Here is a 101163-nt window from a genome sequence, read left to right on the forward strand (position 1 = left end):
ATTGGCTCAGGTCATGACCTCATGGTTTGTGAGTTCGAGCCCCTCATCGGGCTCTGTGCTGACAGCTCAGAGCCTGGAGCCTGCTTCAGATTCTGTGTCTCCCTCTCTCTCTGCCTCTCCCCTGCTCCCATTGTCTCTCTCTCAAAAATAAACATTAAAAATTAAAAAATATAAAACACCACCACCAAAGCAAGCAAAAATAAAAGCACACTTTCACTCATCTTAGGAGATGAAAAGTTTACTTAGAAATTGCAAACATTTAGCAGTTAAGACATAAACACTATTTTTCATATTCTACAGAAATACAATAATTTATAGCTGGCTTGGTACATGATCACATGATAAAAACAATCTAATGAAAAAAAAAAAAAAAAACGATGGTTCATTCTACTTTTCTGCCACTTGTAACAACTTAGTAAGTGTACCAGTAAGTACTGGAAGACAGATGCATAGGAAGATTAGAATCCTAGGGCTGTCTGTTAATACACATTATTATAAGAATAATATAAAAACAAAACAAGTACAGATACACAATTAACATGCAATTTAAGCTATTATTTTGAAGAAACAGGACAGAATTTAGTGAACACATTGAAAAATGTGTTAATAATGTGTTGTTATAATGAGCATATCATGGTATTTTACATGGCATGGAATTTCTTCCTCCTTAGATAATGCTTGGCAAATTGGAACAGATTGAGCTACTTCTACAGCAAATTTAAAATGCAGACAATGTGGATAATTGTATTAGATACTTTTCTAAGTATACTAATTTTTAAAGTACCATAATTTCATGCCTACCTCACCATCTCCCCAATTTAAAATAAAGTCAAATTTTGTACCCTATGAACCTGCACCGTCCGATATAGCAGCCCTTAGCCACACATGGCTATTTGAGCACTTACAAAGTAGCTAGTCAGAATGACAGGCACTGTGAGTGCAAAATACACAATGAATTTTAGAAACTTACTATGGGGGGGGGGGGGGGGAAGCAAAATATCTCCATAATTTTGTATACTGATTACATAGTGAAATATTTTTAATATATTGGGTTAATTAAAATAGTTAAGTTAATGCCATGGGTTTCTTTTTTAATGTGCCTGCTAGAAAATTAAAAATTACATATGTGGCTCCCATTTCTTCCTACTGGACAGTGCTCATACAGATAGTCTACAGTCACTTATTACCCTTAGAACTTAGCATCCCACTTTAAGTAATCTGGAGTACGAACTCCCAGGACACTGTAAGCACACTCTGCACATACTTTACTGCAAAATTAATTTTTATCCCTCTGCAAGATACACATTTTAAGTGTAAAAAGAATTCACAAAATAATCCTTAAGAAATGTCAATTACTATGTATTGTGAGAGCTAAAGGAACTTCAATGCAGACTGGAACACAGAGGAAAATAGTTAAAAAAAAAAAATAACAGTGCAATCAGAGGGAAACGATTAGTATCTTCAGTAAAATTAAGGTAGCCAAACTTATCTTTAATGCCCAGGATCTGACCTTGCACCACAGATCATATATGTAACTTGTCCACTGAACCACGACCTACAAGAAAATCTTTAAAAATCATTAAACTGCAACTTAAATACTCCATTTTTTGGAAAATCTGCAAGCAATGTAAAATTCACACACATCGTCAATTCTAACAGCAGACAGTATCTGAGAACTATCCCTTAAAGTCCCACAGTGTTAAATAAGGTTAGCAACTGCTTAGTGTCTAAGAGACTTGGACTTAAAAAAAAAAAAAAAAACAAAACTTTCTTAGAGGCTATTAAAAAATATCACTGACCTTTTGTCATTTTCTTCCCCTCCTCTTTTTTAAAAAAATTTCAGTAATAGTGTGTATAAATCCCTGGCATATTGATACCACATCATCTTTTATTGTGTCCATCTCAAATACAAATTAATCTAGCACACATTTCATTATTCTCCCAGGAACACCACCAAAATATAATACTGAGCGGTCACCACAGTCAGAGGCCAGCATCACAGTCATGCATCAAGAACCTCGCCAGGAGGCGATGCCTAATTACACTTGTATTACACACTCTGTTCCTCACAGCTCAGGCTGGAATGTTTGTTCTTCAACCGTTTAAATCTATTTACACTGAGTAAGCTCTGTCAAAGATGCTCTGAAAGTCACAAATGAGCAGATTCTGAAACTACTGTATCTTTCATAAAAATTTCTCCCTCATATTAAAGATGTTCTCAGAAAACAAGGAGAAGTTATTTAATATAATTCTGTATTTTACCATTACCACTTTGAAGACACTGGAAAGCAACCAAGTTTTAAGAAGAAATAAATAGAACCTAAGCCAGGTAACACCAGGTACACCAACAGAGAAACCGACTGTAGGCGTCTACAGTAATTCTCTCTCTCTTGAGTTTGGCAGCCTATTAAGACATTTAATCACATTTATTAATGTGCCGTGCACAAAAAGATGCTGCTTAAACTTTCCCCATCTCCTATCTTCAGACCGTGTTCTACACACACAGTACGTTTATTGCATGTTACTAACTCCAGCCTAAATAAGCGTAGTAATTGATGCCAAATGATGTAATTTTTTCAGTTTCAAACATATATTGCTTTAAAAATATGCTCCTCCGTGAAAAGATAAAGTTTCCTCTCCGAAAGCTGTTAATTTGCCATGAGATCAATAACTGACTAAATATTTATTGAGCACCTACTATGACTGCACTCAGTCTACACTCATTCTTTAACCACTAAGAAAAAGTACCTGCTTCAAATGCAAGATGACACTGGTGAGGGAAGATAATATTTGAGCACTTCTGACAAAATGCTTTATGAGTCACTATCTGAACGTGTGAAACTGTTCACCCCAGGACATGAAAAAAAATCTCAATATGTATTACTGATCACTTTATAAAGATAAATAAACATTTGAAGTAAGCTGCATAGTACTTTGAGGAAAGTGATGGCCATACATAAAATTAAGGCTGATTCCCTAAAGGTATGGAAGAAAAGCCAGAATGTCATGGTGCATAAGCATCCAAAGACAAAAATAAACATTTTACACAAATATCTGGTTAATTCAGGCAAATGGCACTTGTGTTAGGTTTCCAACTTTGCTTGAGGGGGCTGGTTTAATAAAGAAAACTGCTTTTAAATAGGAGCACTTTAAGCAAATATGAAAATAAAAACCCTTTAAATAAAATTCTCTGTAAAATCACTATATAAATTCAAGTTCCAAATCTTGTTTAAACATATATACATACATATATGTGAACACACACATATATATGCCTTAAAAGTATCAAAATTTCACTTACAATGTGATGCAGCTGTGTATCTTGCCTTGCATGGTTTGAAGCTAATTATGTACCTTCCGCACAATACTGGATTTCTCCTGAAGCCACGCATGTGGGCAATGGTGCCGAGACAGAGGGAGGCTAGTTTTCACTTTCTAGCCTTTAACGATTGCGCCCCGTTGGATTCCTACAAGGCGTGAGGCATCATGCAATGTACTGAACACATACGGGGTCTGCACACAGAACACTCTTTCAGGGAAAGTGAGGTTTTAGGAGGCAAAACAGTTGTCAGTTTGAAAACGAACGGTAATCATTTCCTGAACAGGATTTCCAGAAACAAAATGATGTCAACTGAAACACCCCCACCTCTGCCCAACGTGGAAAACAATACATTACAGAAACTGTTTCCGTAGAAGACGTAAGAGAACATTCCTAATAGAGCCGTAGGGACTGAAGCAGCGAGGTGAAGAGTGAGGCAGGCACAGAGCGCCTATGAGCTACTGCACTGGTAGGGGTTTATAAAAAATACTATCTATACTAAAGTTTTAAGAGCTAGTAATATATTTAGCATACTTTTGCCTTTTCTTTTTTGCCACTGAATATAAAATTTTGTCCTAAATTTACTAAATCTTCTACACCCTGAGGAATAACAGATTAATAAAAGAATGCCAGGGTCAGCCTTGTGGACCATATTATTGTCCAAAAAGCACAACCTATAAGAGCTAATATTCTTGGAAGCACAAAGGTTCATCGGCAGACTAAGCTACTCCTCTCTATTTTTTTTTAGCACAGAGTTTGGTTTTACAGTCTTAACATAACCTAACGAGAATACAGATGTCCAGGTTGAGAGCCAGAGGTGCCTCCTGCAATGCAAGCGCACGTGCGCGTGCACACGCGCGCACGCACACACACACACACACACACACACACACACACACAACCTACAACTGACACAATGGTTTTCTGTCTCCACTATGAACTACGACGTATTGCTGCCATTTAGGAATATATTATTCAATAGTCCTCTGAAAAGCACTTTGGAATCTTTAGCTGTATATTTTTATGAAATTACAATTAAAAGTTATCTGCAATCTTGAAATATGGACTCTCTATCCCTCCCCTCTCCTGTAACCAAATATATAAAATGCCGTATTTTAAATTTCATCTATTTACTTCTTTTCCTCCAACACAGAATTTGGGAGGGAATTCTTAAAACCCTTAAAGTGAGGCAAAGGATTCATTTACGACAATCATACGGCCTTTCTTTTCAGGCACAGTGCCACTGTTTCCCTTGAACATGGGCTGCACAGGTTTCGGACTAACCTGTAATTATGCACACGCTGTCCTCTAAATACCTCCAATCCCCAAAAAGTTAGTTGTCACAGGGAAAGAACTAATTCTTCTTGGCAGGGCGCTTAAAAATGCTAACTAAGAAATACAAACCGGAGCATCCTACCTGCTCATATCAGTATGTCATGAATGGATAAAAAAACTCCACGGGACCGTGTCTAGCAACTGGAATAAATAAAATGAGTTACAATCAACTGTTTGATAAAAATTCTGTCCTTTGTTTTCTCCCTAAACATTAATCTTGCTCCCTCCAGAAATAAGAAAGGCACTCAAATTAACAAGGTATATATAGCTATTGTTTCAAAGACACTGTGTAACAAGTAGGATTTTCAGGGCTGATTTTCTTTCCTGCTCGCTGCCTGCATGCCAGGGCACGTCTCCACCTTGCTGTGCCTCCAGACTTCTCCAGTACACAGGAGCACAGTAAGAGTGCATCTAGGCATGGGGAGGCAGCAGCATGCAAAGTGCCAGGGGCTGCACCGTTCTCCTGGAGAAGTTCACTCAGAAGTCAAAAGTTTTTAATGGTGCTGTTTGAATTCCGTAGCATATTTTAAATATCTGAAAGTTCTAAAATTTGATTTACTAGTAACAAAATAACTGTAAGCTTACAAAAGCTTTCTGCAAAGAATATATGTTATTTTCTTTTATAACTAAACCTTTAGTATCTTCTGTAATTAAGAGGGACTAAGATACAGATTAGACTATTGTATAGTAAGTGACAGCTGTACTCCTAAATTAATATTTAGCCCATGTCAAATACTATCTTGTGCTACAGAAAATTACTAATGGTAACTTGTTCTCAACAATATTAAAAGTTCTCTTTATATAACAAGCATAAATTCACATGACGACCTGAATTCATCTAAATCACACAGTCTACCACCATAAATGCTTTCCTACAAACTGCCACGTAAAAGTCAAGGAACTTTTGTTTTCATATCTTGTGTCACATAAGCCCTTATCTGAAGATTTAAATGGCTTTTAGTGACAACATGTATACATTTAATCCTATTAATAATGAAGCCTTTAATCAGAACCGTACCATAGGAATAAGGGATATGACTGAGAGTCTGGGCCCAGAGTTTCCAAAGACGTAACAAAAATGCTAAAACCTGGAAAAGAAAAAGGGGACGTTAACAGGTATCTAATCCTTAAACCTAATAAGAGAAAAAGAAAATGACTCACACAGGTTTAAGAAATACCTAAAAGGTCTATAGTTCAAGCTGGGGAGGAGAAAAGGAGAAGCATAAAATGACTATCCTTGCACAAATACAAGTCAACAAGTCTTTGAAATCAAAGAATTCCGTCAAATGCCCCAAAGAGTCTCTGGCTCTGTTGCCAAGATCTGTCCTCCAATACCATAAATGAACAGAAGGTGGTGTTCTTAATGCAAACGAGCTTTGTTCTATGAATTTTTAATATATATTAAAGTACAGTTAATTCATAATCATAGAGCTGCATTTCTTGGCTGGGATTTAACAGCTTAAACAAGGTTGTTAAATGAAGAAGAATCATCTAAATTAACTTATTCTATATGTAACAGCTCACCTGTAGTATCATGAGGCTAGAATGTAACATTCATTCACAATCCATTGCTCTAACTTACCAATTTCTCAATCATAACTCATTCTATCCATTACTCATGATCAATCTTTCCCTTTTTCAGTGAATCATTTATTAATTTGATAAACATTTGATAAGTCCTCGCCATGTGCAAGGCACACAGTAGAATCTGGGAACACCAAATTACCAAAACAGGTATACTTAAAAAAAGGTGGGGCCGGGGAGGAAGGTGGTGTGGAGGTATTTACACATCTTATTGCTTTTGGCTTGTCAGTAGTATTCTTGATCCACAGGACAGTATGATGGCCGACTATTCTCCTAATGAAAGTTTGATGAAATGTGTCAATCAATCTAAACTATCTTTTTCTTTCAACAAGGATATTTATAGAAAAAAAGGTAAAGACTAACAAGTCCCTGAAAAGATACATCCTTTCCACAGCATGAACTTATTCACTCAAAGAGATACTACCATGCTACAGCTAATGAGTTTAGATGTCAACCATTTAGGAAAAAAACACAACCATATGGGGCAATGCTAGGTTTTTCTGTGAATCAACACTTGAAAAATGCAAACGTTAGAAATAAAGTAGCACACGAAAGTCACAAACGCGAAGTATCCTTCGGATGTTTGTGTTTTTACTGCCTACTCAAAACTTTATTAGGAAGAAGAGACCGAGATATCGTAAAGGACTGCATGGCTTCATAAGAGCGTGTATGAAGGGCCTTAAAACACATGAAGGCAGATAACATCAAAGGTGGGCAGGGTACTGTATGGAGGGTAAGAAAGGCGCGGAGCCGCTGGTTCACAGGGGACGGTCTATACTCCTGTCCTGACACTCTCACATCAAAGCAGAAGAAGCCCTATTACTTGGGATACTGAAGATGATGCCTGGAAGGGAATACTGAGTGAGGCCAGGGTCTGGCAACATGTATCCAGTGGAATGGGCTGAATCTCTCCTGTCATCTCTGTGTAGTCTCCCCACTATCCCCTGCAGGTAGAGAAAATCATCAACTAATGGTTTTATCCACAGAGGTCTAGGTAGACCTTGAGGTATTTGTAGACAAAGGGCCATGGGATTATGTTCATAATGGCAATTATTTTCTTACCTAAATACTATGAAATTTTGCCCCAAGAGAGAAAAGCAGATTCTGTCTACAAGGGCCAGGCTGGACAGTTTTTCTGGTATTCTCAAGTCTCCCCTGACAGTTGGCTGCTCAACAAAATCATGATGCACAAATAGAGAACTTGCTCTTTTCCTAAGCTTAAGGCAGTGTGCCTCGCTCAAGCCCAAGGCTTCGATAATATATACTAGGAGAAGTCTGCCTTTACATCTGTCCCCTCACCCTAAAGGTGACCTAGCAAGTAAAAAAAACAAGCAAAGCACGGCAGTCACTTACTTCTGCAGTGTGGCATCCTACACACACACACACACACAGGACAACAGGCGGTTTCCATCATTAGGGGACCTTTTAAAGGGCAGTTCCTGTGAATATTGTGTGTGTCTGTGTGTTTAATGGGGTATGAGATTCGGTGGAAAGAGGACGGAGAATGTCTTCAGAACACATCCTTAAAATTAGACAAGTAAGGAAAAACATACGAAGTGAAAGTGTCAAAAAATACGGAAGGGACTGGGAAAATGAACAAGAGATAAGTGGAAAGGAAAGAACAAACACAGACCATTTACAAAGCGGGGAAACGTATTCAGAAAGTAAACATTAGCCGGCCCTTTTCCCACAGACCTGAAGAACCCAGCCCTTATTACTGAGAAATAAGATACAGCTGTTCGGTGGCTACTTTGGTACCTCATCCCTGATAAGTTTAGTATCAAAGTCTTTAAGTTGTTTTATTTTTTTAAATAAAGATTGAAGACCTAACCTTCAAAATCTTTTCTTTCCCCCTGGCTTTTGCCAGCATATTTGTAATAACCACTTCATAAAAATTGTGTGGTTTAAGTGTATCCTCAAGAACTTAAATTTTTACAAAGGAAGATTGTTTATGGATACATTTCCATGCATATTTCACTTTTCATGGTGAATTTAAAAGGAAAACAAGTAGTAATAACTGAAAATGGCATTCCAGGTTAAAAAAAAAAAAGGTTTATGTAAGGGCTAATGTGAGTGTTTTTGGCCCATACCAAATTTGAGGTAAAAAGAATCTATCAAAACTAGTAATAAAAATAATTCCCAGTACTGCAATTACATAAACTCTTAAAATCAGTTTTTCTTTTAAAATAACCACTTTAAAATGGATTACACATTGGAAGCATGTTTTTTATATAAATTCCAATACTTCTGACTTTGGTTACACTGGTCGATAACTTGAGTCGAGAAAGAGACATGATTTATATTTTTGCAAATCCCATCTATCTGGCCATTTGATTCTCAAAGCAGTAATTAGATGGAGTAATTTTGAGCTTGTACTATTCTAAGGCTGAACTACAACTTAAAATTTTAATTGAAAAAAACTAGCCTATACAGCAAGCAACTGCACTGAGGTGGGTAGATGTGTCTGTGAACCGATTAGAAGAACCAAATGAGAAGAAGCTTCACATATAGAAATATAAAGGATGAGAAGAAGAAAAAAATTAAGACTCACTGTTTAGCAGGAAGAAACTACACAGTTATTTTATCCCCAAAGGAATGCCAGTTCTTAACAAAATAAATAAAATTAAAGATTTACTATGGACTTTTAACCTAAAGATGAAGAACACATACCAGCAAACAATTCATGCGACTATGTAAGAAAGGAAAGCAATATTGCACTGAAAGGGGGAACCTTGCAGGACTAATCCACCTCTCTCACTGACTCAGCGTAACCAGCCACTTCCGGTAGGCACTGGCAAACCTGGCCTGCTCTACGTTCCGGCAGGTGGACAATACTTGATCGATGAACCTATGCTCCATCTCCAGGCCCCGAGAGTCTGGAGCTGGGGTCCGCTTCAGGCGTTTGGTTTCCTGGGAATAGCCTTGCTTGCTAGAGTCATTCAGCCCATCCACCTCCATGGCCTGAGACATGTGGGGGCCTCCTGGGATGAGGTGCAAGTCACTCGAAGTTCCCCCAGGGCTGTCTGCAGGTGACAGTGGGGTCACACTGTGAGGAAACCTACCACGTAAGTGATGCTGAAGGTAGAAAATATGCCGCCTGTGAAAGAGGAGGGGGAGAGAATACAGAAAACTCGTATCACAAAGTCAAGCTTTTTAGGAAAAAAAAAAAGCTGATAATTTTAAAACATACTGTACTCAGTTCATGGCTCCCGTGGTAACCCTGAGTTACCTGGAGGAAGGAGGTGGAGTAGTTACCCTGAAGTCTCTGCATACTTAGACCAGAGTCTTACAAGCCCAGATTACTGGACTGTGAGAAAGAATAATACGACCCCCAAAGGATTTTTAATACCACCGACTGAGATGATGGCAATCACCTGGCATTGTTACTCTTTGTAACTACAATCGGAAATTAGAAAATAGGTCGTAGCCCAATCTCTGCTATAAAAAAAAAAAAGCAACAACAACAACAAAAAACAGAACCAAAAATTAACTTCACTGATATCCTAAAACAGAAGTGAATTAACTTCTGTTAATTTCCTTTATTTCCTTTAATTTCCTTTAATAAGAACAGGTCTTATTATCTAAAAACCAACTTAACTTTCCCTGAAATCTGTCACTATAACTATAGTCTCATTAAATATCCCTGCAGCAGGGATATCTCATTATTCATATTAGCAACTCTAAGCTCTGAAAAGTTAATTCTGTCCATTTCCCCAGCATATTCTGGAGTAGACAGGGAGCATATAATTTACCCATTTTATAGAGGATAAAACTCAAAGGACAGATAAGGTGCCTAAGTTAGGCAATGGCTCAGTAGTAGAAAACTGGCCTGTATAACATCCAGGCCATCCCAACTGTCTCTTTTCCCCATGCCCCACCCCAAACTTCAAATAATTTTTATACAAAGCTTCTACTCTGTTAATCTAGCTATCTCTTCAACACAAATATAATTTTAAAATTTTCTCAACCTTGCTACTGATGTACCTAAATATAAAATAGCAACAAAAAAATCTGTAACACCCCAATGACATGGAGGTTAGTATCTATCTTGTCTCTAGAAAATGTGGAGTAAGAGTGTCTCTTTAGTATGAGAAAAAGAAATTTAGGAAGGTGCCAAAGAGGGTAGATGGTCTCCCATCTTCTAAATGTACTTAGCATGGAGGAGCAGCTGAACATGTCTCCTCAAAAGGCGGCAAATCTCAACAAGTTTAAAAACATACAAATATGTAAAACGCCTATCTCCTGCTTGGCACAGCAAGTCCTTCGTCTACAAATAGAATCCTATAGGCTGAAGCAGAATCCGCATTTATAGAGACAGAGATGCTTCAAAAAAGAACCAATCAGGGGGTTCCCATACCTGGACTTCCTTCCAACATGAAAGTTACTTGGCTGTCAAATGTACTCAGAACTCAGGTTATGAGGTTGCTAATCCTCTTTCACTCCTTCCTAATAATTCTGCCCTGCTCCCGAAGTACACCTTACTTTAAAAAAAAAACCAAAAAACAAAAACAAAAAAACCCCAACCAGTGTCAAGAGTTTATTACTTAAGGAACGTTAATTTGCAGACCTTCAATAAGCTTAACTATTCTCAAGGTCCAATCAACAGACTGATCAATGGTCTACACCCCACTCTGCATCAGAATGTACCTGCTAAGTTTCTTTGCATTGTGTTTTTGAAGACTAGATGGCAGTCTTCCACCCCACACATGCTACAAGTATCAGGATCTCCAAAGAGGGAGTCTAGAAACTTTTGTTTTCAGTTTGGAAGTAACACAGCTGTTGCACAGTCAAGGTTGAATGCCACCATCTAAGCATTAGACAAAGGTCTGCATGAGGAACTTCTTATTGAAGATCATGAGGATGTGGTAACGAAAACTCCTCTGAACTCAGGCAAAGCTCCACAATCAGATTACCAAATTTACTCCAGAAGGCAGGCCTACGATGTAGGACCCTCTACAGCTCTCAGGAAGACATGTGGTTTCATGCAGAAAGCGGATTTTTCCCTTCTCTTACCTGTGGCACCAAAGGGTTTCATGTCCTGGGTAGGAATCAATAAGATCAGTGCTGAATTCAACTTCTTCTTCGAGAAGATGGGGAAGATTTATCCTTGCTTCCTCTGTTGAAGCTGCTGCTGCTTCATCTTTTGCAAGAACCAGAGCTGGCTCACTTCTCAGAGGGTTTTGCTCCAATACAGAACCATCTATCACAGTTTGGCTAATCAAAGACTTTAACAAAAACTGGCGGTAGTGAAATCCACTGTGGTCTGAAACGTGCATGGATGCCCAGTGTTTAGTAGAAGACAGTTCATCAAGAAGAATCTTGTAGGAAGAAAAAAGGGAAGTGAGAAGTGGAATAGCCAAAGGCTTTTCTTCTCCATTAACGCCTTGGATTTCTTTGATTTGTTCCTTGTTTTTCTGGTAACAATTGTTTCTACCAATACTTTGTATACAATGTCCAACACAGTGCTGTCACTTAGTGGAAGCTCAGTAAAGGCTAGTTTCCCCCTTTCCCTGATAAATAAGAGATTTTTTTATATACACCACAGAATTTAAGACTTGTCATTCTTTCCCTGGACCTTGATCAATCACATTCTGATTGGCACACCCACAGAAAAGCCAAATTCTAGAATAATGATGAACATTAGAGTGACTATTTACAAGAATGCTGATGTTGAAGAGAAAATATAAATTCAGAGGTTACTTTGAGGTAAACTTTAACATTTAACCAACACTAGAATATTTAACTTAGTATTTATTGAACAATTGACTCAAGGTAGTGATTTGTTCTTCACTATGTAAGTGCCATGAGGGCACAGAGCATGTCAGTTTTGTTCACTACCTAATTCTAAGGGCTTAGTGCAAAAAACATGATGCATGAAAAATAGGAATTTCCAAGAGCTCATAATTTTCACTGTTCATGTCAAACTCAATTCGTATCAATGATAAATGATTTTGTTAAGTAGATGAAACAAAATTCAGCAGTGAATTGTTAAAGCCTGCGTATTATCAATCCTGCAAACTAAGCAATTTCGAATGGAATGATAAAAAGAAAAGCCAGCAGTTATGAAAAAATACATTATTTGGCACTGTCTTGTACAAGTAGCAAACGCAAGTGGATTTCGATCAGTGAAAGCCATATTGAGGGCGTGCCACATTCCATCAGAGGATTTTTCAGATCAGCTCAAGAAAAAAGACATAGACTTTTCAGCAGTGAATGGCAGCTACCGCACAAAGCCAAAGGGCTCCTCCTTCACCTGCTCGTCAAGGGCCCCAGGTAAACTCCTTCTCCTGCACCAAGATCACCTCTCCATTTCTCACATGCCCTTTCTTCCCTAGAAGAAATTTCTCCCTCTTCTGAACCTCCACAGTTTCTGTGTGTTCTCCCATATATATTACAGAACTTACTGTACATCTTTTCATCCTCACTAAACTCTAAAAGTTGTTTGAAATATTGTCACTCCTAATTGCTGCTTCCATCATTCTATACCCAGTGGCCTCAGAGTGGACATCTAAGTATTTTATAAGTGAACAATTTAAGGAATTAAGTGACCAGTACAGAGGGGCAAGATTACTCCCAGCTAGGACAGCAGATTTATATCCGTGAAATGTTTTAAACATCTCCTTTAAGTTCTAAAGAGTTTATCTGAAGCCAAATAAGTTTGTTTCCAGAACTGGTGAATCTCTGAGAAATGGAAAACAAGACTGTTCATTTGATTAAAATAGTGCACAAAATAGCACCAGATAAACTTCTACCTTAGAAAAATACATACTAACCTTAAGGTTGTTACATTTTTGAAGAATTAACCTGCAGAACATTTAGGCTACAATACATCAGATTTCTAATTTTGGTAGGGCTTCTTAATATTGATTGAAGAGTACGAAACATGTTTAAAAGGAATTTACATAATGTGAAAAACCTTTAGATTATTTCTTACTGCATATTTCTATACACAAAAATTTTAATTTTTTTTTGTAATTTTGAGACAAAAAAGAGCACAGACATGAAAGATTTTCAACAGTATCAATTTAATTCCTTTAAAGATATTTCTCAGACTTTTTGGGGGGCCTGGGTGGCTCAGTCAGTTAAGCGTCCGACTTCGGCTCAAGTCATAATCTCACGGTTCATGGGTTCGAGCCCCATGTCGGGCTCTGTGCTGATGGCCTGGAGCCTGCTTCAGATTTTTTGTCTCCCTCTCTCTCTGCCCCTCCCCCACTTGCATGTGTGCTCTCTCTCTCAAAACCAAAACATTAAAAAAATTAAAAAAAAAATTTTTAACAGACTTTTTAGGAGAAAAATTCACTGTGTTCTTTTCCCTTGATATATTTAAGAGGCATACTAAACTAGAAAAGAAACTTTAACAGGAATTTCAGGGCATTTTTTTTTTACTAGAATAAAAAGGTTGAGAGATATAAGCAATGACTTTTTAAAGCGACAGCCATTACTTTTAAAGTGATCTTGGGGCGCCTGAGTGGCTCAGTCGGTTAAAGGGCCGACTTTGGCTCAGGTCATGATCTTGCAGTCCATGAGTTTGAGCCCTGCATCGGGCTCTGTGCTGACAGCTTGGAGCCTAGAGCCTGCTTCGAATTCTGTGTCTCCCTCTCTCTCTGCCCCCTTTCCCATTCGCACCCTGTCTCTGCCTTTCAAAAATGAATGTTACAAAAAAAAAAATGATCTTAAAGACACTGCATAGAGATATGGCTTAAATGTAAGATACTGACAGAATCAATGACCTATAGATGGTGTAATTTACATATTACTATTCTTTTTCAGCACTCCTTATAAAAATGAATGAGTGAATAAATAGCTACAAGAAAACCACAGTAGCAGGGCTATGACCCAGAAGGATAACAGGTAACAATCCTAAAATTAAAATCAAAAATGTGTGTATGTGTGTGTGTGTGTATATATATATAAATATATATACACGTGTATATATATATAAATATATATACATATATATACGTGTATATATACATATATATACGTGTATATATATAAATATATATAAATATATATATACATATATATATACGTGTATATATATATAAATATATATATACGTATATATATATGTATATATACATATATAAATATATACACGTATATATATACATATATAAAAATATATATATACATATATATATAAATATATATATAAATATATATATATATAAGCTATCTGCCCTATAAATTTTTAAAAATACATGTGGTTATTTTCTGATTATGAGTGACACAAAATCATCATTCTAGAACATTTCAAAAATACAGAATGCAAAAAAAGCAAAAAGAATCATTCATCACCTTATTGGCCAGAGAAAACTACTCTTAACATTCTGGCCTATCACCAGTCTTTCAGCTTTTCTCTATGCATGCATGTGCGCAGTTTATTTTTAACACAGACTTGGGATACTCTTTTATTCTGATTTCATTCCACTAAATTATATACATATACCATGTCATTAAATATTACTCTATAATTTTAAACTTTTGCATGATATTTCATCCTAAAGATTATCACAATTTAACCATTTGCTCATTTTGTTTCCACTCTTGTATAAGTAACACTCTTTTGAACACACATATATATAAAGTCTATGTGCACAACTTATTTACTTAGGAGAAATTTCTAGAAGTATATTTACTGGAACAGTGAGAAACATTTTTTAAAGTTCTTCATATATATTGTCAAAGTGCCCTCCAGAGGGGCTGTGTAATTTATATTCCTACTGGAAGAACATGTTAAATATTTCTTAAATTCCTTACTAGTACTTTAATATTCACTAATTTAATAAGTGGAAAATCATGTCATTTTAATTTGCATTTCCTTTTACCATTAAGGCTAGATATTTATTTTATTCTCTTCTTCTTCCTGTGTCTTCTTATGCAAACTGCCTATTTTGCCTAATTCTCTCTTTTTTATATAACTGACTAATTTACTATTTGTGATAGTCCTTAATTTTTCTTACAAGTCTTTAAGAGATCTTTATAAAGGTATTAGGTCCCTATGTTATAAATATCTTTCTTTTTTTAAAAAATATCTTTCTTACTATATTACTGCAACTGATTTTTTTAATTCCGTTTTTTTCCTTCAGGTAAGTTTTTATTTCATTTAGAGTTCAGTTTGGTATATGATATTAAAACCTGACAAGTATTTGCTAAAAGGCCAATCTTAATCATCGTCACAGATTGAACAAAGAATCCTTTTTCCAGTTATGTGAAATTCCATATTTCAATGAAATTTGTACACATTATGTATTGGGATTTGCTTCTGGGCCTTATATTTTCCATTAGTGTGTTAATTACTGAGTAGTACCAAGATTACTCTCTTTTTATAAACATTTAGATAGATACTAGTATACACTGTTCCTCATTTTCATTTTTTTTCAACAATTTCTTAGCTATTCTTGAAGATTTCTTTCTAATGTACTTTAAGAACCAATTTCTGAAGTTAAAAAATAAACTGGTGGTTTTTAGTATATATTGAGTTGTGCAGTCATCACTGCTGTCTAATTTCAGAACATTTTCATCACTTTCATAACAACTTCCATTCCTATTAGGAGTCCCCTAAATCTCCATTCCCCCTAGTCTCTGGCACCCACTAATCTGCTCTGCCTATTCTGAATGTCATATAAATGGGATTATAGAGTATGTGGCCTTCCTAATCTGGCTTCTTTCAGTCAGCAATGTTTTTAAGGTTCATCCATGTTATGGCATGTATCAGGACTTTGCTCCTTTTTTATGGCCGCATAATATTCCATTGTATGGATGGATACACCACATTGCATTTATCTACTCGTCGGTTATCTAACATTTGAGTTGTTACCTTTTTGGGGCTATTATGAATAATGCTGTTATAAACGTTGCTGTAATAAGTTTTGGTATGAACATGTTTTTGATTCTTTGGGGTATATATAAGTACCTAAGAGTGGAACTGCAGGGTCATATATGGTAATTCTAGGTTTAATTTTTTGAAGACATGCCAAACTGTTTCCCACAGTGGCTGCACCATTTAACATTCCTACCAGCAACGTATAAGGGCTCCAATTTCTCCACATCCGTGCCAACACTTGTAACTGCTGTTTTTCATTTTAGCCATGCTAGTTGGTTTTCATTTGCTTTTCCCTCATGGCTAAGACGTTGAACATCTTTTCATGTCTTTATTGGCCATCTGTGTATCTTTTTTGCAGAGATGACCCTATGTGCTTTCTCAGGTGACACAAGGTATCAACTTTCAATTGGCTAGGAGTGATAAACTGGCGAACCGTGATCTTTCCTCTCACCCCACAGTCACAAATGAGACTATTTTAAAATCTGCTTAAATCAACTTAGAACACACAATCAGAATAGAAAATAGAAAATGAAAATCTCATAATTCCACCCTAGCACTGTTCACAATTCTTTATTCTTTTTTTTTCTGAGCAGCAAATGTATACATGCTTGTAACAGAAAACACAAAGCAATATATCTGTAACATCATGTGTGAGGATATATATAAAGGTTGAGCAGTTACAACATGCCAAGCAGTATTCCAAACACTTCAAAATCTCATTCAATGCTAATAATATATTTAAAAATTATATTAGGACCATCTCATATTTAGTTTAGATCCTTATCCTATAGTGAACATTTTTCTTCCAAAATATAACTTTTAGTACCAACAAAATATTCCAATTTGTGATATAATTCAATGTAACTAATCTGTCATTATTGGAGGGTTAGACTGTCCTAGTTTTTCACTATGATAAACAGTATTTTTATATACCAAATGTTCATATTTTATATAATAGCCAGTGTTTACCCAACACTTAGTACGAGCCCTTGTGAGAGCCACTTTATGTGGATTCTCCCATTTAATTCACAACACTTGATGAGGTAGGGATTACCATCATGCCCACTTTACAGATGAGGAAACTGAAGGTTAGTGAGGCAAAGAAACTCCTCCAGGGCCACAAGCCAACTTGGTGGCAGAGTCAGCATTCAAGTTGGGTCTGCGTGACCACCGAGTGGAGCCTTTGATCATGACACCACCGAACCTCGTCTCCCGTTACGTCTTTAGGCAGAAGTGCTAGATCACAAGGAACATGCCTCTTTTTGGGTAAAGTCTGTAAATGCTGCCATGTTACCCTTCAGTAAGATCATACCTGTTTCTACAATGCTTGTTTTCACACCCTCATCAATGCTGGATACCAGCACTTTAAAAAATAGTATTTTCAATTGTCTATGTAAAAAGATGCCAGCTCATTGACAGGTACCAGTGATTCCTCTGTGATTACTTCCTCTAATAGACAAAGCGTAGTAGGGCATGATCTCCTAGCAGGGCCCAGTGGTTTCTAAGTGCAGAAAGGGGATTTTGTAAATCCAGCCCCCAGAGAGCACTGCAGCAGCAGTGGTGACAGGAAGAGCACCGAGGTCAAGGGCAGGGCACAGCAGGTGGACAGCCCAGGTGAGCCTCGGACTGGACCCAGGCAGCTGAGTCAACACACCGCTCATGAGTTCTCATCTTTAACATCTGAAAAGTGTCAAGAAACCAAGAATTTCCCCTCGGCCCCGTGTTCCTGACTTTATGGGAATGCCACTTTAAAAGGTCCACATCAGGGGCGCCTGGGTGGCTCAGTCGGTTAAGCGTCCAACTTCGGCTCAGGTCATGATCTCGCGGTCCGTGAGTTCAAGCCCCGCGTCGGGCTCTGTGCTAACAGCTCAGAGCCTGGAGCCTGTTTCAGATTCTGTGTCTCCCTCTCTCTCTGACCCTCCCCTGTTCATGCTGTGTCTCTCTCTGTCTCAAAAATAAATAAATGTTAAAAAAAAAAAAAAAATTAAAAAAAAAAAAAAAAAAAAAAGGTCCACATCAAGGTAGGAAAGTTTCCAAAGACCTCTCGGCTCACCTGGACTCTGCCTTTTTCTTTACCTTCAACGCTCCCTGTGCCCCTCCCCACCCCCTACGCACTACCAAGCTGTGGAGCTGGGATGACCAGACTCCATAAGGACCCAGATCTCCCACACCCCACCAGACCCCTGACGGGGCCACAGCCTTAGCCGTTTCCAACGAGCCCAGCCTGGATGAGAAGCCGTTTCTGGGCTCCCATCACACCCCGTGCTCCCTTCGGCTCCGGCAAGTGTCAGACCATGTTGTAATTGCTGATGTCTGTCTCCTCAACCAGATTTTCAATTTGTTGAGAGCACTCCCTTTGTCGTCATGCTACACCCAGCATATAGGCCGGCGTCCGGGAATGAAAGAGTTTCAGTACTTTTTCATGAATAAATTACACTGAGTTCATCTAGCAAACTGGTAGCCAGTTTCACCTAAGCTTTCTATCCTTGGGGAACAAAGAAAGGAACCAAAATTCAGTGAGCCTCCATTAGGAGCCCAGTACTTCACATGCACAAACTCCAGTAATTCTCACAATCCACTGAGGAAGGCAGTTGAGCTGGTATTTCACAGACGAAACGCTAAAGCCTCACTTTCCACACAGGGCTAGTAGGGCCAAGATCTGAAGCCAGGTCAGTATGAATCTGTCTTTGTGCTCTTTCTACTCCAATAACATGAAGGGACACCCCCTCTGAAACACAAAGCCAATATAAACCGGAAGGGAGGGGTTACTTTTCCAGAACTGTTGGTTTAAAATTCCCTTGGAATTTAAAAAAAACCCTGGAGGAATCTCTGGTTAGGATACAGAGAGGGGAGCAGGAACCTGAGAAGGGAGATGTAGGAGGGGGTGGTGAGCAAAATTATAGAATGCTTCTCTATTAATCTCAAAGCAACACACGAGGTATTTTGACCCCTTTAAGGTGTCTCAAGCCTGGGAAGCTTTCAGAAGAGTACCATGGATTCTTATGGCACTAAAACATAAGAAGCGAAGAAAAACAGCAGCTGTCGTATGTATGATGGAGCAAAAGGATAGCTGGTCTCAGTCTGATGAATAATAAGTCATATAACCGTGGCCAAGCCTAAGTCATTAAAATTCTCTGGAAACTTCCATCTCCTCATTTCTAAACTGAAAGGTTTAGGCTATGACAGCTTCCAACCCGGCTCTGCATCCAGAAAGCTCCCTGAGCCCGTGAAAAATACTGATCTTAAATCCTGTCCTTTCCCCAATTTCGTAGGCCTGGGGTGAGACTCAGAAATCCTAAAGTGACTGACAGACTCAGCCAAGTTTGGGAACACCAGGTGAGATCTTCTTTTCCCTCCCCAGGAGAGAAGGTGAACAGGCAGCCAGCTGGTTCAGCACATCAAGTCGCAGAACGGAAGACCACCAAGAAAGAACCGGTCCAATTCTGTAAGGCTTAATAATCTCTTCCTGTTTCAGGGCAAAATGAATTATGCTCCGTCTTCTTTGCTGCTTAAACTTGTGTTAGTTCTACCAACGTACTAACCAGAAGAGTGCCAAACTGCACTGGTGAGGAATGTAAACTTTTTGAATTGCCACGGCTTCCCTGGAGGTATCAGCTGCTAGATCCTTCCCAGGCTGCTGGGCCATTAGTTCCTCTACTTTCTTCCTTAAAAGTTCCTCTGAGGAGGAACTGCTATCAGAAGATTTAAAGGGCAGACAGGGAATGTGCGTAGGGAGACTGGAGGAACAGCCTTACCTTGACGTCCAGCTTGGCCAGATGCTGCAGAACCCAGATGCGATGGGACCAGGCATTATAGTTGCTTGGGTATCTCCCTGCTGCTTCACCACAGACCTCCATCTCTTCTCGTATTAGTCTCTGTGTCCTTTCTGCAGGAATTGTTCCCAAGTTTCCTTTTGTCACAAAGGAAGGCAAGGAGGTTTCCTGAATTAGCTGTTGTAGCACCCATCGCCTGTTAAGGTACATGTGGGAATGAGAACGACGAAAGGACATAAATCAGAGAGGAAAACAGCCAGTTTTCTTTGATCTTAATTTCCATTTGTGCAATGCCTATCTATGAGCCCAATTTTGCGGCAGTGGGATTACTTTGTTGTATTTGTTTTTAAAGATATATTGGGGTGCCTGGGTGGCTCAGTCAGTTGAGCATCTGACTTCAGCTCAGATCATGGTCTCGTGGTTCACGAGTTCAAGCCCCAAACTGGGCTCTATGCTGATAGTTCAGAGCCTGGAGCCTGCTTCAGATCCTGTGTCTCCCTCTCTCTCTGCCGCTCCCCTGCTCGTACTCTGTCTCTCTGTCTCAAAAATAAATAAAACAGTAAAAAAAATTTTTAAAGATATAATTAGCTTCAGCACCATGGATAGAGAGGATGAGGAAGAAAGGTCAGAGAGAGAAACCTTTCTAAAGCATTAAAATGTGTCAAAAAGAGATTGCCTAGTTCCAATATAACAACTCAAAAAAGTCCATTTGGCCAGGAAATGCAAAGACAAGGGGTGTGTGTGTGTGTGTGTGCGCGCACGTGTGCACGCGCATGTGTGTGTACCGGGTTGTGGTGGTGGTGGTCCTGAAAGGGATATTAATTAATGGCTGGTAAATCCTAGAAGAGGAGTCATGGTTCACATCTTTAATTATATGTACATGCCTCACCCTATGTGTATTTGTTTGCAAATAAGAAACTGCATTATGACTGCTTTCATTAAGCAGAATTTCTTTATTATAGCAGAAAATGTGGAAAGACACAAATACAATATAATTAGCTAAACCATCAAGGAGATTTTAAAATGTCTTTATCCACAGATTTTCCCCTTGTCTATTTAAGATTTTCATTAGCATACATTTAAATGAAAAGCACTAAAAAAGCATGTCTAAAAAAGCATGTCTAACCGCCTAATGTCTTTAGTTTTTACAAATATTTTCTCAATAAGAAGCATTCTTATAGACAAAATTTTCCAACCCAAAGGTTACTAGAAATTGAGTATAAAAATTCATTTTGTCATTTTCAAACAGAAGCTTTTTACTTAACAACAAAAGCCTGTTTTATAAAATATTAGATAAACCTATAAATTGGTACAATAATGCACTTCCCCTGCCATCACCCCTTTCCAAACCTCTATACACACGCTCATATGCCTCTCTGAAGTGTTATCCCAATTCCTACTAAGAAAATACCATGGACTCCACAGTGGAAGCAGCTGATTTGCAATGCTAGCCAAAGGCAAGATCACAGCTAAGATACCTTGAACTAAGATCCTAAAAATGCTCAGGACTTAAGAAAAGTTCTAAGTAGCTTAGTAAACGGAGAATGGACTTCTTTTTTTTTTTTTTTAATTTTTTTTTTTTTTTTAATGTTTATTTATTTTTGAGACAGAGAGACAGAGCATGAATGGGGGAGGGTCAGAGAGAGGGAGACACAGAATCTGAAACAGGCTCCAGGCTCTAAGCTGCCAGCACAGAGCCCGACGCGGGACTCGAACTCACAGACCGCGAGATCATGACCTGAGCTGAAGTCGGCGGCTTAACCGACTGAGCCACCCAGGCGCCCCGAGAATGGACTTCTTTATAAAGAATTTCCCCACTGACCCCAGCCGGCAAGCCCACACCATCCCATTTTAGTCAAAATGGAGTCGTTTTGTGGAGTCCCAAGAGCACGATGCTTCAGAGAGCCAGGATGTTGAGATGAGTTTTTACGTGCATTTTGGCTGCCTCGGGCCTTTAACCTAAAAATATCCTTTGCGATTATCATCTTAGCAACTTCAGCGTGGCCTATACACCACTCACCTCAGCTGCCCTTATTTTGTTAGTTTTAATAACCACAGCCATCACTACGACAGTCTGTACCAGAAACACACCGAATGGATTCTACAACCCGAGTTGCTCATTATAGTTGAATATGGAAATGCCATCTCTATCATGACCGCTCAGAGAGTTAATACTAACAGCTAAAATCGACTGAGTATTTAATATGTGCCAGGCACTGTGGCAGTGTTAACATACATTAGCTCATATAAAGCCAACCATTAACTCTGAAATAGGTGTAATTATTATTCCCGTTTTACGAATGAGAAAACTGAGGCTTGAATTTCTGAAGATCACACAGAGAGCAGGTGATGGCAGATAGATTTAAAAGTAGGTAACTCGGCTTAAGAATTCATACTCTGAACCAATATGTGACCCTGACTGACACTGTGTTTTTTGTCCAGCCATTCTGAATCCTAAGTAAGAATCCTATAGTGTAAAGTTACCACACCTGTGAATCCATGTTTCTGGACTCTTTGGAAATTTAGTTAAGGCCAGTTTTCCCAGATGTAAGTCCTTAATTGGATTTAAAGTGCCAGAGAGGATCAGCTCTTTTCTGTAAAAGAAAAATAAAAAGAACCGTTACTCTTATCTTTCCATCTAAACATACTGCGTGGCTATTAATGGAACCTCACTCTGAAGTGAATTTCCAAGAAAAAGAAAAAAAACCAAAACATGAAACTCTCATAAATATCACACAAAGTAATCGAGAATATATTCTCATTATCTCAAAGTTAGCAGGATTAATAAGTTGAAACAGAAGCTCTTAAATCAGTAGTGGAACTTGAATTACCAAGCTGGAGAGGGCAAAGAGCTTCTCTGGCTTGTCTCATTTCCAGAACTCACAAGGCCTAACATCAGTATCTGTAGGGCAGATCCAATACGAGTCAAGAATTGCTCTACTTGGAGTTAATCGTACACACAGTATGATTAAGGTGTAAGGGAAAAACTCATTCATTCAACATTACCCTAACAAAATTACTGTTTTTATTTTTCAATTTTCCCTTATGTCTTTCCCCATATGTATATATATTTAATTAACATATAATTTTATATTATGTTTTACAGCTTAAGAGTTACCTTACCCCACGGTTCTAAAGTGAACATTTAAAACAGTCAAATAGTTTCCACTGATTGGCTATGCTATCATTTAATGACCTTTTCTTCTTTGGTTAGACATTTGGGTTGCTTCCAAGTTTTTGCTATTCTGAAATATTTCTGAAACAGAACGTTATGTTTAAGACTTCTTTTGTATCTACCATTACTTTTGGGATAAGTTCCCAGAAGATGTTATTACTGGGTGAAATACCTGCATGGCCCCTGATACCCTGACCGCTGCTTTCTGAAATACCAACAGAAGAGGTTCTGTGCAGTTATGAGACTGTCGTGCAAGAGCTCTCAACCTACTTCTCAGGTTCTGATAGTCCTGATTATATTCCCAATTAATTTGCAATGAATCTATTACAATACAATTAGGTCACTGACTAGAATTTACTAATCTTAAAAAGTCCTTCCTGTGGTAGGGTTGGTAATTCATTTATTTTAGAGAAATTTAATCCCATGAAGACCAGAGCCCAGATCATATACCTCACCTATTTAGATGAATTTAGTTCCTAATTACCACGATACATTTTCTTTCCAACAGCGATGTGCTCTTTCTACATTTTTATTTGATAAGAGAAACAATTTCCCTTTTAATGAAAATACTGAACAGTGATAACAAATATTTATATTTTATAACCATTTAGGTCAGGCATTTCAGAATATAATTTGAAGTGACACTGAGGTTTATGGATGCTTTAAAAAATGGATTTGCTATTTTGCTTTTATTGTACAGGAAGTCTATGTACTTCTGTATTAGTACAGAATACTCCTGTATTAGTCACTGAAAGACTAATGCAACAGCAAATTACTTTTGCAGTCCTATGTCCTCTTTCTTCTGAAATCAGTAATGTTTCGTTCATACAGTAAGTCAGCATACCTATAGTGTAAAAGGAGGCAAAATATTTTCCTATATAATTTTAACTTCTTTGTAACACAGTGTTTCTCAATGTAAGGTCCTTAACTACAGCATCACCATCATCTGAAACTTATGAGAAATGCAGATTCTCAGCTCTCATCGCAGACCCACTGATTCAAAAGCCAGTGACAAAGCACTGTGTTTAGACACGCCTTCTAGGTGATGCACCAAACTCTATGGTATAGAATTTACTGTAGGCAGCCTCGTTTCCATTGACTAAATTTTAAACCTCACCTTATTTACAACTGCCTACATAGACTGTCATATATGTCTATGAGGAAATAATCAAAATTTTCTTCAGAAAAGAGCAGTCACTTTATATCTGAATCTTTACAAAGTTTGTAAAATTAGGGGTGCTCCCTTAATTTATTTTGAACAACATATATGGTAAGCTATATCAGCCTGAAATAACCTCAATCAATATTATATATGGATGCTTTAAAAGATCACCAGATAGGTGCGTCTGGGTGGCTCAGTCGGTTAACTGTCTGATTTGGGCTCATAATCTCATGGTTTGTGAGTTTGAGCCGGGCATTGTGCTCTGTGCTGACAGCTCAGAGCCTGGAGCCTACTTCAGATTCCGTGTCTCCCTCTCTCTCTGCCCCTCTCCCGCTCACACTCTCTCTCTCTCTCTCGCTCTCTCAAAAATAAACATTAAAAAAAATAAATAAAATATCACCAAATAGAATCATAAGAAAGCAAGCAAAATTTAAATAACAATTTAATAAACATTCCTGGGGACAGGACTGAACACTGTAGGCATTAAATACTGTCATAAAATTTTAAAGATCACTTGAAAAAGAAATACAGTAATTGATTAAGGTATAGCTATCACAGAACCAAGACATAATCATAAAAGAAAATCAACTGCTCAAATGCATTCAAGTAGGAATCTATCTTGAGAAAAATTTTAGTCACACATGGATTCATAAAGTGCTATATCTCAAACAAGCTAGATACATGTAAACTTGATGTGCTCTGGAAAACTGCTGAGTAAGTTGAAAAAATAGCTCTCATGATGACAAAGTCACTGATGTCCATAAACCACATAAAACATTTGAATTAAATTGTTTGATGAAATGTAAGAATATGATGAATTAATAAGTTAAAATACTTTACATAACATGCTATTTTAAAGGTATGTGACTAAATTTAAAAATTATCAGAGTATGACATTTGCTTATCTCATGCACATAGTTTAAGATTACATATTGATATTAGCCTAAAAAGTTTTTTTTAGACTTTTCTTATTGAGGAAATGGAGTACTGCCTTAAATTTGAGGTGGCTTTATTTTCAGGCATATTGAATAAGCTGGGCTTTGAGATTCATCCTAAAAGCCTTAGGTGATACACTGCTAACAGAGGACGAAGGAAGAAAACAAAGGTCAAATAAATGTGGGGACAAGTACCTTGGAAAGGAAAAGTCCACCTGTGTGGTTTTATTAAGAGCAGGGGGTGATGGGAACAGTGCTGTGCTACACGCACAACCTTACTGGGGTGAAATTAAGCGAGGGCTTTTATATTTCAACAAAGTTCATCTCATTTAAGTTTTTCTGTCTTCTCTCCGTCTCTAGTTATTAGTTATGGTTTCTCTCTGCTGTCACTTGATTTAAAATGTAGGAAACCAGGGGCCGTGTATCTTGTCCATGGCTAAGTCTTCACTGGTTAGCTCGGTGCATGGCACACAGTAATGAGTGAATAAACAAATGCCATCTTTTTTTTTATTGTATATCTTTATTCTGTCTGAAATAACCATAATGATGATAATAAAAATCATCCTCATAAAAACTACCATTTACTGTACACTTTCCCTGAATCAGGCACTGTGTTAAGTGACTTACATATATTATCTAATTTAATCCTCAAAACAATCCTGTATTATGTAGAACCATATGAAATTGCCGATACCCAATTGTTTTGGGGTTTTTTGGGGGGTTTGTCTTTATTATTTTTTTAAAAAACATTTTTTAACTTTATTTATTTATTTTGAGAGAGAGAGAGAGAGAGAGAGAGAGAGAGAGAGAGAGAGAATCCCAAGCAGGCTCAGCACTGTTAGCACAGAGCCTGATGCGGGGCTCGAACTCACAAACTGCGAGATCATGACCTGAGCCAAAATCAAGAGTTGGACGCTTAACCAACTGAGCCACCCAGGCAGTTTCTTTTTTTTAAGAATTTATTTCTTAATTTTATTTCTTTTTTTAAATAAACTTTTGGGACACCTGGCTGGGTAGAGCATGTGACTCTTGATTTCATGGTTATAAGTTCAAGCCCCATGTTGGGTGTAGAGATCACTTAGAAAAAAAAGTCTTAAATAAACTTTCAATCTTACAATTGTTTTAAATTTACAGAAAAGTTCTAAGGATAGTACAGAGAATTCTTGTATACCCTGTACCCAGTCTCCTTTATTAATATATTATAGTACATTTGTCATAACTGATGAACCACCATCAGTAAATTACTATTGGAAGTCCACACTTTATTCAGAATTCCTTCATTTTTACCAAATGTCCTTTATCTAGTCCAGCACCCTGACCAGAACATCACATTACGTTTGGTTCTGTCTCCTTAGGCTCCTCAGATAAACCTTGACAGTCTTTATAAGCCCTAATGAGGTATTTCATATGAAACTTTTCTTACGGTTAGACCAGGGTTTTGAGGAGGAAGCGACCACAAAGTGCAATCTTTATCGCATCATTTCCCAGGGCACAAAACATCATGACTTGTCCCAGCTGATGCTGACCTTGATGACCTCGGTAAGATGGTACATGTCGGGTTTCTCCACTGTGCTTTTTGGAAAGAAATTCCAATTAAGGAGTAGGGGAGTTGTACTCCAGCTCCCTGAGGGGACCGCCTGGATAAATTACTTGGAATCCTTCCATACGGGAGATCTGTCTACTTTTTGCTTGCTTAGTCAATTATTTATGTCACTGAGTCACTATGAACACCCATTTTACACTTCAGGGTACAATCCAGGGGTACGTTATTGCTCAGGTGTTCAAGCTTTGGCTATAGAAACCCCTGACATATTCCCATCATTTTCCTCTTTGAGCACTTCCTTACTTTCTGGCTCTTTGAGATATTCCACACTCATCTTATATATTTCCTGCCCTGCTCTTAGAATGAGACATTTCTTCAAGAAGCCTGTTTCCTTTTTTTAGAGAAGGGTGTTAGAAACCAGGATCTGGATGCTTAGGTTTAATCGTTTTTGATTTATAAAAACAATTCCATACGGCACAACCTACTATCATCTCAATTTTACAGAAGAGACAACTGAAGCTAGGGGAAAATCGGTAACTTAGACTCAAGGTCTTGGAACTCAGATTGGAAGCAAACATCTAATCTGCATAAAATAAAGTCCCCAGTTTAACTCAATAGGCTATGAGTAAAGGACACGATCACGGGAACTTGGTGTCAGCTATTTTGTTATTTGTCTTTGCTCAAAGATGTTCTGCTTATTACTCTATGTAGGTTCACGGAATGATGGAAAAAATAGGACACTGTTATGAAGTCAAGCTCCTTCATGAAGTACTTTGCTGAATTTCAAAGCAAAAAAAGTACCACTCATTTTTTTTCTGCAACTGGCTGGATTTTTAAACTATATCCATCACTCACTGTAATCACAGGAAATCAGCTCAAAAACTTATTCTTGCGTTTTTTTTTTTTCCCCCCCCTGAGGCCACAATACCTATAAAATGAAATGCTGACGTATTAATACCATGGTTTAGCGGTTTCTAACATACAGTCAAAATCACTCAATGCTTCCCAGAGTTACTGCACAAGAAATACACCAACAATTAAATAGAGTGTTAAGTATTTGATCTGCAAGAGACCTTACAAGGTTAGATCAATTTACTTTCCAAAGCTGGTTGTTTTTGCAGAAAATGTACTCATGATCCTATGTCTTCATGTCAGCCTTACTGATACGAATTAAGACTTACTAGAACACACACCCACAAATGGACTTTTTTTTAAAGAATAAAGGTTTCCTTTTTATTCCTTTAGCACAAAACTTCTCTGATCATCTTACTAGAATAACTTTCAAAAGTGATTGCTGTGAATATCATTGAAGTCACATTTATGGAGCGAATTTCCCAAAAACCAGACCATGCAAAAATCGAAAACAGCTTGAAAAGAATCATAAAAAAATTACCTAGCTCAAATCTTTTATTTCACAGATATAGAAACTAAAACTGTTGTGAAGTTAACAGTGTTTGCCTCTAAAGTCAACTGCTAGTTAATTAATGAAAAAGGACCAAGATCCATGTATGTTAAGACCAGGTTCTTTCTCCTGAACTGAACTTCCCTATAAAATATAGAATAAATTATATATGTGTGTGTGTATAGACATATACATGTCTATGTACGTGTGTATGTTTGCACACTGTGCTAGTAACAATCTTTTCTGGTTGAAGGATTTTCAAGTCCTCTGTGATAATGATGAACTGAGAGCACGAGGGAAAACGGTACTCCCACTTCTCTATTACCTTCATTTCTTTTTCACTCAATTTAATTATTTTCAGTGCCAGGCTGATTATGTGCCAGGCACTAGAGTACTTGATGGTAGGGAAAGAAAGGGGGGAAAAAAAAAGACGTGGTCCCTACCCATAAGAAAGCTCTCAGTTGTGAGTTTATAGCTCCTTCCTAGAAGTCTCCCTTACGGATTCCTCATCACACAGTCTAGGACAGCAGTGCCCAACAGAAATATGTGAGTCACCAATGTGAGCCCTGTATGTAATTTCAGCTTTTCTAACAGCTACCTTACAAACAAGTATAAAGCAATGTATTTTATTTAACTCAATATGCCCCAAATATAATTTCAACATGTAATTCAATCTAAAAATTACTAACAAGATATTTTACCTTTGGGGGTACTGAGTCTTTGGAATCTGACGCATAGTTTACACTTACAGCACATGTCAACTGAGATGAGTCGCCTTTCAAGGGCCACACGTGGCTTGTGGCCACTATACTGGATTGTGCAACACTAGAAACCTGTAGTGTCCCGGTGCTTTCTATGCCGGTTCTTTCCTCTATCCACACCCACTCCTTTGGGTGCCTCAAACAGTCTCAGGGCCTTAAATACCACCACCCATTTTCTAGTGACTCCCATATTTACATCTGGCTTCGAACTCCTGCCTGAACTTCAGATTCATACACAAGTACAAGGACACAAATCTAATGTGTCCCACGCTGAACTCCTCACTTCCGCCCAGCACCCCCACCTGGATCCGCTCCTCCTCCAGGCAGCCCCATTTCAGTAAAGGGCAACTCCATCCTTTCCATTCCTCAAGCCAAAAACCAGACACAAGCTTGACCTTCTTTCTCTTTCCCGCATCGAATTCATCATCTGTGCCTTTAAAATTGGTTTATTAAATACAAAGCTTATACGGTTCAATAAAATACAGTGAGAATCTCACCTTTTCCATTTCTAAATTCTACCTCCAATCACAGCATCTCTCACCTAACCGCATCTCATCTTTTACCGCAACCACTGCCTAAGTTCCCAACCAACCCCCTGCACTCCTACAGTCTACTTTCCACAGGAGCTAGTTTCTAAAGTGAGATACTGTCCCTCTTCAGCTCCCAGGACTTTCCATCCCCCCCTGAGTAAGAGTCCAAGTTCCTACCACAGCTTAGGAAGATCTACAAGAGCCCCGTGAGATCGGCTCCCTTACACTCCGGCCTCCTCTCCTATTACTCTCTCCCTCATTCCCGCTGTGCCAGCCGCGCGGGCTGCCTTGCTGTCTCAGTGCACCAAGGAGCACTTTGGGCACCACCGCCAGCTTTCCCACTTGCTGCTGTTCCCTCTTCTTGGAATGCTCATACCCCAGAACTCACAGATTGATCCCCATCTTCATGGCAGTCTTTGCTGCCCCTTACTTAAAACTGCAATACTAGTATTCCCATCCTCCTCCTGGCCTTCCTCTTTCCCGTCCCACTGTTTCACCGCAGGATCTAACCACCATTTGATCTAATGTATATTTTATTTAGTAAATGTCTTTATTTCCTTTCTTCCTCTATTAGAATAAAAATTCCACAAGGACAGGGTTTTGTTTATTTTGTTCGTGGTTCTAGTCCCAGTGCCAAGAACTTAGCATACAGCGATCAATAAATACTTGATAAATGAACAAATGTTGTCGACTATTGTGTGGATTAAATGAGGTAATGAGTAAAGTTATAGTATGTCCCTATAATATAGTAGCCACTCATAAACAAACCATTGTGGTGCTTTCTAGAAAAGAAAATCAGAATTCTAAGATTATGTAAATTTTAAAGCCTGTATCTCATTCTATACTTTTCTTACTCCTTACTCTAAATATCTGAATATTAATTATTCAACAATTTAAAAAGACACATAATAGAAGTTAACTAAATTTTAAAAAATCAGTGACACATACAAAACTAGGTATTGTAGAACACTAACTCAGAATGTAACCCTGCTTACCCAGAAGATTAAATAAATTGTTTAAGTCATCTTTAAAGATAAAGAGCTATAATCTATGGTCTCTCCTATGGGAAAATTTAAAATGTATTCACAACGTTCAACAGGACTTCACTTTTATCTTTAACTTGTATCCTGCTTTCCTCTAAGAGAATTTGTATCAGTCAAAGAGACCACCATTTTTTAAAAACCATACATATTATATAACTGAAAAAATTTCAGTGAAAAAAAAAACAAAACAGGAACCTGGTCTGAACTTCGATATTTCCATAAAGTATTTTGCGTTTAAAGCTAAAATAACCAGATGAAAGAACTAAGATACTAATCAATGTATGTGATCCCTTCCCCAAATCACAAGTGCCAGAGACTTGAAGTGATCTGCCCATAGAGGCACAATATTAGTAACTAAACAGAGACTAAAAGGTCATGGCCTTGAATCCTCATCCTACATACTTCCCACTGTACTTCACAAATACATAACCAATGTCTTACAAACCAACCAATTACACTGGTTGCATCTACTCTTCTAAAAAGGAAGGAAAATAAAAGCATGTATCCAATGGCATCTAATTCAACATGATAATTTATATTTCAGACAGGAAAGTTTATGGAGCAAAGACAAAAACATACAAGGAGGAGCCAAGTTTAAGTCAGAACTGTCCATGGAGGTAATATAAAGAACAGGTAGAAGGCATAAGCATAAAATGCAATAGATACATGGTTTATATTTCATTTTTCAAAAAGCTAACAACTCATGGGGCTTAGAGGTCTTCAGAAATTTGGACAAGTTCATTTGATCACTGGTGAGAAAGACATACCTTACGTTCCATGCAGTGGTGAAGTCTGGGTTTAGAAGCAGCAGGGTGCATGTGACATCTATCAGTTCTAAAATAAAGAGAAGTCACATTAAAAAGAGTCCTACCCCACTGGGTGTTGTATGGAAACCAATTTGACAGTAAATTTCATATATTAAAAAATAAAAAAAAAAAAAAAAAAAAAAAAGAGTCCTACCCTTTGAGGCTTGGCTTCTCTTTCTTTTAAGGCCCTGTATATTTGTGTCTCCTGTTATCCTTATGTATATGCCATGTCATAGTAATTTGAATGGTAAACACCTTGCTCTAAGCTGCCGGAAGTATGAAGATATCCTCAAGATTTTCTACCTTATGATAAATGTAACAATCTTTTAAAAGCTGACACTCAAACAACTTCACAATACAACGTACCTACAAAGAATATGCAAATTAATCTCCTCATTCTTATAGTAGTTTTTGGCACTAATGTAATACTGACCAAGGAAAAGAAATATGATTTCTATACCATTATTCTTTTAATTCCACAAATATTTCAGTAGTTGACTATGTGCAATTTTTCAAAAGGGGAAAAAAACCTACTCATGATCATTTAACACAATTCATTCACATTCCTTTGCAAAGATTATCTTTTGTCATACACATTTTTACATAGTCATAGCAATGACAAATGCACAATTTTGTTCTCTTTCTTCATTCAGTATTATTTCATATGCATTCTCCAATACTGCTACAGTATGCATTTTTAACAGCTGCATAAGAAGCTCTTAGTGTAATATACTATCATTTATCTTTATCTTAGGTTGTTTCCTGTTTGCTTTTAATATTATAGTTAACATTACTATAAACACACTTTTTGTCTCCTAGCTTATTTTCTTAGGACATATTTCCAGGAGTTGAACTACTAGGTCAAACAATGTAAATACCAGTATGGCTCCTACTAAGCATTTCCGAACTGTTCTTCAAATGAATTGTATCTATTCACATTGCCAAGAATAACAAGTGTGTACTTATGTCCCTGTAACTCTAACCGAGGTAACTGTATTTAAAAAATAAATGTAGCAGATACAAAATTATTCTGTTTCTGTTTTATCTTACAACTTTAATTTACAATTATTAATATAAACATTTTTTTCATTTTTCTTTGGTATTTTCTATTTTCATTTTTTAACAGCCCATTCATATTCATTAGCTATTTAGTGATCATGATATTGACAGAACTCGCATATATTCAAATAAGCTCCAAAAGCTTGTTTAATAGAACAAAATCATTAATATATTTAGATGTACTGTCTTCCTTTTATTAAAACTGAAAAGAGAAGTTTAGGATTAAGATGATCAATGCAGAGACATGAAATTAAGATAACCTCTACCAAGCTCATGTTAAACACTAAGTAAAGCAAAATAATAAAAATAATTATAATTTTTTAGCAATAGTGTATACCAGGCACCATAGTAAGTCTTTTATTTACACGATTTCATTGAGTTCTCAGGATTATGGTTCAAGATATTCTTATTCTGCTTCATAGATAGGGAAACTGATAGAAGTTTAAATAATTTGCCTCTGGACACCCAGTCAGTATGTGGGAAAGTCAGCATCTGACTTGTCTTTAATAACTCAATTATACTGCAATTAAAATATGCGTCTATAATAAATAATTGGGACACAAAAGAACATGTACAAATGTATTTCTATAGGCATTTAAAAATATTCTAAATGAACAGGGGCGCCTGGGTGGCTCAGTCAGTTGAGTGTCCAAATTCAGCTCGGGTCATGATCTCGCGGTCCATGAGTTCAAGCCCCGCGTCGGGCTCTGGGCTGATGGCTCAGAGCCTGGAGCCTGCTTTGGATTCTGTGTCTCCCTCTCTCTGCTCCTCCCCCACTCATTCTCTCTCTCTCTCTCTCTCTCTCTCTCTCTCTCTCTCTGTCAAAAAAAATAAACTTAAAAAAAATAATGGCATGACCTAAAAGTTATAAATAAAAAAAAATATTCTATATGAACAAAAAAATTACTTCATTCTCAAGCATCTTAAAAAATTAACATTTTTTGTGAGACTATGATTTCATTACTATGACATTCAGTAAATAAGAAACAAAAGGTATCATTAGCATACATTTTTTGTCCTCTATCTTCATGACAAGTCATTATATGCATAAACACAATTACGTCTATAAAGAATACTATGTGGTGCCTGGGTGGCTCAGTCAGTTAAGCGTCCGACTCTTGATTTCAGCTTAGGTCATGATCTCACCGTTCATGGGTTCGAGCCCCGCATCAGGCTCCACACTGACACTGCCAGGTCTGCTTTGGAGTCTCTCTTTCCCTCTCTCTTTGCCCCTACCCTGCTCACGTGTGTGCTAAGTACATAAATAAACTTGAAAAAAAGAGAATAATCTCATTAATCTCTATTCTTTTACCTTTAGAAGCTTTTGGCACTAATTTAATATTTACCAAGAAAAATAGACGTAACTTTCTATATTATTATTTGATTAATTCCACAAATATTCCAAATATTGATAATGTGCATATATTAAAGTGGGCCCTCAGGACTAACAGAAGGGATATAATGATAAGTAAGACCTGATCTTGCCTTTTAGAAGGCTACCCTTTAGTTGGAGAGAACATACAATTATAGAAGACAAAAGGCAATGATTACGAAGCAGAAACACATACCGTATTTTGGGGACCACCAAAGCAGTTGAAAATAATTCTTACTGGAGTACCCAGGGAAGGCTATAAGTGAATAAAGTGGTAACGAGCACTGCAGACCGGAAAACCAGTATGAGCGAGGATAGAGAGGTGTGGTTGTTCACACAGGGTGCTTGCCAGGAGACTGCTGGGGAAATGTACCAGAAAACTAGAACCTGGTCAGAAACAAGAACCCACAATCTCCTTGTCAGCTTGCCCTTCCACTACTTGCCCTTCCTGTGTTACACTCCACCTGAAGTAAACCCCTCCATTCTCTAAACACACCTCCTATCTGCCTGCCCTCTCTGGACAATTCAGATTTACCAGCTTGCTCTTCTCTGCCAGAAATGTCCTCCTATATCTAAATATCAAAACAAAACAAAATTTTACTCTTAAAGTCTCTCCTGACCTATTTACCTAGACACAATCTTCCTTTTTTTGGAAAAAAAAAAAGTTTATTTTTGAGAGTGGGGAAGGGGCACAGAGAAAGGGAGATAGAGAATCCCAATAATCTTTTATTTCTATGTTCTGTGTGTTATCTTATTTTGTTACCAATATTGTATAAATAATCTCTTCTTGATGAGACTGTAAATTTTCTTGGAGGAAGGTCCTGTCTAATAACACCTTCAGATTACTCCTTCACTCAACAAAGATGAGAAAAGTATGGCCCCATCAAAAGAAGTTCCATGTCTGCCCCCAGCACAGAGGAGTGGTAAGGCCTTACAGCCATACCGCCTGGGTTTGAATCCCAGCTTCTCCACTTAATTGCCAATATAACTTAGTATCTTCGACCTTCCGTCTCCTTACCTGTGAAATAAGGATGATGAGAACATCAATCTCTGTTGTGAGCCAATGAGATTCATCCCATTTCTCCACAGTTACTTGATACACAGTGAGTGTTCAACCAAACCAAATACTTGTTCAATGGAACAGCATTACTACTTACCACCCAAGAAATGAATACTTTCAACATCAACTAATCAAAGAAATCAGAAATGAGTTCTTACAGTGAAACTACCTAAATTTCTAAACTTATAAAATAAGGAATTAAAAAAAATCCAACTGTTAAGTAGCTATATGGAAATGCTTGTGCATGATGGGACAAGCTTCCAGAATTTCAAGTCTACAATTTTTCAAAATCCATTATACTACCTAGGTAAACTGGTACTTAGTCTTTTGGCTTTCCCTTTTGGCATTAAAATGTGTGTGACCAACAGTAGTCACCATTTATTTGTACAGCTGACCCTTGAACAACACAGGTTTGTACCACACAGGTCTATTTATATGCCAATATTTTTTGATAAATACAGTACAGCACGGTAAATGTGTATGTTCTCTTCCTTATGATTTTGTTAACATTTTCTTTTCTCCAGCTTACTTTATTGTAAGAATATGGTATATTAAACACATAACCCACAAAATACATGTTGACTGTTTATGTTATCACTAAGGCTTCCAGTCAACAGTAGACTATTACTAGTTAAGTCTTTGGGGAGTCAAAAGTTATATGCAGATTTCTGAATGCACTAGGCGGGGTGACTCCACTGCCCCTAATCCCTGCACTGCTGAAGAGTCAACTACACTTTAACACAGCTCTCCTTCCACACTCATAATTGAAGACAAGTTCATCCTCCATTACAGAGATACTTCTATACAGCAGCACAAGGCAGAAGCCAGTAAACAAAGAACATATGTAAGTTGCCGCTTTTCATTTTGTGGCTGTGTGGAAAGGAGAGCTAATCAGAGTCAGGCTTCCTCTAGGAAAGGGGCTCGCCCTAGCAAGGCAACAGCAGCTACTGGACTCACAGCCCAGCCCTACCACTTACTGGGTCACTTAATCTGTCTGAGCCTCTGTGTCCTCCTCCTCGTATGTAAAATGGAGCTCTTAACAGTACTACCTCATGGGGTGTTAAACGATTCACACTCACGAAGTGTTAGGACAGTACCTGACACACAGTAAGCACTCAATGATAATTCCGGTTTCAAAGCCTGTATCTCCTAGCCCAGTTCCACAAACTATAGTGGGACTGGATGCCACCAGAGGGAGGAAAACAATCTCCCAAGCTGTCTCAGCGGTGACTGCTCAACAGAAGGTGATTTCTCAACTTGTAAGAATCTCAGATCAACAGCCTCAACCATCAGTGGTGCCTGGTGACACGCAAGAGCCACAAGCCCTTTTCTCCTCCTCTGTGACACATTGCCAACTCCTCCAGACTCAAGACTCAAAGTCAGATAGGACCTCCGTCAGGAAGTATTCCAGTTAGATCCAAGAGGTTAAGAGTGAAGTAAAATGTCAGAAATGGGAAAGGGTCAAAGAAGGAGAAGTAACCAGCTTAGAAATATTGGACATAATTAAAGAATCATTCCTGAATTACATGTATATTTCCGTTCTTCTTCCCCTCTGGTTCTGGATAAACCAGAGAAAGGAAACTCATGTTTCTTGAGAGCCTACTACAGGCCAGGCACTGTGCTGGCTGCTTTATACACACTGGCTCAGGCAATCCTCTCAACACCCTCTGACACCTTTTACAATTCCCTTTTTTTGGTGAGGAAATAGGAAGAGGTTAAATAATCTGCCTAAAGTCACTGCCAAGGGACTTCAGCATGCTGACAAATGGAGTCTAAATACAGATGTTTTCCTGCAAAGCAGATGCTCTTTCTTAATCGAGCACACTGTCTACAATACTTTGTCCCCTTCAAGTCAGGACTAAACCAAGATCTAAAGATAAACATGTATAATCAATAGTTAACAGGAACTATTTTACTTCTACATTTCATCAACTATATACCGTATTTTTTTTTTTTTTTTTTAATTTTAAAGAGAGAGAGAAGGAAGAGGAAAGAGGAGGAGGAGGAGACAGGCAGAAGGGGAGAGAATCTTAAGCAGGCTCCATGCTGAGCTCCAATGTGGAGCTTGATCCCACGAACCTGGGATCATGACCTGAGCCATAGTCAGACATCCAACCAACTGGGCCACCCAGGTGCCCCATATACCATATTCTTTGTTACCCAGCAGATGTGAACTACTGATATCCCCATGGTCTCTTGAAATCACCCAAGATCTCTCTCCAAATACCAGAACATATATGAGCAAATGAATGTTCCTTTGTTACACACACTGATACATGTCTAACTCAACATCACATCACAACACAAGGAGAAAATGAATCGGGACATATATACACAGAAAAATAGCTAAATTTCAACTGTGACAAGGAGAGGACAAAGGGATGCTATAGAAAAGTCAGAGAAAAATCAATATTCTTTCTGTCACAATGGCATTCCAGAAATGGCCCCAAGCCAGGAGTCACCTGGGAATGGTTGCTGCAATGGACAACTGTCTCTGACAGAGATATGTTTTCATGCATCTAGAAATAAATCCAAGGCCAACTAGGTGGGCTAATCTCTTCCTCCAAAATACCTTCAGGTTACTACAAGAAGAGACACTTGAGATAAAGCTATGTGGTAAACACCAGAAAGGCCCTGTTATTACAGAATACAATCAGTGAATCGATAGCCAGACTGAGCTAAAACCTCTCGCTTACCAAACTCTTGTTACTTATTTGACAAATGTCTGTTGAACACACAATGGTGTTGAGTATATAAAGACAGACAAGCCATAATCCCTCTTTCTTACAAACTCACAATCTACCTGGGGAAAATGTTTTTAAATAATCAACAACAATGAAGTGTGATAAGTGCTACTATGCAAGCAGTCCGAATAAAGACCCCCAGGGGAGTGCAGAGAAGTAATTACCACGTCCCGGAGCAGTCAAACAGCCTTCACAAGTGTGTGCTGTGTGTGGGTGTGTGTTCGCACCACAACAACGGTGACAACATAAGACATGAGCTGGCCTCAGCAAAGGCATGGAAATAAGGCAATGGTGCACAGCAGAGTCCGAGAATGGAACAGTGTCTGTTGTGGCTGGAAGGTATGGCAAATGGCTGCAAATTCTAATGCTTCTAGGGTTTGAGTGAATGTCAAAAAAAAGAGCAAAGCAAACCTGATGATAAGGAGCAGTCGACACTCTGCCTCCGTGTCTGATGGACAGGAGGAGGCTGCAGCAAACTGGAACAGGCTGAGTCAGTCACGAGAAAGCAGAGGCTATGAGCCCCGGCCAATTGTTGCTGTGCAGAAACTTATGTACCTGCTTTTTCAAGTGAAAACAAATCCAGATTTCTATCTTAACTTTAAAAGTTCATCTTGAATTTAAACGTTTATCCAACAGATGAAAAATAGTTGAAAAAAACATCCTATAGGTGGAAACAAAATCTATCTGCGGGCTGGCCTCAGCCTGGGGGCTGCAAACCTACACCCTCCGATGCTGGATGTAAAGCAGAGGAAAAAGGCAGGGGATGGAGGCTGGGGACAGATTGTGAATGCCCTTGAACACCACACCACGGAGTTTGAACTCCACCTTGGCACCCGTAGGTGTCATAAAAGAAGATGCACAGATCTGTACTTCAGACAAGCATCCCTCAAACCGTGTCTCTAAGAAGTGCTGCTGGGAAGTATGGTTTGAAACAACTGGCTAGTGGCGTCATGAACATGGATTATAGAAGAAGGGACTGAACACAGGGTAGACCAGCTATGAGATAATTACATCTGTCCAGACGAGAAGACAGACACAAAGAACGGAAGACGGCTGTTGAAGAGAGAGTGTGGCTCTGGGTAGAGGCTGTGAGAAAGAGGGAGCAGCACAGGAAAATGACGGATGGGCACCCTCGGACACACACTGCGGGACTGAGCTCTACTTGGTCACAACGCCGGGACTTCTCTCTTCCTTTTTGTTTCTGTCACAGATTTCTCAAAAATCAGAATTACAGTATCGTTCCTCTCCCAGACCAAATATGGCTACTACTGCAGCAGACTTTTAAAAACCGGCACTAAGTAATTAACAGGGAGGCTGTGATGGCTCATTCTGGTGTTAATGTTAAACCGACTGGCTACAGGGTGCCCACGTTAAATGCTCTTAAACATTATTTCTGAGCGTCTGTGAGGGTGTTTAGCATTTAAATCGGTAGGCTCCATCAAGTAGACTGCCCTTTCCAATGTGGGTGAGCATCATACAATCTGTTCAGAGGTATTTAGTGTCCTGTCTTTTTGCTTCCTGTCTGCTTGAGCTGGAACATCACCGAATCTCCTCTGGCCTTTGGACTGGCATTTAAAACCACTGGCTCCCCTGGATCTGAGGTCTTCTGACTCAAACTAAATTTTACCACTGGCTTTCCTGGGTGTCCGGCTTGAAGAAAGCAGACTGCGGGACTTCTCAGCCTCCATAATCCTACCAGCTAATTTGTCATAATTAATCTCTATATATAACATATTCTGGTGGTTTCTTCAGAGAACTCTAACCAGTACAGGTGCTTTGCAAACATTTAAGGAATGCAGCACAAGAATGAGAGCATGAATTCAGTTTGGTTAAAAAGAAAAAATTTATCCCAAGAATAAAGGTCACCTCCAGTTGCAGAATACATTCCCCAGCGATGCCTAGGATCTGGGCTTGATCACTCACACAGATACTGACATTTCTGAAATTCTTTCAGCTTTCTTCACTTGGCGCTTTTTATGTATGTTTTCTACAAAAAGTTTTAAAGGTACAGCATTTTCACGAAATAACTGATTTTTCCTAGTATTTTTTACTTTTTTTTTTTTTTTTTTTTTTTTTAGCAAGACTCACCTCTGTGTAGTAACTGCTTCAGTTGACAAGTTTGGTAGAATTCTCCGGTAGTCAGCATTACCAGGTATCTTTTCCTGTCGTATCAGAAACTCACTTCCATATTTTTATTCTTAACACAATATACAACCTGAGTACTGTGTGATACCACACTACACTATGCTGTCACCACCCACCAAAAAAGTGAAATTCAAAACTGTTTCCATGAGGATCTGGGTGAGGATAATGTCAGGTTGGTTCTGTCCTCATGCACAGTTGCACCAGAATTCGAAGGTTAGACGCTAGCTATTCGTGTGATGAGCTTAACCGTTTGATTCTGCCTGGGTCCTCTTGGACCTTTCCTCACTTCATGAGGAGATGTGGCAAAGCCCGTAGTACAATAGTATCTGAGAGACAAGACACAGGGAGACGGAGAGAAGGACCTGGAAGGCTCCAGGGAGACGGCAGGCTGGGCCAGCACACATGAATCGGCAAAAGCTAATGATCTGAAACAACATTAACAGAAGCCTTTGGCATTTCAAAATTCAGACTGCTTCTTCTCCACCACACGAGCATCATTCTGTCTCCCCTCTCCCCAAGCTAGCTATGTACTGGCTCGATTATACATTTTTGTTTGTCAGAACATACACAATACAGCTGTGTTTGGCAAAAAATAACCGGATGGATTCACATGGTGTTATTCTGTACCTTAATGTTACTGAAAGCTACCACAGGTTTCATAACCATGCTATCCATCTACTTAGGGCGATGGAAGGCAGAATGAAATAGGGCCCAACAACTGATAAATACCCTTACCTTTCAATTTATGCCTAAACTCAGACCATTACACTTATGCCACAAACCTCAACTATGCCATAAACTTAGGCAGAGCCTTAAAAGTAAGAAAAATGTATCAGAGGACTAATTGAATCAACACAAGAAAACTCAAACTATTTCACATTAAATCTTCAAATCAGATTCCTTTTCTATTGGTCTAAACAGGGAATAGGGCTATTGGGACAGTCCTTTAAGGATGAGGCTGAGAGGAATACAAGGAAATCAGTATGTCATACCTTTGGCAACATTCCACAAGGAGGCTGTTTTTCACCCGACTGTAAGCTTCTTGCGTAAAGGGAACATGTATTACTCACCTCTTTATCCCCACAGTACTTAGAACAGCCTCTGGTATGAGTAGGCTCATGGTAATGGCTACCAAGCTGGTAATTAAAATTCTCCAGGAAACAAAGTTCTTATTCAAAATTAGCCTCCAGGCATATTGAGCACTTCTGAAGGTACCGCTGTATTGGAAAGGGGAAGGTACCACTCTATACAGAAAGGGGCAGCTTCATAAAAACAGTCGAGAACACAGTCTTGGATGACTCTTTTTTTTTTTTTAAACCTAAAAAGTAAAGGGGATTTGTGCACATGGAGGCTTAATGTCACATATGGGGGAAAGCTAGGAAAAGAGACCAGGCAGGATGAACAGAGAGTGTCCCATGCAGCAAAGAACTGTGTCAGAGGAGCAAAAGAAGTGAATTCTGGGACCGTTTTCTTTTGCTTCTATCAGCACAAGAACAGGATACAGAGGGCCGAAGCTCAAATGGGATTCAAAGCACAAGAGCGCCTCCATAAATCACTGAGCTGGTTCACAGTATAACTACCACCAACACACCTCCGTTATCTCATTTGGTCTGCCACCAAAATCAGTTCTAGTGCTTACAGAGTTACTAAAGGATTGCCACCCGAGAACCTGAGCTTGTACTAGAGTCTTCCTTAGTACTTTTCAAACTTCTTTAGCCACAGGATGTTTTCTTCAAATAAAATTTTACAAAGAGCCTTGATGTATAAACAGGTAAAATCAGAACTCCTCTGATTTACTGCCCAGGTTGCAGTAGGTGGCCCAGAGTCCTGTAGCACTTTCGACGCAAAATTTGAAAACTACTGGTGGGTCCAAACTCCTCATTTGACAGAGAGGTTAAGCTGCTGCCCAGGCAGTGAAGGAAAGAGCCAGAACCAAAATCTAGGAATGCCAACACCCAAAAAGGGTTCTTCGCCTGGTATTCCATGCTGTTTCTAAAACACAAAGGAAGAGGACAGAGTTCATACTTACCATCTTTGTTTAGCCATTGCTTTCTTGTTCTGTACAAAAGGAGCTTGTTGTGGACATACGGTAGGAGGAACTTGACACACCAGCTTTCCACACCAAGTTTGTTTTCTACCAGGACTATGGGACTCCGGTTATACCTTGCTTCAGGACATGGGATCAGACCAATCTCATCTCTGAATATGTAAAACATAAAGAAGAATTAAAGATAAGACTGCTAGCTTTTCAAATCCTCCAGAGTATTAAAAAGAAAAGCAACATATTTCCCTCTCTTAAAAATAGTATTTAGCTCACTTGCTGGATTAGTAGGCACTAAAAAAAAAAGTTTTTTAATACAGACTATAGTACAGGAAAATTAGTATGCTGACTCCCCATCGACAGAAATGAAAACTGGTCTAATCTTTGGATGGAAATATGAAAACGTCTTTCAAAATTTTAAACTGCACATACTCTTGACCCCCAGTGATTCCACTGCTCAGAAGTTATCCTAGGCCAAAGTATATCAATGGGATGTTTATTGCAACATTGCAACACAATTGCAAACAATCTAAATTGTGTCAACATAAGACAGAAGAATGTGGCTTATCCATGTGGTAGAGATGTACAAAAATGAGGCAGACTGGCATACACTGGTTTGGAAAGGATGCCAAGATCTGTGAAACCAGAAGAGCAAAATGCCCAACAGTGTATGGCACAAAGCCTTTTATATATATATATATATATATATATATATATATATATATATATATGAAGAATCCCAAGAAATTTGGGGACAAAGAATTTTATTTTTATACAGTTTAAATTTCCTAATCATTTGAATGTATCATTTCTATTTTTTAAAAATGTCAACAAATGTACTTGTGGGTTGCCTAATAATGTATGAGCAGAAACAAATTATCAAAAGACGTTATCTTGTCAGTGAGACTGTGGGCCTCTTCTTATGATCTTTTATACGTTATTAATAAAAAAAAAATAAACACACACTGATAAAGGTTGCTGAAACAGAAAATACATTTTAGAATCTGATCATTTGCATTTAAGGTGGCATCTTCTTTCAAACCACTTCAACTTAGTTGAAAATTTACATTTGAGGTGGAGATTTAATAAACAGAATGTACAGCCGCTGACTTACATAGGAAATGAACCAGCAAGCATAAAAATGGTTTTGCAAAACCTGCACATGCCTTTCAACTATAAACAAGTTATGATAACTGGCTACATTAAAAAAATAGAAAACTGGTTTTCAGAGCTTATGTATGACATTATCTATTATGTCCCTGGGATTCCCCGACCAAGAACAGAGTAGTATGACAGATGCAAGAGGGGGAAACATGTTCAATTACAGGTTATAAGAAAAGCCCTCTTTTTTTGTTAAACTGGCGGGAGGCTATGGAACTAAAATAAAATCCTTCCTGGAAACTCTAAACCGGAGAGCAGAGCACAGAAGTACGCTACTTTCAGTAGAAAGTAGCTTCCTTAAGGACAGAGGGATACATCAATAAACAAGGGTACTCTACGGGTTAAGTTACTAACCATTCTTTCAAGGTGATTTAACTTAAGGTAGATTTTGAGACCTAAGGCTTTTTTTGTCCTGACCACTGGTCCGGTTGATTCAGAAGTGTGCTGATATACGACGTCGGAACTATTTAAACATTTTCTGATACTGGGTACTGTGTTAGGTTCTGAAAATGCAAAAATGAATAAAACAAGGTGGACCCAGACTTCATAGTGCTGACAGTTTTGATGGAAGTGGTATCAATATCTATAATAAAATGTTACCACTGTGCCATTCCAGTGGTATAAAGAAAGTGCTGTGAGAAGAACTAAAGCAATGCCGAGAGCACACCTGAGCTCCTCATCCAGTATTCAAAAATGTTTTTGCATTTGTGTTTGGTTAATGTAAAATCTACCGCTATTAGGATAACTAGCCACATCCAGAGCTATCCCTAATACGTGGCTGAATCTCCGGCATTTTCTGGTTTTCAGGTTTTACTATATAAAGTAGAACATTTAAAAATTAAACTGGAATTACAGTAAAACAAAATAAACTCACCATCATTATTTTAAGGAAGTCTGATCTCTGAGATCTAATAACCACTTATAACACTTCAAAGAACTGCAGAAGTCAACAGTACAAATGCCAGAGTAACAGGAATAAAAGAATCCTATATTCTGGGTACATCTGGGGGGGGGGGGGGGTAAATTCGCCATGTAAAAACCTGCCTTGCTCATTATTTATACCAAAAGTAAAATGCCCAATTAATAATCCGGTACCTAAATGAAAGGACAGAGCCATTTGATAATCCAGTACCTAAATGAAAGGACAGAGCCATTTGCACAAATAAAAAAACACACTTCTTTAGTTGGGTACCATTCTCCCAGGAAATAATTTTTAAAAACAAGAATGCCCTGATACTGCAGATGCACAGTAACTGCCGCCGAAAGGCCGGTTATTGTGAACTTGAGGAATAACATTCAAATCAATCGTTTTCAAAGAATATCACTTCTTGACTCTCCAAAAGAACATTATATCTGATTTCCTTCTTTTTAAAAAAATTTTTTTGACATCGATTTATTTTTGAGAGACAGAGAGAGGCAGAACATGAGCAGGGGAGGGGCCGAGAGATGGAGAGACCCAGAATCCGAAGCAGGCTCCAGGCTCTGAGCTGTCAGCACAGAGCCCGAAGACACGGGGCTCGAACTCACAAACCCCGAGATCATGACCCGAGCCAAAGTCAGACACTCAACCGACTGAGCCACTCAGGTGTCCCTGATTTCCTTCCAATGCAGAGGGCCTAAGTCCTAGTTTTCATTTGGCCTCTACGGACCTCACTTTTCCTCATTTGTAAAATGGTGGAATTGCATTACATCTCTAAGGGAAATGGACTGCTAGGTCTCATTCAGCTTTCAAATTCTGACTGAGAAACCTGACAGTTATTCTCATGTAAGGAGAATGAAAATGGCTACATCGGGGGAGCGAACATTAAAAGAGAGGTAGCAAAAGCACTCAATCTTCCAAGGTCCAGGGTTCTCGCTACCCTCTGGTCCACCTCTAACAGTCCAATGTGAATGTGGCAAGTCACTGGTCATCAGTTCCCTCATCTGCAATACAGGAATAACAACGCCTGCTAGGAAAAGCAAACACAAGGTAAAGTATGTGGTAAGCTATAAAGTGACAGGCAAAGATGAAGTGTATTACCTTTAATTCAGTAGAGCCTGAGGCCAAAGAGAAAAGTTACTCGATTAACAGATGGGAAGCTGAAGCAAAAAAGTTAAGCCTTTGTCATTATTCGACCCTAAAATACAGTGCTTTGCTGCTTTCTAAAAATATAACATGTACTTTAGAAAGATAGGTAGGTCAGTAAGCTTCCAAGTAACAGTGTGTTTGACTTCAGACTTCTTCTATGCTGAGTCCCTGAGGTCATAGTCCACTTTTTTTTCTCAGACAATTTGGAATAGGATTCCAGAATCATTTTAAAATTGGAAGGGAACTCATTCCCCCAGTGTCTCATTTTATCAGACAAGGAAACTGAGGTCCACTGAGGTTAAGATGATCACCCAAGGTCACATGGCTAATGCTAAGTTAAAAATCTGGATCTCTTAATAGTTAGCCCAGAACCCATGATGTTAATGATAAAAACATCAGTGAAAGCAAGCAGAATTTAGATTAATTCCTTCCAGATTTCTGGGAAGATTTCTGGCTATTTAAATTCTAATTTCGTACTCAAGAAAAGTTAGAAAACTCGGGGGCAAAAAATAAACTAGAAGTCTTTTGTCATCCCTCTACACTACTGTTTGGGAATGCATTTTTTTTCTAAATGTTTCACAGAAGTGGGATTATAGTGGGCATACTCTCCTATAATCCTCTTTAAAAACAACAGTTCACATTAAACATATTCCTACAGAATTGATTTTTATATATTAATATAAATGGTTGCAATGAATGTGCTATAAATATTAAATACAACTCCAGTTACTTCTTTGTGAAATAATGTTATAAGAGAAACCTCTGACTCTTTCACCACCACCAAATTCCAGTCTTTTTCAGGTTTCTGGCAATTTAGATTCCTGGTGTTTAACAAGCACACTCAACACCTGTGTAACCAACGTCATAGGATTTTTAAAGACATGAAGGTTTGGAATGGTGAAAAAGTTCTAATACTAAAGAGATACCACGAAGCTCACTTTTTAGGTTACCTTCGAAGGCTGCTCCAAAAAAAGAGCAAAATGGAATGTACCAACATATTTACTTGAAAAGATCATCCACAGCATGGTACAGCTTTCTAAGTGCTTCACTTCACAATGGGGATCCACTGGCTTCCAGATGAAGTTCAAGGTTCATATAACACGGACACTGACTTTGTTCCTGATGTTTGGACAGCTTCTCTTGTCTGCACTTTTTAGAAACACCCTCAATTAGAGTAGGCCCACATATTATTTTCAAAAGTAGTATCACCCAGTTTCCCTTTTAGGTGGGAAGAACGGTCCCCAAATACTAAACTGATCCTGTAACATGGAGCGACCACACAGAAAACAAGCCCAAGGATTCTGGAAACGGTACAAATCTTCTTAATCTAATAGTCATTTTGTTATTTCTTTACCCTGGAAATCCTTCCTAAATGACTAAATAGGAGAATTAGTGAAATATCTAACCCTTTCATATAGACAATTAAAACTACCAGTGATTAAATCAAGATGTTTCAGAAACTTCATAGGCTTTCTCAATTCTAAAGAGTACTAATTTCACATATCACTTACTGGACTTATTTTTAAAACAGCTACATAAATTGTTATTGTTTATTGAGTGTTCATTATGTGTACTGCTCTGTGTTTGGTTTTACATAAACTATTTCATTTGTTTCATACAATAATCTCATAGAGCGGAAATTTTAACCCTTCTTTATAAACAGTCTTGTCTAAGTCTACCCAGGTACTGACAAGCCAAGATTCAAATTCAAACTTTTACAACTATACTATTATTTAAAGAAACACATAAAAAATCAAGTGTAAAAAGACAATTAGGATTGTGGTTTCCTACTCTTCAACTCAACTTACAGATTTGCCTTTCCTTACTACTCCATTACTCAAAAATTTCCACTGGGGCCTCTCCACTGCCGATGCAGTGTATTTTCCCTGACCCAGCTCTTATCTATCCCTCATGTCTCAATTTAATTGCTATTTCCTCAAAAGAACTATCTTGAGCTTCAAATATAAATTAGTTCCCTCTGTTATTATTCTTTCAAATATACTTCTTTCAGGCTCTTCCCATAATCTGTGTGGTTTGTTCCACTGGGCTAAGGACCATGTGTGATATGTTCACCAACCTTCACCCCACTCCTAGACCTGCACACCCAGGGGCTAGAATTCTATCTGTGAAATACAGGTGCTCTTTTGCTGAATGCATACATGGAATGCAAGAAATTAAGTCAAGGACTTCCATAATTTGACTCTACTGTATCTTTTCTATCACATCTTGCTGGTTCAGGTTAATTTCCAGTTCCATGTGGAGGTGGCTCCCTCTCTGAAACTATAAATCCTGCCAGCCTTCAAAGTTCAGCTCAAAGCCCACCTCCCCTAAGGCCCTTGGCCTAGACATACGAAGCCTTCCTTCTATGTCTAATACACTCACACAGCACTTGCTCCCCATGCTGCTAGCCCAGCCTCTACCACTAACTGCTCTGCCGTAAATCCTAATTTACTATTCACGCAGGTGGGTCTTTGTCTCTATCTAGAGCTACATTGTGCAATACAGTGGCCACTGGGCACATACGACCCATGGGTAAGTCAAACGACATTAAATACCATTTAAAATTCAGTTCCTCATGCACATTAGCCACATTTGAAACATTTTATAGTTACACATGGCTAGTGACTACCACACTGGACAGCACAGAAACAGGGCAATTCCACCATCATAGATATTTCTGTGCCTTGAGTATGAGAACTATATTTTATACTTCTTCCTATCTATACCATGAGGATACTACCTACAACATCTCATAAACAGTGAGAGTTCAATACATATTTTAAAGATTAATAAAAAAAAAATAACTCAGTAGATAAGAAACCTTTGACATGACCCTAATTACGCCATAAACATCTGTCTTCCACGTTAGCAAAGGTCTATACATTAAACTATTGTTAGTCCCTGGGTCAAGCCTTCAGCTGTTTTCCAGTGGTATTCTCTAAGAGTCAACCATACAAATAACATTTCTATGGTATTTTTCAGTTTATGAAGTACCTCACATTCATCATTCAGTTGGCCAGTACAGTTTTCTGAGGAATACGGAAATTCAGGTTAAATCTAGTATCTACCAAGTGGCAGATAAGGGCCAGACACAGCGTGAGGTGATTTTCCTGTGTTCTCATCAACCTCACCAAATCAAGAGGAAACTGAGGTTAACAGGGGGTAACCTATCCACATCCAACTGTAACAAAATCTACATCTTAACCAATGCATGTTCGACTCCTCCTGGGAAGCATTCTTACAGAAACAAAGTCAGTATGTTTAATGGAGTGGATGTTGTCGAATAAAATTACAAACTATCTTGTGTTTGAAGAAAAAAGAAAACAGAAAGTAAAGAGAAAAACTTTTCTTGGTAATACGGAAAAATATAGTTAGGTACTAACTTTCAAGATAAACAATGCCTTTTTTCCCCCCCTTTAACCAGAAATACAGCCTGTTTATCCTGGAAGTGAGAGGGATAGATTACGGGAAGAAGTACAGGCAATTTTGAAAAATCCAAATCAAACATTCTGAAAGAATCTGCGCAGTAATACTACTGAAAATATCATTAGTGGAGGAAACATATACTAAAAAATAGCTGAGGATTAATATTAAGCAATGAGTTATTTCAATTCTTCAGGCCTATACTATGTATCATCATTTCAAATTATTCAAATGCTCAACTTATTTCAAACTATTAAATCTTGAATGATCTAAGTGTTTATTGATAATATTAAATCTGGCACTGATAGAAAGCATATTAATGAGATTTCACCATTAAAAATAAGATTGGGGGGCATAAAAGTCCTTAATGAGTTTCAGTAAATAGGATCCAGAAGAACGAGATGTGCTCCAAACTGCACTGTCTCAACCCACCAAGCCAGTGAACGCTCAATCTCAGTTTCTTCAAATATAAAACACCGATGTGCTTTTTAAATCTACCGCACAGAAGAGAAACTACTGTACTTGTTAGACTTCTTTCTAATCTCTGCTACAATTTCTTCAAGAAAAACAACATCATTGATGAGAAAAGAGGCCCTTCACTTATCCAACTTTTTTTTTTTTTTTTTTTTTTGAGGTTGTCTCTTATTTACACCCAAGCTCTCATTCACGAAAAGGGACTGAAAGACTGATATACAAGGCATCAAAGCATTCTTCAGAAGACCCAGGACCCACTATGGTGACTGCCAGGAGATCATTCCCAACACTCCCTCAAAAAAAGGCAGCAGTCACAAGGGGAAAGGAAGTGGACGCTGTCAGAGGCAGCAGGTGCGTTCTGAGGCCAGCAGCCTTTTGTTTTTAATGAGGCGCTGTTACGGTCTCCAATTGTGTGCCACAAGGGAGCAAGACATCTGAGGGCTTCTTAATTTCTAAAAGCATCATTTAGATGTAGGTCTGCTACCTTCTTTAGGCAGAAAAGCTTAAGGGTGTCGGGCTTAAAAGGCTTAAAAAGAGTAAGTATTCATGTGTCCCAGTTTAAAAAATAAATTATTAGGGGAGCCTGGGTGGCTCAGTGGGTTAAGCATCCAACTCTTGGTTTCAGCTCAGGTCACGATCTCATGGTTCATAGGTTCAAGTCCCGGACTAGCCTCTGCGCTGACAGTGTGGAGCCTGCTGTGGATTCTCTCTCTCTCACCCTTTCTCTCTGCCCCTCCCCAACTCATGCGTATGTGTGCTCTCTCTCTCTCTCTCAAAATAAATAAACTTAAAAGAAATAAAATAAACAAAATATTAAAAGAAAAACCCCACAATTAGAAAAAGTGAAAATACAGTAATATAAAACTGGGTTCCATGACTCTTTCTTTTGGTAGGGGAGGGGGCAACGAGAGAAGGGTGGTAATTAAACACTCTTGCTTCTCCCGACTCTTCTGTATACTGTAGACATTTCTTTTATTAGCTTCCTTTTTCGCTCGTTACATGAAAGCAGAAGTGTCAGAAAGAATACAGTGTCTTCTAGTATCTTCCCAGAGTACTCCAAGTACCATGAAAAGGAAGGAGGGACGAACGATACATGTGTCAGCCCTGTGGTGTCCTACTTAAAGAGGGCAGCAGTGTCAGGATAAGAACAGAGTGACTATGTTCCCTGTAACTATGAATCAGCTAACGCTACAAAGTGTCAAGTTTTCATCCGCTTTACACCAGACCCATCCGACACCTACCGAAGCTACACTCCTGAAAATGCCCTGATCACCTTCAAAGCAGGATGTTTCATCCGAGTCCTTCCACAACCTTGGGACAAGTGAGGCGAAAGTCAAAAGCAGCCTCAAACTACCTTTGGCTACGAAGCTGAGGGTTTTCTGGTCCACTGAAAATAAGACGATCCGTGACACTGCCCCCCCCCCCCTTACCATGGGTCCGGGACGAACCTCAAAGAGTTGTATTTACAAAGCATCTACAGAGCCACATTGTGTGTGCCCGTGTACCTTCCGCGGATGCAGGATGTGGACACACGGGTGAAGTCCTTCGAGTTGCAAGAACTCCTAGGGAAGGGGTGGGAAGGAGGGCAAAAAAAGTCGCTCCGTTTTGATTTTCCGAGGTCACTTCTAGGGACTCGCCCGCGACCGCGTTCCGGTAGCGGCAAGCGGGCCCTGCGGCGGCCGCCAACACTCCGGCCCCGACCTCGCTCGGTCCCCTCCGGCGAGGGGCGCGCGGGCCGGGACCTGCCCCTTAGATATCAGCTCGCGGCTCGGCTCCGCCCCTGCCCGCCCCCGAAGACCCCCGGGGGCGACCGAGGCGGCGGCGCCGCCGGCGCCCGACTCACATGTGCGGATTCCTCCTGAAGGCGTTGGTGATGTCCTTCACTACCCGCTGCACCAGCACCGCCACCTCCTCGCTCGTCTCGGCCATGTTGGTGGCGGCCGCGGCGGCTCGGGCGCGCCTCCGGGAGAGCGCCGGACGGCCGGCGGGAGTTCCGCGGGGAGCGCGCGCGTGTGCGCCGGTTTGGCCGCGCTCCCGCCCCCGCCGCAGTCGCGGCCGCCGCCGCAGCCGCCGCCGCCGCCGCCGCCGCCGAGCACTTCCGGGTCACGCCGCCGGAGGCCGGGGCGTGGCGCCAGCCGCCCACTGGGGCTGAGGCCGCCTGGTTGGTCCCCGACTTTTGCTGGTACCCGAGTTTCCAAGTGTCCCGGAAGATGCTGCAGAGTTACTTGAGGTCAATGTTTTACACGTTTTATGTTAATTTGTAGTCCACTCAGGGCCGAGGAGGGAGGAGTCTTGCTAAAGTCAACCTTCCGGAGCCAGAGTCGGTCTGAACCCCACCCCCGACGCCGCCGGGGCCACCCACTGTCAACTGCTCTGGGAACCAGCCCCCGGGAGCTTCTGGAGGAAAGTTTAACTGAGAGCGCAGGTCCTCTGGAGCTGTTTGTGCCCGAGTGTTTGAGAGCCTCTTCGCTTTATTTTCCCAACTGGAGGGACGAGGCGGTCCGCAGACGCTGGTGGCGGAGTGAGCCCCAATTGGACCGTGTTGGTGACCTTGTTTTGTACCCGCGTGCCAATTTCGCCCTCCGAGCAGCCATTTTCAAAAACCGAATTAAGAAAAATTTAATTAATCCATTAAAAGAGGAAAAGGGAAAGTTAATTGCCACCTGGATATAGGGTGTGGACATACAGAAATATGTTTTAGATTTTCTACTTTGAGTGTACTTCATTTTGTACATCATTTGGCGTGCTTTGAACGTTGCGTGTCAGTTTTGGAGTTACAAAGCCAAGATCCTGACGAAGTTTGCGCTTCATAGCCATTAACCCTGCTACAAAAAAAATTTTTAAGAAAACCTAGCTTTCTACTTCATTTAGATTTTGAAATGCCATAATTTTCACAGATCAGATTTCCCTTCACCCTTCTGTGGTAGAAAAATCTGGGTGCCTTTGGTTCACTTATTTTTACTTAATCCTTGCTTGAGATCCGTATCTTTAAAAAAAAAAAAAAAACTTTTAAAAATCAAGCTCATAGTCTGTTTACTGTGAAACAATGTGGCACATTTGAAGTAGGATTGATGATTGTGAAAGTAGAGACCATACATTTGTTGCCAAATTAGTGAGTGAGAAATATAAACGAACTATATCCAGCGGATGCTATTCCCTGTGGGTATGTTTGTAAAGGTTAGTTAGACCTGCTGTCTGGACACCGGCCTTCTGGTTTTAAAAGAAATGAATTAGAAGGTTCATAAAATTGTATAAAAGCCAGGTGGGACATTTGAGGAAAAGGAAACAATCCTTAACCTCTTGACAGGTTCCCAAATGAGGCAATGACGGGAGTGAATGTGTGTTTAGATTCCAAGGCCAAGGATTACTTCAGATATCCTAGTTACTCTTTAAGAATGTGATACCAATCCTCAAATGGTTCGTGTTACAACTGGCAAGCCTTCTTCGTCTTCACTTAAAGCCTTGCATCCTTTCCTAACGAAAGATGGAAAATAAATCCCGACTTCCCAAAAATACAAACATTTTTTTTTTTTCAGAGACTTCCATTTTTATCTTAAAAATCAGTGGGATTTGGGGGCACTGGATGGCTCAGTCGGTTAAGCCTCCAACTCTTGGTTTCGGGTCAGGTCATGATCTCACGATTGATGAGTTCAAACCCCACATCCGGCTCTGCCCTGACGGTGCCGAGGCTGCTTGGGGTTCTCTCTGTCCCATCTCTTTCTGCCGTCCCCGACCCCCGCCCCTGCCCCCACAATCTCTGGGTCTCTCCAAAATAAAACATTAAAAAAAATGAGATTTAAATTTTTCACTCTAATATATTTAACAGGAAAAAAACCACAAACTTTGTCCTTAGATCCCGAAGTAAAATTGATATTCCAGAAAGATAATTAATTTTTCTGTTTTTCTATTTACGCCCTCCCACAAACACACACCTAGGTGCACACACACCTTCTTTGAACTCATTTGAAAGGCATGAATTATATGTCTCATGTTTCTTCTAAGGATTCACAAATTGTTTCACCCAATTTTGGATTTATGTTTAGAACTCAAATTTTTTAGAATTGGAGCATATTAGAACTGTAATCTAGCCCTCTAATTTTGCATATAAAGAAATAAATTCAAAGAAGTTAAGAATTTAAATTTATGAGACTTTATAATGATAAATTATAAGGAGAGGACGTGATAAATTTAGCATGATTTGTTGAAAAGATTTGTTGAAATCTTTTGTCAAAGATTTACATTCAGGGATCTGCAAAATATATTTACTGCTAATAATGAAATATTGTAAATACCTTAAATGCCCAACACTGGGAATTGAGTAAATTATAGTAAATCTATAAGATCAAATACTATTCGTCATTTAAAAGCACATTAAAACTAAAAGAGTATATACCAGACTCTTAGTGGGAGATATATTTATAGGAGAATTTTACTAAGTAACTCAAAGAACAAAGTATAATATTTATAATTTAAGAAGAATTTTAGAAGTTTATGTTAATAAAAATATTAGTCAACTATCTCGTATGCATATTAATTTTCTTAGAGATATTGATTTTTAAGTGACCTCTAGTTGTTCACATATCTGTGAATATTATTTTGACAGTCCACCCCCCCTCAAATCATGCTTTTCATTGTTTTAGAAGACTATTTGATAATGGGGAAAAGGTAGATACATAATGACAAAAAGAAATACCAAAACAGCATACAAGACGATGCTAATGATGTATATGTAAAACAAATGGTATGTAATATCAATGTAATCACATATACATACATATAATAGACTGGGAGTTTATAAACTGAAATGTTAACAGTGGTTATCACTATATGATGGAATTACTTGAGATAATTAAGACCTATGTACATTCTTTATGTTCTTCTGGATGTTCCAGATTTTCTATGATGAAAAACCTAATGTACGTATTAAGGGCCTTGGAAGGAAAGAAAACAAGGTGATTTTAATGATGAGCCTAGTAATTTCTTTCGTGAAGTGCTGTAAAGAAACTTATAATCTCTTTCAGTCTTCACTCTATTATTCTATTTCTAACACTATGATGTGTTGTTTATTTATTTAGTTGGGTTGGACTCCATTTCCCATGGTAATGTTACACAAGATAGAGTGTAAATAGTACTAAACCTGTTCTCGCCATGCGCCGTTATTACAAAAGCAAACTTCTTTCCACCATTAAGAAAAAGTAAATGTTCAATTTTAAATGATTCCTTATAATATTACCATTGTAAGTAACTATGTAATTACAGTGTGCCAAACCTCAGCTGTATCACTATCGTATTAACCTAAAATCCAAGAATTTACTGGCAAAGAAATAGAAGGGAAATAAGGATGCTAGTCAGAAAGCTTCAATATCAATGTCTTTTAATGAATTCTTAAAAGAGGCCAACAGGAGTGATAATCATTTTTGAAGTTTTTATTAAATACCACTTCAGGAAAAAGAAAAGAAATTAGTAAATGATTTTTTTCTTTTTTAGAGAGTGCACATATGAGCAGGGGAAGGGCAGAGGGAGGGAGAGACAGAGGGGGGAGAGAGAGAGAGAGAGAGAGAGAGAGAACCTTAAGCAGGCTCCATGCTCAGTGCAGACCTCAACACAATGCCTGATCTCATGACCCTGGGACCATGACCTGAGCCAAAATCAAGAGTTGGTCACTCACCTGACTGAGCCACCCAGGTGCCCCAATAAATGAATTTTAAATGGCATGTGCGTTAAACTGAGGAGAGTTTTGGTATACCCTTTGCCTTGGGGTGTGGGTTTATTTTCCCCAAAGAAAATTTCATGGATAATGAAGTATGATTTTTTTTTAATATGTATTTTCAGAGTGAGAACATGCATGCACAGGAGAGGGGCAGAGAGAGGGAAAAAGAGAGAATCCCAAGCAGGCTCTGGACTGTCTGTGCAGAACCTCACAGTGGGGCTGGAACTCACGAACCTTGAGATCATGACCTGAGCCCAGATGAACAGCCGGATGTTCAACTGACTGAGCCACTTAGACGCCCCTCTCAAGTACTATGTCTTTACACTTAGTTGATATTGTTAGCCCTTCATTAATTGTTGAGATAAAGATGAGAATGCATTTGATACCATCTTTAAACTTGGAAGCACTATGTAAATGATTACTTATTTCTGTGACTAAAGAAAGCCTCATTACAAGTAAATCAGTATTGGGGCACCTTGGTGGCTCAGTTGGTTGAGTGTCCCACTCTTGATTTCAGCTCAGGTCATGATCCCAAGGTCATGGGATGGAGCACCTCATTGGGCTCTGTGCTGAGCACAGAACCTACTTAAAATTCTCTCTCTCTCTCTCTCTCTCTCTCTCTTCCCCTCCCTCCCCCCTTCTCCCCAACTTGCATGCATGCTCTCTTTCTCTAAAATTAAAATAAAATCAATAAGTAAATCAGTATTAAAACACAACAGTAAACTAAGATAAGGCAAATACTAACCTTCAATATGAAACTCTGTTTAACATTATTAAAGAAAATTATACTGATTATAAGCCTCCTACTTAAAACATGAAGGTTTTTTAACCTGACAGAGTTGGTAAATGTTATCAAGATGCTAATCATGAAGATGATTTAAATAGGCAGTTAATGCTGATATTAGAATCCCTGAGGTTACAGAAGTGAGGATACTAGTTGCATAATAAGGTTTTTGTTGCTGACCAAGTGATGTTTTATTTTTCTTGACATTTGATAGTCTGAAAATATCATCCTTTTGCTTGGCCCTCTTCTTTCTTCCTGCCACAGAGGCCCAGGAGACCCATGATGTAATCTTCAGAAAAGAACAGAAGAAGCTGTGTGAGAGAAAACACAGAGAAAAAGAGGCGGTCCAGGACTTGTATGTGGAAATAGCTGGGAGATAGGTATGTTTCCATAATGCAATGAATGTTTCATGTATACTGAAGATGTCAAATTGTTGTAGGAGTTTTCTTAGTAATATGCCTTCTATTGGATGGTTAAGTGAAACAAGTTCCCAATTGTGAGTACATTCTTAGGGCTTTTTTTCTGTTTGCTGTTTTGTTTGTTCCTTGGTATAAATATTATTATATTAAAACCTTAGAGTTAGGTTAAAAAATCATTTAGAAAGTTAGTAAAAGGTTCATTTGACTACAGCAGAGTTTCAGTCTGAGACTTCTTCAGTAATTGCCTAAAAGGAAGACAAGGCTGGGGCGCCTGGGTGGCTTAATTGGTGAAGCATCTGGCTTCGGCTCAGGTCATGATCTCACGGTCCATGGGTTCGAGCCCCGTGTCGGGCTCTTTGCTGACAGCTCAGAGCCTGCAGCCTGATTTGGATTCTGTGCCTCTTTCTCTGTCTCTGACCCTTCCCCGCTTGTGCTCTCTCTCTCAAAAATAAATAAACATTAAAAAAAATTAAAAAAAAAAAGTAAGACAAGGCTGTACCTCCTCTTCCTTCATCTCCTTCTTAATTTACAACCCAGAATTTTGGTTACAAACATATACCATATTTCTCAGTTTCTTCTTGTTTTCCTATTTTAAGCCAGTGCTGACACTTGTCAAAATTAACGTTAGGCCAAAATTACCCATAGGAAATGATGAGCATTCTTTGTTAAATACTGAATTATGTTCTTACTTGAGTATAGCATTTATAGAGAATTATAGTCCCATTGTCTAAGTTTCAGGAAGAAATGCCATAGAGTAACTCCCCAATTTTTGCTGACTTTAGGCACTTTAATTTCTCTGGTAAGTCTCCCAAATCACCATCAGTGTGCAAAAAGGCCAGTGCAAAATATGGGCTGTTTGGTTTATAGATGGAGAAGGATGACTACCGTTGCTGAAAGAATGAGAGTCCAAGCAGTTGCACTTATTTATTCCACAAATTTTAATGACTGTTGCTGTGTATAAGATGCTGTGTCAACGGTTGGGTATACAATGGTGAGAAAAACAGACACTATTCTTGCCTTGTTGTGGGACTTACAGTCTGATGGAAGACCTACACAATATTCAAGTAAACAGACAAATGTATAACAACAAACTGTAATACAAGGCACAGAAGGGAAAGGCAGAGTACCATGACAGATGATAATAGTGTGGGGGTAAGGGCATGGCTTTAGAAAACGTGATCAGGGAAGTCTGTTCTGTGTGGTGATACTTAAGCTGAAACATGAAAGATGAGAAGGAACCGGCCCAGTGAAAAGCAGGGAAAGAGCCACACCAGCAGTGGAAACAATATGTGTGAAGGCTCTAGGAAGAAAAGAGCTTACATAGCCTGTCTCAGTAACCAAAAGAAGACCAAACTAGTAACTTTTACTGGCCTGACAATGTTTGTAAAGTGATTTCAGATTCAGTATTGCTGTCACCTGAATGTCAACTATAAGCATTATTACCTAGCTCCAGTTTTTCTTCCTTTCTATATCCTTTTTGTTTTCTACATGCTACACTGGGCAGCTCACTATGGACAGCTCATGTTGCATGGTTACCTGGTATACCATGAATCAGGTATTTAGCCCGGGCAGCCCAGTAGCAAGCCTGGAACTATTTCTCAAATGGGTAATATTTATCTGTAGAAGATGAATAGGTGGCTTTTTCCCCAAACCTTAGGGAAAAAACCTTTTTCCCTAACCTTAAGGTATTGCCATGATTTTTTCCTCCCTGCTATTGGGTCTTCTGGATCATATGGCCCAAGATCAGCTTTCCTGGAAGCTCTGGGGTCCATTCAAAACTATGAATTACTCAGAAAATTACTCAAACTAGAACATTCACATGGAGTATATCTTGCCTCCTGAATCCAAAGTAACCCATGTGTCTCTTTTTCAGTGGCAGAGTGTGCAAGATGAAGCAACTTGCCCTTCACCTTGGTAGAAATATTTTGACATGTCCCAGATGACTGAACTCTTAGCAACTTCACTATGATTTCAGTCCCTTGAATGTTTTAAGGTTTATCTTCCATCCCCTGTCATATAAATTCTTCCCAAGGAATATAGAGTATTTGCTACTTACTACACATGAAGTCAAATACCTCAGAGGAAAGGACTAAAACTGTCATTGTATACTCATAGACTTGGATATTCTTGTCGCATATATCACATGTAACTAATAGTTGTCTTATTCATTCAGGATCTTTACCCTTGTATAGAAGATCAGCTCCACAAGGGCTAGAACCCTGTTTGTCCTGTGTGGTGTTGTATCCCTGTGCCTCACCTTGCATGTAGTGGGCTCTCAATTAGTACTTAAATGAATGGATAGAGGGATGAAAGGAAAGGTTGAGGGGAAAATAGGAAAGGACAGAATAGCCAACACATAATATAGATGTAATAAAGAAGCAGTAGAGGAAGTCACCTAGGAATTTAGTCAGAGGCTTAATCATAGGAAACTCAAGGCCGTATTTCTGCAGTTGAAATTTTTCTGGAAGGTGTCAGGGAGCCATTAAAGGGGTTTATGCTTCTTGGCTGACACTCATTCTTCAAAAGTGCTCTCATTGCTTTATACTGTAGTTAGTTATCCATACATATGTAAATAAGCACACATATTTGTACATACACATTTCGAGTTTTATTTCATGACACAGTGAGAGAATCCATTTCATTTTTAATTTTGTTTTCCTAGCACCTGGCATATTACCTGAGCATAATGAGCATTTCAACATTGGTTAAATGAATAAATAAAGACCCAATTAAAATACTACCTCTATTATGAAGAAGACTTCTTTGATCACCCCAGGTGGTAATGCTCTCCTATATTCTTAAGTCCATTGTACTTTATGTAGCCTTTGCTTGGCACTTTTCATTTTGTTTTATGGAATTGTCAACTTCATTTTTGTAGCCCAACAACATAGTACAGTTTCTTATATGAAGCAGACATTAAGTATATATTTATTGAGTGGCAAAAAGACAGTATGTTTACTCTTTTATTGTTAATGTTATAGGTAGCAAATAACTATACAATGAAAATCATAATTCTTAAAATTTATTCCATTGTGATTCTCATAGATTTATTCTATAATGTTATTTTCACAAATTGAGTGGGTGTGGATGGTATAGGAAAACTTTTGTTTTGGAAAAAGTTACAAATCATGTTAAATCTTTTTTAAAAACCCTTTTTAAATTGAGATAATCACATACCATAAAGTTCACACTTTTAACGTGTAAAATGTAGTTGTTTTTAGTATACTCACAAGGTTATAAAACCATCACCCCTATGTAATTCAGAACATTTTCATCACCCCTTACCAAATCTGGTTCTCATGTTAGCTTTGTCACTTCGGATTCTAGTGTTTGGTTTCTTTCCATCTAGCATGGCTTCTAATCTTTTGTTGAAAACCGGACGTGATATCTGGGGCAATAGAAACTGAGGGAAATAGGCCTTTAGTAAGAGGTTTTATGTTTTTGTGGTTAGGAGCTGGACTGTGTTTCATGTCATAGCTGTAGCTACAGCTGTAGGGGCCACAAGACTCCATTTACTCAGGTGCATTTCCTTAGGTTTCCCTAAGAATTCCTTCTTACATAGAATTTGTGTCTGGACACTCTTTCAGTTATAATCCGCTATGATTATACTGGAACCCTGTTGATGTGGCGCTAAGATGTTGTGGGAGAGGAATTGTTCTGTAATTTTATGAATGACTCTCAGTCTCTAGTGGGCTTGAGTCCTTGGGCTGTCACTTTCAGAAGTGCTCCTTAGCTTTTTGATTTTTTTCCTCTTAGGTTAAATAGGATTTCAAGAGGGGCTGGAGTTGGCTAATTGCCCTTCCCTGGGTCATGTAAGGGTCTGGTAACATCATTTTACTTGGAGCATTGGCCTTTATTACAGAGAATGCTTTGGGTGTATTTCAAAATGGTAATTTAAAGTGGGTGGGTATTTTGGGAGGTCATTACCATGAGAACCTGGTGGGGTTCCTTGAGGTAAAACTCATAAGAGTCTTTGGGTTCCCCTAAGATTGGGTCCCCAAGGAGCTTCTCAGTCTTGACCTGGTACACACTCAGTGTCCAGCAATTTCTGAAGATTATCACTTAAGTATTCATAGCAGTTTAAGACTCCACCATCTTTGCTCCACATAAGCTGATCTCAGCTGTGATTCTCTGTGTTTGGCTGTCTCTCAGATTTCTGGGTGATGGTTTGTCCTGTGATCTTAATTCTCTGATGGGTCTAAGAAAAGTCATTTATTTTCAGTTTGTTTACCTTTAGTCTTGTTGTAAAGATGTAGGTGAAGACTTCCAAGCTGTATACATTTTGTAGCTGAAACCAGAAGTTCCAAACTTTTTTTAAAGTGCTAAATAGAACATAGTTTAGACTTTGTGGGGTTGTATGGCCTCTATTCCAGTTACTCAACTCGAGTGCTGTTGTAGCATAAAAGCAACCATGGGCAATACATAAATGGATGGGAATTTATATATTGTTTTTCTTTTTTCTTTTATAAATTTTTTAAAAGCTTATCTATTTATTTTGAGAGAGAAAGGGAGAAGGGGAGGGGTGGAGGGTGAGGGAGAGAGATAATCCCAAACAGGCTCTGCACTGTCAGCCCAGAGCTGGATGTGGGGCTCAAACTCATGAGCCATGAGATCACGACCTGACCCAAAACCAAGAGTTGGATGCTTAACCGACTGAGCCACCCATGTGCCTCTATTATTGTTAAGTTGTCATTTTGTCTTTCCATTCTGTCAGTTTTTGCCTCCTGTATTGGGGCTTTGTTGATGGGTGCATGTATGTTTAAAATTGTTATGTCTTCTTGGGGCACTTGGGTGGCTCAGTCGGTTGAGCGTCCAACTTTGGCTCAGGTCATGATCTTGTGGTTTGTGGGCTTGAGCCCCACATTGGGCTCTGTGCTGATGGCTCAGAGCCTGGAGCCTGTTTCAGATTCTGTATCTCCCACTCTCTCTGCCCCTCCCCCACTCATGCTCACTCTCTCTCTCTCTCTCTCTTTTAAAAATGAATAAACATTTTTTAAAAATTAAAAAAATTGTTATGTCTTCTTGATAGATAGGTCCTTTTGTCATTATAAAATATCCTTCTTTGTCTCTAGTAACAAATTTTGTCTTAAAGTCTATTTTTTTTGTGGTATTAGTATAGCTACTCCAGTTCTCTTTTGTATACCATTTGTGTGGTGTATCATTTCCCATCCTTTTCTTTTCTTTCTTTTTTTTATAATTTATTTGTTTTTAATTTACATCCAAATTAGCATATAGTGCAGTGATTTCAGGGGTAGATCCTTAATGCCCCTTACCCATTTAGCCCATCCCCCCTCCCACAACCCCTCCAGCAACCCTCTGTTTGTTCTCTGTATTTTTTTTTTAACGTTTATTTATTTTTGAGAGAGAGACAGAGCATGAACAGGGGAGGGGCAGAGAGAGAGGGAGACACAGAACCCGAAACAGGCTCCAGGCTCTGAGCTGTCAGCACAGAGCCCGACGCGAGGCTCGAACTCACGGACCATGAGATCATGACCTGAGCCCAAGTTGGACGCTTAACCGACCAAGCCACCCAGGCACCCCCTGTTCTCTGTATTTAAGAGTCTCTTGTATTTTGTTCCCCTCCCTGTTTTTATATTATTTTTGCTTCCCTTCCCATATGTTTATCTGTTTTGTATCTTAAATTCCTCATATGAGTGAAGTCATATGATATTTGTCTTTCTCTAACTAATTTCACTTAGCATAATACCCTCTAGTTCCATCCACCTAGTTGCAAATGACAAGATTTCATTCTTTTTGATTGCTAAGTAATACTCCACTGTATGTGTATATATATATATAGATAGATAGATAGATAGATACACATATATACATATATGTATACATATATACCACATCTTCTTTATCCATTCATCTGTTGATGGACATTTGGGGTCTTTCCATACTTTGGCTATTGTTAATAGCACTGCTATAAACATTGGAGTGCATGTGCCCCCTTCAAAACAGCACACTTGTGTCCCTTGGATAAATACCTAGTAGTGTAGTTGCTGGGTCATAGGGTAGTTCTATTTTTAATTTTTTGATGAACCTCCATACTGTTTTCCAGAGCAGCTGCACCAGTTTTCATTCCCACCAGCAGTGCAAAAGAGATCCTCTTTCTTTGCATCCTTGCCAACATCTGTTGTTGCCTGAGTTGTTAACGTTAGCCATTCTGACAGGTGTGCGGTCATATCTCATTGTGGTTTTGATTTGTATTTCCCTGATGATGAGTGATTTTGAGCCTTTTTTTTTCATGTGTTGGTTGGCCATCTGGATGTCTTCTTTGGAGAAGTGTCTATTCATGTCTTTTGCCCATTTCTTCACTGGATTATTTGTTTTTTGGATGTTGAGTTTGATAAGTTCTTTATAGATTTTGGATTCTAACCCTTTATCTGATATGTTGTTTGCAAATATCTTCTCCCATTCCATCAGTTGCCTTTTAGTTTTGCTGATCGTTTTATTTGCTGTGCAGAAGTTTTTATTTGGCTGAGGTCCCAATAGTTCATTTTTGCTTTTGTTTCCCTTGCCTCCGGAGACGTGTTGATTAAAAAGTTGCTGTGGCTGAAGTCAGAGAGGTTTTTGCCTGCTTTCTTCTCTATGATTTTGATGGATTTCTTTCTTATGTTTAGGTCTTTCATCCATTTTGAGTTTATTTTTATGTATGGTGTAAGAAAGTAGTCCAGATGAGGAGCACCTGGGTGGCTCAGTCAGTGAAGCATCCGAATTCGGCTCAGGTCATGATCTCACAGTTCATGGGTTTGAGCCTCGCATCAGGCTCTGTGCTGACAGCTCAGAGCCTGGAGCCTGCTTCAGATTCTGTATCTCCTTTTCCCTCTGCCCCTCCCCTGTTTTCTCTCTCTCTCTCTCTCTCTCAAAAATAAACAATAAAAAAATTATTTTTTGAAAAGAAAGTGGTCCAGGTTCATTTTTCTGCATGTTCCTGTCCAGTTTTCCCAGCATCATTTGCTGAAGAGACTGTCTTTATTCCCTTGAATATTCTTTCCTGCTTTGTCGAAGATTAGTTGGCCACACGTTTGTGGGTCCATTTCTGGGTTCTCTATTCTGTTCCATTGATCTGAGTGTCTTTCTTGTGCCAGTACCGTACTTTCTTGATGATTATAGCTTTGTAATACTGCTTGAAGCCCAGGGATTGTGATGCCTCCAGCTTTGGTTTTCTTTTTCAAGATTACTTTGGCTATTCAGGGTCTTTTCTGGTTCCATACAAATTTTAGGATTGTTTGTTCTAGCTCTGTGAAGACTGCTGGTGTTATTTTGAAAGGGATCACCTATCCTTTTCCTTTCAAGTTATTTATGTCTTTTTTTAAATGTTTTTATTTATTTTTGAGACAGAGAGAGACAGAGCATGAGCAGGGGAGGGGCAGAGAGAGAGGGAGGCACAGAATCTGAAGCAGCCTCCAGGCTCTGAGCTGTCAGCACAGAGCCCAACACAGGGCCCGAACTCACAGACTGTGAGATCATGACCTGAGCTGAAGTCGGATGCTTAACCGACTGAGCCACCCAGATGCCTCCCCTCCACCAAGTTACTTATGTCTTCAAATCTATTCCTCTATTCCTCTATTATTATTTATTCCTCTATTATTTCCTTGATTTGTATTAAAATAGATACAATGTACCATTTTAATTAGCTTTTTTTATTTGTTTTTTGAGTTACATTTTTGTTGGGTTTCCTAGGGATTACAATTAAAATCTTGCTTTATAACAATATAGTTCATAGTAAAAACAACTTAATTTACAGTAGTGTACAAAATCTTGGCTCCTATATATTTTCACTCCCTCCTTTCTCCTTTGTGCTGTTAGTGTTACATATATTACATCTGTATATATTGTATGCCCATCAGCACTGATTATAATCATTCCTTCATGCAGTTGTTTTAAAAATCAGATAGGAGACATAAAAAAGGAATTCCAAATTTAAAATACATTTATACTGTATTTTAACTATTTACCTATTCAGTTGTCTTTACTAGTGCTCTGTATTTCTTCATGTGGATTTGTGTTACTGTCTAGTGTCTTTTCATTTCAGACTAAAGGATTCCCCTTAATATTTCTTGTATGGCAGATATGCTTGTGACCAATCCTGTTTTTATCTGGGAATGTCTTTTTTCCCCCCTTTAATTTTTGAAGGATGGTTTTGCTGGATGTAGGAGGCTTAGTTGATACTCTTTTTCTTTCAGTATTTGGATATATTATCCCACTATCTTCTTGCTTGTGTGTTTTTTTGATGAGAAATCAGGTGTTAATTCTATTGAAAAACATTTTCTTGCTGTCCTCAAGTTTTTCTTTTGTCTTTTGGCATTTTGATTATGAAGTGCCTAGCTGTGACTTTCTTTGAATTTATACCACTTGGAGTTTTGTTGAGCCTCTTTCATGTATTAATTAATAATTTTTGTCAAATTTGGGGTGTTTTTCAATCAATATTTCTTCAAATATTACCTATTCTTTCCTCTTTTCCTTCTAAATCACCATTTAGTAATGTTTAATATGTTTAGAATTCTAGATTTCATTATTACATTTTTTTATTTCTAGAAGCTGTTTTACAAATATGGTAGGTTTCTTTTTAGAGTTACCTGCTCCTCAGATATTTTCAGGGTTATCTTTTTCTTTAAATAGAATAACTGTACTTATTTTATAACTATATGTAGTATTTCCAATATCTGAAGTCTTTACATATCTGTTTGAATTATTGTTTTAGTTACTTATGATACTGTTTCCATGTGGACTTATCATTCGTGAGAAAATATTTTGAAGGGATTCTTTAAAGCCTGAGATAAAGATACCTTTTTCATAGAAAGATTTACTTTTGCTTAATTCAGGTGCCTGGTATACCACCAGTCTGACACCACCTTAAGCCAGATCACAGCTTAGGTTCCCCGAATATGAACCTTTTACAAAAATTCTGTCTTAAAGCAACCCTATGGTCTTAAGTTCTCAGGATATTTTTCTTTTACTCTCTCCCATGTTCCACAGAGTGCCATGAGTATGAGTGAGAGAGGTAAGGGTGTGTCTACATCTGGTTTATCCATACTCTAATCAGTCGTGTCCCTTTGAGATCCTATTTGATTCTTCATCTTGGGTTGGCCCTTGGTCTTGACATCTATTCCCATTACAGGTGAGACTGCCAAAACCAAAGGGCATGTACCTGGATCAGTAAGTGTCCTGAGGACAAGCATGGCTAAGGAGGTCAGGTGTTCCACTTAGCTATAGCTATTTGGGTTCCCCTTTCCCTTAGATTTTTGACCTATTGGTTTCTAGTCTCTTGACAGCTCTTTGGTGCTTTGAGGGAATTTTTTTAAACTTTAGCATTGCAGTTGTTTTCAACTGGAAGATTAGATTGAACAATCTAGCCCACCACTTTAGAAATAGAAGTCTGCATTAGAGTATAAACCTATAACAATACTATCTGAAATCTCTTATTCTTTGCCTTAAGAGACAAAGATTGGAATGGAAACTTAAAAAGACATTTTTAAAATACTTAGATTAATCACAGAAAGTCATTTATAAATATTTATAGAGTCACTCACTGTTTTTTAGGAGACTGGGTGCTACAAGTATACAAAGTTTTAAAGAACACGAACATTTTCATTAGGCAGGTTTTTATTCTGGTCGTTCTGAAATTGTAGTGTTCCTTTTAATTAAATTATCTTTTAGGATTAACTCATTTACAGGAAGAATTATGCTGTTAACCCCCTTAAAATCTCAGTGTGCTATAGGCCTACTCCTAGGGTAAAAAAATCTATGGCAAAGGATTGCATAGTTACACTTAATTTAAACAGGTTGTTTTATTTAAACTATAAGTTATTTAACAGTATTAAGTATGAAGCAGTATTTTATTTAAACAGTAAACATAGTCACTGTTACTATAAGATGGAAACAAAGCAGGTTTCAGGTTTAGTTTTGCATTATATGTAAAGAAAATATTAACTTTTTACATGTTTATAAGGGACTTTACGTTTTATAGACAGGATTAATATTTTAGGTTTTTCCTCGTTTTTACTCTTATATGTTTGCCAAGTTTATGAAGTCTTACTGTCATTTGGCAAAATGGTTTATTTGAAATGTACATGAAAAAGAAACTTGGCATTAGGCCATAAGTCACTAGTTTATGGATTTTTAACTTTAAAAAAGACAGTAAGGTGTTTAGTTAGCTTTCAACATATGCCAGGTGAAAACAGCAGACATTTCTATCTAGAATTCATAACAACAGACCTTACTGAGGTGTTTTTGGATTCATTAGATATAGTTCACTAATTATAAATTAAACACAAATTGATTTTTGTGAGTACATTATGACAGCATATTTTATTTGCAGAAAAGATGTTTTATTTTTTTCTTAATATTTATTTTTGAGAGAGAGAGAGAGTCTTGAGAGAGAGAGATCGCACACGTTCATGCAAGAGCTGGGAAGAGGCAGAGAGAGAGGGGGAGACAGAGAATCCCAAGCAGGGTCCGCTCTATTAGCACAGAGCGCCACGCAGGGTTTGAACTCACAAACTGTGAGATCATGACCTGGGCTAAAGTCCAATGCTTAACCCACTGAGCCATCCATGTGTCCCAGATGTTTCATTCTTAACAACAAATGGGATCATGCAAAAATCTTGGGCAACAGTATAGAAGTAATGTCTCTTTACTATATAATTTAATAAAGAAAAGCAATGATTTAGCAACTGTGGATTTTTAACCCAAGTAACTCTAGTAGTTATTAATGAAGTATTATAAGAAGAATTGTTAATTGATTTATATTCATAAAATGTGTTGAAATATTTCATTAAAGGTAAAATGAATAATTGTAAAGATAACTATAATTTAGAATTCTGAAATTTGTATTTCCTTATTCTGTTTTAGTCTGAGTGACAAAAAGTACCATCAGCACATGCATTGTGGCTCAGATATACCTAATTACATTTTGTCTTGCTAATTCACTTAAATTTGTTTACTTTATAGGAAACTAATCCAGAGGAAATTTATTGTGAGATAGACTTACAAGGACATTCTATCTTCTGTTTTATAGACAGAAAACTTCTCATAGAAATAGAATATTTTTGGATAATAGTTTGCTAGAAAAAAATATAGTTTTTATAATTTAGTTATAATGAACAGAAATTACAAATATTGAATATAGTAAGACTTTTAAAAAAAATTTCCTGCCATTTCTTTTGCCTCTTGACAGCAAAGAATATTGAATTGAACACATAAGCCATTGTGTTCACATGTATCTTCCTTTTTTTAAATTAAGTACAGTTGACATAGAATGTTATATTAGTTTTAGGTGTACAACATAATTTTGTATATGACTCAGTGCTCAACATTACATAAAGATAGTTACCATCTGTCACGGTAAAGTTATCACAATATTATTGACTGTATTTCCTAAGCTGGATTTTACATCCCCATGACTTGTTTTTTTTGCACTTCTGAATTCCCTTTATATATTTCACCCATCCCCTCATGCCCCTTCCCTCTAGCAACCCCAATTTGTTGTCTGTATTTATGAGTCTGTTTCTGTTTTGTTTTTTAGATTCCACATATAAGTGAAATTAAGTGACATTTGTCTTTCTCTGTCTGACTTATCTCACTTTGCATAAGCCCCTTTAGGTCCATTCATGTTGTTGCAAATGGCGAGATTTCATTCTTTTTTATATTTTTAATGTAAGGTGGAAAGCTGACCTATAGCCACTTTATTAATGCACAGAAATAGCCTTAATGAATACTAACAATATTATACAGTCTCATGAATATTATTTGCTTGAAACTTCCTGTATTTCATACACTCCAGTTAAAATGACTTTATGTATTACTTGTGCAAATTTAATCCCATGCTAATGAATATGTTCTTTATACAAAAGTTCAAATAAAATGTAAAAATGTATTTCAGTTAAAATACATTCATTTTGATATTTTCTCTCAAAATTTTTGACAAGATTTAATTCTGACCAAGTGTTGTTCTGACCACATTGCACTTCAGGGCCCCCAAAAGTCCACATGCATTTCTGTCAGCATCAGAGTGAATTAGGTTTCTGGATACCATTGATGACAGACATTTGAGCGTTGCAACAGATCATACCCCAGTAATAGAACCAACTAATGTAAGCCATCTTGTAATCATTTTCCCCATTGATAAAATCCTTAGGTTAAGTCCATGATATAGTGCCAACTCAATACCAATATCAGGAAAGAAAGGGCTCTTTATTACTGGCTTCAAAAGAGCTAACAACTCTCTTCCATTTCAATAAGAAAGGTGTTATTTCATAAATATGTGTTTTTCTATCAAGAAAAATAAGTGAAAGCACTTTAAAAATTAATTTTATATTCTTCTTTAAAACTTCAAAAATTTAGTTTTCTTTAAAACATAAAAAATTTAGTTACTTAGGGAGAGTCAGTCTAACTAGTGGGAAACCTGCATTGTAGAACTAATTTTAATGTGATATTGTGTCTTTCAAGTACTCTATTCAACAGCTGGAACTGTTAAGGTAATATTTTTAACTTGATGCAATAAAAATATGGGGTTCATTTGTGGTTAGCAGCATCCATTTTCACATAAACAATCCATTTGGTCAAGTATTTCAAGTGAGCAAACATTTGTTGGGCATCTGCTATGTGCATGCATGTCAGTGGAGCTGACGACGACGACCAAAAGAGACCTGGCTCCCAGGAAACTTACTTTCTGAATCAGATTAATTGCACTTACCTACCATCTTACTGAGATCAAATCTAATTTGCATGTCAAGACTTCCTTTGGAAATTGAGAAAATAAAAAGTTTTATCTACCTATTAGAACATTAAAAGCTTTCAATCAGTACCATACTAATAAAGGAGATATAATTTGTTTACACAAAATATATCTCAGACTCGTATTTCAGAAATTGTATTTGGAAAAATCTAAACTGCTCCCTGACATCATTTTGACCATGTAAATAAGACTTTTTCATTTTGAATTATAAACCAGAATTGGAACTCAGTGCCATGCAATTTAATTCCTTTATTTTTAAGGGGGAGTTAATTGTATATTATTAGCAGCCAAATGTAGATTTTAAACGTAAGATGGCTAAAAAAAAGTCTAAGATTGTCCTTTTATTTATTTTTTATTTAAAAAATTTTTAATGTTTTTATTCATATTTTGAGAGACAGAGAAATAGAGCATGTGTGGGGGAGGGGCAGAGAGAGAAGGAGACAGAATCCAAAGCAGGCTCCAGGCTCCAAACTGTCAGCACAGAGCCTGACGTGGGGCTCCAGACCATGAACCACGAATCATGACTTGAGCCTAAGTCAGCTGCTTAGCTGACTGAGCCACCCAGGTGCCCCTAGGCTTGTCCTTTTAAATTCTAGCACAGGGTTTAGAAGCAAGCTCTCAGTCCATTCTTATATATTGACGTGAAGATAAGAACTTAGCTCTCTAGAATACATAATTATATAGCCTAGGCTATTTCAAGCTTTCAAGAACTGATAAAAGAGGAAGTTCAAGGGCAATTTATGTTATTCTAGATAGCTCTTTGCTGGTAGATGTGGCTTTGGAAACACATGAATTATCTGAGTGGGGAAAACTGGTTTTGAATTCTGAGCTTCTTTCCTTTTCTATCAGCATTTAGATTGACCCCACTGCAAAAAAAAAAAAAAAAAAAAAGATTAGAACATGCTCCATGTAGTATTTTGAGGCGTGGTGTGTGTGTGTGTGTGTGTGTGTGTGTGTGTGTGTGTGTGTGTGTATTTTAAGATCACTCATATAGAAGAAAATTCTGTTTCATACCACTTGCCTTCATTCTTCCACATTTGAATATAGAGAGAGAATAGAAAAGGAGACTCGAGTTGAAAGGGTTTCTTTCTACATCCTGTTTCTTTAATTTCTCTTTTTGTGTCTAAGGGTTTCATACAAAGCAAGCTATGGAAACACTAACTGAAGAAAACACAAAGTGAACGCACAGGAGCATGTAATGGGTTGTTTGGAAGAATAACACTTGCTTATTTTTTCATGTGAACGAATGATTCATTTTGTGGTGGTTGTTGGATAATGACATACATTAGGTTCCTGACTGTCTTTCAGATTTTCAAATTCATGTGTTAATGCAATGAATATTTGTGGAGTGCCTACTGTTTTCCAGCCACCATTCTAAGCACTGGGCACACAGTTCTTACGGAGCACGTAGTCTTCTCAAGAGTTTCTCCATTTCTCTGTTAGCTATTACCTACCTTTTCCCATTGTTTCAGTACCTTTGCATCCATTTTCCTCCATTAGGATCCAATGTAATTTTGTTGACAACATGTAGCCGGGTCTTGTCTTTTTATCCACTCTGACAGCCCCCATCTTTTTTTGCTATATTTAGTCCATTGACCTTTTTAAAATTATTTTTGGATAGCTCCTCACAAAAATTAACCTCAAATGTCAGTAAGTGCCAAGGTTGAGAAACCTTGATTTAAATGAAAGCACTTAGCACAGTGCCTGGTACTTGTTAAATGCTTAGTAAACATCCATTCACCCTTCTGGGTTGATCTCCTGGTTTTCATAACAGTTCACATAATTGGCAGTCCCCTAAACTCACTATGTATACCAAAGTTTCATTATAAGACATGCTTAAAAAAATCACTGTTTTAGTTTTTTCAGTTGGCACGAGATGTGATAATTTATATATTTTACCCCTAAGTGTCTGTTATCAAACTATGTGGGTGTCAGTTAATGGCACCTTAAACTTCCAAAAAGGTAGTATACATTTCTAAGGTTCTAGGAATCTATTACTTATATTAGATCAGGATTTCTTGCAATAGTGCCTGTGGACATGAAAAAATAACCTATTCATATGTTAGCTGATTTATTATCAACAATCACATAATCGTTAATTCACTTTTCTCTTTCTTTGTCTTTAAAGGCCCTATCTCCAAATATAGTCACATTCTGAAGTACTAAGCTTTAGAGTTTCAACACATGAATTTGGGGAAAGACATAATTCAGCCCATAACACATATCAATTATACTTCTTTTTAAACTTTTTTTTGGTGGTTATTCTAGAGTTTGCAGTATACATTTACTACTAATCCAAGTCTATTTTCAAATAACATACTGCTTCAAGTACCTCATAACAGTGTATTCCCAGTTCCTTCCTCCTGTCCCCTATAATGTTGCTGTTATTCATTTCACTTATATGTAAGTGATAATCACCTAATATACTGTTGCCATTATTATATTGAACAAACTGTAAGATCAAATAAGAATAAGAAAAAGATTTTATTTTACTCTTGTTACTTTTCTAAGGCTCCTACTTTACGTACATCTGAGTTTCTGACCTACATCATTTTTCTTCTCTACTTCTACTTCTCCCTCACTTTTGAAAGATAATTTCTGTCACTACAGAATTCCTTTTTATTAAAAAAATTTTTTTTAACATTTATGTATTATTGAGAGCCAGAGAGGGACAGAGCGTGAGCAGGGGAGGGGCAGAGAGAGAGGGAGACACAGAATCCGAAGCAGGTTTCAGGCTCTGAGCTGGCAGCACAGAGCCCGACGCAGGGCTTGAATTCACAAATTGTGAGATCATGACCTGAGCCGAAGTCAGATGCTTACCTGACTGAGCCACCCAGGCGCCCCTCTGACTACAGAATTCTATAGATTGGTGGGTTTTTTTTTCAGTACTCTAAATATTTCACTTTACTCTCATCTTTCTTGCATGGTTTCTGAAGAGTAGTACAATGTAATTCTTATCATTGCTCCTCTAATTTAAGGTAGGCTTCTTTCAGGATTTTGTCATTGTCTTTGATTCTCTACAGTTTGAATATGATATACCAAGATGTAAATTTTTTTTTATCCTGCATAGTGTTCTCTGAGCCTTCTATATCTGTGGTTTGGTGTCTGTCATTAATTTTGAAAAATCCTCAGCCATTATTACTTCAAACCTATGTTCTGTTGTTCCTTTCACTCTTTCTTCCCTTTCTGACATTCCCATTATGTGTATATTATACCTTTTGTAATTGTCCCACTGATCCACTATAACATTGCAACATTTTGAAATGTCCAAAAAATACTTCTTCTCAAGAATAAAAAAAGTCAAAAGCTGGATGCAGGAACCACAGTTCCACTTCATGTATTTATCCATTCATCCATTCAGCATGCATTTTAATTGATTGTCGACTTTGTGTCAGTTCTCTAAGTGCCTTTATTTAATAACATGACCTTGTATGCATTATGTTCCCTTAAGTATCTCTCAGCAGCAACAACTTCATTACTTTGGGGCTGAATGAGGAATTAATAATTCAGCCTTTTGTTCATTTCCAAGATTTAACAGAAACCAGTTGGAAGAAAAAAAAAAAACATATAAAAGCCTTTAATGATATTTTCAGCTTTTCTATGGCAAGAAATACACATACAATTGATATTATTATTTACTGTTATTGCATTTTGCTTTTGAAGGAGGAGTGACTGTGTGTGGTCATCAAAATCCATCAAAAAGTAAAAACTAAAAAGGAGTTTGTAACCAGTGCAGGTTACACACAGTTTTGTTTGTGGTGAAGAAATCCAGTGAAGAGGAAGGTGAAATATGTTCATATATTTTAATGATTTACCATTAAAAGGACCAATTTAAAGGAAGAATATGAACACCACCACAGATGGCTTAATTTTACCCCTTGAACATAGTTCTTTATGCCATATGGAGAATCGTGCTCATTCTTCAGTCTGTAATAATCCCAGCAAAAGGGAAGTCATAACAGGGACAATATGTATTAATAAAAAACACAGAGACAGAATTGCTAAATATTTTTGATTTACATACTTGGTTCCAAATTGCTACATTGGGAAAGCTTTTATCTATGAATATCCCTCCATGATGAGGGGTTAAGAAATAGTATGCCTAAGGATGGCTTTCCCTATGGCCAGGAAAAAGTAGACTACCTTTCTAGTTTTGAACTTTGAAAAAAAAAGCTATATAAATTCTGGGGTATCTTGCTTTATGTGATAGAATATCTCAGAAAGGTCAGGTTGCCTATAACTTAGCATATAACATATATGCATATAACATAATGAAAAACATTTAAAATATACTGTGGGAGAACTAAAAACAACCTGTAAAGAGTCCTTTTGTACTATAGGGAATTACTGATCATTTCTGTCCCTGTGGGCTTTGTTTTTTAAACTTCTAAAAGAAAATACAGGAAAAAATCTCCTTGACATTCGTCTTGGCAATGATTTTCTAGCTATGACACCTAAAGCACAAGTAACAAAAGCAAAATAGACAAGTGGGACTAGAAAGGAAACAATCAAAATGAAAAGACAACTTAGAATGGGAGAAAATATTTGCAAACCACATATTGAATAAGTGATTAATATCCAAAAAACATAAGGAAATCATACAATTTAATAACAACAAAAAATCCATTTTAAAAATGGGCAAAGGACTGAATAGACATTTTTCCAAAAGGAGATATTCAACAGGTACATGGAAAGGTGCTCAACATCACTAATTATTAGGGAAATGCAAATCACAACCACAAAGAGATATCATCCCTCACCTGTTAGAATGGCTGTTATTAAAAAGACAAGACAAGAGTGCCTGAGTGGTTCAGTCAGATTAGCATCCAACTTCGACTCAGGTCATTATCTCATGGTGTGTGGGTTACAGCCCCACATCGGACTCTGTGCTGACACCTCAGAACATGGAGCCTGCTTCACATTCTGTCTCTCTCTCTCTGCCCCTCCGCTGGTTTTGCGTGCTCTCTCTCTCTCTCTCTCTCTTAAAAATAAATAAGCACTAAACATAAAAAGACATGAGTACTAAAGAGAATGTGGATAAAAGGCAGCTCTTGTACACTGTTGGGGGAATGCAAATTGGTACAGCCACTATGGAAAAGAGTATGGAGGTTCCTCAAAAAATTAAAAATAGAACTACCATATGACCCACCAATTCCATTAATGGGTATATATACAAAGGAAATGAACTCACTGTCTCCAAGAGTCATCTGCACCTGTACGCTTACTGCAACATTATTTACAATAGCCAAGACGTGGAAATAACCTAAGTGTCCATTGGTGGATGAATGAACAAAATAGGGCATATATGTATATACAATGGAATATTATTCAGTCATAAAAAAGAAGGAAATCCTGCCATTAGTGACAACATGGATGCATCCCGAGGACATTATGCTAAATGGAATAAGTCAAAGACAGATACTGTATTATCTCATTTATATGTGGGTTCTAAAAAAAAAAAAAAAACAAAACTAATGTCCTGGAAACAGAATAGATTGGTGGTTGCTAAGGGTGGGAGAAATGGCTGATGGTGGTGGAAGAGTACAAACTTTAAGTTCTAAGATGCTTAAGTTCTAGAGTGGTAACAGGTAGTATACATGGTAACTATAGTGAAATTTGAAAGTAGCCAAGAGAGTAGATTTTAAAAGTTCTCACTACACACACACAAACACAAATTGTAACTATATGAGGTACTAGACATGTTAACTAACTCTATTGTGGTAACCATTTTGTGTGTACACACACACACACACACACACACACACACATTAACTTTCGACTGTGTCTTTTGTCACCCCTCCCCTAAGAATGCTTTCTCATATATATTACCTTCATCTCTGGTTCCTTCTGTTCCTGACATAGTTTAGTGTTGTTACTTCTTTTTATGTCAGGTTTCTCCTCCTCTCTCTCCTTCTCCCTCTCCACATGTATAACACACACATTAAAAGTCTGAAAAGACTCATGTACCCCAAAATGTTAATAGCATTTTTTTTCTGAGTGATATAAGGTAGATAATCAATTTTTTTCCTTTTGTTTCTCTGTGTTCTCTAATATTTCGAAAATGGTTAAGTATTATATAATTGAACATAATTAAATTATAATGTTAAGGATATTAATGGAAATGTTTGGGAGGTTATTTTTTTAAGTTTATTTATTTTGAGACAGAGAGAGAGTACATGCACCAGTAGGGGATGTGCACAGACGGAAAGAGAATCCGAAGCAGGCTCTGCACTGTTAGCACAGAGCCCCAGGCAGGGCTTGATCCTATGAACCGTGAGATCATGACCTGAGCCAAAACCGAGAGTCGAATGCTTAACCAACTGAGCCACCCAGGGAGCCCTGAAAGGTTATTTTCAATACTTGCCTTCCATATTAGGCAGAATTCTTAGCATATTTCTCCCTTTCTTGATAATGTTGATGACACAGGTCATACCTCCAGTCCAAGCCCTCTGCTAACCTCTACACAACTTCCAAAGTGATTTTTATAATGCACAAAATATGACTGCCAATTATATGGTAAACAGCTTCCAAATTCTTGCTCATGACAGAAGGCTTCCATAGCCTGACCCAGCCTACTATGTCTGGACTTAATCCCCATTGTTAGACTCTACCAGGATTGCATAGAGAAATGAGAAGTTGGATCTTACAACCTTGAAGAGTTAGTTCACTGATTGTGAACTTAGCTCAGTGGATTGTGAACTTAGCTCTGGTTAGTTCATAAAACAGGAGCTACCATGACATTTCAGAATCCTGAGTAATTATGTCCACTAAGCAAACCTAATTTGGTTAAAATAGGGAAACTTAGAATTGCCCTGGGAAGAGGAGATAGGCATCAGGAAAATGAGTCTTGAAAAATAGGAGAAGGCCTTGGGGATAGTAATACCATTCCTACATCTGCAGGTGGAGTGATGAATGATTATAACCCATATTGTATGGAGTTTTTGAGTCTACACAGGCTTTTTATGCAAAAATACTATCTCTTACCCATCTATTTAGCCTTCAAAACAACTCACTGAAATCTTATTTGTATTTCAATTCACGGATAAGGAATGAGACTCAAAGAAATGAAATTGCTGATTCAAGATTACACAGCAAATTTGACTTAGACTTCCGTCTGCCTCCAAATTCTATGATCACGGTGGATAGAACATCAGGGTTTACTCTTTGATCCAACATCAAGAAGGTGGATAAAAGAAGGATTCCAGGTTCTGGAACTGGCTCTTTTCTGGGCCACCATAAAGCAGCCTCTTTGAACTATCTTTGCTCCTTTATTGTGACAGAACCACAGCAAGGGGTCATTACTGTGTTTATATTGTGCCCAGCACAGTGCAAAATGCTTTACATTATTAGTACTTTTAATCCTTGGCAACCCCATAAAGGGGCTGCTTTATTCTTCTCCATTATCTGAATGAGAACAGTATGCCTCAGATAAGTGGCTTAGCCCAAAGCCACACAGTGAATTAGTGGCAGAGCTGGGATTTGAACCCAGGCCAACTTCTTGATAGAGCTCATGTTCTTCTGTTGAGCTTCACAATCCATTGCATGCCTTCCTCTGGTTAGATGGAATGGTTAGAAGTTGTTTTTGGTTTTGGTTTTTTAAATCGGGGATAGCTATTTTTAGAATTTGGGGTGTCACACATCAGCTTTTTATAGGGCCTCTCTACTCTCTTTGGCTCAAAGCCATACTGATTAAATGAAAGGGTATGATGACAACCTGTTCCTTCTCCCATTCTCCTCATTTCCCCAATCTTACCTTCTTAGTGCTCAAATATTACCAATCAATAGAAATTGTTTTAAATCAAATATCATTTGGCTTTAGTATAAAATCCGAGAAAACAAGAATTCGATAGTAAAAGGAACAGTGGAGTAGAAACAATGCCAAAATTAGAATCTAAAAATCTGATTTCCAGCTCTTAATTCTGCCCCTTTCTAGCTTACATGTGTTTGATCAAGCCTTTTCAACTGGTTTGAGATATCTATTTTCTTAAACTTCAGTAGTCAGTGACAGTTTCCCCAGTGCCTCCCCTCACTGAACATAGGGAAGATTAAACCAATCATCTTGGTCAATAATTCAGTAACAAAGACAACAACCCTAAACACCAGTATCCTGAATTCTCTCACTTTTAAGTCATTTTCTAAGAAAACCCTCAGAGTAATGTATAAGAATATTTTAAGAATTTCATTAGTTTATCTCTGGAAAATTAAGTCCAACTGATCTAGTTTTGATTTTCAGGTTTTGATTTCTATTAGAGTATAGTTTTTCTTTAAATAGCAGCAGTGTACCAATCTCTTTATGTAAAAAGTGGGTATTTAAGACATGCTCAGAGGGAAGTGATTCTTGAACCCCTTTCCTTTCCTTTCAGTCCATGAATTATAATTGTGACAGTTAAGTGGGTGTATACTCTTTACTGTTATGAGAGCCTTGGTTCCTGATTTCCCTGAAAATACAAATTTTGAGAAAAAGCCATCCATATTTTCCTTGCTCAGTGTCCCCCACAGTTCTTTATTTCTGGTTCTAAATAGTATCCGTGTTTCTTGCCATGGCAGATTATAGCTGGAATCACTTTGACCTTGGCCAGAGCAAACGGAAGATGAATGAGCCAGAGCTGATCCCTGGCTTCTGAATGATAGAGCCAGCACAGCATAGACAACATTCACCTTCCTCCATCAGAGCTTTTGCCCTGGGTCTCAATTCTTTCCTCCTGACTCTGATTTTCTCCTACTTTGAATGGGCTGAGAGACTTCCTTTACATGTTGGTCTGGAATCTGGATGTGGTGGTTATTGGTATGGATGTAGTACCTGTGACAGAGGATGGTGTTATCCAGGGAGAGGAGATAAATGTGAAAGAGAAGAACGCCACCAGGAGGACTATGTCCTGCATGAGAGACCTCATTTATCATGTCAACTGTAATGCACTGCCCCCAAATAATTTTCTTGTTGGTATTTGAAAGGTTTTCATTAGCTAAATACATAATTATACACATAAATGAAGTCTGACATTTACTATAAAATCAGAAGGCTTTGATCCTTGAAAAGAATGAGTGGACATACCTGATCTCGGATTGGGAAGTCTTTGTAAATGTGTCACCTAAAGCAGAAAATATAAAGAAATAAGACCGATGGATTATATATATATATATATATATATATATATATATATATATATATATCACATTAATCAAGTTTGAAAAATAAAAAAATAAAAATACTCGGTAATCTGTGTGATATATAATCAATATTCTTAATACATAAATAGCCCATATATCAATAAGCAAATGTTGAACAATCCAATAGCTGTCCAATGAACATATTAGGTGTTATTGTTCAAAGAGAAATATTTTTTCAAAGAAGGAAAAGCATGATTTAGTTATTGTAATTAAAATGTATTTAATTCATAATTAAAATTGAAATATTGGAAGAAAACTAGTGAAGATGAGGAGAGATTGCAGACTGACTGTTTCTTGTTGGAGTTCCAATTAATGGAGCTGATGGTCCAACTAGAATAAACTGTGTGGGGGTGCCTGGGTGGCTCAGTTGATTGAGCATCTGAATCTTGGTTTCAGCTCAGGTCATGATCCCAGGTTGTGGGATCAAGCCCCACATTGGGCACTGGGCAGAGCATGGAGCCTGCTTAAGATTCTCTCTCACTCCCTCTGCCTCTGTCCTTCCCCACTCATGCTCTCTCAAAAAAAAACCCACTGGTCTTGGGTTGTCAGTAAAATTTAAGAATCTTCTTGAAAATTCTTCTTGCAGCCCTATTGATTCTCCTGTTGATGTTGATGTGGTTAGTGCAAATAATGAATGTTTTGTGGATTTGTATTGTCTTCCCTGTTCTACTGAGTAGTCAGTGTGCTTGGATGAACCATATGGACTTGGAAATTATGGAGGGAATTCTCCTGAAGAAATGGGTCTTGTCAACCAATTTGAGATTCTAGTAATGATGTCAGTCTGTCAGCCTCCCTTTTTCTTCTTTTTTTATTTATTTTTTGCTGCCACCAAGAAGGGTTGAAACCTCCCAAAGGAGTTAACAAAGATAAAGAGTAGAACAGAGGAGAAAATGTTAATGTGAACTAACGTAGTCAAATAAATGCAATGTTAAGTAATAGCTCTTTGTCAAACAAATTGTCAAAGATTTTAAAAATCTGAATATTCAGTATTACCAGATACTATTTATTGATTGCCTGCCAAGATCCACCCCACCTCAACTTCTTCCTTACTGGTAGAATCCTCATGTTTACTCTAGGATAAAATCCAGACTGGTTTAAGACTTAGCTATTACTATTACTCTTCCTGGTAGTTCCATTCTCCTTATCAGTGACTTATTCAGGAGAGGGTATGTCACCAGTTTCTACCCAATGAGAACTGAAGTAAGTCTACTCTTGGTCTCCTGGGAAAGACTTCCTCATTCTAGGAAGGAGACACCAGGAGATATAATCCATTTTTACATGTGGTTATGGTCTTGCTGGGATGTTTAACCTAGAACTGCTCCAGTTGTTTTGTAATCCTGAGGGGAATCAACCTGAGGGCAAAGTAGAAGAATAACATTATTAAGCCATTTAATCAAGTGATCCTGAAAACTGCTCTACCATCGATCCTTTGTTAAATGAGATATGTTCCCAATCTAACTAGTTTCCATTCAGCTCTCTGTTCTTTTTGGCTGAATGCAGGCTGATACACCATATGCACAAAAGAACTTTAGTTCACTGGGTGGCTCAGTCAGTTAAGTGGCCAACTTGGGCTCAGGTCATGATCTCGCGGTTTGTGAGTTCCAACCCTGAGCCAGGTTCTGTGCTGACAGCTCGGAGCCTGGAGCCTGCTTTGTATTCTTGTCTCCCTCTCTCTGCCCATCCCCTGCTCACACTCTGTCTCTATCAAAATAAATAAACATTAAAAAATGAAAAGAATATAACTTTAGTTCACTACTGATGGAAATCAATTGGTTTAATATTTTGACAGGGAAATTTGATGAAAATATAGAAAGATTTTGACCAAGCAAAGCTACTTTAGTAAGAAATCTTAATAATTATATATTAGCTTCAAGTTTATATATGGTAATATGGCTTATAATAATGAAAACTTGCAAAAAATTTATTTCCAGTGACACAATGATTAAATAGTTTTTAGACTATTCAACAATGCCATGCTTCTTTTCATCAAATTTAAAAATATTTAAAAATCAAATAACTCCTTGGTTATACTTATGATTGTATGTGCACATGAGAAAAGTCTTTTACCACGAAGAAAATATGATTTTATTTGACTATGCATATACCTCCCATTAATTTACTTCCAAAAAATGTTTCTGAAACATTTTTTGAGTGTCAACAATGTGCTAGGCATTCTACTAGGTTGCTAGAGATACAGTAGGTCAGTGCAAAATAAGTCATTGGACTCATAAAGATTACATTCTAGAGAAGACAATGACCAAGGAGACAAAGTTGTTTGGGTTTCCTAACAAAGGGGAAAAGTAGGATTGTGTGATGGAAAGTAAATGGGTTGGTGGTTGAAGCCAACATTAGTAGGGTAGTCAAGGAGGCTCTTTCTGAAGAGGGGCATGATGGATGAGAAGTACTGCTCATGCAAAAAAAAAAAAAAAAAAAAAAAAAAAAGAGTAATCAAGGGGTGGGACAGCAAAAACAACAGTTCCAGTGTGAGGAAGAACTCAGTGTGCTTTAGAAGCAGGAACCATGTCAGTGTGGTTGGTGCAGAATGATGGGGATTGGTGAGAATTAGTGTTTCATAGTGTGGAGTGGTAGACAGGATCCCACTCATGAGTAAAGGCTTGTAGGCCACATGAGGAGTTGTGATTTTATTCTAAGAGTCATAGGAAGCCATTAAATTATTTTAATTTGGAAGATGACACAATGTGACTCTTCATTCCCTGGCTACTGTGTACAGAATAGATGATAGGAACACAGAAAACAATTAAGAATCCGTCATCATTTGAGAAAAGGGGACCAAATCAAGCTATATCTTGCAGGCAGGATGAATAGGTTTTCCTAATGGAGTGTATGTTGGTGGTAGTGATTATGAGAGAAATAGCAAAACAAGTGTAAATCTCAAAATAGGTCATTAATTACGTAAGTCTGAAGTTCAAGGATACAGTCCAGGCTGGACAGTGTATCCAGAGGATGGTGTAAAACATAGATTTACTTTTCTCATTTAGTCACCTACAACTCTGCTTGGAGTCTTTCCCTTTCCTAGATTAACACACAAGGATCCATTTTCATTTTTCTCATTGTTCTTTTCACCTCCACTCCAGCCGCCAGGCTTTCTTCTGTTACTCTTCTCCCTCCCCTCCCCCCACAGGTGCCTGATCTATCCTGGAAGGGCTGGATCACATTCTTCAGATTCTGTCTATCACAGTTCTTGGGATGCATTGTGGTGAAATGTGGACAAGACAAATAAACCTTTCTTTTAGCAAAACTCTGGTATAGTGTTGCATTAACAGTTGGCAAGAGGAAGAAAGGGAAGAAAGGGCAAAGAGAGGAAAAATGACCTCCTTAAGTATGATATTCATACAAAGGCGATATGGGAAAATGAACGCATTCATGCACTGCTAGAGGGAGTATAAATTCTTACAACCTTTCTGGAGGGCTTTTTGATTCAGAGATCAAGAGTCATATTGGGGCACCTGGGTGGCTTAGTTGGTTAAGCGTCTGACTTCAGCTCAAGTCATGATCTCACAGTTTGTGAGCTCTGCCCCAAGCTCAGAGCCTGGAACCTGCTTTGGATTCCGTGTCTCCCTCTCTCTCTTCCCCTCCCCCACTCGTGGCTCTGCCTCTCTCTCTCTAAAAAATAAACAAACATAGAAAAAAAGTTGTAAAGCTGTGCTTAGCTTTTTGATCCATAAAGTTAATTTCTACGTTTAGTAATAGGATATTAATAGCAGTGTTCCTTATAATAACGTAAAATAGAAAACAATGAATTATTAACAGTAGGAGATATTGTGTGGACTATTCAAAACCTAAAAATGTTTTCCTGTCATTAACTTTTACATTGTAGAGTGTTTAATTATGTAGAAAAGTGTTAACATATTATTGAGTAGTTATGAAATGGTATATATGTTGTGATTACGTAACATCAACAAGACTGGAAATTTTTATATCAAAATAATAACAGTGGTGTTGGTATTAAGTGACCTCCCTTCTTTCCTCCTTTCTTTCTTTCTTTTCTTCCTTCCTTATTTCTTTTTCTTTCTTATTTTCTACAATATACATATAAGATAGGAAAATCTTAAGGTTAAAAAAAGAATCACTGATACTTGAATGGTGAATCACAAATTGACAGATTGGGAGCTCTATTATAGATAATGACGTGAATGTTAGCAACCATGATTAATACCAAAAAGGGAATTGGCAATGCAAAGAGAGAATTAGACATTCATATTTAGCAAATAACTGTTTTATCTAATGTACCCTCTGAAATATTTGTTGACATATTTAGGTCTCAAATGATTGAAAATGGACATCTGGACTGTGTCAAGGTTCCACTTAGAGTCAAACGTGACTGTGGTCCGTGTGCAGTGGGAATGAAAGAGAACAGCATTCAGATGGAAATGTCTTGGAAGCCCAGAGGAGCCTGTGTCGATTTGCTTTTTCCCTTAGTTCAAGAGAACTCAGAACTTAATGGTCTTAAAAGGCTTCCCTCAGGGCAAAGGTGTTGGCTTCAGTTTTTCCTTCCACTAATCCCTCTGCTTGTAGAAGCTGCAAGTGCACATTGGAAGGTAGAGATAAACCATATGGCGCATTTTGGAGTCCCATGAGATGCACAGCATCACTCTATATGTCCCGCCTCCTCGCCTTTCTTATGCTGCTCTCTTTGCCTATATTGCCCTTTCACTTCTAAATGGTACCAGGTTAAGAAATACTACCATAAACAGTCATTTATTTATAAATTCTAGCCTGGGACAGAAAACAAAAATCTTTATATTCATTCCAAAATATATAACAGTTACCTACCCAGTCTGAGATGTGGGGTGTGCATGACCATTGTATTGACAGAGTCATTGTAAGTTCAGACTGACAGACCACCCACATGCTCTTTGGGTACATAAAGCAGGGTTTAATTCTCTAAAGGGTATACAAGGAAGTCAGCACAGTCATGATAGACATCACAGAGGTCAGCAATATCATTCAGGCCAGATGGAGATTCTAGCTTCTGAAATCCTCACCATTGCGTACATAGTTACAGATGATAAGACCCAAGGGAGAATCTTATCAGTCCTTCTGGGGGAGTTAATAGTCTTTCTCTTTACATCTAGACTTAAATGCATAACACTGGATCAGTTCTCTAAGCAGAGTAGCCTGGGGATGTGCTGAGGACCACTTCTTTGACACCAGAAGCACCTCATTAAGCTCAGCTTTATACTGGAACTCAACAAAGACCAACCAAATGAGAAGAAGCAAAGGCTATTTATTCGGTGCTTGCTACAGCAAGGGAGCCAGCCACGTCACTTGCATTTTGGCAGATACTCAAAGGCAGGCAGAAGAGTGGGGGTGGGAAAGGCTTCAAGTATGCCCTGATTGGAAGCTGTGGGCATGAAGAAGCTGTAGGCAGGTTGGGGACAAATACAAGGAGAATTGTCCATCATTAATCAAATTGTCATTTGGGGACAATTGTTACTGGGGTTATTGTCTGGCTTCCTGGGCTATCAGTAGAGAGAGATAGCAGTGTGACTTTACACAGGTGTAACTTATAGCAGGCTGACTTCCTGGGCTGGTTGATTTGATAGGTTGTTGCAGGTTGTAGGTCAGAGTTCTGTTTTTATATATGGTCTGGTCATTGTTAATGTATATAACACCGAATATAATCATAGGAGTCAGTACACCACAATACAGTAAACTTAAGCATGAATTGTCCCTATTCACCATATTTGTACATGCAACCTGCTGCTTCCTGATCCAAGTATATTCTTTTTTTTAATGTTTATGTATCTTAGAGAGAGAGAGAGAGAGAGAGAGAGAGAGCAAGTAGGGGAGGGGCAGAGAGACAGGGAGACACAGAATCCAAAGCAGGCTCTAGGCAAATGAGCTGTCAGCACAGAGCCCTATGTGGGGCTCGAACTCACGAGTCATGAGATCTTGACCTGAGTTGGACACTTAACCAACTGAGACACCCAGGTACCCAATGATCCAAGTATATTCTTAAACTTAGTACCGCAGAACCAGGAGAGAGGTCACTTTCCCAGAAGCCTCTGGGAGTCATGCTAACAAATCCTTGGATCAGCTATAAAGGTTATCCTGCAGTTGGAAAAATAATATGGGCAGGAAATGGAAGGCAAATTAAAATGATGACTGATTTTTCTCACAAAATACCTTCATAGTCATCATGTTTTATCCACACCCCTTAATGCAACCACTGTGTGAACCTTTGAAACAGCTCTCTACTATTATTCTCTCTTGGATTTAAGTGATTAAGACTGTGTCATCCTGATAAAGCTATTCATGGAGCTATAGTGGTAAGTGGGCAACTTGCTAAAGGACTTGATGATGATATATCCTGACAATTAAATTGCCCTTGGACAGGATGCCACACGCAGGCATTCAGAGACTCTTTCTGGGAGTTGTGGAGGTACTGCTACACATGGGAGTTTAGATAAGGAAGCAAAAGACACTGAAAAGTAAACGAACCAGTCATTCCCCACTGGGTTTCATTTGAGCAGGCAGAGAGATTGACTGTCAATGACTGAACTGATTTTTATACATACATTTCAAAATGTAGCACTTCAGTGGCTCCCAACAATGAGTATTAAGTAATAATAACTAAGTGATAATAACAAAACTCTGGCAGTGCTCTGTTACCATTCATTTAGAAACATTTTTGCTTTACCAGAGGTGGTATTGTTTAAATTTCTCCCCCGCCTCCAGCTGCCTGAGCCATTGTGTGAGTCTCATGTTTCTAGTAATTTCAAATAAGATTGAAAAATGAGAACTAATTTCAACTTAGTCTAATTAAATAAGTGTTCATGGCATACCTTGTTCTCAACATTGTCATCTCACATGATGTCAAAAGGTGACATTCCATTCCTGATCTTGAAAAACAGGGAAGCACAAGTTAAAGAATATGTTGAAAAAGCTTCATAAGAACCACTAGTAAAATTAAAAATACAATATATACTTTGGGGCACCTATGGGAAAAAATTGAATAAATACTTTTGAAGTCAATGAGGATAATAGTAAATAAAGCATGGTCCATAGACAGAGATAAAAAGAAAGCAAGAAAACATTGAAAAGAAAGAAAAAGATAATGTAACTTGACAAAAACTAAGTTATGGCAACCAAGGAAAATGGTTTAAACTTCCTTTTTGAAAAGCAAAGATCGACTATATTCTATCTATTAGTGAACTCCCTCCTAAGTAATGCTATATGACTTAAGAATAAAAAGGTAAGCCAAGATGTACCAGGAAAACACAAATAACCTAAGAGTATATGTTGCAGTATTAATATCAAACAAGTGTAACTCAAAGTCAAAAGAATTAAAATGAAACAAAGGACATAGCTTTACATTGGAGAAAAGAGCAATCAAAATGTCCTATTAGCAAAGATTATAAGAACTAGGCTCACTGGACATTATAAATGAGGAACCTCTTTTCTGCTCACTTCTTATGTCATTCATAAGGGGGTAATCTGATAGCATTCACCTCACTTTCTTCCCAACCCATGTGCTGCTCACTAGAGACATTTTTTTTGTACCTGCAGATCTCATTCATCATCTCTAGGGATTTTTTTTTAAATAGTTAACTTTCTGATAGAAGCAAAGATAAAGAGTTTCACAGACAAAAGACTAAAGGAGTTCGTGACCACTAAACCAGCCCTGCAAGAAATATTAAAGGGGACTCTTTCAACAGAAAGTAAAGACCAAAATTGATAAAGATGAGAAAGGAAAAGAGAAAATCTCCAGAAATAACAACAAAACAAGTAATAAAATGGCACTATATACATATCTATCAATAATTACTCTGGATGTAAATAGACTAAATGGTCCAATCAAAAGATATAAGGTGTCAGAATGAGTTAAAAAATGGAAAATGAGTTAAAAAATAAAAAAAAAAACAACAACAACAAAACAAGAACCATCTATATATTGCCTACAAAAGACTCATTTTAGACCTAAAGACACCTGAAGATTCAAAGTGAGGGAATGAAGAAACATTTATCATGCATCAAAGGAAAGCCGGAGTAGCAATCTTAATATCAGACAAACTAGATTTTAAACCAGACTGTAACAAGAAATGAAGAAGGCCAGTAATAAAGGGGACTATCCAACAAGAAGATCTAACAATTGTAGATATTTATGCACCCAACATGAGACCACGCAAATATGTAAAACAATAACATAGAGGAACTCATTGATAATAAGCAGAGGACTTTAACACCCCACTTATATCAATGGATAGATCATCTAAGTGGAAAATCAACAAGGAAACAATGGCTTTGAATGACACACTGGACCAGATGAACTTAACATATATAGTCAGAACATTCCATCTTAAAGCAGCAGAGTACACATTATGTTCAAGTCACATGGGACATTCTCCACAGTAGATTACATACTAGGTCACAAATCAGGCCTCAACAAGTACAAAAAGACTGAGATCATACTATGCATATTTTATGACTACAACTCTATGATACTTGAAGTCAACCACAAGAAAAAATTTGGAAAGACCACAAATACATGGATGTTAAACAACATGCTACTGAACAATGAATGGGCCAACCAGGAAATCAAGGAAGAAATTAAAAAATACATGGAAATGAATGAAAATGAAATCAAAACTGTCCAAAACCTTTGGGATGCAGCAAAAGCAGTCATAAGAGGGAACTGTATAACAATGCTGGTCTACCTCAAGAAGCAAGAAAAAAATCTCAAATGAACAACCTAGCCTTAAATCTAAAGGAGCTAGAAAAGAAACAACAAAAGAAGCCTGAAGTCAGCCAAAGAAGGGAAAGAGTAAAGGTTAGATCAGAAATAAATGATATAAAAACTAAAAGAACAATAGAACAGATCAATGAAACCAGAAGCTGGTTCTTTGAAAAAACTAATAAAATTGATAGACTCCTAGCCAGATTTTTTGATAAAAGAAAAGAGAAAGGACCCAAATAAATAAAATCACTTATGAGAGAGAAGAAATAACAATCAACACCACAAAAGTAAAATTATAAGACAATATTATGAAAAACTATATGTCAACAAATTGGACAACCTGGAAGAAATGGATAAATTCCTAGAGACATAAACGACCAAAACTGAAACAGGAAGAAATAGAAAACTTGAACAGACCGATAACCAGCAAAGAGATTGAATCAGTGATTGAAAATCTCCCAACAAACCAAAGTTCAGGGCCAGATGGCTTCACAGATGAATTCCACCAAACATTTGAAGAAGAGTTAAAACCTGTCTTTCTGAAACTATTAAAAAAAAAAAGAAATGGAAGGAAAACTTCCAAATTCATTCTATGAGGCCAGTACTGTCCCCATACCAAAACTAAATAAAGACTCCACTGAAAAGAGAACTACAGGCCAATATCCCTGATGAACACAGAATGCAAGAATTCTCAATAAAATACTAGCAAACCAACACTACATTATAAGAATTATTCACCACGATCAAGTGGGATTTATTCCTGGGCTGCAAGAGTGGTTCAATATTCACAAATCAATCGATGTGATATACCACATTATGAAAGAAAGGATAAGAATCATATGATTCTTTCAATAGATGCAGAAAAAAGCATTTGACAAAGTACAACATCCATTCATGATAAAAGCCCTCAACAAAGTAGGGTTAGAGGGAAGATACCTCAACATAATGAAGGCCATAAAAACACACACACACACACACACACACACACACACACACACACACACACACGTATATCATCCTCAATGGGGTAAAACTGAGAGCCATTCCCCTAAGGTCTGGAACCAGAGTGTCCACTCTCATCACTTTTATGTAATATAGTACTGGACACCCTAGCCTCAGCAATCAGACAACGCAAAGAAATAAAAGGCATCCAAATCAGCAAGGAAGAAGTCAAACTTCCATTATTTGCAGATAACATGATACTGTATACACTTTACATAGAAAACCTGAAAGACTCCATCAAAAAAATTTGCTAGAACTGACACACGAATTCAGTAAAGTCACAGGATATAAAATCAATGTGCAGAAATCTGTTGCATTTCTATACACTAATAATGAAGCAGGAGAAAGAAATCAAGGAATCAATCCCATTTATAATTGCACCAAAAACCTTAAGATACATAGGAATAAACCTAACCAAAGAGGTTAAAGATCTGTACTCTGAAAACTGAAACGCTGATGAAAGAGATTGAAGATGACACAAAGAAATGGAAAGACATTCCATGCTCATGGATCAGAAGAACATATATTGTTAAAATGTCTGTATTTCCCAAAGCAGTCTATACATTTAATGCAATTTCTATCAAAATACCAATAGCATTTTTTCATAGAGCTAGAACACACAATTCTAAAATTCCTATGGAACCACAAAAGACCCCAAATAGCCAGAGCAATCTTGAAAAAGTGTACTTTCCTTTTCTCTTCTTTGGCTCCAGCCAGCAAGAGACAAGAGGCCCCCGCTTTCCGCATCTTAGAATTCTAGATGGTGTTTAGTTAGACTTGGGATCTCGTTGCTTGGGTATCTCTCTTCCATCTTCCAAATCCATCTCTGCAGCAACTGACATACATAGGACCTGGAGGTACCATGTAGTGGATGCCACAATCCTTCGGAGGCAGTGAGGTCGCTTGTGTTCTGGCACTCTGATGATGAGGAAGTAAAAGGGCAAGCCCGAGAGGGCAATGCCAATGCCGATGAGGGAGTTGATGGTATCACTGTAAAGCGGTACGGCCACCAGGAAGATGGTGCAGAGGCAGAAGACAATGGGAAAGAAAAGACTGAGCCTGAGGGGACGAGGCCGATTAGGCTCCTTCCAGCGCAGATAAAGCTGACCGACGATAGAGAGCCCCACGCAAGAGGGGCTTTTTCAAGATTGCTTTTTCAATCTTGAAAAAGAGGCATCGCAATTCCAGATTTCAAGTTCTATTACAAAGCTGTAGCAATCAATATTATGATTCTGGCACAAAGATAGACACATAGATCAACAGAACAGAATGGAAGACCCAGAAACGAACCCACAACTATATGGTCAACTAATCTCCAACAAAGGAGGAAAGAATAGGCAATGGGGAAAAGACAGTCTCTTCAACAAATGTTGCTGGGAAAACTGGACAGCAACATGCAAAAGAATGTTGCTTTTGTAACATTACTTTCTTACGCCATACACAAAAATAAACTCAAAATGGAGTAAAGACTTAAATATGAGACCTGAAACCATAAAAATGCTAGAAGAGAGCACAGGCAGTAATTTCTGTGGCATTGGCTACTGCATCATTTTTCTAAATATGTTTCCTTAGGCAAGGGAAATAAAGGCAAAAATAAACTATTGGGACTTCATCAAAATAAAAAGCTTCTAGGCAGCAACGGAATCAATCAACAAAACTAAAAGGCAACCTATGCAATTGGAGAAGATATTTGCAAATGACATATCTGATGAAGGGTTAGTATCCAAAATATATAAAGAACTTATCAAACTCAACACCCAAAAAACAAATAATCCAGTTAAAAAAATGGGCTGAAGACATGGTGGGGAGGGGGGGCACCCGGGTGGCTCAGTAGGTTAAGCGTCCGACTTCAGCTCAGGTCATGATCTCACAGTCCGTGAGTTTGAGCCCCATGTCAGGCTCTGTGCTGACAGCTCAGAGCCTGGAGCCAGATTTGGATGCTGTGTCTCCCTCTCTCTCTGCCCCTCCCCTACTCATGCTCTGTCTCTCTCTGTCTCTCAAAAATGAATAAATGTTAAAAAAATTTTTTTTAAATGGGCAGAAGACATGAATAGATGTTTTTCCAAAGAAGAAATACAGATGGACAACAGTCACATGAAAAGATGCTCAACATCACTCATCAGAGAAAGAAATAAAAACTACAATGATATAACACCTCACACCTGTCAGAATAGTCAAAAGTAACAACAGATAACAACACGTGTTGGCGAGGATGCGGAGAAAAGGGAACCCTCTTACACTGTTGGTGGGAATGCAAACTGGTACAGCCACTCTGGAAAATAGTATGGAAGTTCCTCAAAAAGTTAAAAGTAGAACTAACCTACAATGCAGCAATTTCGCTACTAGGTATTTACCCAAAGGATACAAAAATACCAATTTGAAGGGATACATGCACCCTGATGTTTATAGTAGCATTAGCAACAGTAGCCAAATTATGGAAAGAGCCCAAATGTCCATCCACTGATGAATTGATAAAGTATATATATACATATATATATGTGTATGTATATATATGTATATATATATTTCTTATGTATAATAAGTGGAATATATATATATATTCCACTGTGTACACACACACACACCCACACACACACACACACACACACACACACTGGAATATTGGCCATAAAAAAGAATGAAATCTTGCCATTTGCAACAATGTGGATGGAGCTAATGAGTATTACGCTAAGCTAAATAAGTCAGTGAGAGAAAAACAAATATCATATGATTTCACTCATATGAATTATCTGAAACAAAACAAATGAACATAGGGAGAGAGAGGAAAACCAAGATACAGACTCTTAACTATAGGGAACAAGCTGATGGTTACCAGAAGGGAATTGGGTAGAAGAACGGATAAAATAATGATGGAGATTAAGGAGGGCACTTGGGTTGAGCACTAGGTATTGTATGTTAAGTATTGAATTCTACACCTGAAACTAATATTACACTGTATGTCAATTGGAATTTAAATAAAAACTTAAAAAAAGTAGTACTTTCTGAAATATCACTTATTTTAGTTTTCTATAACTTTAGTTTTCATAACAAATGACCACAAATTTAATAGCTTAAAACATTAGCTCATAGTTCTATAGGCCAGAAGTGGGGCAGGCTTCACTGAGTTCTGTAATTAGGGTCTCACAAGGCTAAGATCAAGGTGTCAGCTGGGCTGGGCTCTTATCTGAAGTCTCTATGGAAGAAATCATTTCCAAGCTCATTCTGATTATTGGAAGAGTTCATCTCCCCACAATTATATGCCCGGGGTCTCCATTTTCCTACTAGCTGTCAGGGGCACACCACTCTTAGAGCTCCTTGAAGCCACTCTCATCCTTCACACAGCCCCTCCATCTTCAAAGCTAGCAACAGCACCTTGCACTCTTCTGTGTTTGTTGTTGTTGTTTTGTTTTTGGCTTTTTAAGTTTTTACTTTAATTCCAGTTAACATACAATGTTATAGTAGTTTCAGGTGTACGATATAGTAGACGCCTTCTGTTTTAGATCCACCATCAGACAGAAAACTGATGAAAGAGATTTCTCTTCTGCCATCAGACAGAAAACTCTCTGCTTTCAAAGGGCTCATGTGATTAGATTAGGCCCACCCAGATAATCTCCCTGTCAATTAACTCAAAATCAACTGACTAGTACTCTTAATTGCATCTGCAAAATCTCATTTGTCGTGTAATGTAACATAATCACAGGTGTAATATTGCATTCATCATATTCATACTCCCTTAGATGAGGGCAGGCATGTTGGTGGGGGTTATGGATTTTAGGATTCTGCCTACCACATTGCTCATAGGCTTCTCTCCACTTACTGCCACGTGAATCTTAAAGGTTCAGCAGCCTTTACAACTATTTTGGAGTCTCTTAATTTTACCAAAATTTGTATTTTGTTTTCCACATTTTTGTGGCTTTCAGATTTCTATGCTGAACAGGGGAAACTGCTGACCAATGCACCCATGATCATGTTAAAAGTTTCTCTGACCATTTTTGACAGTGATCTATCCCTTAATCAGGTTGTTTTATGATTCCAAGATTTTTTTCTTTGGAATTTCTGTTCAGAATCATCTCAGAGGCTGCATCTAATAATTCACATATTTGAGTTGGGGGGGGGGTGATTGTAGTGGGGGATCTAAATCTGTTCTTTGTTGGTTTTGCTCATCCTAATTTCCTTCTATGTTTACCAATAACATGAGCTCACATTTATTTAATTAGTCTGGGGGAACCTGAGAGTGTGATTTGAGGATATTTGCTTGGGAGAGGATTTGTATTTTCATAGTCCCCATCAGTTGTTGCTTCAAAGGCCCCAGGCTTAATGCAGGAGGTTTGATATGAGCTTTCCAGCCTTGCCAGAGGTCCAAAGCTTAGTCACTAGATGATAGTTCTGATCCTAGTTTTAGCTTCAGGGAATACATATATTTTGAATTTATTTCTCCCCGATCTTGTTTCAATTCATCTGTTTTCTCTTTCTTCCTCCCTTCTTACCTCTCTTCCACCCTGTCTGGGACCCTTCCTTACTTCCTTTCTCCCATGCCTAGATTATGCTGATAAATGCAAAGGAGCAAATGCATGGGACACAATAGTAGCCCCCACTGTACTTGGCACTGGTCAGTGTAAAACATTGTGCTCTTTTCTGAGAAGCAGTTTTTAAGGAGACCATGATCAAAGTGATACACATCCAGAGCCTCAACCAAAACAAACATGAAAAATATGTAGGTTTGTTTATTTTGTTTACCTGGGAACAGAGAAGGCATGTTAGCTGTCTTCAGATATCTGAAAGGATCTTTCACAAGAGAGAAATAAAGCTTATCTTTTATCTTCCAGAAGCAGGACCAATAGGTGCATCTATCAAGAAGGTTCATGTTAGTGCAACATAAGATGGAACTTACGATTATATTTCTACAGAATTGGGACAGGCTGCCTTTGTGAGGGGAGAGCTCTCTCCTCTGGGCTCGTGTAGAGGTCAGATAAGTCTCCTCAGTAGTATTTTAGAGGCCAGGAGTACACTTCTTTGGCCAAGATGCTGTGCCCAATAAACTTCACTGTCCCAGGGAGCCAGATTCTAGGCTTGTTTATTCCATGACTTATAAATTTAGATACAAACTAAGGAATTAGAGCCATCTGGAAAAAACACACATTTATCTCACATTCCGACTACAATGGAAGGAAATTTTGTGTCACAGTATTGAAGAAACGTCCAATTGGTGAATCAGAGTAATCATTAATATTTTTTACTTCCAAAATAGTCCTCCTTGTAATGTGCCAAGAAAAAAAAGGCAATTAATTTTTACACAAAATATTCTTCTCATGCATATCTACACTGGGAGAAAATATGATGCATTTTTCAGTAATAATAAGGTTCAGTCAGAAATAGAAATTTAGTTCATTTTAACCTAAATAGAATAGACACTGGTAAATGAGAATAGATGACACAGTATGAGCTATATAATTACATTTAAAATACATTTCAGGGTAGTTTCCTTTAATATTAAAACTGTAATTCTTGACAGAAATGAATTTTTGAATATTTTTGTAAAGGATATTGAGATCTTGGTATTTTTGTTCTTAGAATTTTATATGAATATAAAATCACACTTGTTCTAAAATCATCACTTTAGGGAAAACAATACATTTAACCTTTCACTGTGGAATAAAAGCTGATGTTGAAATGTTTTAGAAATCCAGGTACCCTTTTTATTCTCTGGATTCTAGAGTGACAAGAGAGCTCTGAGGAAGAAAGACTCAACTCCTATAGTCTTGTTCGGGACAATGGACACACCCCAAAGGGATGGGGTTATTCTGAGAAAGGAAAAATCAATCCAGACACAGAGAGGATGAGAGCAAAAGAAAGGTAAAATATGAGCCAGATGTTCTTCAGGACAAGAATGAAATTTGATCCCAAGTGACAGGCAAAGGGATGAGAGACCCAAACTATTTGACTGTATTTTATGAAAGCTTTAGGACTATGGAATTGTATAATTTCAGAGGAAATTAACAAGGGAAGAATTTTGGAAACATACTGCTAAACCAACATACAAACAACTTAATGCCTTAAGTAGAAAAGTCATGACATATCCACAGGAGACAAAAATTACAGAGGTAAAGCCTAGCCAAGGACATAATCCTGTAATCCTACTAGAGACCAGGATCCTGCAAACAGAAGGAAAAAAAAAAAAAAATATATATATATATATATATATATATATATATATATATACATATATATATATATATATACATAATATATGTATAGTGTCTGTAGAAGAATAATAATGAGAACATTCCTTGGAGTCTAAAGATAAGAATATAAGACTGGCTTTGCCTCTAAATAGATGTGTAATTCAGTTTATTCATCTTAGAAATAGAAATGACAATATGCATCCCACATAATTTTTCAAGGGCCAAGTAAGAGAGTGTATGCAAAAATATTTAATAAAGTGATATATGGATGGGATCTCTTATTATTACTGTCTACAGTGGGTATCTGTTGTTTTTGCCTACCAGGCATGCTTTCCCATTAATTTGGGAATAGCGATCTGTTTTTCCCTTTAGTCCAATCCCGTACTTTCAGTGTAGATTAGTCAGAGAGGGCAGACCTCCCCCTGGAGGGGAGCCTATGACACAGATGAAGCTGGGGAGTATATTACATCAACCCTGGGCCTTGCCCTGGTGATTTCAGAACAATCACATGAGTCAAGTCAAGCCAATAAGCATTTAAGACTTCTGTTAGAGCTGGAGGAAAGGGAAGCACTTTATGTTGTAAGAGAGTGGGGGAGCAATGTAAGTTGGTGGCCATTTGGGGAAAGCTTGCCTGAGAATGAGCTAACCCAAGAGGGAAAACAGAACCAAGAAATAGTGAAAAAACATTCTGAGATATCATCAACCCCTAGGATTCAGATGTGCTTGAAACCAGAATTGCCCCTGGAGTTTCCAGTTGCGTGAGTACATAAATTCCTCTTTCTGTCCTAACTAGTTTGATTTGGTTTTCTGTCATTTGTCATCAAAACTGTACTAGCTGAGTCCCTATAATTAGGGAAACTTTAACTAGAAATTATTAGTGTTACCTGGAAAAGCTCCACACCTAATTTACACTAACGCAATTACAGTTGACCCTTAGACAATGGGGAGGGGGTTAGGGTTAGACCCCCTTGATTGCCTCTGTCATGAATCCTGTGAAGACATGAATAACATCTGGACAGTTTTCTCCAGCAGGAATTTATTGTTTAGGGCTTGATGTCTTACATGGCATTTTCTTGTAACAATAATGGCATTTTCAATGGTGTAGACTTTCCAGACTTTCTTGATGTTCTTGGGGTCCTGTTTCATAGCATTGACTCCTCTTCCTATAGAGTACTGTATGTAATGAGACTTAAAGGTCCTTTGGATACCCTGATCTAGAGTGAATTAGAGACGATGTGTTTGAGGGCAGGTAAACCACTTTGACACCTTCAGTGTTGAACTCCTGGGATTCTGGGTCGCCAAGGGCATTGTCCAGTATCAAAAGAACTTTAAAAGGCAGTCCCTTACTGGTAAGGTACTTCCTGACTTCAGGGACAAAGCATCACAATGGAACTTATTTAGAAAAAAGGGTTCTTGTTGTCTGGGCCTTCTTTTTGTACAACCAAAAGACTGGAAGCTGGTGTTTATATTTTCTCTTCAAGGCTCAGGGGTTAGCAGCCTTATAGATTAGGACAGTCCTGATCATAAACCCGACTGCATTTACAGAAAACTGTAGAGTCAGCCTCTCCTGTCCAGCCTTAAATCCTGGTGCTAGCTTCTCTTCCTTACTAGTACATTTGTCCATTTTTCCCCCAGAATAGGGCACTTTCTTCTGCATTAGAAATCTGTTTAAGCAGATCTGCTTCCTCCTCAATGATTTTCTTTATGGTGTCTGGGAACTTGTTTGTGGCCTCTTGGTTGGCAGAAGCTTCCTTTCCTGGTACCTTGACATTTTTTAAATCCAAACCTTTTATTTTAAAGATTTTATTTTTGAAGTAATCTCTATACCCAAGGTGGGACTTGAACTTAAAACCCCCAAATCAAGAGTCCCATGCTCCACCAACTGAGCTAGCCAGATGCCCCTAAAGCCAAACCTTTTTAAAATTATCAAACCATCCTTTGCTGGTATTAAATTTTCCAGCTTTAGTTTCTTCACTTTCCTTTTGTTCTAACTTGTCATAGAGTGACTTTGCTTTTTCATGAATCATATTAGAGTTGACAGGTGTGGCTTTCATATAGCAATCCTGCACCCATATAAAAGCTGCATTTTCGATATGACATAAAAAAGTATTTCAAAGAAAGTGCAAGGTTTTCGTGCCTGCTGGCATAGCTGCAATGGCAGCTTCAGAAATCTCCTTTTTTTTTTAAACATTGCACCCTTATGCTGGGTTAATTTATCTTGAAATGGTGGGCAACCCCAGATGCAGACCTCAATCTGTAGACATAGCAAGTAAATCATCTTTCTCATGTAACGTCATGACTTCTTGGGAACATTTCCAGCATCACTAGTGGCATTTCCTATGGGTCCCCTGGTGTTATTCAAGGTTTATGATGTTGCACTAAACTCAATGAAAAATATTTGAGAACCATGAGAGATTGCTTTTTACTGTGATGCAGTTTACTGGAGAGCCACACTGCTCAAGCAGAGATGATTAGCGTCACAGGGCATTTCAGGAGGATGCTCCCAACACTTGAACTCACTGCAGTAGCAACGGGAGGTGGCTACCAAATTATTGCTATAGTGCAGTATGTAGTTTGTTTTCTGCAGTTATGACTTAATATAGCATTCTCACATTTGTTTACATTTCTTTCAACTGCAAATGGTGCCATGAATGCTCTGTGTGTCCACAAACTTTGATATATTTCAACTTTTCTGTAGCAGGTTCGTATATATTTTGTGGCAGTAAATGATAAAAGAGACTAGCATCTACCTATGTTTTATGCATTCGGACATACTACTGTTTTCTTAATTTGGTGGGGGGGATATTTCTAGGCTACACAGTTTGCGAGTTTTTTCACATTGTCACAAATCTCCACAAACTTTTCCAATATATTAATTGAAAAAATTCCTCACCGAAGTGGACGTGTGCAGTTCAAACCTGAGTTGTTTAAGTGTCAACTGTACTAATTGGTCATAAAATGGGTGCCAAAAGAGTAAATGCTCTTCTGGTCTTGAAAATCCTTACTCTCGGGCCGCCTGGGTGGCTCAGTCGGTTAAGGGTCTGACTTCGGCTCAGGTCATGATCTCACGGTCCGTGAGTTCAAGCCCCGCGTCGGGTTCTGTGCTGACAGCTCAGAGCCTGGAGCTTGTTTCCGATTCTGTGTCTCCCTCTCTCTCTGACCCTCCCCCGTTCGTGCTCTGTCTCTCTCTGTCTCAAAAATAAATAAATGTTAAAAAAAAAAATTAAAAAAAAAAAAGATAATCCTTACTCTCAGTCTCCTTCCTTTATTATTATTTTTTAATGTTATTGCACTTGCTTTTAGTTCCCTCCTGGCCCTTTAGAAAATGACCTTTGAGGTACCTGCGTGGCTCAGTCAGTTAAGCACCCCGTTCTTGATCGTGGCTGGGGTCATGATATCACAGTTTGTGGGATCAAGCCTCACATCAGGCTCTGCACTGACAGCACAGAGCCTGCTTGGCATTCTCTCTCTTCCTTTCCCTGCCCCTCCCCCGCTTGTGTGCATGTTCTCTCTCTCTCGCTCTCTCTCAAAATAAATAAATATCTTTAAAAAGAAAGAAATAGCCTCAGCCTCCCTAGTTTAAAGCAACCTAAACACGATGCTACAGAAAGAGATTTAGTTAACAGAGGAAATAGCACCACAAGTCTGACATATATGCCAGCAGAACACCAGAAACTCAAAATCGTGCAACACTCAGAAAGTCCTTCAAGGTTCAGGCAGTTCTCCAGCTTCTTCCCTGAGCTCCCAACCTTTACCTCAGACTGTGACATCCTCAGCTGTGTGTTTGGTGTACTCCACAACCAGAAACATCCTGAACATACCTGGTCCCCTGGGGGAAGACTTTCAGTAGGTTTCTCACCAGCCTGCTCACCATGCAGCTGGGGGTGGGTGTTGTGGGGACGTGGGAAAATGTCCACCACCATCAGGAGCAAAGGGAGCCCAAATCCAGTTTCTTTTCTCTAAGCCTCTTCTCTGGGTGAGGATGTTCCTTTATCCAGATTAAAGAGCATGAGGAACAAAGAAAGCCACGATGATATTGAACTTAATTTCAAGTACCACTCCTTTCATAAGAACGGTTAACTGGTAGCCAAATGGTCTCATTATTGTTGCCAATAAACAGTAAAGGTGCCAAGAAACCAAAGCAGCACAGGAGAGAAAAGGAAGAAAACCATGGGTTTAGATAAGTTGTGAAAATGGATATCTGGTCTTTGAATAATTAAAGATATTCAGTCTGTAGGATGTTAAAGAAATCCCTAATCTACATTTATGTTAGAGCATGTCGTTACTAATCCAGGACATTAAAATTTTATCATTATAGTTATGGACAATTCTGCCAAAGAATCTCACTTATTGGCTATCAAAATAAGAGAAATGCTGAATTATAGAATACTATACATTGAATATTTAATAAATTAATCCCCTGTGCGCATGGTAGGAGTTCTAGAAATAATGCCTGTTGTATGACAGCACTTAATCAATATACTAGTTAATAATAATAATTTGAGAGCAAGTCAATGTCTAATAGGTTTGCAACCCAAATTAGAAGCACAGAGAAATCATACTCAAAGTTAAATTCATTCTTAAAAAGATCATTGCTAGTTATGAATACTTAAAGGAAAGGAAAGAAGATTGAAGCTTTTGCTGTAGTTGATTCTTTTGAGAGTTCCTGGGTCATTAAACATGAGCTTATTCATATAAATTTTGGCCCTGGTATCTGTATCTTATTATTTTTATTTCATATTTTTTCACATAACTGAGTTGTACCAGATTCTCTTGGTTGCTCAGCAATAGATTCTGACTCTGAAATCCATATTACTTCTCAAAGGAGGAAGAGAAGGAGGAAACAGGGAGAGGGAAGGAGGAGAGAGAGAAAGAAGGGGAGGGAAGAAGAAGAGAAGGAGTAGAGCATGGAACCGGAAGGGATAAAGGGAAGAGACCTGGACAAAGGAAAAGGAGAAGGAGGAGGAAGGAGAGAAAGACGGACGAGGGAGCATGGAGGCAGTGGGGAGGACCAGACATCTCACTCGTTTTGACATAGCAAGTGGACTCTAACTTTTTATATCAAATATTATAAAGTGAACCTCAAGATGTGCACAGAGTGGGTGACAGGAGCTCCCTATTCCTAGAGAATTAAAAAAATACTATGCCATCAATCCTTGATTAGGACACAAATACTTAATCTTAAACTTCTGAGTGTTAAACAGTTTAAATGCAAGTTTTTAAAATAGATTTAAATGATTAAACATGGAGTTAGTAGAAGCTAATTTTCTTAGAGAATTGTTTTTTTTCCCTCAGCTTAATTGCATGACATCTGGTAGAAGAAGGTTTAATGCTGGGGGGAGAACATGCTGAAAGTGACTTTGAAAGGTACTGGGCAGGGGCTTGTCTGGAATCGATCAGATGATTGTTAAGACAGGAAGAGAAAGGAGATGAATAGGTTTGCCTCTGTGGCCGTTTACATCTTGCTGATAAACACCTATTTTAGGTTTGCTGTTCTGGTCAGATCTTCTTGGCAACTTCTTAAATGATCTGATAAGGCTGATAAATCTATTAGAGTAGGCTCACATGGTGGGATTCCCACTTCCCGAGTTGGTCTGGTCGCACTTTCCTACAGAAAAGTCCTGTATCAGCCACCTGAGCTATAATTTTCTTACCCCAGGGATATTATGGCGCAAGAAATTAATATAAAGAGAAGACATTGCTTTAATCCCCACACTTCATTGGTTTGATGAAGTTTGAGGAAAACACAAATAACTCAAGTCTATTGAGGATCAGCAATTCACATTTAAAAAGCATAAAGCTTATTAATGGTCTTGAAGAGAAAAGATTTCATATGAATATAAAACCATCATTATCATTGGCAACATGTCCAAAATATCTTGCCAACATTTTTCTGATTCAGACTGTTACATTTCACATTAAAATATAATAAAAAGATATTCATTAAAAAGACCTTATAAACAGACAAAGCTTGAAAAACACAAAAGATACTTAGGAAACTCCACGCAAACAACAAGCACATTTTAGGGTACTTTTCCCAAGAGATAATGACAAAGTCCGGAGGTAGTAATAGCAGTAAGAGTTGAAATTTAATTGAGCACTGGGCATCCGTTAGGCACTGTTCCACCTGCTTTCAATATATTATCTTCCGTAATAAAACCCCTCTGCAATAAATATTATTCTATTCTTATTTCATCAATAAGGAATCAGGAAAGCAAAAATTCCACAGAATGTACTGGTGTATCCAAAGAGAAAGGAGTGAATCTGAACTTGAGGATATTAGAGAGTCAATCTCATGTATCCCCACACAAAGATGTTGGAAAGTGTTTACCAGTCACAGAAGACAGTAAAGCTGGTAAAGTTGGTGTAAAGGGGAAAGAACAGAACAAAAAAGCAACTAGCCTGTCAGCTTGGTTTAAGGAGCTCTAAAATAATAAGCTCTATTTGTTTAGTTTTCTTAATACACTGCTACTCAGTGTACTGAAACACTTTTAAATCTGTGTAGTAACCATGTACCACAGAAAGGACTTGCTTCTGGACAACTCTGTCTCTGACACAGATTGGCTACAGAGACCTGACATCTTGGTTGCAAATATATTATGTTGCCATCACTTTAAGCATATGCAAAATAAATATACTTTAAGCATAGGTGAAGTAAAATTAAAAAAAAAAAACATGATAGTAATGATGGCAATATTTTTTGGACTGACAGCAATATGCTGTGCTTTGGGCAGAATTGAGTTTAACATGGATTTTTATTTACCCTTTTAAAGTTAATTTCTATTTTTCTTTTCATTCCTTCAAGAAGAAAAGGGCTAAAACAGCACTCAGTACTCTACTAGCACTTAGCTGGTGACAGTGGACTATTTATTTGGTTTTAAATAACGTGACTTAACTGTGGCTGTCAGTAAAATAGAGGCCTTAGCATACCACAGGCGCCCACACAGGGCACCACAGGCCACAGAGAAGCACTTAGTAGTTGTGTGTAATCAAATTTGTGAAAACTGATCCAGAAGAGCACTTCACTATTTACAGGAGTGCTATAGTAAATCTTTTTGCAAACTATAGAATCTATTTGTATTGTGAAATATCTCTTAATTTGTTTTTAAGTTTGAATTTTTGTGTACGTGTGGTCTTCTTAAAGTGAGTCCCTTCTGAAATTAACCTGAAGCCCAGGTTAATCTAAAGGATTAACATAATAGTCGTTCATTTGTTCACTCAATACTCTGAAATGATGCTATGTACTAAGCATATGCCAGGTCCAAGGGATGGCGGTGATTAAGTCCACTAATGCTCTTATGGTGCTCACCTGAGTTGGGGAGAAGCCTTCTAATGCGTTAAATATATCTCTCTTGGAAAGCCAAAGATGAAATAAGCACCTTCCTTCTGCAAGACAGCTATTCAGTCATTTTTTGAAAGCAATGCCATAGGTAATCATTTTGAATCCTTGTCGCATATAAACAACACAATAACGTGATGAATTTGTGTTGTCATAAAATATCAAATGTTAAAATGAGAACTGGCAGGTCTTGGGGAGCTGAATGCCCCAGAGTCCTAAGCTGTACCTAAAGGTTGGATCTTTCAGTGTTACAGCCTGGAGGGACTTCAGATTCTTGTGTCCACCCAACCCTCTCCTCGGTCCCATACCCTATTCCCCCCACCTGGCCCCCCAGAAGAAGAAACTCCTGTTTTCTAGGTTGAGAGAGTA

At 38.1% G+C, this 101163-nt stretch overlaps 1 protein-coding gene and 2 long non-coding RNA genes across 5 annotated transcripts; 1 reads left to right on the forward strand and 2 right to left on the reverse strand.

Moving 5' to 3' along the window:
- Positions 1–222: 222 nt before the first annotated feature.
- Positions 223–50808, reverse strand: PTAR1 (protein prenyltransferase alpha subunit repeat containing 1). 3 transcript variants are annotated; one of them, XM_060610105.3, is made up of 7 exons: positions 50588–50808; positions 41607–41776; positions 31159–31225; positions 22330–22434; positions 19823–20036; positions 11252–11556; positions 223–9335 (listed from the first exon to the last, which is right to left on the reverse strand). In XM_060610105.3, the coding sequence occupies exons 1-7, from the start codon at positions 50671–50673 to the stop codon at positions 8993–8995; spliced, it is 1290 nt and encodes a 429-aa protein (XP_060466088.1). In that variant the 5' UTR covers positions 50674–50808; the 3' UTR covers positions 223–8992. The 3 variants fall into 3 exon arrangements, with proteins under 3 accessions (XP_060466088.1, XP_060466089.1, XP_078292158.1); XM_060610106.3 differs by lacking the exon at positions 50588–50808 and adding an exon at positions 50193–50467; XM_078436032.2 differs by lacking the exon at positions 11252–11556 and having other exon boundaries at positions 9182–9335; positions 50588–50806.
- Positions 50809–50844: 36 nt separating this feature from the next.
- On the forward strand, positions 50845–93121 carry LOC132663644 (uncharacterized). The gene is made up of 3 exons (XR_009603182.2): positions 50845–50974; positions 55503–55618; positions 92988–93121. It is a non-coding gene; the product is annotated as an uncharacterized LOC132663644 (long non-coding RNA).
- LOC132663646 (uncharacterized) lies at positions 78594–92116 on the reverse strand. The gene is made up of 3 exons (XR_009603184.2): positions 92011–92116; positions 84380–84436; positions 78594–78922 (listed from the first exon to the last, which is right to left on the reverse strand). It is a non-coding gene; the product is annotated as an uncharacterized LOC132663646 (long non-coding RNA).
- Positions 93122–101163: the final 8042 nt, after the last annotated feature.

Source organism: Panthera onca, chromosome D4 (assembly GCF_046562875.1).
Source record: "Panthera onca isolate mPanOnc1 chromosome D4, mPanOnc1 haplotype 2, whole genome shotgun sequence".
In the NCBI taxonomy this organism is placed as follows: Eukaryota; Metazoa; Chordata; class Mammalia; order Carnivora; family Felidae; genus Panthera; species Panthera onca.

Coding starts and splice junctions, on each gene's coding strand:
- PTAR1 (XM_060610105.3), bottom strand. CDS start 50,673: ATGGCCGAGACGAGCGAGGAGGTGGCGGTGCTGGTGCAGCGGGTAGTG. Junction 41,777..50,587: donor TTCAGGAGGAATCCGCACAT/GTGAGTCGGGCG, acceptor TTACATATTCAG/AGATGAGATTGGTCTGATCC. Junction 11,557..19,822: donor TGGCCAAGCTGGACGTCAAG/GTAAGGCTGTTC, acceptor TCTTCCTACAAG/ATTCTTCTTGATGAACTGTC.